The sequence below is a fragment of the Osmerus mordax genome, chromosome 8 (assembly GCF_038355195.1).
Source record: "Osmerus mordax isolate fOsmMor3 chromosome 8, fOsmMor3.pri, whole genome shotgun sequence".
NCBI lineage: Eukaryota > Metazoa > Chordata > Actinopteri > Osmeriformes > Osmeridae > Osmerus > Osmerus mordax.
This window is the reverse complement of record NC_090057.1, coordinates 15,801,266-15,945,444: the sequence shown is the minus strand read 5'-3', so window position 1 is coordinate 15,945,444 and position 144,179 is coordinate 15,801,266. Positions and strand designations below refer to the sequence as shown.

At 41.1% G+C, this 144,179-nt stretch overlaps 2 protein-coding genes and 1 long non-coding RNA gene across 3 annotated transcripts; 1 reads left to right on the top strand and 2 right to left on the bottom strand.

The window, feature by feature from the left end:
- Positions 1–55,676: 55,676 nt before the first annotated feature.
- On the bottom strand, positions 55,677–56,579 carry LOC136947165 (uncharacterized). The gene is made up of 3 exons (XR_010877000.1): positions 56,441–56,579; positions 56,254–56,331; positions 55,677–55,786 (listed from the first exon to the last, which is right to left on the bottom strand). It is a non-coding gene; the product is annotated as an uncharacterized lncRNA (long non-coding RNA).
- Positions 56,580–60,477: 3,898 nt separating this feature from the next.
- pdia6 (protein disulfide isomerase family A, member 6) lies at positions 60,478–64,841 on the top strand. Its single transcript, XM_067241401.1, has 13 exons — positions 60,478–60,579; positions 61,047–61,188; positions 61,372–61,429; positions 61,564–61,690; positions 61,865–61,971; positions 62,242–62,381; positions 62,668–62,782; positions 63,052–63,192; positions 63,305–63,389; positions 63,494–63,566; positions 63,704–63,862; positions 63,958–64,054; positions 64,304–64,841. The coding sequence occupies exons 1-13, from the start codon at positions 60,561–60,563 to the stop codon at positions 64,373–64,375; spliced, it is 1,335 nt and encodes a 444-aa protein (XP_067097502.1). The 5' UTR covers positions 60,478–60,560; the 3' UTR covers positions 64,376–64,841.
- An 8-nt stretch (positions 64,842–64,849) lies between these two features.
- hpcal1 (hippocalcin-like 1) lies at positions 64,850–114,558 on the bottom strand. The gene is made up of 4 exons (XM_067241402.1): positions 114,405–114,558; positions 109,755–110,227; positions 66,214–66,319; positions 64,850–66,095 (listed from the first exon to the last, which is right to left on the bottom strand). The coding sequence occupies exons 2-4, from the start codon at positions 110,130–110,132 to the stop codon at positions 65,998–66,000; spliced, it is 582 nt and encodes a 193-aa protein (XP_067097503.1). The 5' UTR covers positions 110,133–110,227; positions 114,405–114,558; the 3' UTR covers positions 64,850–65,997.
- Positions 114,559–144,179: the final 29,621 nt, after the last annotated feature.

Below are 144,179 nucleotides of genomic sequence, written 5' to 3'. Positions count from 1 at the left end.
CTCCCTTCACTCCTTGGCTTGACATAAAAGCCCTTGTGGATCTTGATGGTATTGCATTTCAGATTTGGTATCCCATTGGTAAGTCTACAGCATGGATTTTTCTATACAGTGACAATTTGTGAAGAATATATATTTTTCAATGGTTCGCAATCTTAGGAGGAATCCGCCATTGCTGCTTGCAGCTATATTTAGGATTCCTCCGTAAGGAGGAAACCTATTGTTATTGTTAGTTTTATTATTATTATTATTATTATTCTAGTTCCATGGGAGTCAATGGCAGCCCCTAGAACCCTTGGATAACTTTTTGTTAAATTTGGCACACTCATTAAGGACAGTTCCTTCTATACCTACACCAAGTTTCATGTATCCCATCAGACCACTCTAGCGCCACCAATGGGTCAAAGTTGGACTTGTGTTTACACACGCAACTTTTGAACCGTATGACTGATTTTCAAAAATGAGGTACCATTGGATTCCCTGGATCAAGACGAGTTCAACGCACCCTATGACGTCAATTTCCGGTTATATAGATTTTCCGCTATTTCCGGTTGTATCAAAAACCTTTGAAAGCCTACTCCTCCTACAATTTTTGTCATATCTTCTTCAAAATGACCAGAGATGATCTTCAGACCAAGCCTCACAAAAGTTATCCCATGGCGTTTTGATTTTATAAACCGTTTGTCCGGCACAGCCAATCAAAATCAGCAAAAAAGTAACCAAACAGGAACTTGGGTCAAATCTCAGCAAATCTTTGAGATATCAACACTAAACTTGGTATATCGGTGGACGACACTACAACATGATACCATGTGCAAAGGCAACTTCATATCTCAAAAAATGATTGATATAAAGCAAATCGAATTTATCGCTAACGCTAAAATAATGCTTTACACATCCGCCGGTCAAAAACTGATACTTTGATTCAATCACAAGTTCATATGAAGACTCTTGAGAATGTTTAGTACACAAATCTGAGGAAGAGTTGACTGTAACATGAAAAGTCGATTTTATGTGAATATTTGAAACATGCATGCTTGGCTAATTGCTAACGAAATTTTCAATGAAATGTCTCCCCTGCTCTTCAGCGCGCGCGTGCTCCACATTCTCACACACTCAGCCTTTCCCTTGACACACGCGCGGGCTTGGCGAGACGCATACACAACATTTCAGGCAATTGTGGGCTGACCAAGCCCCCACTCATTCCTTGGCTTGAAGTGAAGGCCCTTGTGGATCTTGATGGTAATGCATTTTAGAAAATGTTCTCAAAATCCTGAAACATTGATAGTAAGTAAGTAAGTAAGTAAGACTTTATTTATATAGCACATTTCATACAAGAATTGTAGCTCAAGGTGCTTTACATAAAATCAATAAAAACAATAATACAAGTGATAAATAATTCAAACAATAATAAAAATCCCAATAAGATCTCTGTTCAAGAGAGAAAACAACTTTAAAAAGTAGGAAAACCCTTTTGAGATAAAATTACTTAAATGCTTCGGTAAAAAGGTAGGTTTTAAGCTGTCTTTTAAAAATGTCTAGAGTGTTAGCTTCCCTAATATTTATGGGTAATTTGTTCCATAGTTTTGGGGCGTAATTGACAAAGGCCGAATCACCAATCTTCTTATGACTGCTTCTGGTGACCTCTAATAGGCCTGCATTTGATGATCGCAGTGTTCTAGCTGGTGTGTAGTTTATAAAGGAGTTAGCAATGTAGCTAGGTCCTTGTCCGTGTAGAGCTTTGTATGTGAGAAAAAGGACCTTAAAGTCAATTCTGAAGGTAACAGGGAGCCAGTGTAAAGTAGCTAGGACAGGACTAATGTGTTTTCTCCTTTTAGTTTTGGTTAATAATCTAGCTGCAGAATTTTGAATGAGCTGTAGTCTTTCAGTGGTTTTCTTGGGAAGACCAGTGAAAAGTGCGTTACAGTAGTCCAGCCGGCTGGATATAAAAGCATGAATTAACTTCTCTGCATCATTTTGGTTTATGAATGGTCGTACCTTTGCTATATTCCTCAGGTGAAAGAAAGCTGTTTTGGTCACTTTATTAATGTGAGAGTTGAATATCAAATCTGAGTCCAGGATTACGCAGAGACTCGTCACCTCTGGTTTAAGACAGGGGGTTAAGCCTCCAAGATTCTTAATAAGCATCTCTCTTTTGGATTTGGGGCCACATAGTAGGACTTCGGTTTTGTCTTCATTTAATTTAAGAAAGTTATCATTCATCCATTTGTTTATTGCCAACAGGCAGTTTGTAATGGAATTGATGGCCGTTGCATCGTTGGGTTCAGTGGATATATATAGTTGTGTGTCATCCGCATAGCTATGGAAATCTATGTTATGTTTTCTGATTATGTCGCCGAGTGGTAACATATAAAGAGAAAAAAGTAATGGACCTAAGCAGCTTCCTTGAGCAACCCCGTAGCAGTTCTGATGTTTCTTGGACCTATGGTCACCTAAACTAACATAAAACTTCCTTCCTGTGATATATGATTTCAGCCAGTTCAATACACTATCCGTGAACCCAATAAGCTTTTCCAGTCTATTGATTAGGATGTCGTGATCAATTGTATCAAATGCTGCACTGAGATCTAACAGGATAAGGATAGAGACTTTATTTGCATCAGAGTTTAGTCTGAGGTCGCTAATTATTTTGGTGAGAGCAGTTTCAGTACTGTGATATTTCCTGAAACCTGACTGCGAGACTTCCAGGATGTTATTTTCTTCAAGAAAATAATTTAATTGGACTAAAACTATCTTTTCCAGTACTTTACTAATAAATGGGAGGTTTGATATTGGTCTGTAATTTGCAAGTAGACTGTTATCCAATTTGGGTTTCTTTAATAGGGGCTTTACAACAGCTGTTTTGAAGGCATCTGGGAAGACGCCAGTTCTAAGGGATGTGTTTATAATCTCTAGCACCGGACCTGAGACACTATCAAACACTCGCTTAAAGAATGTTGTGGGTATAGGATCAATATCTGAGGTTGTGGAGTTAGATTCGCTGACAATTTTGGAAAGTTCACTAAGTGTGATACAGGTAAATGTGCTCATGGTTATGTTGCAGAATCTACTGATGTCAGTTTCGACCCCACTATTAATAATACTCGCTCTAATCAAAGTTATTTTGTTCTTGAAGAACAAAGCAAGCTCTTCACATTTAACTGCTGAGGATGGAGGTGGGGCAGGGACAGTGTTTAGCAGCTGGTCAATGGTGGAGAAAAGAACTCTGGAATTTCTGGCATTTTCTGTAATAATGTTGGAGAAATATTCTCTCCTTGCTAGACGGATGGTTTTGTTAAAGGTGGTTAGTGTATCTTTGTAGATATTGTAGTGGATAGTGATCTTTGTTTTCCTCCATTTTCTCTCTGCTGCACGGCATTTTCTTTTCGTTTCACAAAATTTTTTATTTCTCAGCCATGGGGAGGTTCTGCTTGTGCACTTCTTTTTGGTTTTCAGTGGTGCAACAGAGTCTAACACAGATAATAGTGCATAATTGAGGTTCTCTACCATTTCATTCAGAGAGCAATCATGGTAAGTCGGCTCATGTAGAGCAAATTGTTCAGAAAATGTCATCATAGCTGTATCGTCTAAATATCTTCTATGGACTAAGAATTCTTTTTTGGTTTTTGTTAGGATAATTTCCACATTAAAAAGTATATAATGATGGTCTGAGAGGGGTAGATCAGTTATTGAAATATTATTGATATTTAGTCCAGTTGTTATCACTAGATCTAGTGTGTTTCCGATAGTATAGGCCAGGAGTAACTACCACACCACAAATGACGCACCATTATCCATAGGTGGCGCTACGGCCAAGCCCCAATTTTCCATTTACAAAGTGATGCCATTCGCATCCCATTTGTCCCAAAATTCTGAAATTCATTATATATGCCTTATTTCTCATGAGGAACAAAAAAGCCTCAATAACCTATAACGGCCGCCATATTGGATTTTCTTGTACAATAAAGATTTCTCCGTAAGGAGGAAACCTATTGTTATTGTTAGTTTTATTATTATTATTATTCTAGTTCCATGGGAGTCAATGGCAGCCCCTAGAACCCTTGCATAACTTTTTGTTAAATTTGGCATCAAAATCAGCAAAAAAGTAACCAAACAGGAACTTGGGTCAAATCTCAGCAAATCTTTGAGATATCAACACTAAACTTGGTATATCGGTGGACGACACTACAACATGTTACCATGTGCAAAGGCAACTTCATATCTCAAAAAATTATTGATATAAAGCAAATCGAATTTATCGCTAACGCTAAAATAATCCCTTTACACATCCGCCGGTCAAAAACTGATACTTTGATTCAATCACAAGTTCATATGAAGACTCTTGAGAATGTTTAGTACACAAATCTGAGGAAAAGTTGACTGTAACATGAAAAGTCGATTTTATGTGAATATTTGAAACATGCATGCTTGGCTAATTGCTAACGAAATTTTCAATGAAATGTCTCCCCTGCTCTTCAGCGCGCGCGTGCTCCACATTCTCACACACTCAGCCTTTCCCTTGACACACGCGCGGGCTTGGCGAGACGCATACACAACATTTCAGGCAATTGTGGGCTGACCAAGCCCCCACTCATTCCTTGGCTTGAAGTGAAGGCCCTTGTGGATCTTGATGGTAATGCATTTTAGAAAAAGTTCTCAAAATCCTGAAACATTGATAGTATAGGCCAGGAGTAACTACCACACCACAAATGACGCACCATTATCCATAGGTGGCGCTACGGCCAAGCCCCAATTTTCCATTTACAAAGTGATGCCATTCGCATCCCATTTGTCCCAAAATTCTGAAATTCATTAGATATACCTTATTTCTCATGAGGAACAAAAAAGCCTCAATAACCTATAACGGACGCCATATTGGATTTTTTTGTACAATAAAGATTTAGGAAACACGTTTTTTTGCTACTTCTCCTACAATTTTTGTCCAATCTTCCCCAGAATTGGCAGGTATCATCGTCAGAGCAACCCTCACTGAATTCTTCAACAGATTTTTGAATTTCAAAACCGTTTGTCCGGTACAGCCAATCAAAATCGTCAACAAAGCAACCAAACAGGAAGTTGGATCAAATCTCAGCAAATCTTTGAAATATCACCACCAAACTTGGTGTGTCACGTGAAAGACACTACATCATGTGAGAAGGCAAATTAATATCTTCAAAAATGATTGAAATAAAGGAAATCTAATTTATTTCTAACGCTAAAATAATGCTTTACACATTCGCCGGTGCAAAAATGATACTCTGATACAATCACAAGTTCATGAAGACTCTTGAGAATGTTTAGTACACAAATCTCAGAAAAAGTTGACTGTAAGGTGAAAAGTTGAATTTTGGTGAATATTTGAAAAATGCATGCTTGGCTAATTGCTAATGAAATTTCCAATGTAATGTCTCCCTCTGCTCCTCAGCGCGCGCGCTCCACATTCTCACACACTCAGCCTTTCCCTTGACACACTCGCAAGCTTGACGAGACGCATACACAACATTTCAGGCAATTGTGGGCTGACCAAGCCCCCACTCATTGCTTGGTCTTTAGCAAAGGCCCATGTGGATCTTGATGGTATTGCATTTCCGATTTTGTATACAATGGTAAAAAGTTCTCAAAATCCTGAAACATTGATAGTATAGGCCAAGAGTAACTACCACACCACAAATGGCCCAATATCACCCATAAGTGACGCTACAGGCCACGCCCTGATACACAAAGATACAAGGCTTTCTGGAATGGGTAGGCTCACCAAGCCCTCTCCCTTCACTCCTTGGCTTGAAATAAAAGCCCTTGTGGATCTTGATGGTATTGCATTTCAGATTTGGTATCCCATTGGTAAGTCTGCAGCATGGAATTTTACAGTGACAATTTGTAAAGAATATACATTTTTCAGTGGTTTGCAATGTTTGGAGGAATCCGCCATTGCTGCTTGCAGTTATATTTATTATTATTATTCTAGTTCCATGGGAGTCAATGGCAGCCCCTAGAACCCTTGGATAACTTTTTGTTAAATTTGGCACACTCATTAAGGACAGTTCCTTCTATACCTACACCAAGTTTCATGTATCCCATCAGACCACTCTAGCGCCACCAATGGGTCAAAGTTGGACTTGTGTTTACACACGCAACTTTTGAACCGTATGACTGATTTTCAAAAATGAGGTACCATTGGATTCCCTGGATCAAAACGAGTTCAACGCACCCTATGACGTCAATTTCCGGTTATATACATTTTCCGCTATTTCCGGTTGTATCAAAAACCTTTGAAAGCCTACTCCTCCTACAATTTTTGTCATATCTTCTTCAAAATGACCAGAGATGATCTTCAGACCAAGCCTCACAAAAGTTATCCCATGGCGTTTTGATTTTCTAAACCGTTTGTCCGGCACAGCCAATCAAAATCAGCAAAAAAGTAACCAAACAGGAACTTGGGTCAAATCTCAGCAAATCTTTGAGATATCAACACTAAACTTGGTATATCGGTGGACGACACTACAACATGTTACCATGTGCAAAGGCAACTTCATATCTCAAAAAATTATTGATATAAAGCAAATCGAATTTATCGCTAACGCTAAAATAATGCTTTACACATCCGCCGGTCAAAAACTGATACTTTGATTCAATCACAAGTTCATATGAAGACTCTTGAGAATGTTTAGTACACAAATCTGAGGAAAAGTTGACTGTAACATGAAAAGTCGATTTTATGTGAATATTTGAAACATGCATGCTTGGCTAATTGCTAACGAAATTTTAAATGAAATGTGTCCCCTGCTCTTCAGCGCGCGCGTGCTCCACATTCTCACACACTCAGCCTTTCCCTTGACACACGCGCGGGCTTGGCGAGACGCATACACAACATTTCAGGCAATTGTGGGCTGACCAAGCCCCCACTCATTCCTTGGCTTGAAGTGAAGGCCCTTGTGGATCTTGATGGTAATGCATTTTAGAAAAAGTTCAAAAAATCCTGAAACATTGATAGTATAGGCCAGGAGTAACTACCACACCACAAATGACGCACCATTATCCATAGGTGGCGCTACGGCCAAGCCCCAATTTTCCATTTACAAAGTGATGCCATTCGCATCCCATTTGTCCCAAAATTCTGAAATTCATTAGATATACCTTATGTCTCATGAGGAACAAAAAAGCCTCAATAACCTATAACGGCCGCCATATTGGATTTTCTTGTACAATAAAGATTTAGGAAACACGTTTTTTTGCTACTTCTCCTACAATTTTTGTCCAATCTTCCCCAGAATTGGCAGGTATCATCGTCAGAGCAACCCTCACTGAATTCTTCAACAGATTTTTGAATTTCAAAACCGTTTGTCCGGTACAGCCAATCAAAATCGTCAACAAAGCAACCAAACAGGAAGTTGGATCAAATCTCAGCAAATCTTTGAAATATCACCACCAAACTTGGTGTGTCACGTGAAAGACACTACATCATGTTCCCATGTGAGAAGGCAAATTAATATCTTCAAAAATGATTGAAATAAAGGAAATCTAAATTATTTCTAACGCTAAAATAATGCTTTACACATTCGCCGGTGCAAAACTGATACTCTGATACAATCACAAGTTCATGAAGACTCTTGAGAATGTTTAGTACACAAATCTCAGAAAAAGTTGACTGTAAGGTGAAAAGTTGAATTTTGGTGAATATTTGAAAAATGCATGCTTGGCTAATTGCTAATGAAATTTCCAATGTAATGTCTCCCTCTGCTCCTCAGCGCGCGCGCTCCACATTCTCACACACTCAGCCTTTCCCTTGACACACGCGCAAGCTTGACGAGACGCATACACAACATTTCAGGCAATTGTGGGCTGACCAAGCCCCCACTCATTGCTTGGTCTTTAGCAAAGGCCCATGTGGATCTTGATGGTATTGCATTTCCGATTTTGTATACAATGGTAAAAAGTTCTCAAAATCCTGAAACATTGATAGTATAGGCCAAGAGTAACTACCACACCACAAATGGCCCAATATCACCCATAAGTGACGCTACAGGCCACGCCCTGATACACAAAGATACAAGGCTTTCTGGAATGGGTAGGCTCACCAAGCCCTCTCCCTTCACTCCTTGGCTTGAAATAAAAGCCCTTGTGGATCTTGATGGTATTGCATTTCAGATTTGGTATCCCATTGGTAAGTCTGCAGCATGGAATTTTACAGTGACAATTTGTAAAGAATATACATTTTTCAGTGGTTTGCAATGTTTGGAGGAATCCGCCATTGCTGCTTGCAGTTATATTTAGGATTCCTCCGTAAGGAGGAAACCTATTGTTATTGTTAGTTTTATTAGGATTCCTCCGTAAGGAGGAAACCTATTGTTATTGTTAGTTTTATTATTATTATTATTATTCTAGTTCCATGGGAGTCAATGGCAGCCCCTAGAACCCTTGGATAACTTTTTGTTAAATTTGGCACACTCATTAAGGACAGTTCTTTCTATACCTACACCAAGTTTCATGTATCCCATCAGACCACTCTAGCGCCACCAATGGGTCAAAGTTGGACTTGTGTTTACACATGCAACTTTTGAACCGTATAACTGATTTTCAAAAATGAGGTACCATTGGATTCCCTGGATCAAGACGAGTTCAACGCACCCTATGACGTCAATTTCCGGTTATATAGAATTTCTGCTATTTCTGGTTGTATCAAAAACCTTTGAAAGCCTACTCCTCCTACAATTTTTGTCATATCTTCTTCAAAATGACCAGAGATGAGCTTCAGACCAAGCCTCACAAAAGTTATCCCATGGCGTTTTGATTTTATAAACTGTTTGTCCGGCACAGCCAATCAAAATCAGCAATAAAAGAAACCAAACAGGAACTTGGGTCAAATCTCAGCAAATCTTTGAGATATCAACACTAAACTTGGTATATCGGTGGCGGACACTACAACATGTTACCATATGCAAAGGCTATTTCATATATCCAAAAATGGTTGATATAAAGCATATCAAATTTATCGCTAACGCTAAAATAATGATTTACACATCCGCCAGTAAAAAACTGATACTCTGATTCAATCACAAGTTCATATGAAGACTCTTGAGAATGTTTAGTACACAAATCTGAGGAAAAGTTGACTGTAACATGAAAAGTCGATTTTTGGTGAATATTTGAAACATGCATGCTTGGCTAATTGCTAACAAAATTTTCAATGTAATGTCTCCCTCTGCTCCTCAGCGCGCGCGCTCCACATTCTCACACACTCAGCCTTTCCCTTGACACACGCGCGGGCTTGGCGAGACGCATACACAACATTTCAGGCAATTGTGGGCTGACCAAGCCCCCACTCATTCCTTGGCTTGAAGTGAAGGCCCTTGTGGATCTTGATGGTAATGCATTTTAGAAAAAGTTCTCAAAATCCTGAAACATTGATAGTATAGGCCAGGAGTAACTACCACACCACAAATGACGCACCATTATCCATAGGTGGCGCTACGGCCAAGCCCCAATTGTTCATTTACAAAGTGATGCCATTCGCATCCCATTTGTCCCAAAATTCTGAAATTCATTAGATATGCCTTATTTCTCATGAGGAACAAAAAAGCCTCAATAACCTATAACGGCCGCCATATTGGATTTTTTTGGACAATAAAGATTTAGGAAACACGTTTTTTCGCTACTTCTCCGACAATTTTTGTCCATTCTTCCCCAGAATTGGCAGGTATCATCGTCAGAGCAACCCTCACTGAATTCTTCAACAGATTTTTGAATTTCGAAACCGTTTGTCTGGTACAGCCAATCAAAATCGTCAACAAAGCAACCAAACAGGAAGTTGGATCAAATCTCAGCAAATCTTTGAAATATCAACACCAAACTTGGTGTGTCACGTGAAAGACACTACATCATGTTCGCATGTGAGAAGGCAAATTAATATCTTAAAAAATGATTGAAATAAAGGAAATCTAATTTATTTCTATCTAACGCTAAAATAATGCTTTACACATCCGCCAGTCAAAAAACTCTGATTCAATCACATGTTCATAAAGACTCTTGAGAATGTTTAGTACACAAATCTGAGAAAAAGTTGACTGTAACATTAAAAGTAGAAATTTGGTGAATATTTGAAAAATGCATGGAAAGGAAATTTCCAATGAAATGTCTCCCCTGCTCCTCAGCGCGCGCGCGCTCCACATTCTCACACACTCAGCCTTTCCCTTGACACACGCGCAAGCTTGACGAGACGCATACACAACATTTCAGGCAATTGTGGGCTGACAAAGCCCCCACTCATTGCTTGGTCTTTAGCAAAGGCCCATGTGGATCTTGATGGTATTGCATTTCCGATTTTGTATGCAATGGTAAAAAGTTCTCAAAATCCTGAAACATTGAGAGTATAGGCCAGGAGTAACTACCACACCACAAATGACGCACCATTATCCATAGGTGGCGCTACGGCCAAGCCCCAATTGTTCATTTACAAAGTGATGCCATTCGCATCCCATTTGTCCCAAAATTCTGAAATTCATTAGATATGCCTTATTTCTCATGAAGAACAAAAAAGCCTCAATAACCTATAACGGCCGCCATATTGGATTTTTTTGTACAATAAAGATTTAGGAAACACGTTTTTTCGCTACTTCTCCGACAATTTTTGTCCATTCTTCCCCAGAATTGGCAGGTATCATCGTCAGAGCAACCCTCACTGAATTCTTCAACAGATTTTTGAATTTCGAAACCGTTTGTCTGGTACAGCCAATCAAAATCGTCAACAAAGCAACCAAACAGGAAGTTGGATCAAATCTCAGCAAATCTTTGAAATATCAACACCAAACTTGGTAGGATGACTCGGAACCCTCTTCTGAGGATGTCCAATCAATTTGGTGTCATGTGATCGGCGTGGCCGCAGGAACCAAAAATGTGTTTTGGCCAATAACTGTTGATTTGTTTGCCTTTAGTTCATGAAAACTCTTGAGAATGTTTAGTACACAAATCTCAGAAAAAGTTGACTGTAAGATGAAAAGTTGAATTTTGGTGAATATTTGAAAAATGCATGCTTGGCTAATTGTTAAGGAAATTTCCAATGAAATGTCTCCCCTGCTCCTCAGCGCCCACGCTCCACATTCTCACACACTCAGCCTTTCCCTTGACACACGCGCAAGCTTGGCGAGACGCATACACAACATTTCAGGCAATTGTGGGCTGACCAAGCCCCCACTCATTGCTTGGTCTTTAGCAAAGGCCCATGTGGATCTTGATGGTATTGCATTTCCGATTTTGTATGCAATGGTAAAAAGTTCTCAAAATCCTGAAACATTGATAGTATAGGCCAAGAGTAACTACCACACCACAAATGGCCCAATATCACCCATAAGTGACGCTACAGGCCACACCCTGATACACAAAGATACAAGGCTTTCTGGAATGGGTAGGCTCACCAAGCCCCCTCCCTTCACTCCTTGGCTTGAAATAAAAGCCCTTGTGGATCTTGATGGTATTGCATTTCAGATTTGGTATCCCATTGGTAAGTCTGCAGCATGGAATTTTACAGTGACAATTTGTAAAGAATATACATTTTTCAGTGGTTTGCAATGTTTGGAGGAATCCGCCATTGCTGCTTGCAGTTATATTTATTATTATTATTATTCTAGTTCCATGGGAGTCAATGGCAGCCCCTAGAACCCTTGGATAACTTTTTGTTAAATTTGGCACACTCATTAAGGACAGTTCCTTCTATACCTACACCAAGTTTCATGTATCCCATCAGACCACTCTAGCGCCACCAATGGGTCAAAGTTGGACTTGTGTTTACACACGCAACTTTTGAACCGTATGACCGATTTTCAAAAATGAGGTACCATTGGATTCCCTGGATCAAGACGAGTTCAACGCACCCTTTGACGTCAATTTCCGGTTATATAGATTTTCCGCTATTTCCGGTTGTATCAAAAACCTTTGAAAGCCTACTCCTCCTACAATTTTTGTCATATCTTCTTCAAAATGACCAGAGATGATCTTCAGACCAAGCCTCACAAAAGTTATCCCATGGCGTTTTGATTTTCTAAACCGTTTGTCCTGCACAGCCAATCAAAATCAGCAAAAAAGTAACCAAACAGGAACTTGGGTCAAATCTCAGCAAATCTTTGAGATATCAACACTACACTTGGTATATCGGTGGACGACACTACAACATGTTACCATGTGCAAAGGCAACTTCATATCTCAAAAAATGATTGATATAAAGCAAATCGAATTTATCGCTAACGCTAAAATAATGCTTTACACATCCGCCGGTCAAAAACTGATACTTTGATTCAATCACAAGTTCATATGAAGACTCTTGAGAATGTTTAGTACACAAATCTGAGGAAAAGTTGGCTGTAACATGAAAAGTCGATTTTATGTGAATATTTGAAACATGCATGCTTGGCTAATTGCTAACGAAATTTCAATGAAATGTCTCCCCTGCTCTTCAGCGCGCGCGTGCTCCACATTCTCACACACTCAGCCTTTCCCTTGACACACGCGCGGGCTTGGCGAGACGCATACACAACATTTCAGGCAATTGTGGGCTGACCAAGCCCCCACTCATTCCTTGGCTTGAAGTGAAGGTCCTTGTGGATCTTGATGGTAATGCATTTTAGAAAAAGTTCTCAAAATCCTGAAACATTGATAGTATAGGCCAGGAGTAACTACCACACCACAAATGACGCACCATTATCCATAGGTGGCGCTACGGCCAAGCCCCAATTTTCCATTTACAAAGTGATGCCATTCGCATCCCATTTGTCCCAAAATTCTGAAATTCATTAGATATGCCTTATTTCTCATGAGGAACAAAAAAGCCTCAATAACCTATAACGGCCGCCATATTGGATTGTTTTGTACAATAAAGATTTAGGAAACACGTTTTGTTGCTACTTCTCCTACAATTTTTGTCCAATCTTCCCCAGAATTGGCAGGTATCATCGTCAGAGCAACCCTCACTGAATTCTTCAACAGATTTTTGAATTTCAAAACCGTTTGTCCGGTACAGCCAATCAAAATCGTCAACAAAGCAACCAAACAGGAAGTTGGATCAAATCTCAGCAAATCTTTGAAATATCACCACCAAACTTGGTGTGTCACGTGAAAGACACTACATCATGTTCCCATGTGAGAAGGCAAATTAATATCTTAAAAAATGATTGAAATAAAGTAAATCTAATTTATTTCTAACGCTAAAATAATGCTTTACACAAAGTTGACTGTAAGATGAAAAGTTGAATTTTGTTGAATATTTGAAAAATGCATGCTTGGCTAATTGTTAAGGAAATTTCCAATGAAACGTCTCCCATGCTCCTCAGCGCGCGCGCTACACATTCTCACACACTCAGCCTTTCCCTTGACACACGCGTGGGCTTGGCGAGACGCATACACAACATTTCAGGCAATTGTTGGCTGACCAAGCCCCCACTCATTCCTTGGCTTGAAGTGAAGGCCCTTGTGGATCTTGATGGTAATGCATTTTAGAAAAGGTTCTCAAAATCCTGAAACATTGATAGTATAGGCCAGGAGTAACTACCACACCACAAATGACGCACCATTATCCATAGTTGGCGCTACGGCCAAGCCCCAATTGTCCATTTACAAAGTGATGCCATTCGCATCCCATTTGTCCCAAAATTCTGAAATTCATTAGATATTCTCTTCTCCTGTCTGGCCCCCCAGTGGTGGAATCAACTCCCCACCTCCATCAGAGATACTGACTGTCTCTCCACCTTCAAGAAAAGGCTCAAGACGCACTTGTTCCGGGAGTACAACGGTACTTAGGAATTGTTCGCTTGACCCGATGTTAGGTTCCTCAAGGATCACAATGACTCTTGCTTAGAGACTTGTTGCTCTTGTGGTTAGTGGTAACTGTTTTAAATTTTTGTTCTCGCTGTGATATATTGTTTTTATTACTGTTGCTTGCTTTTTTCCACAGGTACACTTGCACTTATAGCGGTTCATGTTGTTTAATTGTAACTTGTTTAACTACATGCTCTTATGGTTCTTCCCTTTGGCACTTACTTTGGTTGTTCACAATGTGTGCTTCATGGTTTGGCTACTCGCGATGTTTTTTGGCTATCTTGTTGTTATGATCAGTGACCTATGCACTTTGTAAAGCTCTCTCTTGGAAGTCGCTTTGGATAAAAGCGTCTGCTAAATGAATAAATGTTAATGTAATGTCTCCCCTGCTCCTCAGCGCGCGCGCTCCACATTCTCACACACTCAGCCTTTCCCTTGACACACGCGCAAGCTTAGCGAGACGCAAACACAACATTTCAGGCAATTGTGGGCTGACCAAGCCCCCACTCATTCCTTGGCTTGAAGTGAAGGCCCTTGTGGATCTTGATGGTAATGCATTTTAGAAAAGGTTCTCAAAATCCTGAAACATTGATAGTATAGGCCAGGAGTAACTACCACACCACAAATGACGCACCATTATCCATAGTTGGCGCTACGGCCAAGCCCCAATTGTCCATTTACAAAGTGATGCCATTCGCATCCCATTTGTCCCAAAATTCTGAAATTCATTAGATATTCTCTTCTCCTGTCTGGCCCCCCAGTGGTGGAATCAACTCCCCACCTCCATCAGAGATACTGACTGTCTCTCCACCTTCAAGAAAAGGCTCAAGACGCACTTGTTCCGGGAGTACAACGGTACTTAGGAATTGTTCGCTTGACCCGATGTTAGGTTCCTCAAGGATCACAATGACTCTTGCTTAGAGACTTGTTGCTCTTGTGGTTAGTGGTAACTGTTTTAAATTTTTGTTCTCGCTGTGATATATTGTTTTTATTACTGTTGCTTGCTTTTTTCCACAGGTACACTTGCACTTATAGCGGTTCATGTTGTTTAATTGTAACTTGTTTAACTACATGCTCTTATGGTTCTTCCCTTTGGCACTTACTTTGGTTGTTCACAATGTGTGCTTCATGGTTTGGCTACTCGCGATGTTTTTTGGCTATCTTGTTGTTATGATCAGTGACCTATGCACTTTGTAAAGCTCTCTCTTGGAAGTCGCTTTGGATAAAAGCGTCTGCTAAATGAATAAATGTTAATGTAATGTCTCCCCTGCTCCTCAGCGCGCGCGCTCCACATTCTCACACACTCAGCCTTTCCCTTGACACACGCGCAAGCTTAGCGAGACGCAAACACAACATTTCAGGCAATTGTGGGCTGACCAAGCCCCCACTCATTCCTTGGCTTGAAGTGAAGGCCCTTGTGGATCTTGATGGTAATGCATTTTAGAAAATGTTCTCAAAATCCTGAAACATTGATAGTAAGTAAGTAAGTAAGACTTTATTTATATAGCACATTTCATACAAGAATTGTAGCTCAAGGTGCTTTACATAAAATCAATAAAAACAATAATACAAGTGATAAATGATTCAGACAATAATAAAAATCCCAATAAGATCTCTGTTCAAGAGAGAAAACAACTTTAAAAAGTAGGAAAACCCTTTTGAGATAAAATTACTTAAATGCTTCGGTAAAAAGGTAGGTTTTAAGCTGTCTTTTAAAAATGTCTAGAGTGTTAGCTTCCCTAATATTTATGGGTAATTTGTTCCATAGTTTTGGGGCGTAATTGACAAAGGCCGAATCACCAATCTTCTTATGACTGCTTCTGGTGACCTCTAATAGGCCTGCATTTGATGATCGCAGTGTTCTAGCTGGTGTGTAGTTTATAAAGGAGTTAGCAATGTAGCTAGGTCCTTGTCCGTGTAGAGCTTTGTATGTGAGAAAAAGGACCTTAAAGTCAATTCTGAAGGTAACAGGGAGCCAGTGTAAAGTAGCTAGGACAGGACTAATGTGTTTTCTCCTTTTAGTTTTGGTTAATAATCTAGCTGCAGAATTTTGAATGAGCTGTAGTCTTTCAGTGGTTTTCTTGGGAAGACCAGTGAAAAGTGCGTTACAGTAGTCCAGCCGGCTGGATATAAAAGCATGAATTAACTTCTCTGCATCATTTTGGTTTATGAATGGTCGTACCTTTGCTATATTCCTCAGGTGAAAGAAAGCTGTTTTGGTCACTTTATTAATGTGAGAGTTGAAATTCAAATCTGAGTCCAGGATTACGCAGAGACTCGTCACCTCTGGTTTAAGACAGGGGGTTAAGCCTCCAAGATTCTTAATAAGCATCTCTCTTTTGGATTTGGGGCCACATAGTAGGACTTCGGTTTTGTCTTCATTTAATTTAAGAAAGTTATCATTCATCCATTTGTTTATTGCCAACAGGCAGTTTGTAATGGAATTGATGGCCGTTGCATCGTTGGGTTCAGTGGATATATATAGTTGTGTGTCATCCGCATAGCTATGGAAATCTATGTTATGTTCTCTGATTATGTCGCCGAGTGGTAACATATAAAGAGAAAAAAGTAATGGACCTAAGCAGCTTCCTTGAGCAACCCCGTAGCAGTTCTGATGTTTCTTGGACCTATGGTCACCTAAACTAACATAAAACTTCCTTCCTGTGATATATGATTTCAGCCAGTTCAATACACTATCCGTGAACCCAATAAGCTTTTCCAGTCTATTGATTAGGATGTCGTGATCAATTGTATCAAATGCTGCACTGAGATCTAACAGGATAAGGATAGAGACTTTATTTGCATCAGAGTTTAGTCTGAGGTCGCTAATTATTTTGGTGAGAGCAGTTTCAGTACTGTGATATTTCCTGAAACCTGACTGCGAGACTTCCAGGATGTTATTTTCTTCAAGAAAATAATTTAATTGGACTAAAACTATCTTTTCCAGTACTTTACTAATAAATGGGAGGTTTGATATTGGTCTGTAATTTGCAAGTAGACTGTTATCCAATTTGGGTTTCTTTAATAGGGGCTTTACAACAGCTGTTTTGAAGGCATCTGGGAAGACGCCAGTTCTAAGGGATGTGTTTATAATCTCTAGCACCGGACCTGAGACACTATCAAACACTCGCTTAAAGAATGTTGTGGGTATAGGATCAATATCTGAGGTTGTGGAGTTAGATTCGCTGACAATTTTGGAAAGTTCACTAAGTGTGATACAGGTAAATGTGCTCATGGTTATGTTGCAGAATCTACTGATGTCAGTTTCGACCCCACTATTAATAATACTCGCTCTAATCAAAGTTATTTTGTTCTTGAAGAACAAAGCAAGCTCTTCACATTTAACTGCTGAGGATGGAGGTGGGGCAGGGACAGTGTTTAGCAGCTGGTCAATGGTGGAGAAAAGAACTCTGGAATTTCTGGCATTTTCTGTAATAATGTTGGAGAAATATTCTCTCCTTGCTAGACGGATGGTTTTGTTAAAGGTGGTTAGTGTATCTTTGTAGATATTGTAGTGGATAGTGATCTTTGTTTTCCTCCATTTTCTCTCTGCTGCACGGCATTTTCTTTTCGTTTCACTAACATTTTTATTTCTCAGCCATGGGGAGGTTCTGCTTGTGCACTTCTTTTTGGTTTTCAGTGGTGCAACAGAGTCTAACACAGATAATAGTGCATAATTGAGGTTCTCTACCATTTCATTCAGAGAGCAATCATGGTAAGTCGGCTCATGTAGAGCAAATTGTTCAGAAAATGTCATCATAGCTGTATCGTCTAAATATCTTCTATGGACTAAGAATTCTTTTTTGGTTTTTGTTAGGATAATTTCCACATTAAAAAGTATATAATGATGGTCTGAGAGGGGTAGATCAGTTATTGAAATATTATTGATATTTAGTCCAGTTGTTATCACTAGATCTAGTGTGTTTCCGATAGTATAGGCCAGGAGTAACTACCACACCACAAATGACGCACCATTATCCATAGGTGGCGCTACGGCCAAGCCCCAATTTTCCATTTACAAAGTGATGCCATTCGCATCCCATTTGTCCCAAAATTCTGAAATTCATTAGATATGCCTTATTTCTCATGAGGAACAAAAAAGCCTCAATAACCTATAACGGCCGCCATATTGGATTTTTTTGTACAATAAAGATTTAGGAAACACGTTTTTTTGCTACTTCTCCTACAATTTTTGTCCAATCTTCCCCAGAATTGGCAGGTATCATCGTCAGAGCAACCTTCACTGAAATCTTCAACAGATTTTTGAATTTCATAACCGTTTGTCCGGTACAGCCAATCAAAATCGTCAACAAAGCAACCAAACAGGCAGTTGGATCAAATCTCAGCAAATCTTTGAAATATCACCACCAAACTTGGTGTGTCACGTGAAAGACACTACATCATGTTCCCATGTGAGAAGGCAAATTAATATCTTAAAAAATGATTGAAATAAAGGAAATCTAATTTATTTCTATCTAACGCTAAAATAATGCTTTACACTTCCGCCAGTCAAAAAACTCTAATTCAATCACAAGTTCATGAAGACTCTTGCGAATGTTTAGTACACAAATCTCAGAAAAAGTTGACTCTAAGATGAAAAGCTGATTTTTGGTGAATATTTGAAAAATGCATGCTTGGCTAATTATTAAGGAAATTTCCAACTAAATGTCTCCCCTGACCCTCAGCGCGCGCGCTCCACATTCTCACACACTCAGCCTTTCCCTTGACACACGCGCAAGCTTGGCGAGACGCATACACAACATTTCAGGCAATTGTGGGCTGACCAAGCCCCCACTCATTGCTTGGTCTTTAGCAAAGGCCCATGTGGATCTTGGTGGTATTGCATTTCCGATTTTGTATGCAATGGTAAAAAGTTCTCAAAATCCTGAAACATTGATAGTATAGGCCAAGAGTAACTACCACACCACAAATGGCCCAATATCAGCCATAAGTGACGCTACAGGCCACGCCCTGATACACAAAGATACAAGGCTTTCTGGAATGGGTAGGCTCACCAAGCCCCCTCCCTTCACTCCTTGGCTTGAAATAAAAGCCCTTGTGGATCTTGATGGTATTGCATTTCAGATTTGGTATCCCATTGGTAAGTCTGCAGCATGGAATTTTACAGTGACAATTTGTAAAGAATATACATTTTTCAGTGGTTTGCAATGTTTGGAGGAATCCGCCATTGCTGCTTGCAGTTATATTTAGGATTCCTCCGTAAGGAGGAAACCTATTGTTATTGTTAGTTTTATTATTATTATTATTATTATTATTATTATTATTCTAGTTCCATGGGAGTCAATGGCAGCCCCTAGAACCCTTGGATAACTTTTTGTTAAATTTGGCACACTCATTAAGGACAGTTCCTTCTATACCTACACCAAGTTTCATGTATCCCATCAGACCACTCTAGCGCCACCAATGGGTCAAAGTTGGACTTGTGTTTACACACGCAACTTTTGAACCGTATGACTGATTTACAAAAATGAGGTACCATTGGATTCCCTGGATGAAGACGAGTTCAACGCACCCTATGACGTCAATTTCCGGTTGTATAGATTTTCCGCTATTTCCGGTTGTATCAAAAACCTTTGAAAGCCTACTCCTCCTACAATTATTGTCATATCTTCTTCAAAATGACCATAGATGATCTTCAGACCAAGCCTCACAAAAGTTATCCCATGGCGTTTTGATTTTCTAAACCGTTTGTCCGGCACAACCAATCAAAATCAGCAAAAAAGTAACCAAACAGGAACTTGGGTCAAATCTCAGCAAATCTTTGAGATATCAACACTAAACTTGGTATATCGGTGGACGACACTACAACATGTTACCATGTGCAAAGGCAACTTCATATCTCAAAAGATGATTGATATAAAGCAAATCGAATTTATCGCTAACGCTAAAATAATGCTTTACACATCCGCCGGTAAAAAACTGATACTTTGATTCAATCACAAGTTCATATGAAGACTCTTGAGAATGTTTAGTACACAAATCTGAGGAAAAGTTGACTGTAACATGAAAAGTCGATTTTATGTGAATATTTGAAACATGCATGCTTGGCTAATTGCTAACGAAATTTTCAATGAAATGTCTCCCCTGCTCTTCAGCGCGCGCGTGCTCCACATTCTCACACACTCAGCCTTTCCCTTGACACACGCGCGGGCTTGGCGAGACGCATACACAACATTTCAGGCAATTGTGGGCTGACCAAGCCCCCACTCATTCCTTGGCTTGAAGTGAAGGCCCTTGTGGATCTTGATGGTAATGCATTTTAGAAAAAGTTCTCAAAATCCTGAAACATTGATAGTATAGGCCAGGAGTAACTACCACACCACAAATGACGCACCATTATCCATAGGTGGCGCTACGGCCAAGCCCCAATTTTCCATTTACAAAGTGATGCCATTCGCATCCCATTTGTCCCAAAATTCTGAAATTCATTAGATATGCCTTATTTCTCATGAGGAACAAAAAAGCCTCAATAACCTATAACGGCCGCCATATTGGATGTTTTTGTACAATAAAGATTTAGGAAACACGTTTTTTTGCTACTTCTCCTACAATTCTTGTCCAATCTTCCCCAGAATTGGCAGGTATCATCGTCAGAGCAACCCTCACTGAATTCTTTAACAGATTTTTGAATTTCAAAACCGTTTGTCCGGTACAGCCAATCAAAATCGTCAACAAAGCAACCAAACAGGAAGTTGGATCAAATCTCAGCAAATCTTTGAAATATCAACACCAAACTTGGTAAGATGACTCGGAACCGTCTTCTGAGGATGTCCAATCAATTTGGTGTCATGTGATCGTGTCATGTGATCGGCGTGGCCGCAGGAACCAAAAATGTTTTTTGGCCAATAACTGTTGATTTGTTTGCCTTTAGTTCATGAAAACTCTTGAGAATGTTTAGTACACAAATCTCAGAAAAAGTTGACTGTAAGATGAAAAGTTGAATTTTGGTGAATATTTGAAAAATGCATGCTTGGCTAATTGTTAAGGAAATTTCCAATGAAACGTCTCCCTCTGCTCCTCAGCGCGCGCGCTACACATTCTCACACACTCAGCCTTTCCCTTGACACACGCGCAAGCTTGACGAGACGCATACACAACATTTCAGGCAATTGTGGGCTGACCAAGCCCCCACTCATTGCTTGGTCTTTAGCAAAGGCCCATGTGGATCTTGATGGTATTGCATTTCCGATTTTGTATGCAATGGTAAAAGTTCTCAAAATCCTGAAACATTTATAGTATAGGCCAAGAGTAACTACCACACCACAAATGGCCCAATATCACCCATAAGTGACGCTACAGGCCACGCCCTGATACACAAAGATACAAGGCTTTCTGGAATGGGTAGGCTCAACCAAGCCCCCTCCCTTCACTCCTTGGCTTTAAATAAAAGCCCTTGTGGATCTTGATGGTATTGCATTTCATATTTGGTATCCCATTGGTAAGTCTGCGGCATGGAATTTTACAGTGACTATTTGTAAAGAATATACATTTTTCAGTGGTTTGCAATGTTTGGAGGAATCCGCCATTGCTGCTTGCAGTTATATTTATTAGGATTCCTCCGTAAGGAGGAAACCTATTGTTATTGTTAGTTTTATTATTATTATTATTATTATTATTATTATTATTCTAGTTCCATGGGAGTCAATGGCAGCCCCTAGACCCCTTGGATAACTTTTTGTTAAATTTGGCACACTCATTAAGGACAGTTCCTTCTATACCTACACCAAGTTTCATGTATCCCATCAGACCACTCTAGCGCCACCAATGGGTCAAAGTTGGACTTGTGTTTACACACGCAACTTTTGAACCGTATGACTGATTCTCAAAAATGAGGTACCATTGGATTCCCTGGATCAAGCCGAGTTCAACGCACCCTATGACGTCAATTTCCGGTTATATGGATTTTCCGCTATTTCCGGTTGTATCAAAAACCTTTGAAAGCCTACTCCTCCTACAATTTTTGTCATATCTTCTTCAAAATGACCAGAGATGATCTTCAGACCAAGCCTCACAAAAGTTATCCCATGGCGTTTTGATTTTCTAAACCGTTTGTCCTGCACAGCCAATCAAAATCAGCAAAAAAGTAACCAAACAGGAACTTGGGTCAAATCTCTGCAGATCTTTGAGATATCAACACTAAACTTGGTATATCGGTAGACGACACTACAACATGTTACCATGTGCAAAGGCAACTTCATATCTCAAAAAATGATTGATATAAAGCAAATCGAATTTATTGCTCACGCTAAAATAATGCTTTACACATCCGCCGGTCAAAAACTGATACTTTGATTCAATCACAAGTTCATATGAAGACTCTTGAGAATGTTTAGTACACAAATCTGAGGAAAAGTTGACTGTAACATGAAAAGTCGATTTTATGTGAATATTTGAAACATGCATGCTTGGCTAATTGCTAACGAAATTTTCAATGAAATGTCTCCCCTGCTCTTCAGCGCGCGCGTGCTCCACATTCTCACACACTCAGCCTTTCCCTTGACACACGCGCGGGCTTGGCGAGACGCATACACAACATTTCAGGCAATTGTGGGCTGACCAAGCCGCCACTCATTCCTTAGCTTGAAGTGAAGGCCCTTGTGGATCTTGATGGTAATGCATTTTAGAAAAAGTTCTCAAAATCCTGAAACATTGATAGTATAGGCCAGGAGTAACTACCACACCACAAATGACGCACCATTATCCATAGGTGGCGCTACGGCCAAGCCCCAATTTTCCATTTACAAAGTGATGCCATTCGCATCCCATTTGTCCCAAAATTCTGAAATTCATTAGATATGCCTTATTTCTCATGAGGAACAAAAAAGCCTCAATAACCTATAACGGCCGCCATATTGGATTTTTTTGTACAATAAAGATTTAGGAAACACGTTTTTTTGCTACTTCTCCTACAATTTTTGTCCAATCTTCCCCAGAATTGGCAGGTATCATCGTCAGAGCAACCCTCACTGAATTCTTCAACAGATTTTTGAATTTCAAAACCGTTTGTCCGGTACAGCCAATCAAAATCGTCAACAAAGCAACCAAACAGGAAGTTGTATCAAATCTCAGCAAATCTTTGAAATATCACCACCAAACTTGGTGTGTCACGTGAAAGACACTACATCATGTTCCCATGTGAGAAGGCAAATTAATATCTTAAAAAATGATTGAAATAAAGGAAATCTAATTTATTTCTATCTAACGCTAAAATAATGCTTTACACATCCGCCAGTCAAAAAACTCTGATTAAATCACATGTTCATAAAGACTCTTGAGAATGTTTAGTACACAAATCTCAGAAAAAGTTGACTGTAACATGAAAAGTTGAAATTTGGTGAATATTTGAAAAATGCATGCTTGGCTAATTGTTAAGGAAATTTCCAATGAAATGTCTCCCCTGCTCCTCAGCGCGCGCGCGCTCCACATTCTCACACACTCAGCCTTTCCCTTGACACACGCGCAAGCTTGACGAGACGCATACACAACATTTCAGGCAATTGTGGGCTGACCAAGCCCCCACTCATTCCTTGGCTTGAAGTGAAGGCCCTTGTGGATCTTGATGGTAATGCATTTTAGAAAAAGTTCTCAAAATCCTGAAACATTGATAGTATAGGCCAGGAGTAACTACCACACCACAAATGACGCACCATTATCCATAGGTGGCGCTATGGCCAAGCCCCAATTTTCCATTTACAAAGTGATGCCATTCGCATCCCATTTGTCCCAAAATTCTGAAATTCATTAGATATGCCTTATTTCTCATGAGGAACAAAAAAGCCTCAATAACCTATAACGGCCGCCATATTGGATTTTTTTGTACAATAAAGATTTAGGAAACACGTTTTTTTGCTACTTCTCCTACAATTCTTGTCCAATCTTCCCCAGAATTGGCAGGTATCATCGTCAGAGCAACCCTCACTGAATTCTTTAACAGATTTTTGAATTTCAAAACCGTTTGTCCGGTACAGCCAATCAAAATCGTCAACAAAGCAACCAAACAGGAAGTTGGATCAAATCTCAGCAAATCTTTGAAATATCAACACCAAACTTGGTAAGATGACTCGGAACCGTCTTCTGAGGATGTCCAATCAATTTGGTGTCATGTGATCGTGTCATGTGATCGGCGTGGCCGCAGGAACCAAAAATGTTTTTTGGCCAATAACTGTTGATTTGTTTGCCTTTAGTTCATGAAAACTCTTGAGAATGTTTAGTACACAAATCTCAGAAAAAGTTGACTGTAAGATGAAAAGTTGAATTTTGGTGAATATTTGAAAAATGCATGCTTGGCTAATTGTTAAGGAAATTTCCAATGAAACGTCTCCCTCTGCTCCTCAGCGCGCGCGCTACACATTCTCACACACTCAGCCTTTCCCTTGACACACGCGCAAGCTTGACGAGACGCATACACAACATTTCAGGCAATTGTGGGCTGACCAAGCCCCCACTCATTGCTTGGTCTTTAGCAAAGGCCCATGTGGATCTTGATGGTATTGCATTTCCGATTTTGTATGCAATGGTAAAAGTTCTCAAAATCCTGAAACATTTATAGTATAGGCCAAGAGTAACTACCACACCACAAATGGCCCAATATCACCCATAAGTGACGCTACAGGCCACGCCCTGATACACAAAGATACAAGGCTTTCTGGAATGGGTAGGCTCAACCAAGCCCCCTCCCTTCACTCCTTGGCTTTAAATAAAAGCCCTTGTGGATCTTGATGGTATTGCATTTCATATTTGGTATCCCATTGGTAAGTCTGCGGCATGGAATTTTACAGTGACTATTTGTAAAGAATATACATTTTTCAGTGGTTTGCAATGTTTGGAGGAATCCGCCATTGCTGCTTGCAGTTATATTTATTAGGATTCCTCCGTAAGGAGGAAACCTATTGTTATTGTTAGTTTTATTATTATTATTATTATTATTATTATTATTATTCTAGTTCCATGGGAGTCAATGGCAGCCCCTAGACCCCTTGGATAACTTTTTGTTAAATTTGGCACACTCATTAAGGACAGTTCCTTCTATACCTACACCAAGTTTCATGTATCCCATCAGACCACTCTAGCGCCACCAATGGGTCAAAGTTGGACTTGTGTTTACACACGCAACTTTTGAACCGTATGACTGATTCTCAAAAATGAGGTACCATTGGATTCCCTGGATCAAGCCGAGTTCAACGCACCCTATGACGTCAATTTCCGGTTATATGGATTTTCCGCTATTTCCGGTTGTATCAAAAACCTTTGAAAGCCTACTCCTCCTACAATTTTTGTCATATCTTCTTCAAAATGACCAGAGATGATCTTCAGACCAAGCCTCACAAAAGTTATCCCATGGCGTTTTGATTTTCTAAACCGTTTGTCCGGCACAACCAATCAAAATCAGCAAAAAAGTAACCAAACAGGAACTTGGGTCAAATCTCAGCAAATCTTTGAGATATCAACACTAAACTTGGTATATCGGTGGACGACACTACAACATGTTACCATGTGCAAAGGCAACTTCATATCTCAAAAGATGATTGATATAAAGCAAATCGAATTTATCGCTAACGCTAAAATAATGCTTTACACATCCGCCGGTCAAAAACTGATACTTTGATTCAATCACAAGTTCATATGAAGACTCTTGAGAATGTTTAGTACACAAATCTGAGGAAAAGTTGACTGTAACATGAAAAGTCGATTTTATGTGAATATTTGAAACATGCATGCTTGGCTAATTGCTAACGAAATTTTCAATGAAATGTCTCCCCTGCTCTTCAGCGCGCGCGTGCTCCACATTCTCACACACTCAGCCTTTCCCTTGACACACACGCGGGCTTGGCGAGACGCATACACAACATTTCAGGCAATTGTGGGCTGACCAAGCCCCCACTCATTCCTTGGCTTGAAGTGAAGGCCCTTGTGGATCTTGATGGTAATGCATTTTAGAAAAAGTTCTCAAAATCCTGAAACATTGATAGTATAGGCCAGGAGTAACTACCACACCACAAATGACGCACCATTATCCATAGGTGGCGCTACGGCCAAGCCCCAATTTTCCATTTACAAAGTGATGCCATTCGCATCCCATTTGTCCCAAAATTCTGAAATTCATTAGATATGCCTTATTTCTCATGAGGAACAAAAAAGCCTCAATAACCTATAACGGCCGCCATATTGGATGTTTTTGTACAATAAAGATTTAGGAAACACGTTTTTTTGCTACTTCTCCTACAATTCTTGTCCAATCTTCCCCAGAATTGGCAGGTATCATCGTCAGAGCAACCCTCACTGAATTCTTTAACAGATTTTTGAATTTCAAAACCGTTTGTCCGGTACAGCCAATCAAAATCGTCAACAAAGCAACCAAACAGGAAGTTGGATCAAATCTCAGCAAATCTTTGAAATATCAACACCAAACTTGGTAAGATGACTCGGAACCGTCTTCTGAGGATGTCCAATCAATTTGGTGTCATGTGATCGTGTCATGTGATCGGCGTGGCCGCAGGAACCAAAAATGTTTTTTGGCCAATAACTGTTGATTTGTTTGCCTTTAGTTCATGAAAACTCTTGAGAATGTTTAGTACACAAATCTCAGAAAAAGTTGACTGTAAGATGAAAAGTTGAATTTTGGTGAATATTTGAAAAATGCATGCTTGGCTAATTGTTAAGGAAATTTCCAATGAAACGTCTCCCTCTGCTCCTCAGCGCGCGCGCTACACATTCTCACACACTCAGCCTTTCCCTTGACACACGCGCAAGCTTGACGAGACGCATACACAACATTTCAGGCAATTGTGGGCTGACCAAGCCCCCACTCATTGCTTGGTCTTTAGCAAAGGCCCATGTGGATCTTGATGGTATTGCATTTCCGATTTTGTATGCAATGGTAAAAGTTCTCAAAATCCTGAAACATTTATAGTATAGGCCAAGAGTAACTACCACACCACAAATGGCCCAATATCACCCATAAGTGACGCTACAGGCCACGCCCTGATACACAAAGATACAAGGCTTTCTGGAATGGGTAGGCTCAACCAAGCCCCCTCCCTTCACTCCTTGGCTTTAAATAAAAGCCCTTGTGGATCTTGATGGTATTGCATTTCATATTTGGTATCCCATTGGTAAGTCTGCGGCATGGAATTTTACAGTGACTATTTGTAAAGAATATACATTTTTCAGTGGTTTGCAATGTTTGGAGGAATCCGCCATTGCTGCTTGCAGTTATATTTATTATTATTCTAGTTCCATGGGAGTCAATGGCAGCCCCTAGAACCCTAGGATAACTTTTTGTTAAATTTGGCACACTCATTAAGGACAGTTCCTTCTATACCTACACCAAGTTTCATGTATCCCATCAGACCACTCTAGCGCCACCAATGGGTCAAAGTTGGACTTGTGTTTACACACGCAACTTTTGAACCGTATGACTGATTTTCAAAAATGAGGTATCATTGGATTCCCTGGATCAAGACGAGTTCAACGCACCCTATGACGTCAATTTCCGGTTATATAGATTTTCCGCTATTTCCGGTTGTATCAAAAACCTTTGAAAGCCTACTCCTCCTACAATTTTTGTCATATCTTCTTCAAAATGACCAGAGATGATCTTCAGACCAAGCATCACAAAAGTTATCCCATGGCGTTTTGATTTTCTAAACCGTTTGTCCGGCACAGCCAATCAAAATCAGCAAAAAAGTAACCAAACAGGAACTTGGGTCAAATCTCAGCAAATCTTTGAGATATCAACACTAAACTTGGTATATCGGTGGACGACACTACAACATGTTACCATGTGCAAAGGCAACTTCATATCTCAAAAAATTATTGATATAAAGCAAATCGAATTTATCGCTAACGCTAAAATAATGCTTTACACATCCGCCGGTCAAAAACTGATACTTTGATTCAATCACAAGTTCATATGAAGACTCTTGAGAATGTTTAGTACACAAATCTGAGGAAAAGTTGACTGTAACATGAAAAGTCGATTTTATGTGAATATTTGAAACATGCATGCTTGGCTAATTGCTAACGAAATTTTAAATGAAATGTGTCCCCTGCTCTTCAGCGCGCGCGTGCTCCACATTCTCACACACTCAGCCTTTCCCTTGACACACGCGCGGGCTTGGCGAGACGCATACACAACATTTCAGGCAATTGTGGGCTGACCAAGCCCCCACTCATTCCTTGGCTTGAAGTGAAGGCCCTTGTGGATCTTGATGGTAATGCATTTTAGAAAAAGTTCAAAAAATCCTGAAACATTGATAGTATAGGCCAGGAGTAACTACCACACCACAAATGACGCACCATTATCCATAGGTGGCGCTACGGCCAAGCCCCAATTTTCCATTTACAAAGTGATGCCATTCGCATCCCATTTGTCCCAAAATTCTGAAATTCATTAGATATACCTTATGTCTCATGAGGAACAAAAAAGCCTCAATAACCTATAACGGCCGCCATATTGGATTTTCTTGTACAATAAAGATTTAGGAAACACGTTTTTTTGCTACTTCTCCTACAATTTTTGTCCAATCTTCCCCAGAATTGGCAGGTATCATCGTCAGAGCAACCCTCACTGAATTCTTCAACAGATTTTTGAATTTCAAAACCGTTTGTCCGGTACAGCCAATCAAAATCGTCAACAAAGCAACCAAACAGGAAGTTGGATCAAATCTCAGCAAATCTTTGAAATATCACCACCAAACTTGGTGTGTCACGTGAAAGACACTACATCATGTTCCCATGTGAGAAGGCAAATTAATATCTTCAAAAATGATTGAAATAAAGGAAATCTAAATTATTTCTAACGCTAAAATAATGCTTTACACATTCGCCGGTGCAAAACTGATACTCTGATACAATCACAAGTTCATGAAGACTCTTGAGAATGTTTAGTACACAAATCTCAGAAAAAGTTGACTGTAAGGTGAAAAGTTGAATTTTGGTGAATATTTGAAAAATGCATGCTTGGCTAATTGCTAATGAAATTTCCAATGTAATGTCTCCCTCTGCTCCTCAGCGCGCGCGCTCCACATTCTCACACACTCAGCCTTTCCCTTGACACACGCGCAAGCTTGACGAGACGCATACACAACATTTCAGGCAATTGTGGGCTGACCAAGCCCCCACTCATAGCTTGGTCTTTAGCAAAGGCCCATGTGGATCTTGATGGTATTGCATTTCCGATTTTGTATACAATGGTAAAAAGTTCTCAAAATCCTGAAACATTGATAGTATAGGCCAAGAGTAACTACCACACCACAAATGGCCCAATATCACCCATAAGTGACGCTACAGGCCACGCCCTGATACACAAAGATACAAGGCTTTCTGGAATGGGTAGGCTCACCAAGCCCTCTCCCTTCACTCCTTGGCTTGAAATAAAAGCCCTTGTGGATCTTGATGGTATTGCATTTCAGATTTGGTATCCCATTGGTAAGTCTGCAGCATGGAATTTTACAGTGACAATTTGTAAAGAATATACATTTTTCAGTGGTTTGCAATGTTTGGAGGAATCCGCCATTGCTGCTTGCAGTTATATTTATTATTAGGATTCCTCCGTAAGGAGGAAACCTATTGTTATTGTTAGTTTTATTATTATTATTAGGATTCCTCCGTAAGGAGGAAACCTATTGTTATTGTTAGTTTTATTATTATTATTATTATTATTAGGATTCCTCCGTAAGGAGGAAACCTATTGTTATTGTTAGTTTTATTATTATTATTATTATTATTATTATTCTAGTTCCATGGGAGTCAATGGCAGCCCCTAGAACCCTTGGATAACTTTTTGTTAAATTTGGCACACTCATTAAGGACAGTTCCTTCTATACCTACACCAAGTTTCATGTATCCCATCAGACCACTCTAGCGCCACCAATGGGTCAAAGTTGGACTTGTGTTTACACACGCAACTTTTGAACCGTGTGACTGATTTTCAAAAATGAGGTACCATTGGATTCCCTGGATCAAGACGAGTTCAACGCACCCTATGACGTCAATTTCCGGTTGTATAGATTTTCCGCTATTTCCGGTTGTATCAAAAACCTTTGAAAGCCTACTCCTCCTACAATTTTTGTCATATCTTCTTCAAAATGACCAGAGATGATTTTCAGACCAAGCCTCACAAAAGTTATCCCATGGCGTTTTGATTTTCTAAACCGTTTGTCCGGCACAGCCAATCAAAATCAGCAAAAAAGTAACCAAACAGGAACTTGGGTCAAATCTCAGCAAATCTTTGAGATATCAACACTAAACTTGGTATATCGGTGGACGACACTACAACATGTTACCATGTGCAAAGGCAACTTCATATCTCAAAAAATGATTGATATAAAGCAAATCGAATTTATCGCTAACGCTAAAATAATGCTTTACACATCCGCCGGTCAAAAACTGATACTTTGATTCAATCACAAGTTCATATGAAGATTCTTGAGAATGTTTAGTACACAAATCTGAGGAAAAGTTGACTGTAACATGAAAAGTCGATTTGTGGTGAATATTTGAAACATGCATGCTTGGCTAATTGATGACGAAATTTTCAATGCAATGTCTCCCCTGCTCTTCAGCGCGCGCGTGCTCCACATTCTCACACACTCAGCCTTTCCCTTGACACACACGCGGGCTTGGCGAGACGCATACACAACATTTCAGGCAATTGTGGGCTGACCAAGCCCCCACTCATTCCTTGGCTTGAAGTGAAGGCCCTTGTGGATCTTGATGGTAATGCATTTTAGAAAAAGTTCTCAAAATCCTGAAACATTGATAGTATAGGCCAGGAGTAACTACCACACCACAAATGATGCACCATTATCCATAGGTGGCGCTACGGCCAAGCCCCAATTTTCCACTTACAAAGTGATGCCATTCGCATCCCATTTGTCCCAAAATTCTGAAATGCCTTATTTCTCATGAGGAACAAAAAAGCCTCAATAACCTATAACGGCCGCCATATTGGATTTTTTTGGACAATAAAGATTTAGGAAACACGTTTTTTTTGCTACTTCTCCTACAATTTTTGTCCAATCTTCCCCAGAATTGGCAGGTATCATCGTCAGAGCAACCCTCACTGAATTCTTCAACAGATTTTTGAATTTCAAAACCGTTTGTCCGGTACAGCCAATCAAAATCGTCAACAAAGCAACCAAACAGGAAGTTTGATCAAATCTCAGCAAATCTTTGAAATATCACCACCAAACTTGGTGTGTCACGTGAAAGACACTACATCATGTGCCCATGTGAGAAGGCAAATTAATATATTAAAAAATGATTGAAATAAAGGAAATCTAATTTATTTCTATCTAACGCTAAAATAATGCTTTACACATCCGCCAGTCAAAAAACTCTGATTAAATCACATGTTCATAAAGACTCTTGAGAATGTTTAGTACACAAATCTCAGAAAAAGTTGACTGTAACATGAAAAGTAGAAATTTGGCGAATATTTGAAAAATGCATGCTTGGCTAATTGTTAAGGAAATTTCCAATGAAATGTCTCCCCTGCTCCTCAGCGCGCGCGCTCCACATTCTCACACACTCAGCCTTTCCCTTGACACACGCGCAAGCTTGACGAGACGCATACACAACATTTCAGGCAATTGTGGGCTGACCAAGCCCCCACTCATTGCTTGGTCTTTAGCAAAGGCCCATGTGGATCTTGATGGTATTGCATTTCCGATTTTGTATGCAATGGTAAAAAGTTCTCAAAATCCTGAAACATTGATAGTATAGGCCAGGAGTAACTACCACACCACAAATGACGCATCATTATCCATAGGTGGCGCTACGGCCAAGCCCCAATTTTCCATTTACAAAGTGATGCCATTCGCATCCCATTTGTCCCAAAATTCTGAAATTCATTAGATATGACTTATTTCTCATGAGGAACAAAAAAGCCTCAATAACCTATAACGGCCGTCATATTTGATTTTTTTGTACGATAAAGATTTAGGAAACACGTATTTTTTCTACTTCTCCTAAAATTTTTGTCCAATCTTCCCCAGAATTGGCAGGTATCATCGTCAGAGCAACCCTCACTGAATTCTTCAACAGATTTTTGATTTTCAAAACCGTTTGTCCGGTACAGCCAATCAAAATCGTCAACAAAGCAACCAAACAGGAAGTTGGATCAAATCTCAGCAAATCTTTGAAATGTCAACACCAAACTTGGTAAGATGACTCGGAACCCTCTTCTGAAGATGTCCAATCAATTTGGTGTCATGTGATCGTGTCATGTGATCGGCGTGGCCGCAGGAACCAAAAATGTGTTTTGGCCAATAACTGTTGATTTGTTTGCCTTTAGTTCATGAAAACTCTTGAGAATGTTTAGTACACAAATCTCAGAAAAAGTTGACTGTAAGATGAAAAGTTGAATTTTGGCGAATATTTGAAAAATGAATGCTTGGCTAATTGTTAAGGACATTTCCAATGAAATGTCTCCCCTGACTCTCAGCGCGCGCGCTCCACATTCTCACACACTCAGCCTTTCCCTTGACACACGCGCAAGCTTAGCGATTTTGTATGCAATGGTAAAAAGTTCTCAAAATCCTGAAACATTGATAGTATAGGCCATGAGAAACTACCACACCACAAATGACCCACCATTACCCATAGGTGGCGCTACGGCCACGCCCCAATTGTCCATTTTCAAAGTGATGGCATTTCCACACCATCAGTCTAAAACGTCGGAAACTATACATGCCTTATTTATAATGGGAAACTATACAGTGGTGACCCATACAGTCCACCATGTACGGTGAACATTTTGAAAACGTACAAATATCTTCTTATGAACCATGACTCCAATTGACTAGAAATTTTGTTTGATGTGTAGGCCACACGTAGTTATGCTTGTTTGCTACCACAATAGCTATGGGAATAAGAGTGAATGCAATGAGGAGGTTATTGAAACGCAATACTCTGAGTTGGTGCATGTCAGTTTAGGCAGAGTTAGCTTTTTAAACCTCTACAGCCATGCCCCAATTTGCCTATATTCAAAGTGATGCCATTTGCATCCCATTTGTCCCAAAATTCTGAAATTCATTAGATATGCCTTATTTCTCATGAGGAACAAAAAAGCCTCAAGAACCTATTACGGCCGCCATATTGGATTTTTTTGTACAATAAAGATTTAGGAAACACGTTTTTTCGCTACTTCTCCTACAATTTTTGTCCAATCTTCCCCAGAATTTGCAGGTATCATCGTCAGAGCAACCCTCACTGAACTCTTCAACAGATTTTTGAATTTCAAAACCGTTTGTCCGGTACAGCCAATCAAAATCGTCAACAAAGCAACCAAACAGGAAGTTGGATCAAATCTCAGCAAATCTTTGAAATATCACCACCAAACTTGGTGTGTCACGTGAAAGACACTACATCATGTTCCCATGTGAGAAGGCAAATTAATATCTTAAAAAATTATTGAAATAAAGGAAATATTTTTTATTTCTAACGCTAAAATAATGCTTTACACATCCGCCAGTCAAAAACTGATACTCTGATTCAATCACAAGTTCATGAAGACTCTTGAGAATGTTTAGTACACAAATCTCAGAAAAAGTTGACTGTAAAATGAAAAGTTGATTTTTGGTGAATATTAAAAAAATGCATGCTTGGCTAATTGTTAAGGAAATTTCCAATGAAATGTCTCCCCTGCACCTCAGCGCGCGCGCTCCACATTCTCACACACTCAGCCTTTCCCTTGACACACGCGCAAGCTTGACGAGACGCATACACAACATTTCAGGCAATTGTGGGCTGACCAAGCCCCCACTCATAGCTTGGTCTTTAGCAAAGGCCCATGTGGATCTTGATGGTATTGCATTTCCGATTTTGTATGCAATGGTAAAAAGTTCTCAAAATCCTGAAACATTGATAGTATAGGCCATGAGAAACTACCACACCACAAATGACCCACCATTACCCATAGGTGGCGCTACGGCCACGCCCCAATTGTCCATTTTCAAAGTGATGGCATTTCCACACCATCATTCTAAAACGTCGGAAACTATACATGACTTATTTATAATGGGAAACTATACAGTGGTGACCCATACAGTCCACCATGTACGGTGAACATTTTGAAAACGTACAAATATCTTCTTATGAACCATGACTCCAATTGACTAGAAATTTTGTTTGATGTGTAGGCCACACGTAGTTATGCTTGTTTGCTACCACAATAGCTATGGGAATAAGAGTGAATGCAATGAGGAGGTTATTGAAACGCAATACTCTGAGTTGGTGCATGTCAGTTTAGGCAGAGGTAGCTTTTTAAACCTCTACAGCCATGCCCCAATTTGCCTATATTCAAAGTGATGCCATTTGCATCCCATTTGTCCCAAAATTCTGAAATTCATTAGATATGCCTTATTTCTCATGAGGAACAAAAAAGCCTCAAGAACCTATAACGGGCGCCATATTGGATTTTTCTGTACAATAAAGATTAAGGAAACACGTTTTTTCGCTACTCCTCCTTCAATTCTGGTGCAATCTTCCCCAGAATTGGCACACATCATCGTCAGAGCAACCCTCACTCATGTATTGAACAGATTTTTTATTTTCACAACCGTTTGTCTGGTACAGCTCCTCAGCGCGCGCGTGCTCCACATTCTCACACACTCAGCCTTTCCCTTGACACACGCGCAAGCTTGGCGAGACGCATACACAACATTTCAGGCAATTGTGGGCTGACCAAGCCCCCACTCATTGCTTGGTCTTTAGCAAAGGCCCATGTGGATCTTGATGGTATTGCATTTCCGATTTTGTATACAATGGTAAAAAGTTCTCAAAATCCTGAAACATTGATAGTATAGGCCAAGAGTAACTACCACACCACAAATGGCCCAATATCACCCATAAGTGACGCTACAGGCCACGCCCTGATACACAAAGATACAAGGCTTTCTGGAATGGGTAGGCTCACCAAGCCCTCTCCCTTCACTCCTTGGCTTGAAATAAAAGCCCTTGTGGATCTTGATGGTATTGCATTTCAGATTTGGTATCCCATTGGTAAGTCTGCAGCATGGAATTTTACAGTGACAATTTGTAAAGAATATACATTTTTCAGTGGTTTGCAATGTTTGGAGGAATCCGCCATTGCTGCTTGCAGTTATATTTATTATTATTATTCTAGTTCCATGGGAGTCAATGGCAGCCCCTAGACCCCTTGGATAACTTTTTGACAAATTTGGCACACTCATTAAGGACAGTTCCTTCTATACCTACACCAAGTTTCATGTATCCCATCAGACCACTCTAGCGCCACCAATGGGTCAAAGTTGGACTTGTGTTTACACACGCAACTTTTGAACCGTATGACTGATTTTCAAAAATGAGGTACCATTGGATTCCCTGGATCAAGACGAGTTCAACGCACCATATGACGTCAATTTCCGGTTATATAGATTTTCCGCTATTTCCGGTTGTATCAAAAACCTTTGAAAGCCTACTCCTCCTACAATTTTTGTCATATCTTCTTCAAAATGACCAGAGATGATCTTCAGACCAAGCCTCACAAAAGTTATCCCATGGCGTTTTGATTTTCTAAACCGTTTGTCCGGCACAGCCAATCAAAATCAGCAAAAAAGTAACCAAACAGGAACTTGGGTCAAATCTCAGCAAATCTTTGAGATATCAACACGTAACTTGGTATGTCACAAGGAAGACACTACAACATGTTACCATGTGCAAAGGCTATTTCATATCTCCAGAAATGGTTGATTTAAAGCAAATTGAATTTATCGCTAACGCAAAAATAATGCTTTACACATCCGCCGGTCAAAAACTGATACTTTGATTCAATCACAAGTTCATATGAAGACTCTTGAGAATGTTTAGTACACAAATCTGAGGAAAAGTTGACTGTAACATGAAAAGTCGATTTGTGGTGAATATTTGAAAAATGCATGCTTGGCTAATTGCTAACGAAATTTTCAATGAAATGTCTCCCCTGCTCTTCAGCGCGCGCGTGCTCCACATTCTCACACACTCAGCCTTTCCCTTGACACACACGCGGGCTTGGCGAGACGCATACACAACATTTCAGGCAATTGTGGGCTGACAAAGCCCCCACTCATTCCTTGGCTTGAAGTGAAGGCCCTTGTGGATCTTGATGGTAATGCATTTTAGAAAAAGTTCTCAAAATCCTGAAACATTGATAGTATTGGCCAGGAGTAACTACCACACCACAAATGACGCACCATTATCCATAGGTGGCGCTACGGCCAAGCCCCAATTGTCTATTTACAAAGTGATGCCATTCTCATCCCATTTGTCCCAAAATTCTGAAATTCAATTAGATATGCCTTATTTCTCACGAGGAACAAAAAAGCCTCAATAACCTATAACGGCCGCCATATTGGATTTTTTTGTACAATAAAGATTTAGGAAACACGTTTTTTCGCTACTTCTATTACAATTTTTGTCCAATCTTCCCCAGAATTGCCAGGTATCATCGTCAGATTAACCCTCACTGAAATCTTCAACAGATTTTTGAATTTCAAAACCGTTTGTCCGGTACAGCCAATCAAAATCGTCAACAGAGCAACCAAACAGGAAGTTGGATCAAATCTCAGCAAATCTTTGAAATATCAACACCAAACTTGGTGTGTCACGTGAAAGACACTACGTCATGTTCCCATGTGAGAAGGCAAATTAATATCTTAAAAAATGATTGAAATAAAGGAAATCTAATTTATTTCTAACGCTAAAATAATGCTTTACACATACGGCAGTCAAAAAACTCTGATTCAATCACAAGTTCATGAAGACTCTTGAGAATGTTTAGTACACAAATCTCAGAAAAAGTTGACTGTAAGATGAAAAGTTGAATTTAGGTGAATATTTGAAAAATGCTTGCTTGGCTAATTGTTAAGGAAATTTCCAATGAAATGTCTCCCCTGCTCCTCAGCGCGCGCGCTCCACATTCTCACACACTCAGCCTTTCCCTGACACACGCGCAAGCTTGACGAGACGCATACACAACATTTCAGGCAATTGTGGGCTGACCAAGCCCCACTCATTGCTTGGTCTTTAGCAAAGGCCCATGTGGATCTTGATGGTATTGCATTTCCGATTTTGTATGCAATGGTAAAAAGTTCTCAAAATCCTGAAACATTGATAGTATAGGCCAAGAGTAACTACCACACCACAAATGGCCCAATATCACCCATAAGTGACGCTACAGGCCACGACCTGATACACAAAGATACAAGGCTTTCTGGAATGGGTAGGCTCACCAAGCCCCCTCCCTTCACTCCTTGGCTTGAAGTGAAGGCCCTTGTGGATCTTGATGGTAATGCATTTTAGAAAAAGTTCTCAAAATCCTGAAACATTGATAGTATAGGCCAGGAGTAACTACCACACCACAAATGACGCACCATTATCCATAGGTGGCGCTACGGCCAAGCCCCAATTTTCCATTTACAAAGTGATGCCATTCGCATCCCATTTGTCCCAAAATTCTGAAATTCATTAGATATGCCTTATTTCTCATGAGGAACAAAAAAGCCTCAATAACCTATAACGGCCGCCATATTGGATTTTTTTGTACAATAAAGATTTAGGAAACACGTTTTTTCTTTACTTCTCCTACAATTTTTGTCCAATCGTCCCCAGAATTGGCAGGTATCATCGTCAGAGCAACCCTCACTGAATTCTTCAACAGATTTTTGAATTTCAAAGACATTACATCATGTTCCCATGTGAGAAGGCAAATTAATATCTTAAAAAATGATTGAAATAAAGGAAATCTAATTTATTTCTATCTAACGCTAAAATAATGCTTTACACACCCGCCAGTCAAAAACCTCTGATTCAATCACATGTTCATAAAGACTCTTGAGAATGTTTAGTACACAAATCTCAGAAAAAGTTGACTCTAAGATGAAAAGTTGATTTTTGGTGAATATTTGAAAAATGCATGCTCTGCTAATTGTTAAGGAAATTTCCAATGAAATGTCTCCCCTGACCCTCAGCGCGCGCGCTCCACATTCTCACACACTCAGCCTTTCCCTTGACACGCGCAAGCTTGGCGAGACGCATACACAACATTTCAGACAATTGTGGGCTGACCAAGCCCCCACTCATTGCTTGGTCTTTAGCAAAGGCCCATGTGGATCTTGATGGTATTGCATTTCCGATTTTGTATGCAATGGTAAAAAGTTCTAAAAATCCTGAGACATTGATAGTATAGGTTAACAGTAACTACCACACCACAAATGGCCCAACATCACCCATAGGTGACGCTACTGGCCACACCCTGATGCACAAAGATACAAGGCTTTCTGGAATGGGTAGGCTCACCAAGCCCCCTCCCTTCACTCCTTGGCTCGGAATAAAAGCTCTTGTGGATCTTGATGGTATTGCATTTCAGATTTGGTGTCCCATCGGTAAGTCTGCAGCATGGATTTTTACAGTGACAATTTGTAAAGAATATAAATTTTTCAATGGTTTGCAATGTTTGGAGGAATCCGCCATTGCTGCTTGCAGTTATATTTATTAGGATTCCTCCGTAAGGAGGAAACCTATTGTTATTGTTAGTTTTATTATTATTATTATTATTCTAGTTCCATGGGAGTCAATGGCAGCCCCTAGAACCCTTTGATAACTTTTTGTTAAATTTGGCACACTCATTAAGGACAGTTCCTTCTATACCTACACCAAGTTTCATGTATCCCATCAGACCACTCTAGCGCCACCAATGGGTCAAAGTTGGACTTGTGTTTACACACGCAACTTTTGAACCGTATGACTGATTTTCAAAAATGAGGTACCATTGGATTCCCTGGATCAAGACGAGTTCAACGCACCCTATGACGTCAATTTCCGGTTATATAGATTTTCCGCTATTTCCGGTTGTATCAAAAACCTTTGAAAGCCTACTCCTCCTACAATTTTTGTTATATCTTCTTCAAAATGACCAGAGATGATCTTCAGACCAAGCCTCACAAAAGTTATCCCATGGCGTTTTGATTTTCTAAACCGTTTGTCCGGCACAGCCAATCAAAATCAGCAAAAAAGTAACCAAACAGGAACTTGGGTCAAATCTCAGCAAATCTTTGAGATATCAACACTAAACTTGGTATATCGGTGGACGACACTACAACATGATACCATGTGCAAAGGCAACTTCATATCTCAAAAAATGATTGATATAAAGCAAATCGAATTTATCGCTAACGCTAAAATAATGCTTTACACATCCGCCGGTCAAAAACTGATACTTTGATTCAATCACAAGTTCATATGAAGACTCTTGAGAATGTTTAGTACACAAATCTGAGGAAAAGTTGACTGTAACATGAAAAGTCGATTTTATGTGAATATTTGAAACATGCATGCTTGGCTAATTGCTAACGAAATTTTCAATGAAATGTCTCCCCTGCTCTTCAGCGCGCGCGTGCTCCACATTCTCACACACTCAGCCTTTCCCTTTACACACGCGCGGGCTTGGCGAGACGCATACACAACATTTCAGGCAATTGTGGGCTGACCAAGCCCCCACTCATTCCTTGGCTTGAAGTGAAGGCCCTTGTGGATCTTGATGGTAATGCATTTTAGAAAATGTTCTCAAAATCCTGAAACATTGATAGTAAGTAAGTAAGTAAGACTTTATTTATATAGCACATTTCATACAAGAATTGTAGCTCAAGGTGCTTTACATAAAATCAATAAAAACAATAATACAAGTGATAAATAATTCAAACAATAATAAAAATCCCAATAAGATCTCTGTTCAAGAGAGAAAACAACTTTAAAAAGTAGGAAAACCCTTTTGAGATAAAATTACTTAAATGCTTCGGTAAAAAGGTAGGTTTTAAGCTGTCTTTTAAAAATGTCTAGAGTGTTAGCTTCCCTAATATTTATGGGTAATTTGTTCCATAGTTTTGGGGCGTAATTGACAAAGGCCGAATCACCAATCTTCTTATGACTGCTTCTGGTGACCTCTAATAGGCCTGCATTTGATGATCGCAGTGTTCTAGCTGGTGTGTAGTTTATAAAGGAGTTAGCAATGTAGCTAGGTCCTTGTCCGTGTAGAGCTTTGTATGTGAGAAAAAGGACCTTAAAGTCAATTCTGAAGGTAACAGGGAGCCAGTGTAAGTAGCTAGGACAGGACTAATGTGTTTTCTCCTTTTAGTTTTGGTTAATAATCTAGCTGCAGAATTTTGAATGAGCTGTAGTCTTTCAGTGGTTTTCTTGGGAAGACCAGTGAAAAGTGCGTTACAGTAGTCCAGCCGGCTGGATATAAAAGCATGAATTAACTTCTCTGCATCATTTTGGTTTATGAATGGTCGTACCTTTGCTATATTCCTCAGGTGAAAGAAAGCTGTTTTGGTCACTTTATTAATGTGAGAGTTGAAATTCAAATCTGAGTCCAGGATTACGCAGAGACTCGTCACCTCTGGTTTAAGACAGGGGGTTAAGCCTCCAAGATTCTTAATAAGCATCTCTCTTTTGGATTTGGGGCCACATAGTAGGACTTCGGTTTTGTCTTCATTTAATTTAAGAAAGTTATCATTCATCCATTTGTTTATTGCCAACAGGCAGTTTGTAATGGAATTGATGGCCGTTGCATCGTTGGGTTCAGTGGATATATATAGTTGTGTGTCATCCGCATAGCTATGGAAATCTATGTTATGTTCTCTGATTATGTCGCCGAGTGGTAACATATAAAGAGAAAAAAGTAATGGACCTAAGCAGCTTCCTTGAGCAACCCCGTAGCAGTTCTGATGTTTCTTGGACCTATGGTCACCTAAACTAACATAAAACTTCCTTCCTGTGATATATGATTTCAGCCAGTTCAATACACTATCCGTGAACCCAATAAGCTTTTCCAGTCTATTGATTAGGATGTCGTGATCAATTGTATCAAATGCTGCACTGAGATCTAACAGGATAAGGATAGAGACTTTATTTGCATCAGAGTTTAGTCTGAGGTCGCTAATTATTTTGGTGAGAGCAGTTTCAGTACTGTGATATTTCCTGAAACCTGACTGCGAGACTTCCAGGATGTTATTTTCTTCAAGAAAAGAATTTAATTGGACTAAAACTATCTTTTCCAGTACTTTACTAATAAATGGGAGGTTTGATATTGGTCTGTAATTTGCAAGTAGACTGTTATCCAATTTGGGTTTCTTTAATAGGGGCTTTACAACAGCTGTTTTGAAGGCATCTGGGAAGACGCCAGTTCTAAGGGATGTGTTTATAATCTCTAGCACCGGACCTGAGACACTATCAAACACTCGCTTAAAGAATGTTGTGGGTATAGGATCAATATCTGAGGTTGTGGAGTTAGATTCGCTGACAATTTTGGAAAGTTCACTAAGTGTGATACAGGTAAATGTGCTCATGGTTATGTTGCAGAATCTACTGATGTCAGTTTCGACCCCACTATTAATAATACTCGCTCTAATCAAAGTTATTTTGTTCTTGAAGAACAAAGCAAGCTCTTCACATTTAACTGCTGAGGATGGAGGTGGGGCAGGGACAGTGTTTAGCAGCTGGTCAATGGTGGAGAAAAGAACTCTGGAATTTCTGGCATTTTCTGTAATAATGTTGGAGAAATATTCTCTCCTTGCTAGACGGATGGTTTTGTTAAAGGTGGTTAGTGTATCTTTGTAGATATTGTAGTGGATAGTGATCTTTGTTTTCCTCCATTTTCTCTCTGCTGCACGGCATTTTCTTTTCGTTTCACTAACATTTTTATTTCTCAGCCATGGGGAGGTTCTGCTTGTGCACTTCTTTTTGGTTTTCAGTGGTGCAACAGAGTCTAACACAGATAATAGTGCATAATTGAGGTTCTCTACCATTTCATTCAGAGAGCAATCATGGTAAGTCGGCTCATGTAGAGCAAATTGTTCAGAAAATGTCATCATAGCTGTATCGTCTAAATATCTTCTATGGACTAAGAATTCTTTTTTGGTTTTTGTTAGGATAATTTCCACATTAAAAAGTATATAATGATGGTCTGAGAGGGGTAGATCAGTTATTGAAATATTATTGATATTTAGTCCAGTTGTTATCACTAGATCTAGTGTGTTTCCGATAGTATAGGCCAGGAGTAACTACCACACCACAAATGACACACCATTATCCATAGGTGGCGCTACGGCCAAGCCCCAATTGTCCATTTACAAAGTGATGCCATTCGCATCCCTTTTGTCCCAAAATTCTGAAATTCATTAGATATGCCTTATTTCTCATGAGGAACAAAAAAGCCTCAATAACCTATAACGGCCGCCATATTGGATTTTTTTGTACAATAAAGATTTAGGAAACACGTTTTTTCGCTACTTCTCCTACAATTTTTGTCCAATCTTCCCCAGAATTGGCAGGTATCATCGTCAGAGCAACCCTCACTGAACTCTTCAACAGATTTTTGAATTTCAAAACCGTTTGTCTGGTACAGCCAATCAAAATCGTCAACAAAGCAACCAAACAGGAAGTTGGATCAAATCTCAGCAAATCTTTGAAATATCAACACCAAACTTGGTGTGTCACGTGAAAGACACTACATCATGTTCCCATGTGAGAAGGCAAATTAATATCTTAAAAAATGATTGAAATAAAGGAAATCTTTTTTATTTCTAACGCTAAAATAATGCTTTACACATCCGCCAGTCAAAAACTGATACTCTGATTCAATCACAAGTTCATGAAGACTCTTGAGAATGTTTAGTACACAAATCTCAGAAAAAGTTGACTGTAAAATGAAAAGTTGATTTTTGGTGAATATAAAAAAAATGCATGCTTGGCTAATTGTTAAGGAAATTTCCAATGAAATGTCTCCCCTGCTCCTCAGCGCGCGCGCTCCACATTCTCACACACTCAGCCTTTCACTTGACACACGCGCAAGCTTGACGAGACGCATACACAACATTTCAGGCAATTTTGGGCTGACCAAGCCCCCACTCATAGCTTGGTCTTTAGCAAAGGCCCATGTGGATCTTGATGGTATTGCATTTCCGATTTTGTATGCAATGCTAAAAAGTTCTCAAAATCCTGAAACATTGATAGTATAGGCCATGAGAAACTACCACACCACAAATGACCCACCATTACCCATAGGTGGCGCTACGGCCACGCCCCAATTGTCCATTTTCAAAGTGATGGCATTCCCACACCATCAGTCTAAAACGTCGGAAACTATACATGCCTTATTTATAATGGGAAACTATACAGTGGTGACCCATACAGTCCACCATGTACGGTGAACATTTTGAAAACGTACAAATATCTTCTTATGAACCATGACTCCAATTGACTAGAAGTTTTGTTTGATGTGTAGGCCACACGTAGTTATGCTTGTTTGCTACCACAATAGCTATGGGAATAAGAGTGAATGCAATGAAGAGGTTATTGAAACGCAATACTCTGAGTTGGTGCATGTCAGTTTAGGCAGAGGTAGCTTTTTAAACCTCTTCAGCCATGCCCCAATTTGCCTATATTCAAAGTGATGCCATTTGCATCCCATTTGTCCCAAAATTCTGAAATTCATTAGATATGCCTTATTTCTCATGAGGAACAAAAAAACCTCAAGAACCTATAACGGGCGCCATATTGGATTTTTCTGTACAATAAAGATTAAGGAAACACGTTTTTTCGCTACTCCTCCTTCAATTCTGGTGCAATCTTCCCCAGAATTGGCACACATCATCGTCAGAGCAACCCTCACTCATGTATTCAACAGATTTTTTATTTTCACAACCGTTTGTCTGGTACAGCTCCTCAGCGCGCGCGTGCTCCACATTCTCACACACTCAGCCTTTCCCTTGACACACGCGCAAGCTTGGCGAGACGCATACACAACATTTCAGGCAATTGTGGGCTGACCAAGCCCCCACTCATTGCTTGGTCTTTAGCAAAGGCCCATGTGGATCTTGGTGGTATTGCATTTCCGATTTTGTATGCAATGGTAAAAAGTTCTCAAAATCCTGAAAGATTGATAGTATAGGCCAAGAGTAACTACCACACCACAAATGGCCCAATATCACCCATAAGTGACGCTACAGGCCAAAGATACAAGGCTTTCTGGAATGGGTAGGCTCACCAAGCCCCCACCCTTCACTCCTTGGCTTGAAATAAAAGCCCTTGTGGATCTTGATGGTATTGCATTTCAGATTTGGTATCCCATTGGTAAGTCTACAGCATGGATGTTTGTATACAGTGACAATTTGTGAAGAATATACATTTTTCAATGGTTCGCAATGTTTTGGAGGAATCCGCCATTGCTGCTTGCAGCTATATTTAGGATTCCTCCGTAAGGAGGAAACCTATTGTTATTGTTAGTTTTATTATTATTATTATTATTCTAGTTCCATGGGAGTCAATGGCAGCCCCTAGAACCCTTGGATAACTTTTTGTTAAATTTGGCACACTCATTAAGGACAGTTCCTTCTATACCTACACCAAGTTTCATGTATCCCATCAGACCACTCTAGCGCCACCAATGGGTCAAAGTTGGACTTGTGTTTACACACGCAACTTTTGAACCGTATGACTGATTTACAAAAATGAGGTACCATTGGATTCCCTGGATGAAGACGAGTTCAACGCACCCTATGACGTCAATTTCCGGTTGTATAGATTTTCCGCTATTTCCGGTTGTATCAAAAACCTTTGAAAGCCTACTCCTCCTACAATTATTGTCATATCTTCTTCAAAATGACCATAGATGATCTTCAGACCAAGCCTCACAAAAGTTACCCCATGGCGTTTTGATTTTCTAAACCGTTTGTCCGGCACAACCAATCAAAATCAGCAAAAAAGTAACCAAACAGGAACTTGGGTCAAATCTCAGCAAATCTTTGAGATATCAACACTAAACTTGGTATATCGGTGGACGACACTACAACATGTTACCATGTGCAAAGGCAACTTCATATCTCAAAAGATGATTGATATAAAGCAAATCGAATTTATCGCTAACGCTAAAATAATGCTTTACACATCCGCCGGTCAAAAACTGATACTTTGATTCAATCACAAGTTCATATGAAGACTCTTGAGAATGTTTAGTACACAAATCTGAGGAAAAGTTGACTGTAACATGAAAAGTCGATTTTATGTGAATATTTGAAACATGCATGCTTGGCTAATTGCTAACGAAATTTTCAATGAAATGTCTCCCCTGCTCTTCAGCGCGCGCGTGCTCCACATTCTCACACACTCAGCCTTTCCCTTGACACACGCGCGGGCTTGGCGAGACGCATACACAACATTTCAGGCAATTGTGGGCTGACCAAGCCCCCACTCATTCCTTGGCTTGAAGTGAAGGCCCTTGTGGATCTTGATGGTAATGCATTTTAGAAAAAGTTCTCAAAATCCTGAAACATTGATAGTATAGGCCAGGAGTAACTACCACACCACAAATGACGCACCATTATCCATAGGTGGCGCTACGGCCAAGCCCCAATTTTCCATTTACAAAGTGATGCCATTCGCATCCCATTTGTCCCAAAATTCTGAAATTCATTAGATATGCCTTATTTCTCATGAGGAACAAAAAAGCCTCAATAACCTATAACGGCCGCCATATTGGATGTTTTTGTACAATAAAGATTTAGGAAACACGTTTTTTTGCTACTTCTCCTACAATTCTTGTCCAATCTTCCCCAGAATTGGCAGGTATCATCGTCAGAGCAACCCTCACTGAATTCTTTAACAGATTTTTGAATTTCAAAACCGTTTGTCCGGTACAGCCAATCAAAATCGTCAACAAAGCAACCAAACAGGAAGTTGGATCAAATCTCAGCAAATCTTTGAAATATCAACACCAAACTTGGTGTGTCACGTGAAAGACACTACGTCATGTTCCCATGTAGGAAGGCAAATTAATATCTTCAAAAATGATTGAAATGAAGGAAATCAAATTTATTTCTAACGCTAAAATAATGCTTTACACATCCGCCAGTCAAAAAACTCTGATTCAATCACAAGTTCATGAAGACTTTTGAGAATGTTTAGTACACAAATCTCAGAAAAAGTTGACTGTAAGATGAAAAGTTGAATTTAGGTGAATATTTGAAAAATGCATGCTTGGCTAATTGTTAAGGAAATTTCCAATGAAATGTCTCCCCTGCTCCTCAGCACGCGCGCTCCACATTCTCACACACTCAGCCTTTCCCTTGACACACGCACAAGCTTGGCGAGACGCATACACAACATTTCAGGCAATTGTGGGCTGACCAAGCCCCACTCATTGCTTGGTCTTTAGCAAAGGACCATGTGGATCTTGATGGTATTGCATTTCCGATTTTGTATGCAATGGTAAAAAGTTCTCAAAATCCTGAAACATTGATAGTATAGGCCAAGAGTAACTACCACACCACAAATGGCCCAATATCACCCATAAGTGACGCTACAGGCCACGCCCTGGTACACAAAGATACAAGGCTTTCTGGAATGGGTAGGCTCACCAAGCCCCCTCCCTTCACTCCTTGGCTTGAAATAAAAGCCCTTGTGGATCTTGATGGTATTGCATTTCAGATTTGGTATCCCATTGGTAAGTCTGCAGCATGGATTTTTACAGTGACAATTTGTGAAGAATATAAATTTTTCAGTGGTTTGCAATGTTTGGAGGAATCCGCCATTGCTGCTTGCAGTTATATTTATTATTATTATTCTAGTTCCATGGGAGTCAATGGCAGCCCCTAGAACCCTTGGATAACTTTTTGTGAAATTTGGCACACTCATTAAGGACAGTTCTTTCTATACCTACACCAAGTTTCATGTATCCCATTAGACCACTCTAGCGCCACCAATGGGTCAAAGTTGGACTTGTGTTTAGACACGCAACTTTTGAACCGTACGACTGATTTTCAAAAATGAGGTACCATTGGATTCCCTGGATCAAGACGAGTTCAACGCACCCTATGACGTCAATTTCCGGTTGTATAGATTTTCCGCTATTTCCGGTTGTATCAAAAACCTTTGAAAGCCTACTCCTCCTACAATTTTTGTCATATCTTCTTCAAAATGACCAGAGATGATTTTCAGACCAAGCCTCACAAAAGTTATCCCATGGCGTTTTGATTTTCTAAACCGTTTGTCCGGCACAGCCAATCAAAATCAGCAAAAAAGCAACCAAACAGGAAGTTGGGTCAAATCTCAGCAAATCTTTGAGATATCAACACGTAACTTGGTATGTCAAAAGGAAGACACTACAACATGTTACCATGTGCAAAGGCTATTTCATATTTCCAAAAATGGTTGATATAAAGCAAATCGAATTTATCGCTAATGCTAAAATAATGCTTTACACATCCACCGGTCAAAAACTGATACTTTGATTCAATCACAAGTTCATATGAAGACTCTTGAGAATGTTTAGTACACAAATCTGAGAAAAAGTTGACTGTAAGATGAAAAGTTGAATTTAGGTGAATATTTGAAAAATGCATGCTTGGCTAATTGTTAAGGAAATTTCCAATGAAATGTCTCCCCTGCTCCTCAACGCGCGCGCTCCACATTCTCACACACTCAGCCTTTCCCTTGACACACGCGCAAGCTTGACGAGATGCATACACAACATTTCAGGCAATTGTGGGCTGACCAAGCCCCCACTCATTGCTTGGTCTTTAGCAAAGAACCATGTGGATCTTGATGGTATTGCATTTCCGATTTTGTATGCAATGGTAAAAAGTTCTCAAAATCCTGAAACATTGATAGTATAGGCCAAGAGTAACTACCACACCACAAATGGCCCAATATCACCCATAAGTGACGCTACAGGCCATGCCCTGATACACAAAGATACAAGGCTTTCTGGAATGGGTAGGCTCACCAAGCCCCCTCCCTTCACTCCTTGGCTTGAAATAAAAGCCCTTGTGGATCTTGATGGTATTGCATTTCAGATTTGGTATCCCATTGGTAAGTCTGCAGCATGGAATTTTACAGTGACAATTTGTAAAGAATATACATTTTTCAGTGGTTTGCAATGTTTGGAGGAATCCGCCATTGCTGCTTGAAGTTATATTTATTATTATTTTTCTTAAGACTGGGTGTCTATGGCAGGCCCTAGAAGCGCTTGGTCGAAAGTTGTGAAATTTGGCACACTCATTGGGGACAGTCCCCTGGTCCAATTCACAAAGTTTCATGTCCCATACTTTGGCACTCTACCGCCACCAATGGGTCAAAGTTGGAGTTGTGTTTACACACGCAACTTTTGAACCGTATGACCCATTTTCAAAAATTAGGTACCATTGGATTCCCTGGATCAAGCCGAATTCAATGCACCCCATGGCGTCAATTTCCGGTTTATAGATTTTCCGCTATTTCTGGTTTTATCAAAAACCTTTGAAGGCCTACTCCTCCTAGAAATTTTGTCAAATCTTCTTCAAAATTACCAGATATGATCCTCACACCATGCCTCACAAAATTTATCGAAAATAATTTTGATCATCACAACCGTTTTTCCGGTACAGCCAATCAAATTCTGCTGAAAAGGCGCCAAACAGGAAGTGAAACCATATCTCAGCAGTTCTTTGAGGCAGTGACACCAAAGTTGGTACGCCTACTCGGAACTTTATTCTAAGGATGTCCTCCAAGAATTGTGTCATGTGACTAAAAGGGGGCGTGGCCGGAAGCATAAACGTGTTTTGGCTAATAACTGTTGAAGTTTTTACCTTAATAAAGTAATTTATTTGTCTCTTGATGTCTTGTGAGATATCAAGCCTGACCATTGATAACTTTTCATAATAACCGAATTGACGCGGCCGCCATTTTGGATTTCATGGAAAAGTGTAAAAACCTTTTGCACGCCCCAATTTTTGTCCAATGTTTACCAAATTTGGCAAAGATGATCTTTAGACCCAGTTTCACAAAAGTAATCACATGAATTTTCAATTTTCAAAAACGTTTGTTCGGTAGAGACGATCAAAAGCGGTGGCAAAGCCGCCAAACGAGGCGCAAGAGCATATCTCAGCAACCATTTGCACGATTGTCACCAGACTTGGGTTCCATCGTTCCCATGAGGAGCAGAGGAGGCCTGCAGTGTTATACCAGAAAAATAACTTTGAACTCTCAGTACTCTTGAACGCAAACATATATTTCAACCAAACTTGGTGTGTTGCATGAGTGCAACAGTTTGTTGTGCTTTAATTGTTGCACAAGTGCTATGGAGGCCATGTCCTGCTCTGGACTGCTTGGCCCCTCCATTGCTGCTTGCAGCTATATTTATTATTATTCTAGTTCCATGGGAGTCAATGGCAGCCCCTAGAACCCTTGAATAACATTTTGTGAAATTTGGCACACTCATTAAGGACAGTTCCTTCTATACCTACACCAAGTTTCATGTATCCCATTAGACCACTCTAGCGCCACCAATGGGTCAAAGTTGGACTTGTGTTTACACACGCAACTTTTGAACCGTATGACTGATTTTCAAAAATGAGGTACCATTGGATTCCCTGGATCAAGACGAGTTCAACACACCCTATGACGTCACTTTCTGGTTACATAGATTTTCCGCCATTTCCGGTTTTATCAAAAACCTTTGAAAGCCTACTCCTCCTACAGTTTTTTTCCAATCTTCCCCAGAATTGACACACATCATCGTCAGAGCAACCCTCACACAGGTATTACTTTTCTATTTGATTTTCAAAACCGGCAACAAAGCAACCAAACAGGAATTTGGGTCAGATCTCAGCAAATCTTTGAGATATCAACACCAAACTTGGTATGTCACGTGGAAGACACTACAACATGTCACCATGTGCAAAGGAAACTTCATACCTCCAAAAATGATTGATATAAAGCAAATCGAATATATCCCTAACACTAAAATAATGCTTTACACATCCGCCGGCCAAAAACTGATACTCTGATCCAATCGCAAGTTCATATGAAGACTCTTGAGAATGTTGAGTACACAAATCTGAGAAAAAGTTGACTGTAACATGAAAAGTCGATTTTTTGTGAATATTTGAAACATGCATGCTTGGCTAATTGCTAACGAAATTTCAAATGAAATGTCTCCCCTGCTCTTCAGCGCGCGCGTGCTCCACATTCTTACACACTCAGCCTTTCCCTTGACACACGCGCAAGCTTGGCGAGACGCATACACAACATTTCAGGCAATTGTGGGCTGACCAAGCCCCCACTCATTGCTTGGTCTTTAGCAAAGGCCCATGTGGATCTTGATGGTATTGCATTTCCGATTTTGTATGCAATGGTAAAAAGTTCTCAAAATCCTGAAACATTTATTTTTGCCCCCCTAAGTCTCAGTCAATATTTGGACTACATAGACAACCTAGGTGTCAAAAGTTTCGTATTGGTAGCGATTGAGTTGCTTGTATTTATATTTACCCTCCGTTGCACAGTTTAGGCTCAAGTTAAGTTTTTGCGGCGAAAAGTGAAGCTAACGGTGGCTAATTTGCTAGCCACAGTCACTGACGTTACTAACGTCACTGCGTCACTAACGCGTGACTACCTTTGGCAGAACATTCGTTTCGCATCTGTTAACTTGGGGGATAGCTAGGTTAACTATAGCTTTACTGCAAGGCAGCTGCAGAAACGCCACAAGCAAAGAGGCCAGGGTGATAACTATTTACTAATTTTACTTTGTGATATGACACACAATTGTGATGTGTAATGTACAGTATAAGCTGATATTATTAAGGAAGTACATCTACTTTCGGAAACAGTAGTCTACTATTTCACTGAAGTATTAGCATCATGACATTAGCCTGTGTTGCCCGGGCAACACATACTACAGTGGTCTATGATGTAGCGTTATCTGTTTTCAATCGTTAAAATAAACATTCCTCACATATACATTTTCGTTGTATGATTTATTCTGACATTAGTAAACGATTTGTTGGTGAAATTACCATTACCTGTGGTTTCAAACCAGTGTAGCTCACTGCAACGCTGTAGCCTACCCGAGACACTAGTGTGAGTAGCTAACAAAAACTCCTCAGCTGTTTAAGTCAAACGGCGACAGAACATGTTCGGCACTCCCCTTACTCTAAAGTCTTTCCATAGGGAAACTATCTGACTACTAACCTGAACTTCATTGCCACAGCCTAAACTTTGTCAATCTGTTCATGAAAATAATTAATTTCAGCTTAAACCGTACAACGGAACGTTAAATCCAATTCAACCAACGCAATCGCTACCAAGACGAACACAGCAGTAGTCTAGTACTGTACCGTAGTAGTACAATTTACCGGGGCAGCTTCTCCACACAGGGCTATATCGCATTTTGCGTTGTTACTGACAATGATCGCTACCAGTGAGCTTTTTTAGAATGAGTGATTTTCCACTAAATAAATGTCAAGCTTATTTACGTTTTGGGGGGCATATTTTCAGTTAGCAGATGGTACTGTTTGAATCGCGATTCCATCTTCTATTGCCGGGTAACGTTGTAGAATAATCTTCAAAGGGGGTTCTTTATTAATGAATGAATGAATGCAATGAGTAGGCTACATGCTTGAAAATATCACGAGAAGGGAAAAACTTAAAAGGACGTTTAAGTCATGGAGATTAGGTCAATTTTTACACCGGTCTGCCAAATTTATTCGTTTTGATTCAACGATGAGGATGCCTTTTGCAGGGGAAATGAGAAGACATCTATTTCATTCTACACTTCACTCGTATATTCAGTTGTAAATGAGCAGAAAAAAAGCTTTTAAATCTATGTAATCTTTATAAATAATAAGTATGCATTTTCATGTAAAATATACAGAAATCAGTAAAAATGTCATTCAAAAACGGACCCCTGTGCAACCGACGCAAGCAAGCACCATTTCCGGTTTTATCAAACAGCTTTGAAACCCTACTCCTCCTACAATTTATCTCCAATCTTCCCTAAGATTGGCACACATCATCGTCAGAGCAACCCTCACAGTAGTTATCAAAAGGTTTTTGATTTTCCAAACCGTTTGTCTGGTACAGCCAATCAAAATTGGCAACAAAGCAACCAAACAGGAAGTTTGGTCATATCTCAGCAAATCCTTGAGAAGTCAACACCAAACTTGGTAGGATGACTCGGAACCCCCTTCTGAGGATGTCCAATCAATTTGGTGTCATGTGATCACTGGGCGTGGCCGCAGGAACCAATAACTGTTGATTTGTTTGCCTTTATTAAGTGATTCCTTTGTCTCATGATATCTTGGGACATCCCGTGTGTGACACATTATAATTTGTGATAACAGCCGAATTGATGCGGCCGTCATTTTGAATGACAGAAAAAACACGTTTTCTCCACTCCTCCAACAAATGTTGTCCAATCTTCACCAAATTCGGCAGATATTATCTTCAGACCAAGCCTCACAAAGCCCATTACAAGTTTTTTTGATTGAGCCAATCAAAATGTGCAGTTAAGCCTTCAAACAGGAAGTTGGGTCGTATCTCAGCAAATCTTTGGATTCACACCAAACTTGGTATAGGGACTCGGAACCCTGTTCTAATGATGTGTAAAATGTTTTATGGGTCATATGACTGCTTGTCCACCTCATTGCGGCTTGCAGCTATATTTTCTTTTTAGTTTTTTCAACAATAGGATTGAAATTAAGTAAACATCTTCTGTGTTGATCCTTTGTAATAACTATTCCCAAATATTGAACGTCATTTTTAAGAGGAATACCACAGTAAGACATTTCAGAACAATCTTTGATCGCCATAAGCTCACATTTTGCCAAAGTCAGGTATACACCAGATGCCCTTGAAAATATACTGATCAATTCAGTGGCCACAGAAATGTGGTTTTGGTTCTGAATGAAAAGTGTAGTGTCATCGGCTAATTGGGTTATTTTTATCTCTATCAGCGATAGTAATACATTTTAACAGGCTTTTTCGAGCCATATGAGAAGAAAGAAGCTGACTCACTAATAGAAAGAGGTATGGAGAGACTGGGCACCCCTGTCTAATTCCTCTTGTGATATCAAATCTAGGGGAAGTACCATTCAATAACTTAATAGAACAATTTCCATTTGTATATAGAGTTCGGATTGCTGCAGAAAAAAAACTACCAAAATAAAATTTATTAAGCGTTTCAAATATAAATTGATGCTCTACGGAGTCAAATGCTTTATAGAAATCTAAAAACAATATAAATCCGTTATCACTAATCAGGTCTGAATAATCGAGTCCAAAACTGTTTTTAGTCTTCGAGCCAGTATTAAGGCCATCAATTTATAATCGTTATAAGCAAATAGGGCGTCAATTATCAATATATAGCTTGTCTTTTTTCGGTTTGGGGAGGAGTGTAATTAAACCTTGTGTTAGAGTGGGTGGAAGATATTTTCTCTCTATGCTTTCAGTGAATACCTCTACTAGAAAGGGAGCCAAGTCTTTGGAAAATAATTTATAAAATTCTGATGTCAAACCATCAGTGCCTGGTGATTTTGAGTTCTTCAAATGATTTATTGCATCAGTCAATTCCAAAATTGTAATAGGCTAATTACAAGAATCTTTTTCCTGATTATCAATGGATTTAATCTGCAACCCATTCAAAAAGTTATCAGCTGTTAACTTAGAGTAATTGGAGGTATACAAGTTCTTTTAAAATGTGCTACAATATTGTGAGATTACAACTTGATCATCTGTTACAACCCCATCAATGTTTAACTTACTAATGGCGTTACCAAGAAAATTCTGTCTTTCTAAGTTAAAAAAATAATGTGAGTTTTGTTCACCTTCTTCGAGCCATTTTCTTCTCGAACGAATAAAGGCCCCTTCAGCTTTTTCCTTATAAATATCGTCTAATTTATTCATCAACTCAGCCAATTCTAACTTTTCCTCCTTTCTGAGAGAATCTGGATGTCTGCGTGATAGATCTGATTTTCTTGTTATTATTTTGGTTTCATTGTTTCTTTTACTCTTGGCCGTAAAGGAGCCATATTCTCTCATATATTTACCCAATTCAAACTTCAATAGTTCCCAATTAGTACTAAAGGAATTTTGACTTTGGCTTTAATCCAAAATCTTGAGATCAAATGTCCAACTTTCTGTTGGACCTCCTTATGCAGCAGAAGGGAATTATTAAGCTTCCAATATGAGGAATTCACATTTTGTTTTTTGGGGAACAACTTCACATTTATATAAATGGCTTTGTGATCTGTTAAGGGAGTAGGTAAAATATCCACATCAACCCCATCTTTGTCAAAACTGTCAGAAATTACCCAGTAGTCAATTCTACACAGACTATAACCTGCCTTGTTACTCCATGTAAAGGCTACACTGTTAGGGCATTTAACTCTCCAAATATCTATAAGATTAAATTTAGCCATAAGGTTTTTCAGATTGGTATTTGTTGAGTTTGGCCGACCTGGTTGCCACTTATCTATATCATAGTCCTGAATAATATTAAAATCCCCTCCCATAATTATGTAAGCATTTGGATATTTGCCCAACCTTTCTATATATTTATTTTCTATGACCTCCAGAAGATCACCATTGTCTGACTTCCTATTGTATCCGTAAACATTAGCTGTAATAATAAACGTATCATTACAGTTGAGTAGTAAACAAACAAAGTGCTCGTCTGAATCACAAAATTAATGCACAACTTTGCCATGAAAACTATTTTTCTGTGTCATCACCCCGGCTGAATATTCGGAACCATGTGAAAACCATATTGAAGTCCCCCATTGAGACTTCCAGAATTTGGCATCATCGTCAAGCGAATGAGATTCTTGAATATAACAAAACTCAGCCCTGTATTGTCTAGCGTATAGAAATAGTGCTTTTCTTTTAATCGTATTTCGCATCCCCCTAGCGTTAAAAGATATAAAAGATAAATTCAACAGGTTAACAGAACAAATGGAACAAATGCAAAAGTAGTATTTAGATGAAGATAAGAAATAAGAATCCGAATAGATCAAGATCAGCACCATTTTAGAGCCATTTTCACTAGGATAACCATTAGTTTATCAGTAAAAAAAAAAAAGAAAAAAAAGAAGCTAGGCCTAAGCCTGTTCAACAACGCATGAGTAAGCCATTTTTCAAAAAACAACTACCCAGCTAACACAGTTACGTTACCCTTACGTTGCCGCAACGTCATTCGATGACCAAACATATGTTGCTGCAACGTCTTTGGCGACGTTGTGGCAACGTGGGAAGTGAAAGACGCCATGAGGTAACGGCAACGTCACAAAATCACGTTGCCAGTCCGTAACAGTGACATTGTGGAAACGTTATTTTCCAACGTTGTCAGTCTGTAACTGCGACCTCCTAGCAACGTCATTTTCCGACGTTGCCATTCCGTAACCGCGACCTCCTAGCAACGTAATTTTGTGACGTTGCCAGTCCGTAACTGCAACGTTAACTAAGTAACCTATATTTCTCAATTCTACTGCAAATATTGGGGCGGTTCATATGCAGACCTCATTTGCCCAAAATGCTAGTTGTTCTTGTATAATAGGCTACATGGTAGCCAACTTTAGGAGGACTATGTTTGTGTGATGTGTAGCCTAACTCCAGCTAATCATAAACAAGGCAGCATTTCCATGTAACATTGTCATTTTATTTCAAACAAAGTGCCAAACATTGAATTAAAATCTTCTGCCAGTCCCCGCTACAGGTTCTGTCTGTTGGCCCTGACAATGAAGCACAAAATAAGTTAGTGTTCTATCAACATAATTGCACGTGTAAAAAGGGGCTATACAAGTCATTAAAAAATCACATCTAAAATAATATACATCATCAAAAAAATATGTGATTCTAGATTTTTGTCACATAGCCATGTGAAAGGTTGGATATGGAAGCTGCAATCATGATTCATTCACCTGGCTTGTTTTGAATGGGCTGCCGGGGTGTGTTTGAGTGTCTCCTCTATGAGGAGCTCCACAGCTTTCTCTCCGAGTCCCGTCTTCCACTTCATCACAGCGTCTGGAATTAGAACCTGTACCACCTGTAGGTCCATCACTGGCACCTCTTCAGTGTCTGCCCTGTAGTCGCCTGAATAGGAGAGCCTCTCGCTGGTTCTCCTCCAATGTCTCCATCTTCCGGAGCATAACCTGTAATGTGTCTGTCATTAAAGACAAGTAAAACAAGTTTACAAGAGTTAGCATGATTGACATACACTGTGGTTCTTCTAGATTAGCTGTAACATTGATGTAAATAACAAATGTTACCTTGAATGGTTGTATACAAAGCATTAGTATGACAACATTTGTTGTTTTGACAAATATGTATCCCCCCCACCACGATCAGAACAACTTATGTATGCCTTACAATGAGTTGGCAATGCTATTGAGAAGCTTTGAGTATTTTTTTGATCAGAATCAGAATTCGGTTTATTTGCCATGTATGTTATACAAACACAGAATTTACTGTGGCAGGGAGGTGCAAAACACTAAACAGATCTTAAATTAAGTAAAAGTACAAAAGTTTAACTATTTCTAAGAACTAAACAATCTAAAAATACAACAATTTAAACATAAAATAAAATATATATGAAAATAAGAATGTTGAGTGTCTTATATTTGCACTTGCCTGGCTGCCAGCTGTTTTCCTGGGCCCCCAATGGGTTCACCTCCACCAGACCAGAGTTGAGATCTAGGGGTATGGCATCTGGTGATGCAAAAGTTAAGTCATGCTTTTGCTTCAAAACATAGCCTTTAGGGTTACCATGGCTCATACAATTATTGTCACTGTTATAAACGGTCATTCATTACTTTACCATCATTTCCCAGGGACACAGTGCTAGGCCGTGTGACGGTGGTAGGATAATCTGTACAGAAATGAAAGTGTAATGTAGTTTATGTACATAGTTTTAGCATATTGATATTAAAGGAGTAGCATTGCACATATGCGATCGTTCGAAAGCAGGACCCCACAGCGTAGAGTCGCACATGTGTGACGCTACGCTGAACATTCCAACCGACTATTTTCCGATAGACAAAAACTATATGACAAACGCTATAGTATGGCTTCAAAATGTACAATTAGTAGGCTAACAAGTAACACTAGCAGGTAGTAGCATTGCTACGAGTATTATGCTAGGTTGCTAGCTGCCGTTTTGGAAAAATAACTGGTGGAAGCGTCGGACATATTTAGAACTCACGCGTTAAAAGGTTAAAAAGAAACTTAGTTAGTTACTTTACAGATTACTTGATTTTAAAAGTAACTAAGTTAGATTACAAGTTACTTTATTAGTTACATTCAGCAGCTGCCGACAACACCCCCGCCACCTCAACATAAAAATGACAACCGATTTTGCCAACACTCACTTTATTTGAAGTGCATTTTTAACTGTAATGTACACAAAAACAATGTACATTTACATTTATGCATTTAGCAGACGCTTTTATCCAAAGCGACTTTCAAGAGAGAGCTTTACAAAAGAGCATAGGTCACTGATCATAACAACGAGATAGCCCCAAAGATTGCGAGCAGCCAAAAGATGAAGCATACATTGTGAAAAAAACAAATAAGTGCCAAAGAGCATGCAGTTAAACAAGTTACAGTTAAACAACATGAAACTCAAAAAGGGCAAGAGTGTACCTGTAAGAAAAACAAACAACAGTAAAATATTTCACAGCGAGTAGAAGCATTTAAAACCGTTACAACTAACCAACAAGAGCAACAAGTCTCTCAATAAGAGTCATTGTGATCCTGGAGGAAACTGACATCAGGTCCAAGCATTCCTAAGTGCCGTTGTACTCCCGGAACAAGTGCGTCTTGAGCCTTTTCTTGAAGGTGGGGAGACAGTCAGTGTCCCTGATGGAGGTGGGGAGTTGATTCCACCATTGGGGGGCCAGACAGGAGAAGAGCTTGTGTTGGGACCGGGCACTCTTGAGCGGTGGGACCACCAGACGGTTGTCAGAAGAAGACCGTAGGTGGTCCCACCTCCCCAATGGCACCCCCCGCCCCCCCCCCTGGAAGGTCAAGTCATTTAAGGTTTACCTTATAAAACAGGTCTATAGCTTACTCTTTTATTAAACAAACTAAATGGCCTTATGTTATTTATTTTATTTACACGATGGCAAGTCATTTCTGTCTCATGGTCGTCGTCGTCCCCCCCCCCCCCCCCCCCACCGCCCTGCCCCCCCTCCCAAAGCTGTAAACTTAGGGGAAACACTGTGATTGTGATGTAGTCTGGTCTTATTTGTCACATATAATCAAAACGAGATGGCACCGGAGCAAAGGCGCTTGAGGAAAGTGGCGTCTCAGAGTCACTGGGAGGGAGTGGTAGGTCTATGTATATACACATGACGTGACCCTCATGCTGAAAACGTGACTTAATTGTCGCATAGGCTACATGACTTCACTCCCAGAGACGCAAGAAGAAATCAAATATATATTTTACAATTAATGACAAAATAGTGTGTTACTAAGTAACGCGTTACCGGCATCACTGCTCCTGACGGAGGAATCCTAATTAAGGCTACATAATCATTTGCATGAATGTAGGCTACCACAGCATTGGCAATTTGACTAGAATAGATGTGGTGATTACAGGGCTCTCAAGTTTTGAAGACAGGCAAGAGTGACATTCTCCCCCCCCCCCCCCCCCCACGCCCCGTCGTCGTCGTCGTCAGGGGGTCAAAATAAATGTATTAATTAATTGCTTTTTACCTGACATCTTTGAAAGGCAGCAATGATTAATGCATCCATGGCCAAGATATAATTATAAAATATGACATTATTTTAAAAGTGACCTATAACATCGACTATTCAGAATCAGAATCAGAAAGGGATTTATTCGCCATGAAAGTTTGCACAGACAAGGAATTTGCTTTGGCAGGAAGGTGCATACAATAAACATATACCTAAAATTTAAATATGTGGACTAACTATACTAAGGGTACATAAACTAGCAGTACTAAGTGGGATTAGAATATAATTAAATATACAATAAAATATAAGTTGCCGTAAATTACAATATAAAAATACAAAAATACAAATATTACAAAAAATACAAATGTACAAGATACCATGTTGTAATGCAGTGCAAAAAGCAGAGTGTTTTAAGCAAGAAGTCATTTGAGTCAGTGTGGTCCCTTGGCCTTGTTGAAGAGGCCAACAGCGGAAGGGAAGAAACTGTTTTTGTGGCGTGAGGTATTGGTCCTGATAGACCGCAGCCTTCTGCCGGAGGGGAGTGACTGAAACAGGGAGTGTCCAGGGTGGGAGGAGTCGGCCACAATCTTCCTCGCTCGCCTCAGGGTCCTCGAGGTGTGCAGGTCCTCGAGGGTAGGCAGATTGCAGCCAATCACCTTCTCAGCAGTACGGATGATACGCTGCAGTCTGCTCTTGTCCTTGGCAGTGGCAGCAGCGTACCAGAAACACTATTCAAAACACTTAAATGTATTTAGTGCTAATAAAATTATTACGCCTATTTGGAAAGAGATGTTTATAATGTGACAATATGTCAGTCATCGTGTGATAACGAAAATAAGACTTGGCCAATTATATATAACAGACGAAGTATTGCAAGCTCCGTCAGATGTATCGGGCCCATGTTTGTCCCGCACTGGGTTCGAACCTGTCACCTCTGACATCCTTAGCGCCATCACTACCAACTACGCCAACGAAAAGCTGGCAATCTGTTGATGCGGGTGGCCTTTTACATACCTGAGGAGTGAGTTTCACCGATACATACTGGCTACATCTATGAACTACTTGTTCTGAGCAGGTGTCAGTGAACAGGCTGTAAAACTGTTGGTTAAGACACTCATGAAAAACTGATGCTAATTATCTGGTAAACATTTTCTAACAGCAGTCAAGTTGTCATTGTTTGTGTCAAACAAGTTGTGAATATGTTGTAACAGTAAAACAGGAGATCATGACTGTGCTCAAAGTGATGCTCGAGCTCCAGTGGTTTGCTTTGTAGGTGAACAAAACTTTCAGAAGACGTTGTAGCAGAATCAAGATTTATTACAGGATATGCTTTTTTTCCATTGGTTGTTGCATTAAATCTTACCCAGATACAATGGTGCTATTTTCCGATTGGCTATTGTACAGACCCTTTCTTTTTTTTGATTGGCTGATAAGTGGCAGGCTCGACTAAGAACTTCAGGGGAGACGCGCTTGATTCTGCCGGTTCCATAGTGAGAGCGGCGCGGCCAGAGGAATTTTGGTTGGGTGCTGCGGCATATTAAATAATATAAATATTTTTTTTTCTGCGTGAGAAATACAATGTGTGGCGAGAGGGCGTGACAAAAGACCGAAATGAGTGACTGTCACGCTCAATGCGTGACACTTGAGAGCCCTGGAATAAGTACTTCAGAGATGACAGAGAATATAAATTGTGATATGAGAAATATAGGTACCAAAACCACTGAGAAGAAATGTCATCACATATCTATCTATAAATACAGAAAGCTGTGTGTCACCGAGGGCACTGTGTCCTATCTATAATTCCAGGAATCTGTGTGTTTGCCACCAATTATATCACGGGCATACACTGTCTGTAGTTCAAGGAATCTGTATTTCTGTGTTTCACTGCTTAATCCCAGTCTGCATCACGGGGCACTGTGCACTAGTTATTATACATTTTACATAAAGTAGTGCCATATTGTAAAATTCTTTTTCAAAATGAAAAATATTGGGTTTAGACGCCGTACTGTACTCCCATTGCCTATTACATCCTACATCTTTTACACGACATCCTCTACCGGCTCGAAAACTACACGGCGTGCTCTCATTGGACGTGGACCAGCACAGCCGTCAAGCGACCAATCAATGTGGGCCACGGTAAGATTTTGTTGTGCACTTTTTAGGTAGCGTTGTACTGTGTGCAGGTGTTGCTAACTGACTTTTGAAGTAGTTGAAGAGGTGAACGGAGAACATTTTAAGCAATGAGACCGTTTTTACTCGGTAAGAAATGTGTCTTTAAAAAAACGCAGATGCGTTGTGTGTGTGTGTGCAAGTAGCTAAATGCCTGCTAGCTATCAATTTAGTGCAGCTAGTTACTATATTATGTATAGTATAGCTAAAGCTAGCTAACTACAATGGTCTTGTCTAGCTTCAAATATCTCGCAAACACTAGCTAGCTATGTAGCTATATCATCAAGCAAAATGCATTGTTGATTTGCTTGTTATCTTAATTAGAAGTGCAACTGAGATGATCTTATAGCTAGTATCTAAACACTTCTTGTCTTATGTTGGCTTGCTAGCTAGCCAATTGAACGATAGCAAACTTGAATTGTGGCTACTGTATCAAGCTCTAATGTTGATGTGACTTAAGTCACACAGATAATGTCTGATTGCTCTAACAAAGCAATGAACTCACGAACAGCAATGGACTCACAAACATCAACAGCACAGTGCTTACCTCATGCCAGGTGTGTTGGGGTGTTCCCTGGTGTTGATGGTCCAGGGCTTCTACTCCGCCAGTGACGATGTGGTTGAACTCAACCCCTCCAACTTTAACCGCGAGGTCCTTCAGAGTGACAGTCTGTGGCTAATCGAGTTCTATGCTCCTTGGTGAGTAGGTGCTTAAGCAACTTTTCTGAGGAGCCCATGTTTTGGAGTCTGAACCCTCTCTAGGTTCTAACTTTTGAATTGAACCAGTACTGTCAAATTGATTCATACGAGACATACAGTACCAGTCAAAGTTTGTGTCCAAACTCTCTCCTGTTGCCTGAACTGAGCCGTATGCCTTAACAGGTGTGGCCACTGTCAGAGCCTGACTCCTGAGTGGAAGAAAACTGCTTCTGCCCTGAAGGTTAACAGTTTTGTCAAGACTGCTCATTTCTGTCTTACTATACTGTAATACAATGGATACTACTTTATTAGATTGCTGCCAACTGTGCATATGTCACATTATTCATTAAAAGTAACCTGTACTGTCATTATCAGGGTATTGTCAAGATGGGAGCTGTTGACGCAGACCAACACAAGTCCTTGGGCGGCCAGTACGGTGTCAGAGGCTTCCCCACGATCAAAATCTTTGGAGCCAATAAGAACAAGCCAGATGATTATCAAGGTATCTCAAACCTTTAACCTTTTTTCCTGCTTAATTTGAAGACAGACTTGGTGACTCAGTGGTAAATGCTGGACTGATCATGTATTAAAATGATTGTTGCCCTCGTTGGAACAGGTTTGCCCTGAACTTCTGCTTTTGTCTTGCCATTTTTCTCCCGTGTCTTGTCTTCCTCAGGTGGGCGCAGCAGCCAGAACATTGTGGATGGGGCCCTGACGGCTCTTCGGTCTCTGGTGAAGGACAGGCTGAGTGGCAGGTCTGGAGGCTCAGACTACAGCAGAGGGGTACAGTATAACACTCAAGACTTGAGCAACCACTCCCAAATAATGGGAGTTTTGGGTAATCCCAAAATATTATGGGAGATTGTTAACTGTTAAGTGTCCCATTTCCCTTGCTATATTCAACTAGGTCTAACAGGAAAACTAGATTTACTGGCCACTAGGTTTAATAAAAAAAGTGGCCCCAAAACAGGATCCATAAATCTGCTTTCTTTAATTCTCTAAAGGCAAATTCTCATGCCTACTGAAACTTCATGTGTCTCTTTCATCTTCCAGAGCGGTGGCGGCAACAGTGGTGGAGGCAGTAAGAAGGATGTATTGGAGCTAACAGATGATAACTTTGAAAAGCTTGTGCTGGACAGTGGGGATGTGTGGCTGGTGGAGTTCTTTGCACCCTGGTGTGGACACTGCAAGAAGTGAGTTTTTCCCCACATAATGACTTATACTTTCCTACTGCACAACTAGCCATGAATTTCACACACACTAAGCTTGTCTGTTATTTACTATCATAATTGGATGTAAATGCAACAAATTTGGTCAAAATACAAGAGAAATGTTTGAGGATGTTACTCAAGGACATCACCAGGAGGCAGTGCTGTAGTTATACAAAACCAATGACAGACTCGCTCTTGTGTGGGTTGTCTGTGATTTTAAACAATCATTATTGCGCTCTAACCTCCAGTCACTTGTGTGTGTCAACAGCCTGGAGCCTGAGTGGGCGGCCGCCGCCTCTGCCGTCAAGGAGCAGACTAACGGCAAGATTCACCTGGGAGCTGTGGATGCCACTGTGCACCAGGGCCTGGCCAGTCGCTATGGGGTGAGCAGGAACATCTCAAACAACCATGACCCCTAACAAAAATATTATTTAATAAATAATAATAATAAAAAAATAATAATATATATATATATATATATAATTTCTGTCTTTCATTATTGCAGTGATTTTGTTTTTACCTGCTTCTTCTTTTAAGTATAGCACTTTTCCATGAGTGCATCTGTTATCGCTAGATCATGATCAACTATGGTCACCATAGGGTAGCAGTGTGAGAGCAGGACTGATGTTGAAACAACGTTCTGTGTTTGCAGATCCGCGGGTTCCCCACAATTAAGATCTTCCGTAAGGGGGAGGAGCCTGAAGACTACCAGGGTGGGCGGACACGATCTGATATCATCGCCAGAGCTATGGAATTGTTCTCTGACAATGCCCCTCCTCCTGAGTTGCTGGAGGTGAGTGGACAACAGAAGACATCTGTGCATGCATCAACCATGACTCGACTCAAAACAATGATACTTTATACATACAGTGTCTGACTGACACAAGGGTTTGTGTGTGTATCAGATACTTGACGGGGACATCCTGAAGAAGGCCTGTGATGACTACCAGCTCTGTGTTATTGCCGTGCTGCCACACATCCTGGACACAGGTGAGATGTCCCTATAGTACTGCCGGTTAGATATGTGTTAAATATACTGGCATCAGTCCTTGGTAGATGCTCGAGACTTTTATATTGTTTTTGCCTTCAAACAGGCGCAGCCGGCAGGAATGGATATTTGGAGGTGATGATGAAGATGGCTGAGAAGTACAAGAAGAAGATGTGGGGGTATTGATTGTCACAGGGATCTCTGTTGATCTCATTGTGCATCATAAGGATGCACAATGCTTATTATAGACTGGTAGTTAGACTCTTGTTTGAGCACGATTGTAATCTTCATGCTTCTCTTTCTCTCTCATCCATAGCTGGCTGTGGACAGAGGCCGGTGCCCAAATGGACCTGGAGTCAGTACTGGGCATTGGAGGGTTCGGGTACCCCGCCATGGCAGCCATCAACGCCCGCAAGATGAAGTTTGCATTGCTGAAGGGCTCGTTTAGTGAAACAGGCATTCACGAGTTCCTCAGGTAGGGACTGCTGTTCACTCAGTTAAAAAGGACAAATCAGTTGTAAGTCCTTGGTTTGTTTCTTTTAATTTTCTATTTTCTTCTCCGCTGGTCAGGGATCTCTCTGTTGGACGTGGCTCCACTGCTACAGTGGGAGGCGGGGCGTTGCCAAAGATTCACGCTGTTAAACCATGGGACGGTAAAGACGGAGAGGTGAGTGCAGAACGTTTTAAGACTAGGGATGGGTGCTGATTTTATAGCTCTCTCTTTTGTTTTACAAATCTATATTAAAATTTGCCTTTCCAATAATCTTTTTTGTTCATTATTGGTCACCTATAATCCCATGTAGATTTTATTAACAAAGTTTCTGAATATAAATTGTGACAAGGACCTTTCTCTTTATTGATATTCTGGTAACATGCCTTTTCTCATTAGTCTCATCCTCTCTTCTGTCATCCACAGCTTCCTGTGGAGGACGACTATGACCTCAGCGACGTGGATCTAGATGAGGATTTTGGGAAGGACGAGTTGTGAGCCCATCATTAAAAAAAATTATCCAGTTTGATCTAGTATTGTCTAGCTCAGCGTTACCCATCTTCTTCCTCTCCTGTGGACGAAGCGGAGGCTGGGTCGCTCTGTTACTGAAATGCTCCAGAAGAGACACAGTCACCTGCAGCTTCTCCCGTCATCCTGTCTGTCAGAGGGTGGGGGGAGCATGGCATACCCTAACCAATTTATTAAACATGGCTATTCAGTGGAACTGTCTTCTCTTTAATTTAATCACACACATAATCTTAGATCGGGATCTAATCCAATTTCACTCTCATTTCACGCCCGGCCTGATATTACTTAAAAACATTTTTCTTGATGGTGATAATGTTGGTGAATTGAAATTGTCTGTGCAGGACAGGGGATGCTGTCGGACTCCTTGTGTAGATTTTTATTACACAACTTTATTTCAATTGTGTTAAAGCAAAATGACATTTTTGTTACAAAAATAAAGAGAATAAAAACATCTGCACTTCATTATTTATGTAAACTGCTACATGGTGGGAGAAGCTATGAGCTCATGCAAGACCTAAACACAGCTTTCCTTACCAAGAACTTGGTACACCCTCCTGATAGTTGATGGAACCAAGTTGATGGAACCTATTTAACTTGTAAAGCCTTGACAAATAAATCTATGCAAAAGTGGGGGTTCATGTATGGCGCGCCATCATGAATATTAATGCAAATTCCCCACCTACATATTTTCACTAGAAATCCTTTTTTGAAAATATGAAGGGGTGGGCTAAAGCTGAAATTAAGTTACTTTTAACCATACTGTAGTTGTTTCTCAAGACAATTGTAAGTGATGTTTTTAGTTTGTTATCACTGAAACCGAGGTTAACCTTTTTTGGTAAACATGTCAACATTACTCCTTGCATTCCATAAGTGATAGTGTTATTTTCCGGTCGTCCACACCAGTAAGGTTTGGATGTATGGATCTAAATAATTGGAAAAACAAGCTTGTTCTTTTCTACATAATCCTTATGAATCCAAACCCAGAAATATGGCACAAACTCTCTGGGAGAGACAACTTCAGTAAGGTAAGAGGTGAGTAGTGTTTCTTTGAGTGACATATGAAAGTAAAATCAAGTTTAGATTATATTTTGTCTGGGAAATCTGATGAAAAAACAGATATGAATATGACTTTGTGGATGTATTACATACTATATGAGAGCACAGTATTCCAGTGGTGCCCATTATACAGATTTAGATGCTTTTCCTCTTTCCGGTAATACTTGGTAGTGTAATACATACAGGTATTAGATATGGCACTTCACTTTGACTAAATTAATCCAAGTTAAGAAAGAGGCCTCAGAATAGAACATTATCAAGGATATTAGTTGTAGAAGCGCACTTGCAGCAGTGCAGTTATATGAACAAAGAACACTAGTTGATGTAGAGTGAATTGTGAACCAGGGCACTGGCAGATATGAGGACCTTAATAATGTATACATTTGAAGCGACATTGAATGTGCACATAAAATGGCTACCAGGGAGGGGGTGTTATGATGATGAATGGTAAATAAAACACCAAGTCTGATTACTACAACTGTATATGTGTGTGTTGGTGAGGGGGTTAGTCAGTCCATCTGTTCCGAAGCATTCCTTCAGAACTGACGAGAGGTTCCCTGATCAGACTGCAGCAGCCGAACAATAGAGGGGTCACTCTTGGCTCCTTTGATGAACTCCTCCAGAGACAGACGTCCTGGAGAACAAGATTGTCACATTGTAGATGCCCCTTCCATGTGATAAACTTGTCATTCCAGGATTATACAAACTATAAAGGGGTGACAGATTGGAAAGGCTCAAAAAATTCAACTCACCATCATTGTCTATGTCCATCTGTCTGAAGATCTTATCTGTTCGTTTCTCTGGTGTTGATTCATCCTCAGGCATCTTCATCACTGACGACACCATCTTGTAGATTGCCTATGGTGGTAAAATTGGCTATCCTTATAATTTGTGAATGAGTCACATAGACAGATCACATAATAGATCCTTCTTGCCATCGCAGTCAGAAACATCACATGGGCTTGAGTAAAATAAAGTATTTTGAGCCAACTGCTATTACAGCAGCCATATGCTTCAGGGACACTATTAAAAAGGCATGTTTATTTAGGTTGCCTGTATCACCTACCACAATGGTCTGGGCTAATACTGATATGGAACCGGCTGCCAAATTTGGTCACATTGGTGGTAGAGTAAATAAAGTCACAGTGATAAAGAGCCCATAAAAATAGACAGTTTAACCGTTTTATGGTTACGAACACCCGTGTGGAAAACAGGAATAACATAACTCTTTTGCTTTCCTTTCTTCATTGCTATATAATTACAACTGCACTATTCCGAGAATCGTGAAAATGACCCTACGGCATTCAAAAAAAAAAAGGCAGTATGAGATGTGGGTAAAGGGTCAGGATACAGGTTAGGGTATGTTTTAACCGTGTTTTTTTTTCAGTACAATTGTCACAGGCAGAACCCAGAAACAAGTTTGTTTTTGGGGGGGGCAAAAACCACAAAACATATGTTTCCCACAGATTAGAAAGCAAAAAGCTAAAATGTCCCTGCACTGTAAAATTTTACCAGGATTTAACAATATTTAACTGCAATATTTCACAATAAATCATCGTATTATAACTTTGCAGGCTTTAACTGCAATAATCCCAATATCATGTTATAATGCAGAATTTACTGTGAAATCAATGTAGACACAGTAAGTTACTGTGAAAGAAACGATACCGGGATTTCACAGCATTTTGTTGGGTTATTTCACAGTAAAATACTCTTTTCAATTCATCCTTTGAGATAACCCAGTACATTACTGTAAAACTTGAATTGCACTTGAACTGCGCTGCATTGTGGGATCAAGAAGAGACAGGTGGATACAGCACACGATAGAAGAGCTCGAAGGTACACTCAGAAATGGCATAGTTTATTACATCTATTTGATTTTATTTAAAGTCATTTTCTCAAAATGTATTCATAAAAATTCCTTAGAATGAGCATAAGTCTGTTAATTCTTAAATATATTCAACATAATCAATTAAAATATACTATAATGTTTTAAATATGGCTAGCTGTGTAATAAGCAACATTCAAAACTTGTATGAGATTGGTTTACATGCAATTTTCAGGAAGTGAAATAGTTTTGAGGTGGAAATGACGTCAGTTTTCGCGCTTTCCCAACCGTTTCTCTTTTCCACCATTTCACCTCGGTGCTGCCTGCCAGGATCGTGACTTTTGCTCTGTAACGGTAAACTATCTGCAGTCATCCAATTTAGCTGCTAGTAATCTCTGTGCGTACTTACTTGTGCAGTTAATACCGTACTTCACTGATTTGAATAATCAAATCCAGTAAACCCGTCATGATTGCAAACATTTTCGTGTAGTTTGATGGCTAGCTTAGTCTCACATGGTCGATGCTTCAGCTAGGGTGGCTAATTTGCAGCTGGCGTCAGTGAAATAGGAACATTGAGTATGTTGCCTCAGCTAAAGATTCGTAGCAAGTACTGTTCAAATTACAGTTAGGTCCATAAGTATTTGGACATTGACACAATTTTCATCATTATGGCTCTGTATACCACCACAATGGATTTGAAATGAAACAATCAAGATGTGCTTTAAGTGCAGACTTTCAGCTTTAATTTCAGGGTATTTACATCCAAATCAGGTGAACGGTGTAGGAATTACAATACATTTTATATGTGGCCCCCCCCTTTTTAAGGGACCAAAAGTAATTGGACAATTGGCTGCTCAGCTGTTCCATGGCCAGGTGTATGTTATTCCCTCATAAAGGGAGTTTGTTATTTCATTGACAAAGAGCAGATAAAAGGTCTAGAGTTCATTTCAAGTATGGTATTTGTGTTTGGAATCTGTTGCTGTCAACTCTCAATATGAAGTCCAAAGAGCTGTCACCATCAGTGAAGCAAGCCATCGTGAGGCTGAAAAATCAAAACAAACCTATCAGAGAGATAGCAAAAACATTAGGTGTGGCCAAATCAACTGTTTGGTACATTCTTAAAAAGAAAGAACGCACTGGTGAGCTCAGCAACACCAAAAGACCCGGAAGACCACGGAAAACAACTGTGGTGGATGACAGAAGAATTCTTTCCCTGGTGAAGAAAAACCCCTTCACAACAGTTGGCCAGATCAAGAACACTCTCCAGGAGGTAGGCGTATCTGTGTCAAAGTCAACAATTAAGAGAAGACTTCACCAGAGTAAATACAGAGGGTTCACCACAAGATGTAAACCATTGGTGAGTCTCAAAAACAGGAAGACCAGATTAGAGTTTGCCAAAAAAACATCTAAAAGAGCCTGTACAGTTCTGGAACAACATCCTATGGACAGATGAGACCAAGATCAACTTGTACCAGAATGATGGGAAGAGAAGAGTATGGAGAAGGGAAGGAACTGCTCATGATCCAAAGCATACCACCTCATCAGTGAAGCATGGTGGAGGTAGTGTTATGGCGTGGGCATGTATGGCTGCCAATGGAACTGGTTCCCTTGTATTTATTGATGATGTGACTGCTGACAAAAGCAGTAGGATGAATTCTGAAGTGTTTCGGGCAATATTATCTGCTCAGATTCAGCCAAATGCTTCAGAAGCAGATGGACAATGACCCGAAGCATACTGCGAAAGCAACCAAAGAGTTTTTTAAGGCAAATAAGTGGAATGTTCTGCAATGGCCAAGTCAATCACCTGACCTAAATCCAATTGAGCATGCATTTCACTTGCTAAAGACAAAACTGAAGGGAAAATGCCCCAAGAACAAGCAGGAACTGAAGACAGTTGCAGTAGAGGCCTGGCAGAGCATCACCAGGGACGAAACCTAGCGTCTGGTGATGTCTATGGGTTCCAGACTTCAGGCTGTCATTGACTGCAAAGGATTTGCAACCAAGTATTAAAAGTGACAATTAGATTTATGATTATGTTAGTTTGTCCAATTATTTTTGGTCCCTTAAAAAGAGGGGGGGCACATATAAAATGTGTTGTAATTCCTACACCATTCACCTGATTTGGATGTAAATACCCTGAAATTAAAGCTGAAAGTCTGCACTTAAAGCACATCTTGATTGTTTCATTTCAAATCCATTGTGGTGGTATACAGAGCCAAAATGATGAAAATTGTGTCAATGTCCAAATACTTATGGACGTAACTGTATACATACAACTTTGTAGGTTTTTGCCAGCTCCAAATTTAGGATGAACTATTAGCTAACTCTGCTGTGGGTCAGCGTATTTTTATAGCTAAGTATTAACATTGGAGTGAACTAGTGTTGCACAGTAAACCTGTACTAAAAAGAGACACTCGCTACATAGTTTCAGTGTCCCTGTGCATACATAGGAGACCATCACTGCAAAAGAGCTGCAATTCCGGTGCAGACAGGAGAACCTAGCAGAACGCCATCTCTGTAGCACTCCATCCAGTCCAGAACCCGGGGTCCTGAAGTCTCGACTCTTACGATACTCAAACGATGCGATGTTAATATACCTCTCTGATCTAACGAGTCTGGCTAACTGTCGTGACCTCTCAGGTGGGCTATGGCTGCGATGGAGAGCTGGAGAGATGGTTGTTCTGTTAGGTTCTCCTGTCTCTGCACAGGAACTGCAGATCTTTTGCAGTGATCGTTAATGAGCCTAATGACGAATCATGGTCAGAATTATGATGGCCCATGCTACACCCCCTACAATGGAAGCCAATTCCAGGTTGATGGTAAACAATATAAAACAGTACATGGGAAGTCCAAAAGTTAAATTGTTGGATTTAATAGTGAATTTAATACTTATTAAGTTATCATTATTAAAAAGTTAAAATGAGTTTTGTCTTTGTTGTCTTTGTTCTTACTTTGACTTTTAATTTAGCAAATCCAAAGCACGTTTGTGTGGTAAAATCACAGTTAACAAGTCAAATTTGCAGTATTTTGCTGTGTTATTTAAATTGTAAATGTACAGTAAATTACTGGCTACTAGTTGCATTACTTTTACAGTAAAAAACATAGAAATACAGACAATCATTGTAATTTATATACAGCAAGACGATGTAATTCCACAGCAACATACTGCTATATCACAGTAATCCAATGGCATGACAACTGTGAAGTTACAATATACCGCTGTAGTTGCATTGCATTTTACTGTGAAATGTTTACAGTTCATTATTGTGAAACGTGCAATACATTACTGTGAAATATTTATATCAAATTACTGTAAAATTACTGTGAAAGTAATGCAACTAGTAGCCAGTAATTTACTGTAAAGTTACAGTGAAATATTTTACAGTGTGTACTTACTGTAAGTCGCTCTGGATAAGAGCGTCTGCTAAATGACTAAATGTAAATTTGTGGTGGTGGTGGGGTTGCCCCGTATCTGACCGGGGGGGATTCAAAATAATTCCTTTGTTAATCATTCGTTACACAGAATGTTATTATATGAAATATTAATCAAAAATCATTCACACCTTCACAAAATCCCCACGCCCAACCCAAAATCCCCACATTTAACACCCCTTTCAAAATTCACACCCCATTCAAGTCCTATCTGCCAGAAACCGAAGAATAGAAATGAGTTCCCTTGTCCTGAGACCTGCTTTCTTACCTGCCTGTTTCTACATCTGTTTGTCCACCTCACCTGTTGCTTCAGCTGGCTTTCTCACAGCAGCATGTTTAGGGTGACCAGACGTCCTCTTTAACCCGGACCTGTCCTCTTTTCGAGACTTAAAAAATGCGTTCAGCAGGGATTCCAAAATTGTCCTGGATTTTGCCTCCTCGGATATTTGTGTCCTTATAAGTTTTGGAAAGGGTATCTCCCTTACGTCCCACCTTCTTGCGCGAGCTCTGACTGAAGAGAGAACTGTCATTTTGATCAGATAATGCGGCTGCAATACACGACCAGCACCAAAAAGTACAAATGTGTATCGATATCCTTCTCAATTACACTAAATTGTTAGTTTACTTGCTGTGCCAACTAGCACTAAATCCCATTTTTGTATGTCACTTTGTATAAAAGCATCTGCTAATCTCAATGAATACAATGTCTAAGAGTCTTATGACTCATGAATTTTCCATTAGAATATGACAATTCTATCAATGTACATCTATACATCCTGGGGACACAGACCAAATCAAGACCCATCTAACACGGCACATAATACCCAAACCCAAATATTCTAATTCATGTAATTCTTCAATGTATTGAATCAAACCACTATAACCACTCCTGACTTGTTTCAGTTTTTTTTATTCAAATAATGATGCCTACACTTTTAAGTAATTGTAGGCCGATACATGCTATTATTGTATGTTCTAAAAGTAGCAACAAATAACAATTGTTAATAACAATAATAGTCTGATTTTAACCTTTTTATATTTAGCTGAGACATCTTTAACCTCTCCCTCAGCCTGTCTGTACTCCCCACCTGCTTCAAGAGGACCACCATCGTCACTGTGCCCAATAACACCAAGGTCACCTGCATGAACGACTATTGCCCGATAGCACTGACTTCTGTCATCATTAAATGCTTTGAGCAGCTAGTCAAAACATTCATTTGCTTCTCGCTGCTTCCCACCCTGGACCCTATGCAGTTGCATACTGGTAAACAGGTCTACAGACGATGCCATCACCCTGACTATGCACACCGCTCTCTCCCGCCTGGACAAAGGAATACGTATGTGAGGATGATGTTCATTGACTACAGCTCAGCATTTAATACCATCATCCCCTCCAGACTCGTCTCCAAGCTTGTGGACCTGGGACTAAGCACCTCCCTATGCAAGTGGATCTTCAACCTCCTGATTGGGAGACCACAGGTGGCGAGAGAAGGTGAGCGCACCTCACCGCATGCTTCTTCAAGTCAGCTGCAAGCATGTCAGCTACTTCAGGTTCCTCAGGGTGAACATCAGCAATGATCTCACGGACACTGTGGTTAATGATGCCCGGAAACGCCTCTTCTTCCTGAGGAGACTGAAGAAGTTTAGCATGGACTCAGTCATCCTCACTAACTAAATGCACAATAGAGAGCATACTGACTGGTTGCATTACAGTGTGGTATGGGAGCTGCACAGACAGGGACCGCAAGGCCCTACGTAGTGTGGTCAGGTAGGCTGAGTTCATCATCGGCAGGAAGCTCCCAGCTCTACAGGACAACTACCGCACACGATGCCTCAGGAAAGCTGGCAGGATTCTAAGAGACTGTTACCACCCATCCTTCAGTCTTTTTACCCCGTTGCGTTATGGCGGGCAATACCGAAGCATTCGGTCTCACACATGTAGACTGGAAAATACTTTCTTTCCAAGGGCCATCAGGCTTCTAAATGGACATTGATATGGACACTGATACACTTCTCACTAGTCACTTTAGTAGTCACTTTACACTCTTGATAGAGTGACTTATGAGTTCAGCAAATTATATTGTCCAACAATTGAAAGCAGGCACAAGGACAAGTAACTTTAAATGCAAAAACATTTTTTTTATCGAAATAGTATCATCTCAATAGTCCTACATAATGACAATGTAACAAAATCAATACAGAAACAAACGCTACATTCAGAGCAACCAATAACAAAGGTATTTTATATGCAAATAAACCTAGCGCACCTAACGCACTTGAGCAATTAGGCCAATCAAACTCAGTGATCGGTTTAGCTTCTCCTTTTGTAAACCCATCCTGCATACTAAAATAGCGACGCCGGCTGTATGAAAGAACAATTGCCTGACACATACAAATTCAAATGGACCCTCACCGGTACTTGGTGGCTGCAGCCCAGCTAACACAGTTACGTTGCTGCAACGTCACTCGATGACCAAACATACGTTGCCGCAACGTCTTTGGCGACGTTGCGGGACCGTGCAACTGTGGGACCTCAGAACGCAACCGCAACGTAATCTTCTGACGTTGCCAGTCCGTAACCGCGACCTCCTAGCAACGTAAATTGTGACGTTGCCAGTCCGTAACCGCGACCTCCTAGCAACGTAAATTGTGACGTTGCCAGTCTGTAACCGCGACCGCCTAGCAACGTAAATTGTGACGTTGCCATTCCGTAACCTCGACCTCCTAGCAACGTAATTTGGTGACGTTGCCGGTCCGTAACTGCGACGTTAATTAAGTCTATTAAACTAATTTCATATGCAGACCTCATTTGACCAAAATGCTACTTGTTCTTGTATAATAGGCTACATGGTAGCCAACTTTAGGAGGAGTATGTTTGTGTGATGTGTAGCCTAACTCAAGCTATTCATAAACGAGGCAGCATTTCCATGTAACATTCAGTCATTTTATTTCAAACAAAGTGCCAAACAGTGAATTAAAATCTTCTGCCGGTCCCCACTACAGGTCCTGTCTGTTGGCCCTGACAATGAAGCACAAAATAAGTTAGTGTCCTATCAACATAATTGCACATGTGAAAGGGGCTATCCAAGTCATAAAAATCACATCTAAAATAATATACATCATCAAAAAAAATATTATGTGATTCTAGTTTTTTGTCACATAGCCATGTGGAAGGTTGGATATGGAAGCTGCAATCATGATTCATTCACCTGGCTTGATTTGAATGGGCTGCCAGGGCGTGTTTGAGTGTCTAGGGAGTCAGATGGCTGAGCGGTTAGGGAGTCGGGTTATTAATCAGAAGGTTGTTGATTAAATTCCCGGCCGTGCCAAATGACGTTGTATGCTTGGGAAAGGCACTTCACCCTACTATGTCCCTGTACTTACTGTAAGTCGCTCTGGATAAGAGCGTCTGCTAAATGATTAAATGTAAAATTTAAATGTCTCTGCTATGAGGAGCTCCACAGCCTTCTCTCCCAGTCCCGTCTTCCACTTCATCACAGCGTCTGCAATTAGAAGTCATGAACAATCACCGCCGCTACGCCAAGCGTCTGCAATCTCTGCCGCCGCTACGCCAAGCGTCTGCAATCACGGCCGCCGCTACGCCAAGCGTCTGCAATCACTGCCGCCGCTACGCCAAGCGTCTGCAATGTCTGCCGCCGCTACGCCAAGTGTCTGCCATTATGTGGTAAGTTAGCTATAACCGGTCTTAAGTTGGCAACTGTAGGCTAAGTGGCTGGCTAGCTATCAATGGGGAACATAATGAAAGTACATCTTCAGTGTGGCTGTTTCAGCTAGCTAGTGTTGAGCTGTATTGGCAGACCTGAATTAAGGCCGCAATATGCTTCTGCGTCTCCGTTTACGGATGGGCGGGCACACGGATACGCACGGACAGACGGACGGATAGACTGCGTTTATGGTTCTCCGTAGGCTGTGGGTACTGAAAACAATTCACCGCCAGAAGAGTAGGTGGCGCAGCGGTTTTTTGTAAATCGTCGTGGAGTGTTTATTTACCTAGGTTATCGAGAAGTCGGAGCAAATTTACAAATTAGCCGTTTCATCAATAAAATACGCACATTTTCAGCAACTACACTGCCCATTTCTCGTCACATTTTAATTCAGATGCTGATTTACATGTACTGTTTAGCTGAAATATGAATTGTGAAAACTTACAGCAATGGCGGTCAAAGGATTCTGTTCGTCCTGTTTATCCCGCCGCCCCCGCCCCCGACGCAAGCGATTCTTAATACTGACTAATCACAGCCAAGGGGGTCTCCGTAGCTCTCCATCGCTCACGACGGATAGTTCAGGAGGTGCACGTCGAGCTCTCCGGGGCTCTCCGAGGGCTGACGTAGAGCTCGTAGAGGGCGTTCCACGGAGAAGAGGGCGTTCCCATGTGTCCGTTTTTAGAAAAACGCAGAAGCATATAAGCCTTTAGACAAAAAAATTACCATAGAAAATTGTGTTGTGTGTAAATATAGTTTTAAGCAAGTTTTCATGTCATGTTTGATATGTATTAATTTTGTATTGTATGCATCACATTCTAGTAATGTTTTCAGTGTTGTAAACTGTAGCTATATTTGCTGGTTTTATGGCCTAGAATTTGGTCGTGCCGAGGCCCAAAATGTGTTTACATATTCTCTTGTCTTGCAAAGGCTTAAGGCCGATTTATACTTCGCAGTTTTTACGGAGACGGACACAGGGAACGCCCTCTCCGACGAGGAGTTCCCTCTCCGTGCCCTCTCCGAGCCCCTCGGAGAGCTCTACATGCACCTCCTGATTTTCCTGACTATCCGTCTGTCCGTCCGTCATTTTACGGATACCCCTTGGCTGTGATAGGTCCGTATTAAGAACCGCTTGCGTCAGGGGCGGGGTTTCTGTGATAAACAGGACGAACAGAATCCTTTGACCGCCATTGCTGTAAGTTTTTACAATTCATATTTCAGCTAAACAGTACATGTAAATCAGAATCTGAATTAAAATGTGACGAGAAATGGGCAGTGTCGTTGCTGAAAATGTGCGTATTTTATTGATGAAACGGCTAATTTGTACATTTGCTCCGACTTCTCGATAACCTAGGTAAATAAACACTCGACGACGACTTACAAAAAACCGTTGCGCCACCTACTCTTCTGGCGGTGAATTGTTTTCAGCACCCACAGCCTTCGGAGTACTATAAATTCAACCAATCCGTCCGACTCTGTCCGTCTGTCCGTAACGGAGTCGGAGAAGTATAATTCGGCCTTTATTTGGCCTACTGCAGCCTCCAAGTACTGGTGATGGCCCATTTGAATTTGTATGTGTCAGGCAGGTTCTTTCATATAGCCGGCATCGCTATTTTAGTATGCAGGATGGGTTAACAAAAGGAGAAGCTAAACCGATCACTGAGTTTGATTAGCCTCCTATACTTGCTCAGGTTAGGTGCGCTAGGTTTATAAAATACCTTTGTTATTGTTTGCTCTGAAGGTAGCATTTGTTTCTGTATTGATTTTGTTACATTGTCATAATGTATTGATTATCTTACTATTTTGAGAATAAACAATGTTTTAGCATTTAAAGTTACTTGTCTTTGTGCCTGATTTCAATATTTGGACAATAGAATTTGCTGGAGTCCTAAGTCACTATCAAGAGAGAGTTTTTTTTATGTGTCCCTGACAAACAAAAGGTGAATATGAGTTGTATGTGCTGGTTTTAAATGTAATACCATTTCATGTATTTTAAGTTGTTTTGTGTCCACAGGAGGATTGGTTTTCACCATTGTTCTACCATTTAGTCTGATTGTTAGCTGAGTTCCAGTTCAAGTCTTTTATTGTTAGATGCACAGAACAACACAAGGTCAGACTGGGCGCTGAAATTCTTATGACACGGCAACGCAAAGCAACCTGGCATAACATAACATATAAGTACTATGAATATAAATTACATCTATGATAAGAAAATAAAATAACAACTCCTAAATATACAAAATAATATACAATACAGTATACTGTAATAATACACATATTAACTTATACTAACCGTATAAACCTATACTAACCTAAAAACAAGTGGGGTAACAATTAGTGCAATATTGCTGATGTAATGCAACCAGTAGCTTAAAGTGGCTAGTGAGAAAGTGGTGAGAGTGTCCATTCAGAAGCTTGATGGCCCTTGGAAAGAAAGTATTCTCCAGTCTACGTGTGTGAGACCGAATGCTTCGGTATTGCCAGCCAGAAGGCAACGGGGTAAAAAGACTGAAGGATGGGTGGTGGTAACAGTCTCATAGAATCCTGCAAGCTTTCCTGAGGCATCATTTGTGGTAGGTGTTCTGTAGCCATCGGCTGGGAGCTTCCTGCCGATGATTAACTCAGCAGACCTGACCACACTATGTAGGGCCCTGCGGTCCCTGTCTGTGCAGCTCTCATACCACACTGTAATGCAACCAGTCAGTATGCTTTCTATTGTGCATCTGTAAAAGTTAGTGAGGATGACTGAGTCCATGCCAAACTTCTTCAGTCTCCTCAGGAAGAACAGTCGTTTCCGGGCAGCTTTAACTACCGTGTGAGCAGACCAGGTGAGATCATTGCTGATGTTCACCCCGAGGAACCTGACGCAGCTGACCTGCTTGCAGCTGACCTGAAGCAGCATGCTCCTCCTCCTGCCGCCTCCTATAGTCCACAATAATCTCCGTAGTCTTGCTGACATTGAGAGGTTATTGTCCTGGCACCATGATGTCAGGGTATCAACCTCCCACTGTCAGAGATGAGGCCCACAACTGTGGAACTGTGCGTTGCAAGGAGAGCAGGAGAGGGCTGAGCACACAGCCCTGGGGGGTGCCTGTGTTGGTGATCAGTGTGGATGAGGTGCGGTCACCGATTCTCACCACCTGTGGCCTCCCCGTCAGGAAGTTGAAGATACACTTGCATAGGGAGGTGCTTAGTCTCAGGTCCACAAACTTGGAGACGAGTCTGGAGGGGATGATGGTATTGAATGCTGAGCTGTAGTCAATGAACAGCATCCTCACATACGTATTCCTTTGTCCAGGTGGGAGAGAGCGGTGTGCATAGTCAGGGTGATGGCATCGTCTATAGACCTGTTGGACCGGTATGCAAACTGCATAGGGTCCAGGGTGGGAAGTAGCGAGGAGCAAATGAATGTTTTGACTAGCTGCTCGAAGCACTTCATGATGACAGAGGTCAGTGCTATCGGGCAATAGTCCATATAAGTTATGAACAGAATCGGTGACAAAGGGCAGCCCTGGCGGAGTCCAACCCTCACCGGGAACAAGTTCGACTTACTACCGGCAATGCGGACCATACTCTGGCACCAGTCGTACAGGGACCGAACAGCCCCGATCAGGGAGTCCGGTACCCCGTACTCCCGGAGCACCCCCCACATGAGTCCCGAGGGACACGGTCGAACGCCTTTTCCAAATCCACAAAACATGTGTAGACTGGTTGGGCGAACTCCCATGCACCCTCCAGAACCCTGAAATCAGACTATTATTGTTATAACAATTGTTATTGTTGATTTATTTGTTGTTACTTTTAGAACATACCGTAATAGCATGTATAGGCTTACAAATACTTAAATGTGTAGGCATCATTATTTGAATAAAAAAAACTTAAACAAGTCAGGAGTGGTTACAGTGGTTTGAATCAATATCGAAGAATTACATGAATTAGAATATTTGTGTTTGGGTATTGTGTGCCGTGTTAGATGGGTCTTGATCTGGTCTGGGTTCCCAGGGGGTATAGATGTACATTCATAGAATTGTCATATTTTAACGGAAAATTCATGAGTCATAAAACATTACATTAAGTCATTTAGCAGATCCTCTTATCCAGAGCGACTGGATAAGACGCTTAGACATTGTATTCATTGAGATTAGCATACGCTTTTATATAAAGTGACATACAAATATGTGATTTAGTGCTAGTTGGCACAGCAAATAAACTAACAATTTAATGTAATTAAGAAGGATATCGATATAAATGTGTACTTTTTTCTCTCCAAACTATCATATTCCTACTCAACGTAACGATAACATAGGCAATCTGACAACTTTGATTGGGGACTGGGCTGTGAGGAAAGGCAAAAACCAATGACAGCTAGCCTGCCGAGCCAGCCAGTTGCACAGTTTACTGAAGGCTTTTAAAACTATAGTTACATTTACATTACATTTACATTTAGTCATTTAGCAGACGCTCTTATCCAGAGCGACTTACAGTAAGTACAGGGACATTCTCCCCGAGGCATGTAGGGTGAAGTGCCTTGCCCAAGGACACAACGTCAGTTGGCATGACCGGGAAGCGAACTGGCAACCTTCGGATTACTAGCCCGATTCCCTCACCGCTCAGCCACCTGACTCCCTACGTTACAAAGTAAAACCTAATAGGTGAAACTTCTTGGTTAGTTACAACTTTGAATTGACAAAATTGACAACAGATGTTAAGAAACTTGACTTTAATCAAAGGATCGCTTCACTTTTCAATTTGAAGCAGTAAATCCAACACTATGGGTAATCTTTTGAATGGTCACTTCCGGTTCACTTCAGGTCTCACTAGATGATAATACATTTAGATTTATGCATTTAGCAGACACTTTTATCCAAAGCGACTTCCAAGAGAGAGCTTTACAAAAGTGCATAGGTAACTGATCATAACAACGAGATAGATCCAAACATTGTGGGTAGCCAAAACATGAAGCATACATTGTGAAAACCAAATGAGTCCCAAAGGGAAGAACCATAAGAGCATGTAGTTAAACAAGTTACAATTAAACAACATGAACCTCAAAAGTGCAAGGGTGTACATGTGGAAAAAAAGCAAGCAACAAAAATATATTTCACAGCGAGTACAATAGTTTTAAGTCAGTTACAACTAACCAACAAGAACAACAAGTCTCTCAATAAGAGTCATTGTGATCCTGGAGGAAACATCAGGTCCAGCCAATCATTCCTAAGTAGCGTTGTACTCCTGGAACAAGTGCGTCTTGAGCCTTTTCTTGAAGGTGGGGAGACAGTCAGTGTCTGTGATGGAGGTGGGGAGTTGATTCCACCATTGGGGGGCCAGACAGGAGAAGAGATTGTGCTGGGACTGGGCGCTCTTAAGCGGTGGGACCACCAGACGGTTGTCAGAAGAAGACCGTAAGTGGCAGGTGGGGGTGTAAGGCTGGAGCATAGACTTGATGTAGTCGGGTGCAGTCCCGTTCACCGCTCGGAAGGTCAGTACCAGGGTCTTGAATCTGATACGGGCCATGATGGGAAGCCAGTGGAGGGAGATGAGGAGCGGGGTAACATGGGAGCGTCTGGGTAGATTGAAGACCAGACGGGCTACCGCGTTCTGAATCCTCTGGAGAGGGCGGGTTGCGTATGCTGGGAGACCGGCGAGCAGCAAGTTGCAGTAGTCCAACTTTGAGAGGACAAACGCTTGGACTAGCAGCTGGGTGGAATGCTCAGACAGGTATCTCCTGATCTTCTGGATGTTGTAGAGGGTGAATCTACATGACCAGGAGACTGCAGCAATGTGGGCTGTGAGGGAGAGCTTGTCATCCATGGTCACCCCGAGGTTCCTGGCAGAGGATGAAGGGGTCACCGTCAAAGATCCCAGGGTGATTGAGAGATCGTGGGAGATGGAGGGTTTGGCCGGGATGATGAGGAGTTATGTTTTGGCGAGGTTCAGCTGGAGGTGGTGCTTGGTCATCCAGGCGGATATGTCTGTGAGGCAGGCCTCGATCCTAGCTGAGATCCCCGGATCAATTGGGGGGAACGACAGGTACAGCTGTGTGTAGTCAGCGTAGCAGTGGTAGGAGGTGATGATTGGTCCAAGCGAGGTGGTGTACAGGGAGAAGAGGAGGGGTGCAAGGACGGAGCCCTGTGGGACACCAGTGGAGAGTTGGCGGGGGCCTGACACTTTGCCTCCCCAGAACTCCTGGTAGGATCTTCCCGACAGGTAAGATGAGATCCACTGAACAAAAGTCTTCATATGAACTTGTGATTGAATCAGAGTATCACTTTTTGACCGGCGAATGTGTAAAGCATTATTTTAGTGTTAGCGATAAATTCGATTTGCTTTATCCCTATCTAGCCGGCCCATTCAAATATGGGTCGAAAAAGACCCATAAGACCCGCCTTAATATCTTTGCCGTCCAATCACCGATTTTATTTCTGAAAACTGCCAGATACTCATGACAAGTTAAGCTCAAAGTACATATCATTGGTTAAGGGGTTACTGGGAGGGGGAAATAAATGTATCGTCTGCAACGGCAGCCATTGTTTTTCGAGGCGGAGCCAGAGCGGAGACCATGGGAGATTGCCTACAGTGTTAGATTTACAGCTTCGAATTGAAATCTGAGACGATATTCTGAGTAAAGACAAGTTTATTAATATGTGTTGTCAATATTGTCAATTAAAAGTCTAAACTTTTTACATACGAAGAATTTGTTTGTGGGAGTGATGCGAGTTTTTTCCAGAAAAAAACTCGCGTTCTGCCGTGTCCGGCAGGACAGGCAGTAATGACGTTAGTAGCACTGTTTAGCCTCGATTTGAGCAGATTTCTAAAAAACTTAGAAAAACAACATTAACTAGCTAGATTATATACACTGTAAGCTAAATGTACATGCCTTGTTTGGCCAATTCGGTCGATTGTGGAAGAAACTCCAACGTTTTTTAGTTATCGAGAGGAGTATCCAGCCATAGCGCTAGCTACTTTTGGGGCAGAGAAATGTAGGTTTCCCCCATGTTTCCACGTGTTTCCATGTAGTCACTAGAATGGTCATAACTTTTAATCAAAATATGATATTTCTAATCTGTCTTCTGTTCCACATTGCCCACAGATGTGTGGATATTCCACCTGCTCAAAGTTTTCCTCCATCTTGTAATTAAAGTGGTTAAAAATGAAGTTGTCTGATGAGGTATGGTGGATGGAGAAGTTTTTGTAAAAAATGGCTGCCTGAAATCACCTTGATAAAATATGATTTGCCTTAAGTAATCATATATTTATTCACATCATAAAAATCCCCTAGTTCTGTTCTTCAATATGGTGTCAACAGTTAAGGTGTATGATTTAATATGAAAATTCATAAAATTTGCATATTAATATGAATATCATATTTCAACAGCATATGGAATGTTTGGAATGTTGGCTTAGGCAGTAAAAGGTTATAACAATCATTGGAGATATGAAGTTGCCTTTGCACACGGTAACATGTTGTAGTGTCTTCCATCTTTGAGAAATCAACACCAGAGTTGGTATGTCACGACTTTGTGTTGATTTCTCAAAGATTTCCTGAGATATGACTTCACTTCCTGTTTGGTGGCTTTTCTGCTGAATTTGATTGGCTGTACCGAACAAACGGTTGTGAGGATCAAAATTATTTTCGATAACTTTTGTGAGGCTTGGTCTGAAGATCATCTTTGGTAATTTTAAAGAAGATTTGACAAAAATTGTAGGAGGAGTAGGCTTTCAAAGGTTTTTGATAAAACCGGAAATGGCGGAAAATCTATATAACCGGAAATTGACGCCATAGGGTGTGTTGAACTCGTCTTGATCCAGGGAATCCAATGGTACCTCATTTTGGAAAATCGGCCATACGGTTTGACCCGTTGGTGGCGCTAGAGTGGTCTAATGGGAGACATGAAACTTGGTGTGAATAAAGAAGGGACTGTCCTTAATGAGTGTGCCAAATTTCACAAAAAGTTACCATATGGTTCTAGGGGCTGCCATTGACTCAAATGGTACAATAATTAAAACTATAGAGGGTACAATTTCTGGGGAAATTGTAGGGTGTGCTTGCTTGCGTCGGTTGCACAGGGGGGTCGGTTTTTTAATGAAATGTTTACAACTGATATTTCTGTATATTTTATATAAAAATGCATACTTATTATTTATAAAGATTACATAGATTTAAAAGCATTTTTTTTTGCTGCTCATTTACAACTCAAAATACGAGTGAAGTGTAGAATGAAATAGATGTCTTCTCATTTCCCCTGCAAGAGGCAGCCTCATAGCTGAATCAAAACGAACTAGAGAGGGTACAATTTCTGGGGAAATTGTAGGGTGTGCTTGATTGCGTCGGTTGCACAGGGGGGGTCCGTTTTTTAATGAAATGTTTACAACTGATATTTCTGTATATTTTATATAAAAATGCATACTTATTATTTATAAAGATTACATAGATTTAAAAGCATTTTTTTTTTGCTGCTCATTTACAACTCAAAATACGAGTGAAGTGTAGAATGAAATAGATGTCTTCTCATTTCCCCTGCAAGAGGCAGCCTCATAGCTGAATCAAAACGAATAAATTTGGCAGACCGGTGTAAAAATTGACCTAATCTCTATGACTTAAACGTCCTTTTAAGTTTTCCCTTCTCGTGATATTTTCAGGCATTTAGCCTACTCATATTGCATTCATTCATTAATAAAGAACCCCTTTGAAGATTATTCTACGACGTTACCGGCAGTAGAAGATGGAATCGCGATTCAAACAGTACCATCTGCTAACTGAAAATATGCCCCCAAAAACGTAAATAAGCTTGACATTTATTTAGTGGAAAATCGCTCATTCATAAAAAGCTCACTGGTAGCGATCATTGTCAGTAACAACGCAAAATGCGATATAGCCTGTGTGGAGAAGCTGCCCCGGTAAATTGTACTACTACAGTACAGTAGACTACTGCTGTGTTCGTCTTGGTAGCGATTGCGTTGGTTGAATTGGATTTAACGTTCCTTTATATGGTTTAGGCTGAAATTATTTTCATGAACAGATTGACAAAGTTTAGGCTATGGCAATGAAGTTAAGGTTAGTAGTTAGATAGACTTTTGATTTAAGTAAGGGGAGAGCCAAACATATTCTGTCGCCGTTTGACTTCCTAAACAGCTGTGTAGATTTTTTTGTAGGGTCTTGCGTAGGCTACAGCGTTGCAGTGAGCAACACTGGTTTGAAACCACAGGTAATGATAATTTCACCCACAAATCGTTTACTTGTAATGTAACGTCATAATAAATCCTACAACGAAAATGTATTTGTGAGGAATGTTAATTTTAACGATTGAAAACAGATGCATCATAGACCACTGTAGTATGTGTTGCCCGAACAACAGAGGCTAATGTCATGATGCTAATGCTTCAGTGAAATAGTAGACTACCGTTGTGATGTGGGCCTACTTCCTTAATAATATCAGCTAATATTGTACATTACATTTCACAATTGTGTTTCACATTACAAAGTAAAATGAGTAAATAGTTATCACCCTGGCCTCTTTGCTTGTGGCGTTTCTGCAGCTGCCTTGCAGTAAAGCTATAGTTAGCCTAGCTATCCCCCAAGTTAGCAGATGCGAAACGAATGTTCTGCTACAGGTAGTCACGCGTGTTTTTGTGACGTTAGTAACGTCAGTGACTGTGGCTAGCAAATTAGCCACCGTTAGCTTCACTTTTCCATCCAACGGAACGTCAATAAAAATACAACCAACGCAATCGCTACCAAGACGAACCTTTTGACACCGCCGTTGTGTATGTAGTCCAAATATTGACTGATCCTTAGGGGGGCGAAAATAAACAATAATAAAGAAATAAATAAATATATATGTGAGAGAACAAAGGTTGTGCCCTTGCCGAAGGCAAAGCACACCCAACTAACAATAGGTTCCCTCCTTACGGAGGACTCCTAAATATAGCTGCAAGCAGCGATGCGGGTTCCTCCGCAAAATGGCAAAATATTATAAACATACACTGTAGAAGATCGAGAGTTGGACAACAAGGGAGCAAAACTACTTCATGTTTGGCTAACAACAGGCTGAATGGGGATTTGAACTCATGAGCATAAGGTTACAAGTCAGTCTCTATCCTCTCTGCTACACACCAACTGTTGAGATTGTATGAATAGAAAGGGCAGAGTATTAGCTTTGGTCAGCTTTGGGACAAAGGTTAAGAAATGGTTGACATTTCAAGGTGAAATTGCATGAAAATATGCATGGTATTTCAGAATGATGTCATCCTGTTTAACTAAACAGATAATCAAAATTATGACAGGCCAAAATATAATGGCTGGATTCCAACCAACTACCTTATACTTTACAGGTCACCATGCCAGCCCATTGAGCTATTATCAGTGTTGAATATTGTCATGTTCAGTTACTGTATAAAAAAGTAAGGTGTTTCTCCTTTGGTAAGTGTTGTTAGATTCAGAAAACGTTGAAACAGCTTTAATTCAATCATATGTTGACATACCAAGGTGAAATTGTTTGTGGTACTTCAGAAAGATGTCATCCTGTTGAACTAAACAGATAATCAAAATTATGACATGCCAAAAGACTATTGCTGGATTCCAACCTACAACCTGATACTTTACAGGTCACCATCCCAGCCCATTGAGCTATTCTCAGTGTCGAATATTGTCATGTTCAGTTACTGTGTAAAAAAGTAAGCTGTTTCTCCTGTGGTAAGCGTTGTTAGATTCAGCCTAAGTTGAAACTGCTTGTACATTTCCTATAAAAACGGGACAACGGGATGACTGGGTTGCTGCTGTAAAGAATAACTTTCTCATCATTTTTTTAAACAGGTTGTTTGGAGTGCCATAACTTGTCATGGAAGGGAATTTTAAATCATGCCTAGCATCAGTGGGAATGTGTCCTGGCTTAGGTTACTGAAATGAATTTGTGCAACAGGCAAGGGATCCACCTGAACAATCAGGTTACTTCATTAGAGTTATCTCTACCATGCGTAGACTACAAGTAGCTAGCTACTGTGGTGAACCTGGCTTGTTTTGCAGTGGTTTACACAGTCTCGCTAAACAGATGATCAGAGTGTTGTGATGGGCTCAAATAAACACGCATTGCTATATTTTAAAACCGGAGGATTGATCGGAAGACTAGAAACCGTTTTGTCAGAATAAAAAATTAAAAACTATGCCTCTGACTGGTTTTGAACCTACAACCCTTTGCTTATCAGCACAACATCTCAGCCAATTGAGCCATTTCCAGACATAGATTACACAAAACTGGATAATAAAAAAAGCTGTTTCTCCTGTGGTAAGCGTTGTTAGATTCAGCCAAGGTTGAAACAGCTCTAATTCAATCATATTTTGACATACCGAGGTGAAATTGTTTATGGTACTTCAGAGTGACGTCATCTTGAACCCTGTTCAAGATGAACAGGGTTCAAAAAACCATCGGTTTGAAAAACCATCATTCAAAATTACATTTGATTTAGTGACACAAACGTATTGAGGCAATGTGGACATTTACATAAGTACACCCCTTTCAGCCATTTTGTATTTGATTCAACTGTCTTAAGTAAAGTTTTTAGATCCATGATACATATCTGTTCAAAATCTCAAGTCAATTAGAGCTTTGGTTCAAGAGAAAAGGAATTTTGAAGGTTTTCCCAAATTATCACTGTACAGGAAAATCCATCATGGCCGACCTTATGGGTCCTTGAGGCTTTTTTGTTCCTCATGAAAAATGAGCCATGCGCACCAAGTTTCAGAATAATTGGAGCAATGGGGTGGAAATGCCATCACTTTGAAAATCGGACTTTAGGGCGTGGCCTGTGGCGCCCCCTACAGTCGAAGGTGTCCCATATTTGGTGTAGGGGTACCCACTTGGATGTAGTATCAATGTGCCAAATTAGAAAATGTGTTACCAATAACATGTTGAGTTATTGTGGCGCAAGGAGAAGAAGATTAATAATAATAATAATAAAACTAACGAATACAATAGGTTTCCTCCTTATGGAGGAATCCTAACTACAAAAGGCTGTTCCTGCGAAACCGGAGGGGGAATGCTGAAAACCTGAATGGGGATAGCTGACCATGCTAAAAAAGCTGAAAAGTGACAATTTAGTATGTCAATATCGCCAATAAAAAATAAATACTCTTCAGTTACAAAGCATTTGTTTGTAGCTAGGTAACGAATATTATGTCTGGAAAAACGTAGCTAGCTATGTGACCTGGTTTCGCCGTATGATGACAGTCGTAGCGTCACTAGAGTGGCCATAACTTTAAAACAAAAGATCATATTTCAAATCTGTCTGCTGTTCTACATTGCCCACACAATTAAATATATATATATATATATATATATACTCTAACATGGCCTGTATCTTGTATTGAAAGTGCTCGAAAATTAGCTTGTCTAATGTATGGTGGACTGAGAAAACATTTGTTAGTCATAGCGGAGCGAGCGGATGTCGTGGGAGAATTCCTACTGTGTTAGATTTACTGCTTCAAATTGAAAACGGAGAAGATATTTAGAGTAAAGACAAGTTACTTAACATCTGTGTTCAATATTGTCAATTAAAAGTAAAAACACTTACGCGACCCCGGTTTGGCTGTTCGTGACGGTCAGCTATGACAGTCTTGAGCCTCGATTTTTGCAGATTTCTGTGAAACTTGCTAAAATAAAAACGATCCAACTAGATTATGTACACTTTAAGATCAATGTACATAACTTGTTTGGCCAATTTGGTCGATTGTGAAAAAAAGTTGAACCATTTTTAGTTATGGAGAGCCATCGTGCTCGATTATAAGAGAGAATAAACAGAAATGTAGCTAGAATACACACCTCAAACAAGTTAACCTAGACGCAAAACTGTACGTCCAATCCAAAAAATATGGATATTTTCCGAGACTCTGCCGAAACCAGAGATATCCTTTATATGTCTGTGCAGTCAGAAATATATGGATATATAATATGTGCCGGGACATTTATTGAATTGCCGGGTCTTTAGAGGACGCATCACAGATCATGGCACTCCCTTAAATTGTGCAAACACTGTTAGAATTAGCTGAGCAGGTAGAATCTAATAATATATCTGAGGCTGATGCCCGTGATCGAGTAGAACAAGTCATAGAGAACTTATTGGCTGCATACTCTGCCGTCACAGATTTACACATTAATGAGGTTGCCATAGTAAACCTCTGTTCAGTCCTGGAACGGCTGGATAGTGTGGAGCCTCAAATGGGACGAGGAAGACCAACCATCAACATCCCGTTTTTTTCAATTTAAGGGAGCACCATGATCTGTGATGCGTCCTCTAAAGACCCGGCAATTCTTTAAATGTCCCGGCACATTTGCAATGTAATGCAATACAGATGTGCACACCGCCCCCTACCGAACAAGATGGGTAGCTCGGTCAGCAGGGAGCTGAAGAAGAGCGGACACTGATTTTTCGTTTTCGAATTCTGGGCAGTACTTTGCGGGCAGACCACGAAAACGAAAAAGCAATGTCCGCTCTGTTTTATTTTTTATTATGGCATAAAATGTGCAGTTTTGAATAAGAAAATGCAAATACAATGATTGATTACTAATTGTATTTATGAGTCCAATATTGCAGCCACATTGTTAAAATGAAAAAGCATTTCTGCAAATGCATTTTAATTTTCACATTTTACATTTCAAATTTTGGTATCTATTTGCTGGGGCATATTTTGAAAATTAAATCTCAAATGACTAGAAGAAAATGCAAATGCAAATAGGATGATTGATTACTAATTTCATTTATGAGTCAAATAATGCTAGCCTGGCTCTGCCCTCCTACGTACTTCCACTCAATTTTATTTTTGCTTCTGTACATAGGTCTGGCCATGAGGTACGTAAGTCAGATTTTTCAGGTTGATTTCCAACCGGCGAATCAGCGAACAGAGGGAGTGGCTGAGAATGATGACGTTGATGTTGTGCGCTAGTTTGTGTTGTAGTTCCGTAATGGCAGCGGAGAAAGATGCGAGCAAAGCCATTCGGTCCGTTGTGGCAACGCTGCCGAATATCCAACAGCTAAAGCCGGAGCAAGAACAAGTTTTGCTGAGTTTTGTTGGTGGCCATGATGTTGTGGCCCTCCTCCCCACAGGGTTCGGGAACAGTTTGATTTTCCAGCTACGGCAGCTAGCTCTGTTACAGTAGTGGTGAAGGAATTGGCTAAGGCGAACGCTAGCGATTGATTATGGCAGATCAGAGTGGCTCTGGGCAGATCCAATAGGTTTAAACTTCAACAGAGTACCCGCCTACAAGGAAGTCAACGCTTGTCAATGGAGCGAGGCCAGACTCTCTGTACAAATGCAATGTACGAGAGTCTGGTTAAGACCAGGCTAAAATAATGCAGCCACATTCTTAAAATGAAAAAGCATTTCTGCAAATGCATTTTAATTTTGGTCACGATTTGCTTCCATAGAAATACGACTCTACCGGCAGTTTCAAAAACGTGTTCCTTCTGCTTTCCTGGTGCGTGTCTGTTTGGTTGCCACGGTGATGGCGCAGCTGTGATCGCTAACAAGCTGGGCAGAGATAATAACAGAAATTTACCTAGCATCCACACCTCAAACAAGTTAACCTAGACGCAAAACTATACGTCCAATCAAAAAAATAAGGATATTTTCCGAGACTGCCGAAACCAGAGATGTCCTTTATATGTCTGTGCGGTCAGAAATACAACTCTACCGGCTGTTTCAAAATCTTCTTCCTTCTGCTTTCTCTGACGAATTTTACCCACCTCTTCATTGAAGTTAGTGAGAGAATTTGAAAGGCTGCTCTTGCTTCAAGGCTCATAGCTGAAAATCTGTAAACGTGAGCTCTTTAGTAGTTACATTGGCTGAAATTTACTACATTTTAAGGTATAACTTGTTTCTGTAAGTTAAACTATATGAACATTAGAGGAATTTGTTTGACAATTTAGTTGAATAACAGAAAAAGAGCAGCCACTCTGCTGGCTGCTCGTTCATAAAAATCTAGAAGGAGCAAAAATGTTAGGGTTAGGGTTAGTATTTGAACCTGTCATAATTCAAAATTGGCTGAATATTTGAAAAAGCTGAATCATTTGGGAATAGCTGAATGTCTTGTGAACATTTTAAAGTTTGAATGGTGTCTTGAGCTGAAAGTATGCTGAAGTAGTTAAGTTTGAAAGAGGAGGAAGCTTTTTTAACCCTTGTGTTATCTTCGGGTCATTCTGACCCATCATTCATTGTGACCCACCGTCGTATTGCGACAACTTTACCGCATACAAAAACAAAGTGAAGCATTTTCTTTTAACCGTTGGGCTGTCTCAGACCCCCCACATTGCAAAGGTTAAAATAAAATGATTTTTATTTGTTTTTGTATTAGGTAAAATTGGGTAAACACAACGATGGTTCGTTATGAACCTTTGGGTCATGTGACCCGGCCAATCCAAAAAATACGACTACCGGCAGTTCAAAATCTTGTTCTTTTTGCTTTCTCTGACGATTTTGTCACCAGATTTGCATTGGTCTCTATGGGGCGAGAGTTGGACTTTGTCTCACTTTCGCGGGGCTCTGAACAAATGTGTACGTCTGTTGGATTCAACAGACAACTGTCTACGACCAGCACAAAATTAGCTATCTATTGATCCAAAAATGAAGCATGAAGAGCGAAAATTGTGGCAATGCTGGCAAACTAGTAGAACAAAAAAAAGTTCTACTACTAACATACAAATCTCTGCATGGATTGGCACCACTGTACCTCTCCGGTCTCCTTGCACCCTATTGCCCCGCAAGGACACTTAGATCTCAAGATGCCGGCTATCTGGTGGTTCCCAAAGTTAAGAAAAAAACAGCTGGAGGTAGGGCGTTCTCATATAGAGCACCTCTTCTCTGGAACAAATTACCCGTCTCAATTAAGGAGTCTGATACTGTTTCGACATTTAAAATTAGGATAAAAACGTTATTGTTTAGTCAATTCTACGACTGTTAAAGGTAAGTATGTTACTAGTTGGAGGCAATGGGGGACGGGTTGCTTCCATCCTTATTCTATAAGTATAACTTATTTTAGAGTTCTCTTCCCCTGGAACAGATTTCATGTTCCAAATGGGGGGTCTGTTGCTGTCTTGGTGTGTGGGGTTGCATCAAATTCCCCTTTTTTGCTCTGTTAAATTGCTGCACCAGTCCACACTTGACCGGTGGGGATCTCATTCTATTATGACTGTAACTGTTATCTGCTCCTGGCATCCTCTAATCCCTGCTCTCCTCTCTCTGTCCCCCCCCACACACATCCCTTGTGGTGTGGGGGGTTTGAGTTGTCAGCACCTGCCTGGTCGTCGGTCAGCCAACGCTGGACCTGGTCGCGAGTCTCCCGGTCCTGTCCTACATCTATAAAGTTGAACAATGGATTTTGGTGTTTTAAAAACCCACCGACACTGTATGACTATGTTTAGCCTGTGTTCTGCTCCTCTCTCTCACCAACCGTCTCTGGAGGAGGGGATCCCTCTCTGAATTGCTCCTCCCAAGGTTTCTTCCATTTTTCTCCTGTTGAGAGTTTTTTGGGAGTTTTTCCTTGTCTTCCTTGAGGGTTTAGGTTGGTTGAGGGGCAGTTCTATGGGCATATGTGAAGCCCTCTGTGACATGCTTGCGTGTAAAAAGGGCTATACAAATAAATTTGATTTGATTTGATTTGAAACTAGAAATATTTTTTCAACGACATCCGAAGCTCCCCTCCATTCTAAGCGTTTCAGTCTGCACTCTAGGCTTTCACGTACACACCCATGTAAATCTCAGAAACGGCTTGAAAAAGTCATGAAACATAATCAGTGATATTGAAAAAAGTTGAATAGATATCAAAAATCTGAATTTGTAAAAAATAGTTTAGGGTTTTGTCAACATTTAAAATGTTAAATGGTGGATGTAGCTGAAAGATTGAGGAAGAAGAAGGATTTCAAAGTTGAAGAAGTTTAAGATGATTAAGAGGATTTGAAAAGAAAACTCCATTGGAAAACCATGTAAAAAATATTATGAATATTGATTTATATTAATTCAAGCATAAGAGGTACAAAGCTGAAAAGTCAAAGCAGGAATGGCCTGAAACTGCTGAATTTGTTGATAGCTGAACGGTTTTAATAGCTGAAGATTTGAAGGCGCTGAAACGTGCCACGGAAGAAATAGAATAAGTTGAATAAAGATTCAAAGAACAATACTTGGAATGCTGAAGCAGCATTCCAACAATAAAGAGAAACTGGAAAACAATAGTGAGTTGTGAGAATGCTTAACAGCATTCTCACAACTAGAGAGGGTACAATTTCTGGGGAAATTGTAGGGTGTGCTTGCTTGCGTCGGTTGCAGAGGGGTCCGTTTTTTAATGACATTTTACAACTGATATTTCTGTATATTTTATACAAAAATGCATAGCCTAATTATTATTTATAAAGATTACATAGATTAAAAAAGCATAATTTTTTGCTGTTCATTTACAACTCAAAATACTAAGAGTGAAGTGTAGAATGAAATAGTTGTCTTCTCATGTCCCCTGCATTGCATTTTTGCATTTGCATTTAGTCATTTAGCAGACGCTGTTATCCAGAGCGACTTACAGTAAGTACAGGGACATTCCCCTGAGGCAAGTAGGGTGAAGTGCCTTGCCCAAGGACACAACGTCAGTTGGCATGACCTGGAATCGAACTGGCAACCTTCGGATTACTAGCCCGATTCCCTCACCACTCAGCCACCTGACCAGTCCCCCTGCAAGAGGGAATGGTAATCGGCAGCCTCATAGTTCAATCAAAACGAATACATTTGGCAGACCGGTGTAAAAATGGATCTAATGTCTATGACTTAACCCTTGTGCTGCCTTCGGGTCACATGACCCAAAGGTTCATAACGAACCATCGTTGTGTTTACCCAATTTTACCCAATACAAAAACAAATACAAATAATTTTCTTTTAACCTTCGCAATGTGGGGGGTCTGAGACAGCCCAACGGTTAAAAGAAAATGCTTCACTTTGTTTTTGTATGCAGTAAAGTTGTCACAATACGACGGTGGGTCACAATGACTGATGGGTCAGAATGACCCGAAGATAACACAAGGGTTAAACTTCCTTTTATGTTTTTCCCTTCTCGTGATATTTTCAGGCATTTAGCCTACTCATATTGCATTCATTCATTAATAAAGAACCCCCTTCAAAGCTTATTCTAACAACAACATTACTGGCAGTAGCTATCTCAAACAGTACCATCTGCTAACTGAAAATATGCCCCCAAAAACGTAATTAAGCTTGACATTTATTTAGGGGAAAATCGCTCATTCATAAAAAGCTCACCGATCATTGTCAGTAAAGCAAAATGTGATATAGCCCTGTGTGGAGAAGCTGCCCCGGTAAATTGTACTACTAGTAGACTAATAGACTACTAGTACCAGACTACTGTTCAGGTATTTGACTCTATGGGTTAAATCAGAGCAAGAATGGTCAAAGTACGGTTAACCCTTGTGCTGCCTGCGGGTCACATGACCCAAATCGATTCTCTTATCGATGTTCCCCTCTACAGCCATAGGTCTGTGCGTCCTGCACCCCCCCACACACACACTCGTTCGAAACAAATTTCTCAAACTGGCTTTGACTGGCTCTGAAATGAGCTAATACCTACCACCTCTAGGCCTCTTCAGGCCTCTGTTTTCAAAACAAACTCTAGTCAGAGATAGAAACTTTCAGTTTCCTTGTGTTCAAGCTTCTATTACTCAACACCAGTAGGACTTACAGAGGTCCTAACAACAGGGGAAATAACTTCAGTGTCACCTTTCAAAAGAGACCATTTACATGCATGTACTCCAAATGGTTCAACAACAGCTTTCAATGTACTTTGGGTATGTTGTTTAGGTGTTTTCAGTTACATTTAACAGGACTTTTAAAAGGTTAATCAATTAAAATGCTAAGTTTATTAATGGATTAAAAATCGATATGCTCAGTTTAATATTGCGACACGCGAACGTTTGTTGATAACACACGCCGCCCCGATAACGTGAAATGATCAATAAGATCAATACTAATGGGAGACGAATGCAGGAGCTAAAATGTATGCTTCAAACGACGGGACAGAAGATAACTAGATCAACTACACACAATAAAGGCAAATTGCTTCACACAGTAACAAGTGGTTGTGATCACTTTTGAGCAGTTTTGCTCTACCTTAGATAGTTAGAGATGAAGCGCGAACGTTAGCTGCGCTGCTGCATGCATCGAACACATGACGTTCCAGTAGTTCATTCCATTCTCTGTGTTCAAATGCTTCTTCATAATGTAGTATTTCCTCCCTTCGACGAAATATACTTTTTACACGCGTTACAAGTGGCATTGTTGTCATTTTGTCGTGTGAAATACAACCAAACTTTAGAACGCTTCTTCCTAGTTGCCATGTTTGCTGCAGTCTGTCTATGCGCAAACTTTTATAGTTTATTCAGACAGACGTTCGCGTGTCCCATTATTAAACTGAGCGGTAACACTTTATAATAAGTCAACGCTTTTTGGCATTTACAAAGTGTTAACTAATAGTTAGTTAATCCTTTATAAAACATTTTGAAACATTAACAATACATTATTAAATAGTTAATAAGCTTATTATTAAACGCTATGTTGATCATTAATAAACACTGTAAAAAATTATGTATTTTATTCATAATACAATTCATAAGGTGTTTGATAACTGCATTATCATACTTTATAAACAGCTTGTTAATATAGTTGCAAACCAGTAGTTTAAAAGGTGTTAATGGTACATGAGCTGGTATAGAAAGCATTAGCAAATGGTGAACAAACCATTTACATTACCTTTATAAAGCATGAGTAAATAACTAACAACATATTTACTTATGTCTTTAAATTATGTATGCCAAGTCGAATACAGGATGTACACTATGCTTTGCAGATATCTTAACAACTATTTTATAAAGACTTACTAATGATGCAACTTGTGATTAGTAATGCAAGTTATAAAGCATTTACTAACTGTTAGTTAAGGCTGTTGCGTGACCTAATCTAAAGTGTGAACTATTTATGCCTTATTAAGCATTTATAGAAAGACTATAGGCCTATAGATGTTGTGTTTTTTTTTTTTTTTTTGAAGAAATAGCTGTTAATTTATTTACCTGGGTAATAAAATAGTATTTTATTTCCATTAAGAAGCGATACAGTAGAATTGGTATAAAAGTTGGTTACCCAAAGCTGTATTTTATTTTCAAAAAATGGCTGTAATAAACTGCAAATGTTTAGCTACTCCTCGACAGGTCTGCAAACGCCTTTGAAAGCAGAGATTTGTTAAAACGTTTGTTAACCGAGACCATAGGTCGAGGGTTACAAACAAACAAATCGTTTTAACAAATTGAGGCGACAAAGCGTTTGCTGACCTGTCGAAGAGTAAACATTTGGTTTCTTATATACTACAACAATACGTGGGAAGATCCCAAATCAAACACGGCGAATCTAAAGCAGACGCCATCTTGTCAGAGCAATCAGTGGCACGTGTACTGGTGACGTCATTACATCTCCAAGGCAACATATCAACAACTCTTTTGAGAACGTCTTCTGAACCAATAAGAACAGCATATTGGTTCAATTGCGACAACAGTACGAGCGTTCTGATTGGCTAATGGGTAGTCATGCCAGCCGCGTATTACGTCTTTATATTCTATGCGCGTTTTGACCTGCGGTCTGATACGTATTCTTATTGCCCTCCGCTGATGTCATCTTCAAAATGAGCGAGGTCGAGGAGTTTTACTATCCAGATGACAATGAAGACATCAACAGCGACGAGGAAATTATTAACTTTCTAAAAGAGCAGAAAAGTGTGAACACAGAGAGATAAACGACAAGCGCTAGGCAGATTGCTAGGTTTGGTTGCTCAGATTTCAGATTGGTTGTTAGGTACTGTAGGTGCTAACTCCTGAAACACACCGTGTGAAGACTTGAGTAGAGCTGAACAAAACGACATGTTTTAAATGAAAAGAGCTAAAAATGCCATATAATAAACAACTTACTAACCTCGACCGTTCGGTCATGCCGGGAAATATCAAACTGAGGTTATAAGTATCGACCGCTGTCACTCTCGGCTAGTAGAGCTAAGTACTGTAGTTAGTAAGACACATGCCTGTCATTACTTCAATAAAATAGTAATTTTGTGTATCACATTGTGTTGTGTCTGTTTCCTTTTGAGAAACGTATGTTCAGCCTTTGTGAATGTGAGGTTCGAGAATGGACAAGAATACCTTAATAAATAACTTATAAATGTTTAATAAGGAATAGATAGTTCACACTTTAGATTAGGTCACGCAAAAGCCTTAACTAACAGTTAATAAATGCTTTATAACTTGCATTACTAATTACAAGTTGCATCATTAGTAAGTGTTTATAAAATAGTTGTTATGATACCTTTGTGAATGTGAGGTTTGAGAATGGACAAGAACACCTTAATAAATAACACAAAAGCCTTAACTAACAGTTAGTAAATGCTTTATAACTTGCATTACTAATCACAAGTTGCATCATTAGTAAGTGTTTATAAAATAGTTGTTAAGACATCTGATAAGTATTAGTGTACATCATGTATTCGACTTGGCGTACATTAATTAAAGACATAATTAAATATGTTGTTAGTTATTTACTCATGCTTTGTAAAGGTAATGTAAATGGTTTGTTCACCATTTGCTAATGCTTTCTATACCAGCGCATGTACCATTAACAGATTATAAACTACTGGTTTGCAACTATATTAACAAGCTGTCTATAAAGTATGGTAATGCAGTTATCAAACACCTTATGAATTGAATTATGAATCAAATCCATAATGTTTAACAGTGTTTATTAATGATTAACATAGCATTTAATAATAAGCTTATTAACTATTTAATAATGTATTGTTAATGTTTCAAAATGTTTTATAAAGGATTAACTAACTATTAGTTAACACTTTGTAAATGCCAAAAAGCGTTGACTTATTATAAAGTGTTACCAACTGAGCATTTCGATTTTTAATCCATTATTAAACTTAGCATTTTAATTGTTTAACGGCACAGAGAATCGTTAACAGAATCGTTAAGGAATTTTGCTAATGATTCCAAGGAATCGATTCACTGGGAACCGGTTCTAAACAAGAACCGGTTCTCGATACCCATCCCTAACCATGATCATTGTAAATCAGAGAGAAAGAAAGAGGTGAGCAAGGAGTAGGACATTAGGACAAGCCAGAACTGAGGAGAAGGTCTCAGTAGATGAAGAATCCACAGAACAATGCATTACAATTCCCTTTATACACAAGAACAACCAATCAGACCAAATCTTGAATGGGGTGTGAGAGCCATCAAAGTTGAGACCGTCCAGAAACTCCAGACTTTAGCATATGAGAGGTGGAGGCAGGTTTGACACCCAGCCTTACAATCCTCCCTCTTGGACCCAAAACACAGGCAAAAGCTGCAGTGTTCATCGTGTGATAACCTGCACCCATAGGAAAAAGGAACTTGATTTCAGACAGGTCAGCATTGAGATTCTAATGGTCATGGCTGTATGCTCAGAGGATCACTTGGAAGAACCTTTGTATTGGCATGCAGACGTGCCCTTGGTTAGCATATTCCTGCTACTTAAGTTCTTGTCCTGTTACAGCAGAACACAATTGGAGCACAGCACTTGGTTAACAATGAAAATAGTAAAGTTTGGAGTGACGTTTGGAGTGGTCTGGGGTCTGAGAGTCGGATTGAATATACATAGAAATTAGTGAGACAGTGTCCTAAAACTCAAATGGAAAAAATAGGTGAACAGTCCTCCCTTTTGATAGATGAGAGGTACACAAACATATAATCTAGCATAGATGAAAATGGCAATTAAAGCAAAACAGTGTTCTTGGGTCCAAAATAAACAAAACCAATTACACTGCAATAATAAAATAAAATACAAGTTATACCAATCTACATTTACAGGTCAGGAACCATTGTGAGTTTAGCTAAAACCTAGAACATTTACCACCAACTCTATAAAACACACAAAGGTACATACTGATCCACAATACCCAATACTCATCCACACAAACCAACATAGGAACTCATGGATGGACAAACCATATGCACTATGCATATGCAGCTAAAGGAACTGGAGCAGCAACAAATAAACTGTCCCCAACGAATCTTTGAACTACAACAAAGACTAAACACAGGGGTAATACAGTAGGAATGAAGCAATATCACAATTTGGACCTGAATTAAGTACATGTAAAAGACAGTTGGAATTGCATGTAATCACGTTAAAAAGTTTAAGGTTTGTTTGTCTTGATAAAGGCTCAGCTTATGCTGCATGAAAAATGGGGGAGGCCTATCCTTTCCCAGATCCCAACATTTGGACTCAGTGTGACCACTTCTTAGACAAGCACGACAAAATCTAACTTTGTTGTTAACATAAAACAAGTGTGTGGGTGGAATAGGCATATTTCTGCGAAGATCCCAACATCGCATTTCGGTGTGTCCTTGTCTTTTACAGAAGTTACACTGTATATGAGGGGGCTGCTGTGGCTTGGGTTTTACCTCTGTCGCCATTTTTATGGCAGCAATGCGTGGCGGATCAGGAGCACGACGGTCCTTTGTAGAACGCGGTTTGGGAATTTGCGCACCAATTCCACTGTCTGTGTCTGAACACTCATTAGTAGAATGTGAGCCAGCATGGATGGTCTCTTCACTGCTGTTGTTAGCGGTGTGTTGCCGTGTGGCACAAAAAGGGGTCGCTGCTTTGAGGACAGAGTTGAGAAGACATTTGCCAATGAAATGTACAGTAATCTTCAATGTTTGTTTCTTTTCTGCTTTCTTTTTAGGGACTCCTACAGTTCGCCAATGTTCAATTATTTCAGCTAGCGTAAAATCTGTTTTAAGAATGTTCTTGTCTTTCTTGCTCATCTTGGTTCTCTAACAAGAGAAGTGTTCTCTAACAAGAGAAGTACTTCTAAACATCAGGACTACAACTCCTGTGGATTTATTTCCCACTTTTCTGCTTCCAGTGGCAGAATTAGTGGGAATTATAGTCAAAGCCACCCTCGGCTTTGTCCTAGCAGCGAAGCGTCGTAGGAGAGGCAAACGAGCCGGTACTCTGGTGCGACTCTGTCGGCGTGGGGCACGCACAACGTTACCGGGGATATTTCTCACGAACGTGCATTCACTGAGCAACAAACTGGATGAACTTCAGCTACTGGTGGGGAAAAACAGAGACTTTCTTTCATCTTCCGTTTTGTGCTTTACGGAGACATGGCTGAGTGAACTGATCCCAGACTCTGCTCTACAGCTAGCAGGTTTCAAACTGCTGAGAGTGGATCGTGACCCTGTGCTCCCTGGCAAAACGAAAGGCGGTGGTATTTGTTTTTACATTAACAGTGGCTGGTGTGAAGATGTGACAGTGATTCTGCAGCACTGTTCTCCTGATCTGGAATCATTTTTTATTAACTGTAGATCTTTTTACTCGCCACGAGAGTTTGCATCATTCATTCTGTTTGGCGTCTACATGCGTCCGCAGGCTAGCGTCAACGAGGCTCAATGTGTGCTCGCCAGCCAGATACTGAGTGTGGAGCATGAAAATCCGGATTCCTTGGTTATTGTGCTAGGCGACTTTAACAGAGGCAATCTCACTCAAGAACTCCCAAAATATAGACAATTCATCAAATGCCCGACCAGAGAAGGAAACACCTTGGATCACTGCTACTCTACAATCAGCAAAGCATACCATGCGGTCCGCCGACCAGCACTGGGTCACTCTAACCACGCCATGGTCTACCTGATTCTTGCATACAGGCAGAAGCTAAAGCGCTGTAAGCCTGCTGTGAGGACATCAAAACAGTGAACCAGTGAAGCTATGGAGGATCTGCGGGCGTGCTTGGACTGCACATGTTCACGACTGCTACCAATAGTCTAGATGAGCTCACAGAGGCTGTGATATCATACATCAGCTTCTGTGAGGACTGCTGTATACCAACACGCTCCAGGGTGAGCTAAAACAACGACAAACCCTGGTTTACAGCTAAACTCAGAAGGTTGAGGTCAGCGAAAGAGGCCGCATTTAGGAGTGGGGACAAAGACAGTTTCAAGGAATCGAAGAACAGGTTTAGCAAGGCGGTGAGGGAGGCTAAACTCTGCTTCTGTCTGGAGAGGGCTCAGGCAGATTACCAACTACAAGCCCAGAGCCCCCCACTCCACTAACAACTCCCGCCTGGCCAACGAACTGAATGAGTTCTACTGCAGATTTAAAAGACAATTGGACAGTCCTGAACTACCCCTTCCCACCCAGGAGGCCTCCCACCTACCCCCTTCTACAGTGACGACTCTCTCCATTCAGGGTGAAGTTAACAGAATTTTCAAGAGGCAGAATCGCCGCAAAGCAGCTGGGCCGGACTCTGTCTCTCCAGCCACCCTCAAGCACTGCGCTGACCAGCTGTCTTCAGTGTTTACCTACATCTTTAACACCTCCCTTGAGACATGCCATGTGCCAGCCTGTCTCAAGTCCTCCACCATCATCCCTGTGCCCAAAAAGCCTAGGCCAACAGGACATAATGACTACAGACCCGTCGCCCTGACCTCTGTGGTAATGAAGTCTTTCGAGCGCCTGGTGCTGGCACACCTTAAATCCATCACAGACCCTCTACTGGACCCCCTGCAGTTTGCCTACAGAACCAACAGGTCTGTGGACCATGCAGTTAACATGGCCCTCCACTTCACCCTACAGCACCTGGACTCCCCAGCATCATATGCCAGGATCCTGTTTGTGGACTTCAGCTCTGCCTTCAATACCATCATCCCCGCCCTGCTTCAAGACAAGCTCTCCCAGCTGAACGTGCCTGATTATACCTGCAGGTGGATCACAGACTTCCTGTTTGACAGGAAGCAGTGCGTTAAGCTGGGAACACAAGTCTCTGACTCCCGGTCCATCAGCACCGGATCACCTCAGGGCTGCGTCCTTTCTCCTCTGCTCTTCTCCCTGTACACCAACAGCTGCACCTCCAGTCATCCGTCCGTCAAACTCCTGAAGTTTGCGGATGGCACCACCCTTATTGGGCTCATCTCTGGTGGAGACGAATCTGATTATAGGTGGGAAGCGGCCAACCTGGTGACCTGGTGCAGCCAGAACAACTTAGAGCTCAATGCTCTTAAGACAGTGGAGATTGTTGTGGACTTCAGGAAGAACACAGCCCCACTCACCCCCATCACCCTGTGTGACTCCCCAGTCAACACTGTGGAGTCCTTCCGCTTCCTGGGCACTATCCTCTCCCAGGACCTCAAGTGGGAACTGAACATCAGCTCCCTCATCAAGAAAGCACAACAGAGGATGTACTTCCTTTGGCAGCTGAAGAAGTTCAACCTGCCAAAGACAATGATGGTGCACTTCTACTCAGCCATCATTGAGTCCATCCTCACCTCCTCCATCACCGTCTGGTACGCTGCTGCCACTGCCAAGGACAAGAGCAGGCTGCAGCGTATCATCCACAGTGCTGAGAAGGTGATTGGCTGCAATCTGCCTACCCTCGAGGACCTGCACACCTCGAGGACCCTGAGGCGAGCGAGGAAGATTGTGGCCGACTCCTCCCACCCTGGACTGTTTCAGTCACTCCCCTCCAGCAGAAAGCTGCGGTCCATCAGGACCAATACCTCACGCCACAAAAACAGTTTCTTCCCTTCCGCTGTTGGCCTCTTAAACTAGGCCAAGGGACCACACTGATGACCTAATGATCTAATGACTTCCTCCTTAAAACACACTGCTTTTTGCACTGCATTACAAAATTGTATCTTGTACATTTGTATTTTTTGTAGTGGTGGGCCATTATCGGCGTTAACACGCGTTAACGCGCTGCGACTCTTATTGGCAATAAAAAAAATATCACCGTTAATCTATTGTCAAAGTTGGGTTGGGAGCTGGGTCTATGCTACGCAAGCTATGATGACTTTCACCTTGATATTTTAGCGCAGATGTATACCTAGCCAAATTGCACTGTAGGGGGCAAGAACGAGTTTTCGAACCTGTGTGTATGCCTTGTGTATGAAATTATCACATCAAACGTGACGCGCTAACATGGCTGCAGCTATGAAGCCGCCTGGTAAGCTTCAGGGAATTTCTTTTGTATTTTTAAGAAGCTTCCCAATGGAAACCTCGACAAGACTAAGGTTGTTTGCACCTTGTGCTATGCGGAATTAGTTTACTGTAGGAGTTCTTCCAGTCTCAAATACCACCTAAACGCAAAGCATCCCTTAGCTAATGCGGAAGATGCCGGGCCAAGCACTGATGTAGCGCAGGGGAAGAGTCGTCGTCAAACTACGATGTTTGAGTGCAACCGAAGCAAGCCCGTCAGCACAGCTCTATCAGCCAAGCTAACTAATCTAATAAAAAGTGAATAAACACAAGTACATCTTATTGAACATAATTTATTTTCATCACCAATTATCATAGTAGAACAGCTTTCTCAAGCAGTTTGTGATGCATTTTGGAAACAGGAGATGAGCTCCTGGTCTAATGCGCCACCTGGCTTGAGAAACCCGTTCTCAAAGACGGGTTTCTGGCTTGAGAAACCCGTTCTCAAAGTTCTCTTATTTGGGTAGCACACATATTCTGAATGCCTTCGGTGGAATTCAAATGAGCCATTTTAATCTAGATTAATCTAGATTAACGCCAAGATTACAGTGAGATTAATCTAGATTTAAAAAAAGAAATCTATGCCCACCACTAATTTTTTGTAATATTTGTATTTTTATATTGTAAATTACGGCAACTTATATTTTAATTTATTGTATATTTTATTTAATTCTAATTCCACTTAGTACTGCTAGTTTATGTACCCTTAGTATAGATAGTCCACATATTTAAATTTGAGGTCCCTATATGTTTATTGTATGCAGCTTCCTGCCAAAGCAAATGTCTGGCGAAGTAAACTCATGGCGAATAAATCCCATTCTGATTCTGATTCTCAATTCAGACAACGTTCGGTTAACGCTAACTTCTTCCAATAGGTTAAGTAATTTGTTAACTTCAGTTTCCCATTCAATTTTTTGTTCTTTTTATGCAGGAGCTAGTGAGTGAGTTGTCATGGTGATTACAGTTATTACAGCTCCTGATTGGACCTTTGTATTGGACAAGTAAGATAGAAACCACATTTAGTTGGAACAAAAAGATGTGCCGGTTAAAATGGAAACATTCCGTCAAAATGAATTAATTCCATACTAATATATCGGTTATAGGTCCGGGTCCGGATAGGGAACAACCTGGGTCCGGACCCGGACCGCGGTCCGGCAATTAGTGACCCTTGCCCTATGGTTTAAAGGAAGATGGGAAACTGAACAGTGTATTAGCATGAACCAAATAATGCCAATACAAATATAATTCCAGGTATTTGAATAAATCCTACAACGAAAATGTATTTGTGAGGAATTATTTTAACGATTGAAAACACATGCATCATAGAACACTGTAGTATGTGTTGCCGGGGCAACAGAGGCTAATGTCATGCTAATGCTTCAGTGAAATAGTAGACTAACGTTTCCGAAAGTAGATGTGGGCCTACTTCCTTAATAATATCAGCTAATATTGTACATTACATTTCACAATTGTGTTTCACATCACAAAGTAAAATGAGTAAATAGTTATCACCCTGGCCTCTTTGCTTGTGGCGTTTATGCAGCTGCCTTGCAGTAAAGCTATAGTTAGCCTAGCTATCCCCCAAGTTAACAGATGCGAAACGAATGTTCTGCTACAGGTAGTCACGCGTTTTCGTGACGTCAAAACGCGTGACTACCTGTAGCTAGCAAATTACCCCTGTGCGACGGTTGCACAGGGGTCCGTTTTTTAATGACATTTTTACAACAGATATTTCTGTATGTTTTATATCAAAAATGCATACTTATTAGATTTAAAAGCATATTTTTTGAAGTGAAGTGTAGAATGAAATAGATGTCTTCTCATTTCCCCTGCAAGAGGCAGCCTCATAGTTGAATCAAAACTAATAAATTTGGCAGACCGGTGTTAAAATTGACCTAATCTCTATGACTTAAACGTCCTTTTAAGTTTTTCCCTTCTCGTGATATTTTCAGGCATTAAGCCTACTCATATTGCATTCATTCATTAATAAATAACCCCTTCGAAGATTATTCTACGACGTTACCGGCAGTAGAAGATGGAATCGCGATTCAAACAGTACCATCTGCTAACTGAAAATATGCCCTCAAAAACGTAAATAAGCTTGACATTTATTTAGTGGAAAATCGCTCATTCATAAAAAGCTCACTGGTAGCAATCATTGTCAGTAACAACGCAAAATGCGATATAGCCCTGTGTGGAGAAGCTGCCCCGGTAAATTGTACTGCTACAGTACAGTACTAGACTACTGCTGTGTTCGTCTTGGTAGCGATTGCGTTGGTTGAATTGGATTTAACGTTCCGTTGTACGGTTTAGGATGAAATGTATTATTTTCATGAACAGATTGACAAAGTTTAGGCTGTGGCAATGAAGTTCAGGTTAGTAGTCAGATAGACTTTTGATTTAAGAAAGGGGAGTGCCGAACATGTTCTGTCGCCGTTTGACTTCCTAAACAGCTGTGTAGATGTTTTTGTAGTGTCTCGCGTAGGCTACAGCGTTGCAGTGAGCAACACTGGTTTGAAACCACAGGTAATGATAATTTCACCAACAAATCGTTTACTTGTAATGTAATGTCATAATAAATCCTACAATGAAAATGTATTTGTGAGGAATGTTTATTTTAACGATTGAAAACAGATGCATCATAGACCACTGTAGTATGTGTTGACCGCTCAACAGAGGCTAATGTCATGATGCTAATACTTCAGTGAAATAGTACACTACTGTTTCCCGAAAATAGATGTACTTCCTTAATAATATCAGCTTATACTGTACATTACACATCACAATTGTGTGTCATATCACAAAGTAAAATGAGTAAATAGTTATCACCCTGGCCTCTTTGCTTGTGGCGTTTCTGCAGCTGCCTTGCAGTAAAGCAGTTAGCCTAGCTATCTCCCAGAAGTTAACGAGCTGCTAAACTAATGTTCTGCTAGAAGTAGTCACCCGAGTTTTCGTGACGTTAGTGACGTAAGTAGCGTCATTGACTGTGGCTAGCAAGTTAGCCACCGTTAGCTTCAATTTTCGCCACAAAAACGGAATTTCTACTTAAACCGTGCAACGGAACGTAAATAAAAATACAAGCAACTCAATCGCTACCAAGACGAAACTTTTGACATTGACGTTGTCTATGTAGTCCAAATATTGACGAAGGCTTAGGGGTGTGAAAAGAAACTTAATAAATATATATGTGAGAGAACACAAATTGTCACTGTAGAGAAAAATCCATACTGCCGACATTATGGGTTTTTGTGACTTTTTTGTTCCCCATGAGAAATAAGGCCAACGTTCAGACATCTTGGCCTGACAGGGTCAAAATGCCACCCTTTTGAACTTTGAAGCGTGTTCTGTCAGGCCACTTGTGCTCTAATCAGGCCCATCATGCAGACATCCATTCTTTGAAAGCTTTCATTACAACAACTTTATGAAAATGAGGATACACTTTACTAAAGGTTATGTACTACGACTGCTTGCTCTGCCCACACACTTTCCCCATCCATGCTGTTTCCCTCTTTCCCAGCGCAGGTCATGCCAAGGCATAAATGCAACGGCCGGATGAGGATTAGAAGTAGCCCAAAAACACACAGTGACACTGTTTTCAAAATTCCCAGAGACTGGTTAGAAAACCATATAGGAACTCTCCCTGAATTGACCTCTCTCTAGAATCTCAGTCAAAACACAACAGACAAGAGTCATGCGGGCAAATGGACCAAGGTAGAGCTAATGTCCAGCTGCTTGCAAGTGTACCTTGTGATGGTACAGTAGTCTGACAATACTTTAACATAGTCAGACTCTCTGATCCGATTAAACTACACAACATGCACAATCAGGGTGATCTACAGGATTATCTTAACTAACAAACAATAACATTACACACATTTAACTGAACGAACACAACTGAAATCCCTCGCATAGCTGTTGTAACCAAACTATTTTCCACGTTTTTTGGTATGCCGCACTGCATGCTGGGTAACCAAGGGCGCTGACGCTGATGAAGAAAGTGTTTGTCCGTCTCTTCATAAACGGAGTGACTAAGTTCAGTTGAGTTCTGGATTTTAATACGTATTTATCAATCTGCAGATTGGAAGAGAAAACCAGTCTTCTGACCATAAATGACAACACAACACCAAGCTTAGGTCTCAACCAGGTCTCTCTCCGCTCCGAAAGCCGGAGGACCATCTTTTATAGGGCACAAGAATGTAAACATAGATTGTGACAGTCAGGCAGGAATGACGTTACAACAGTCTCAGAGAAAAAGATTCACTGCTCCCAACACATAACAACTCTCACACTAGAGAGTTCATAGTTGGAGCTCTCCTTGTAGTCATGACAAGGACCGTTTAGCCAGTACTTTCTCCTGACCCCGAACATCTATTAACCTGACACATAGACACAATATACTGTTATTAATAGCAAGCTTACATGATAAACGTACTAACTAGTATCCAATGACTAGTTCTATTGATTAGTGATTAATGCAAGCACACAGGAAATCCCAATTTCTTCCACAGTTACAATATTTATCTAGCTGTCTTCCGACTGCGTAATATGACGAGATGCTAGTGATGCGTTAGTGAGTAAAAAAAAGTCTGCACTTATGGGACACACGGACTAAACAAAAGTGCTTTGCAGGTCGGAATTCACTTGACGGAACTGTTTTTTGAGATTCTGTTTCCGCCTGTTTGAAATGATTTGCAATCTTAAATTAGCTCGATTTTAGTCTGACATGGACCAGGCTACTTCAGAGGTATAAGTTTCCTTGGTTACTTAGCTAGAACTAGAATAAGCCACCTTAATGGAACGGAACTCTCACTGAAGTAAGCGAGACTTGTTGAAATAAGTCTGTCTTTTCCTTAATCTACTTTGATGGAACAAAGTTCTGCCTGATTAGCAAGCTATTTCTATTCATGTTTTGTTAGTGATTGAATGATGTATGGAGAACGGAGCAAGGCATGCTGGGAACCAAGAGCGTCTCCACTACAATGTTGTAGTGTTCTTTTAGTGTTGCACATACCAAGTACATATGGTTAAAGGGGCGATTGATTGCAAAACCGATTTTACCTTGTCATAGTTGAAAAATGACAGTTTGGTGTGTAAAATAGACATACAGTGAACGTCAAAGTCGATTGAAACATCTTTCCTATCAAAATTTCACTTCTCACTACTATTTTGAAACTGCAACTTGCAAACGCTAGCTTTTGAAACAGTGCAACTTCGACACCTTTTTAGCTAGCTGTGCACTGCTCTGTACTTCCACAGGAATTACAAATAAGAAAGTTAATAAGGTTTCAAGATATTGAGGCTGTACCGGGAATCTTGACACTTTTCACCATCTTCCCAAAGAACAAGACACTAGACAGGCATGGCTGATGTTTATCTATGGGAATATCCCTATTTATTAACGCTGCTTTGCAAGGAATGCAAGAACAGCTAGTTAGCGAAAACACCTAGACTGTAGACATGTAAACTAGTTTAGCTTGCTAACGCAAGTGCATAGGTAGAATGTGTGATGATTTAGCCTAGTTTATTGGCAATGGGGATAAAGTTATTTCATGTTCCTGTGTTTCAGTCAAATAAATAACCTGTGTTGTCATGTAAATATATAATTCAAGGTGCATGTTTGTTTCAGATCTATTTTTCAGCAAGATAGCTAGAGCTAACTGAAGCTGAGTTGAATCACGATAGTTTGTTTGCTAATCTGTAGTGCTAACGTTACCCACCTAAGGATCCTGTTTGCTTCGACAACAGAAGTGGAAACAACTAACGTAATGATTTCAAATGATATCTAGTCAATTTGTTGAAAACAGTGTTGTGTAGACACAATAGATTTGTTTGTTTTTATTTCAAGTCTCCACCTTCGTTGTTTCAGTGAGTGCTGTTGGCCGTGTTGCGTCTTTGCTCCGCAGCTTCACTTGTTGTAAACCAACCAATCAGCATGCAGCTCATCTATATATTTTCATGAGCATACCTTAAAAGGAGAAAACCTAGCGTTTTTTCCCAGGAAAATTTCACTGGATGTATCGGGGCATAGAACAGCACCCGGGCCATTTTTAGCCCAACCAATGTTACATACCCTATTCGGAGACCTTAAGGAACAGTGTGAAATACCCCCAAAAAACAGTCAATCACCCCTTTGATAGAAGTTTAGTATAGGAACTCAAAATAATACTGAAGTTAGTTAAGTTAAAAGCATTTAGGGCCCTTCCTTACATAATTAGGGATTAGATGGGCTACAGTTACATAAACGCACCTCCAACCTTTCCCCTATTGTGGCGCTAGGATACTGGCATGAAACTTGGTGAGAAGACTCACTGGACTGTCCCCAATCACTGTGCATTCTTAGGTTTGACTTGTTATACTAGTTGGGGAACAATTAGCTTGGGACCCAAGAACGTGCGGTGCCGTGGTTGAAGCTGTTTTGGATGAGGGCTTTGCTATGGCAAAAAAAATATTTGCCGCCATGTTTTGCAATGGATACCTGTCAGCCATGTTGAGCTGGCAAAATAGATATCGCAAGATATAAATATCACAGCGTTGAGCTGAGCTTCACTAAGCACTTGAGCCACTGATTTCACACGACTGTGTGTAAAGCTGAAATGCTGTAGTTGTATTGCTCTGATGAGTGGTTTGTGAAGAATCCTATAAAGTGCAAATATTTTTATTACAAACTCATTAAGGACAAGCGGACTCTTGTCTTTAACTCTCTTCCGACTCTATTCTAAATTTTGGAATGTTAAAATTGTGTAGACTACACAAACAACTCACAGTTTAGCCTATAGATAGACAGGGATTTGATTTTCATTGTTTTGTTATATAAGGCATCATGAAACGAGGACTTATGGGCTTGACAACCTTTAAATTGTCAATTCACGTTTTTGTCGTTTTACAATCACATTTTCGTATCGCTTTTACGATGCCGCTATGGCAAGGTGAGCAGTGCTGACTGCTATCATAACATTAAATTAGCTTTTTTCAAAGGGGTTTCCTTTATTGATGAAATGCTGTCTAACTAACTAACTAACAGAAATAAAAATATTAAGTGGATACTTTATTTCAGTTTAGATCAGTGAATATTGATACATGAATTTATGTGGTTACTGCAAAAACTTTGCCTGCACATTTCAACTATGCACAGCCTCCTCCGATCGGTTTCTTGAGGCATGCATAGATATAGCGAGCTGCAAACGGGCATACAACAGGAACAATGTTCTTCCGAATTAAGCCACCTCGGTCGGTTGCCGGTGTCTTATTTATGTCAGTGCGATACAGAAAATACAAGACTATTTTACAGCACTGCATATAAAGGAAAAAATATAAATGTTAATGTAAACACAGCAAACACCCCTTAGGCACACTGAGAAAAACTGTAATCACCAGCTGCATCACGGGCACTACACTATCAATGTATAATTCCAGAAATGTGTGTGTCGTCGACACACACATTTCTTACTCACAACTGCATTACGGGCGCTGTGCCCTGTCTATAATTCCAAGTGGGTGTCACCTATTTCATCACAAATGTTAAAAATATTCAAAAAAAGATATGGAAAAACTTAAATGACTTATTATTTCATTTTGGTTACTTTGTTCATTAAATGTTCTGTTTCGAGCTGAAAAAGGGAAAACAAACATCCGTTTTAAATTTGTGGTGCATATAGAAAAACTAAAATTGACTTGTTTTTTTGAGTTTCCATTTGACGGGTTGAAGGGAATAATTAAATGATCGGATGATACACGAACCATTTGGGTACAAACCTCTCAGTCACTCCTGGCCATCTGACGAGGTCTGAAGATGCACCTCTTCCCGCTCTAATTAGAATTAACACTTGATCTAAGGGCACTTTACATAGCACTCATTTATAAGTTTCTACTCTTGGTAGTTACTGTCTACTGTTTTGCAATAGGCTACAGACTGAGCCTGCAAATATAGACAATGCTGTATTTCAGATATGTTGTTGTTATTGCACTGTAGTGGGGATATTATTGTTATCTCACTGTGTCTGGTATAATACATGGTTACTTGGCACCTACCTCTGTAATACTGATAAAACTGTGCGCTTGTGGTCCATGATCATCCTCTGCACCAACTACTGTACATCTAAAATCTGTAAGTCACTTTGGATAAAAGTGTCTGCTAAATTACTAAATGTACTGTACCAGTATGATCAATTTCATGTAGATGGATGTAAATAGATGGTTTAGTCTGGAACTGACCTGTACAATTTCTAGCATCTCTGCCCTGCTAATGAATCCGTTGCCGTCCAGGTCATACATACTGAAGGCCCAGCGCAGCTTCTGCTCCAGGCCACCACGTGACGTCACGCTCAAGGCAATGATGAACTCCCGGAAGTCTATGGTGGCATCACTGTTGGTGTCAAACGTCCGGAAGACGTGCTCAGCAAACTTTGATGCGTCTCCATACGGGAAGAAGTTGGCGTAGATCTTCTTGAACTCCTCCACGGTAAGGTGCCCAGTTGGGCAGTCCTTCAGGAACCCCCGGTACCACTCCTGGAGCTCGTGGTCAGAGAACTCTGTGTTCTCACGCAGGTCATTGAGGACCTCGGGTCGCAGTTTGCTGTTTTGTTTTCCCATGACGCGGTGCTCCGACGACTTTGTCGGAATTTCCTGACTGCACGGAGACCTCCCTCTGCTTTTCTCACAAGTTCTCCTTGGTTTTTCTGCCTCCTCTGGTCATACAGGAGACAAAAAACTCTTATTAGGAACAGAGAGCAGTGAAACATATGAATGATTCATTGGTTTAATAAAACCCCACTGTCTTGATGTTTGGTAATAAACCTTAGAGGTGGGTCTATCTCCCACAGGCACATGGGTGATTTATAGGCCTGTTGAATGGGAATTATGAAATTGGACAGCAGGAGTGTTGAACCAGAACAGAGGGGAAGATAAGATTACAATCGAGGTGTTCTGAGCTCTTAGGAGGGTGAGACCTGGTCTCTGTGGATACCATTTTAATCCTCTCTCCCGGTGATAATTTACTGATTGTTCTCCACGTGATGGACAGAGAGGTATCCTGGGGCATTCTCTGTGTAAATTCACTTCCTCAGGAAAAGGTCATGGCAGCACAAACACTTGTTACCTCATAACCAAGGCAACTGTTAGATAACCTAATCAACTATGGACCATGATAAGTGGGTTACCAGAGTGAGAGGCTGGAAGCTTACAGGGAAAAGTCTCACCATCCGTACTGTACCTGTGTGTGTGTGTGTGTGTGTGTGTGTGTGTGTGTGTGTGTGTGTGTGTGTGTGTGTGTGTGTGTGTGTGTAAATGTGACAGAGAGAGCAGAAAACAGCAAGAACAAAGGTAACAGGGCAGATGACATCATTGCATTTTGATAATACTTTTTCCTTTTATAGCACTGATTCACAAGATGACAAAAATGGAGAAATTAGCGACAAAAGCATCTGTGCTTTGAGAGTGCTGTTGTTGTGCTGTTGTTGAGTGAACTGTGTGTGTACATTTGTGCTAAACAAAGAGTTAAATTGTGCAAGCGAGCATGTGAGAAAGTGAGAACAATGATAAAAAACACATGAGGAAAACATTTAAAGGAAGAGAATAAGAATAATATGAGAAACTAAGATACAATATGTTCACTGACTGAAAACCTTGATGTTAATACAGTGTAGTGGAAGCTGGGGTGACTCCACTTGCACATGTGGCACATGTTCAATGTCATTCGCTAAATTTGAGAAATCTTCTTTGCTCATAACAAAGAAAACAAGGCTGGAAAGTGTTTCCCCTAGGTTTACAGCTTTGGGAGGGGGGCAGGGCGGCGGCGGCGGGCGGACGGACGGACGGACCATGAGACAGAAATGACTTGCCGTCGTGTAAATAAGATAAATAACATAAGGCCATTTAGTTTGTTTAATAAAAGAGCAAGCTATAGACCTGTTTTATAGGAAAGTTAACCTTAAATGACTTATTTTGTGATCTAGAGTTATATAAAAAAATAATAATAATAATAATAATAATTAAGAAAATTAACTTGACCTTCCGGGGGGGGGGGGGGGGGGGGGGGGGCGTTGTGGGGGCGGGGCGCCCCCCTAATATAATGGTAGGGGAAACACTGCTGGAGTTCATCTTTAACAAGTTTGTGTAAATACTTTTATTCAAAATATTATGTAAAATTAGATCCGGAATAAAGAGAGTGGATTGGATTGGTGCCCTTAGTTTAGCTTGGCTGTACATGTCTGGAAATAAGTACATTATTCTCAATCTACACACACAGAAACAGTGGGAATAATGAGTTATTAATTCACAACACTCCTGTATGTATTCATAGGGCCCTATTTTAACGATCTGAAACGCAAGTATCAAAACGCAATTCGCAAGTAACTTTGTGGGCGGGACTCAGGCGCTGTTACTATTATACCGGCGGGATAAATGACTTTGCGCCTGGCGGAAATCTAATAAGTGTTGGTCTGAAGTAGCTACATTACTAATGGGTGTGGTTGGGCGTAACGTGAAATAAACCAATCAGAGCGTCATCTCACATTCCCTTTAAGAGCAGGCGCTTGTTCCATGGCGGATTGCTATTATAACGGCGGATTTGCCATGTGCACGCCAGGAGCGGTTCACAGCCGAAAAGACCGACGTTCTCGTCAGGGCCGTAAAAGATAGGGAAGTGACATTATATGGGAAAGGCAGAGCAGTTTTCTCATTGCACTAAGTTGCCCACTCATGCTGCTCATTCAAATTCTTAGTCTTATTTTTATATATATTTTATTTTTTAAATTGTTATATTTTTTAACTGTTAGTTCTTAGAATTAGTTTAACCATTGTACTTTTTTACTTAATTTAAGACCCGTATATGTTTATTGTTTGCACCTTCCTGCCACAGTAAATTCCGTGTTTGTGTAACATACATGGCGAATAAACCGAATTCTGATTCTGATTCTGATTGGGATAGGAGAAGAAACCCACCCAAATTAGCTTCGGTTAAACAGGCGTGGGAAGAAATTGCCACAACTATTACAAATCAAGTTCACATGCATAGAGATTTCTCATGAAAATCTTTTTAATTATTGACATGAAAAAAATGCAATGTAACGTAGCTTCGCAGGAAGAAGACCCTGGCCTCGCCAGCAGTGCGCACGGGCCAAGCATGCGCCCTTAAAATAGCATCTGAATAACCATTGACTTTAGACTAAGTTTTTCCTGGTCTGTGACGTAATTGTTTTTCTGAAACTGCAAAATAGCACCATGGAACGTTTGCGCCGGAACACGCCTCCTTTTTTCGCTGAACCGCCCCCGGGAGCACAAGGTCATTCCCTAATTTACCGACGTGCATCTGTGGAGGGAAAAGTCCGCTTTGTGTCGAGTGCAAACTAGGAATGATACTTGCGTCGTTGACAAAGTCAATTGCGCTGGGTGCAAGATAGGGCCCATAGTCTGCTTAACATACTCAGATACAGGCCCACTGGGAGGCCTATTTCACCTCTAACCTCACAAAGTTTCAGTAATCGGTTATTCAGACTTTCCTCCTCTCTTCCCACGTGCAGTACAACTAAGAATGGGTAACAAGTATCTACAACATCAGCGTTCATGTTAAAATTGTTTTGTTATGCGATATTTCAATTCAAAAGGTTGTATCAACACACACAGAGACTGATAAATTGGTACAGTTAAAACAAATTGTGTCCAACACAACATGGATTAAACATCAAACCATAACCTCATATTGTCTGCGACACTGGTTGGGCTCACCATGCTACACATCCCTTACAGGGTAGCAGGGTAAGGGTAACCCCCCCCCCCCACACACACACACACACACACACACATCTTTCTCCATCTCCAGTGAACCAAATGATCACAGTAAAAACAAACAGCAGACCCGTTAACCATTTAGAGAATTCCCAATATTCTCCCAGAATAGCACAGCAGCTATATTTAATGATGTCAAAAGAGTCTCCGAAAATATTTCCTATCGCTTATTATACAGATGAATTTGACTGAGAAATATCATCCATGTCCGTGTACTTAAGGTGACTTGCATTGCAAATGTAATTTATTGTGCTGTTGTAAATTATCATATTAATCAACTATCAATGGAAATATGTTCATATTTCACCACCATGCTTATCATCTAGACTCACATGTTTTTTTCTTAGTTTAAAACTGCTAGAAATTTTGTGGCACATAAAGCCTATAAAGAAATGTAAAAGGAATATTAACTAATTCTCACATTGGGTCATGTTTTGTCGGAAAGTGTCAGAAAGCCATGAGCCATGAAGGCAAAAGTTTTCCTTCGACACACCCGTCTCCACGGCAACAGGAGTATAGTGCTAAGGCTTATGGGAAAATTCACAATACTATAGAAAATTATTGAATATGTACCTCAAGAAACATACCCTTGTGTCATAATTATATGAAAACAAAAAACACGAGAGGGTGTGATATCAACAAACCCTTTGTGCTGCGGACATAGGCACGAGGCTGGTTTATCGCTTAATATTCTTTAAACAACAGTCTAAATATAGCGCGCTTTATAGCGTTCACTATGCTCGTGTGAATACATTTTTACACTCACATATTTTGTGTTTACAAAATTCCGTAGCTTTATTTATGTCTTAATGTCCCCAGTCCAACTTTGAGCCAAACCCCGGTACAATTGAAACATGTATTCCTGTTTTAAATGAGAGCCTATAGCTACAACGGTAGCCTGATGCATTGGCAGGACATCGATTTATTCAGGTTCAACACGACAAAGTTGCCGTTAAAACAGTAGGCTATTCACTCAGCTGAACGTTCAGCAAAAACGAAAGAAAATGACTGATAATTAAATATGAAATAATTAAACTTGTAATATTAAATGATAAAATAGCATAATAATGCAAAACTTACAACTGATTCGATGTTAAGTAGTCTGTCCAGTTCGACTGGATCCAAATTGTTTCTTAATAATTTGACATTTATGGCTCCAAGTTTACGGATTACTATCTTGAGCACAAACGCATAGCACACAATCTTCAGTATAGTTAGAATAAGACTATTATTAACACTGATAAAGGTTAAATTAGTATTTGGTAGACTATGGTCCGAGTTCTGAGAACATAATTCGCAAGGCAGAGCAGTTTCATCATTTTTCTTCGATGTGGCACATTCATAGGATACTCAGTTTCCAACGGACGCGTCCAATCCACATGAGGGGTTTTCCGTTTCCAAATGTTTAAAGAATTTAGCCTACCACACATGTCAACATTATTCACCATCTTAAAGGATTACGTTTTTTTCTCGTTTTTTGTTTTGTACATTACTGTAGGACTATATATAACGTATTCTAGATTGACTCGTTTGTGTAAGTGTCCCTCTTTGATAGAATGACCTATAGCCTACACTTGCACCCAGAATATCTCAAAAGTGTTCTGAACTGAAGGTGATCATTTATACCGTACATACAACAAACTGTTTATTGTCCACTTTACTAACCTACAGTACATTCGTATACAAAATCTACTAATATTGGGTAATTTGTACCAAACAGTTTTTCACTGTTATGTGTTTTGGAGACCATGATATATAAATCTTTTTGTAGACTTATCCTAGCCCATTTTTATAGTGTATCAATCATATTTCAGAGGGCATCTATACATAACCTATAATATAATATATAGGCCTGTATAACATCAACATAATCTATACATATGCATTGTTAGTAGACAGAAATGCATTGCCTTAGCCAAATAATAGCTATTAAGTAAATAAAAAGCTTTTATGAAGTCTTCATAATACTTGCCACTAAGCAAGGCTCATAGACCACTAAGTCATTAGGCTATATTTTAAGTAGAATTAGGTACACTATGTAACCCAGTGGCGGCTCCTGCCAAATGTCTCAGGGTGTGCAATTGTTGCATGATGGATAAGGATAAGGTCATCCGTTCAATGGGTAAATAAATAGCTTGTTAAGGATTTTAAAAGGACTCTAGTATTAATGTAAAATAAACCAACTCACAATCCTCTAATTCATTTGGCACATGCATACAATTAATTTTAATTTCATTGTTTATTTTAAACTCAATAAATCCAGAGTAAAGAGCAGTGGCACCGGGACTGATAATGTGCAATGAATAAAACATATTCTATTACTTATACTATTGGGGAATGCATTCACATGACTCACTAATTAAATTACATTGCTCACTTATATTGACAATTTGACATCTTTTTCAAAGTAGCACAGTGATCGATTCGCCATAAGGATGGTCCACCATGATACAAAGCGTTAGCTACTTTGCAGCCTGCTAGCCACTTTTTCCGCTAATACCAGTTCTGTGAAAATCACCAGTTATATGATGTCCCCAAATGTAAGTGCAAGCCCACCTGAAACCCATACAGGTTGCATTGCAGTGCCTGCAGTAAAAAAGTGCCTCGCCTGCCTGAAAGGGGCAGGCGCGGTACTCCACAGAACACAACTTGACGCTGATTGGACTATGATATATCCAGAGGCAGGACAAACAGTCTAAAACAGTGACATCCAGCATAACACTGTGGTAGAATGTGATCGAAAATGTCCCTCCCTTTCACCCTTTGGTGGAGCGTCGGCCTGAGGGACAAACTGCCCTGTCTACAACCCGTCTGTGTATTGATGATGTAGCCTAAATATTGATGATATCTTCATATAACTCAACATAATATTTTACAGTAAGGCATTAAGAAATCTATTTAAGAATGACAACCCTTTGACAACAAACTGTCTCTTTTAACAAAGTTTTCAGTTGAACCCAAACAGACAAACTGTATGCAAGCACAGGTAGGACATTATTCCCTCATTTATCTGAATACCACAAACAGGATTATTTTGGTCCTTGAGTAAGTTGCTATACTGTAGTAAATAGCCTACATTGCAGATGGTGTGGTATGCATGTCAGCAGTTTGGAGCCCCGATCAATAATTAACTATGTTGTGTGTATCACACTCTGCAGCCTGACACCTGTTTCCAAGCACATGTGGGAATGTTTATTTTTGTCACAGAATGAGTTACAATCAGGATAGTAAAGGTTTTAAACTGATACTTAATATTAAAGTGTGCCTTGTGACTCAGATGACTATTCAGAAGGTTGAGTCTCAGTGTCCCTAGCTCAGTATCCTTTGGAGTCTTAATTGTGAGGTAACTATTAGTGTTCTCAGCAAGGCATACTATTGTTATCTCACATTTATATTATTACAATTTATGGGAAAAGTGTGATTGCGGCTGCCTAAACTGGGAAGTTTGTTTAATTACACACCTATTGTTTTACATTAATATAAAATGTCCAAATATTTGGTGAAACAGACAAGTTTTCATGGGGTGTAAAGTATTTATAGTGGTATTTATATATTTATATTTATTTATAAGACAAGGTGGGGCTGAAACCCTATTGTTTTTGTGCTGATGTATTATTTTTCTGCAGAAATGAAGCTTGTTGATAGCTTAGGTTTCAATATATTGGCCAATGAACTTCCAAAGGGGAATGGTTCAGCAAATAAAATAAAAAAGTCAACAACCATTGGGCCAATCATCACAACACTCACATGATATGTCCACACAAGTACCAGAAGACAGTTTCATTCAAATCAACCATTAGGGGGTGCAAAGAAATGGGCATGGTTTAACACAATTTCAGCCATAAATCAACCATAAATCTGTGACCGTTTGTCCAAACGTCATCAAATTAGTAGATATTTTGAACTAAGTTTGTAAAAATATCTTGGAATTCGCCAAAAGGGGGTGCCACAAATCTATATACATTTTGTGGCTTTTATTTTAGAACTGGGCCTTGTTTTCTGGAGGGGTTTGTTTAGACCAGGGGTCCCCAAAGTACGGCCCGCAGGCCGATTACGGCCCGCCAACGCATTTGGACCGGCCCTCTGAACAAAGCCAGACTTCAAAAAAAAAAATCTGTTTACACTGATTAATATGCATAAGTAAGTAAATGTTCTGATTTCAATAGCAATGAATATGTAAAAAGGTCATTACAATAGTAATAATGCTCTTGAAATAGGCTTTATATCCCTTGATATGTACGGATGTACGGTGCATAACAAAATAATAAAATAATCTAGCATAATCAGTACATTTAAAATCATATTAAAATCCATCCATCATCTGCCGCTTTTCCGGGGGGTTGGGTCGCGGGGGCAGCAACCTAAGCAGGGAGGCCCAGACTTCCCTCTCCCAGCCACTTCCACCAACTCTTCCTGGGGGACCCCGAGGCGTTCCCAGGCCAGCCGAGAGACTTAGTCCCTCCAGCGTGTCCCGGGTTTTCCCCGGGGCCTCTTCCCAGTGGGACGTGCCCAGAACACCTCACCGGGGAGGCGTCCAGGAGGCATCCTTATCAGATGCCCGAGCCACCTCACTGGCCCCTCTCGACGCGGAGGAGCAGCGGTTCTACTCTGAGCTGCTCCCGGATGACCGAGCTTCGCACCCTATCTCTAAGGGAGAGCCCGGACACCCTGCGGAGAAAACTCATTTTTGTATTTGCGATCTCGTTCTTTCGGGCACTACCCATAGTTTGTGACCATAGGTGAGGGTAGGAACGTAGATCGACTGGTAAATAGAGAGCTTCGCCTTTCGACTCAGCTCCTTCTTCACCACGACGGACCGATGCAGAGCCTGCATCACTCGCGATCTCGCGCTCCATCCTTCCCTCACTCGTGAACAAGACCCCGAGATACCTGAACTGCACCCTTTTCCGGTCGATAACCATGGCCTCAGGTTCGCATTTGGTTGCGAACCGCTCCAGTGAGAGCTGAAGGTCACGGCCCGATGAAGCCAACAGGACCACATCATCTGCAAAAAGCAGCGACCCGATCCTGAGGTCACCAAACCGGACCCCCTCAACACCCTCGCTACGCCTAGAAATTCTGTCCATATAAGTTATGAACAGAATTGGTGACAAAGGGCAGCCCTGGCGGAGTCCAACCCTCACCGGGAACACGTTCGACTTACAACATTTAGTCATTAGTTACTTACTACCGGCAATGCGGACCAAACTCTGGCACCGGTCGTACAGGGACCGAACAGCCCCGATCAGGGAATCTGGTACCCTGTAATCCCGGAGCACCCCCCACATGAGCCCCCGAGGGACACGGTCGAACGCCTTTTCCAAATCCACAAAACATGTGTAGACTGGTTGGGCGAACTCCCATGCACCCTCCAGGACCCTGCCGAGGGTGCATTGCTCCTCCTGAATCCGAGGTTCGACAATCCGATGGACCTTCCTCTCCAGGACCCCTGAATAGACTTTCCCAGGGAGGCTGAGGAGGGTGTCCCAGGGAGGGACCGGAGCACACCCTCCGGTCCCCCTTTTTAAGGAGGGGAACCACCATCCCGGTCTGCCAGTCCAGAGGCACTGTCCCCGATGTCAGAATCAGAATGGGATTTATTCGCCATGAAAGTTTGCACAGACAAGGAATTTGCTTTGGCAGGAAGGTGCATACAATAAACATATACCTAAAATTTAAATATGTGGACTAACTATACTAAGGGTACATAAACTAGCAGTACTAAGTGGGATTAGAATATAATTAAATATACAATAAAATAAAATATTAGTTGCCGTAAATTACTATATAAAAATACAAAAATACAAATATTACAAAAAATACAAGATACCATGTTGTAATGCAGTGCAAAAAGCAGTGTGTTTTAAGCAAGTCATTAGAGTCAGTGTGGTCCTTTGGCCTTGTTGAAGAGGCCAACAGCGGAAGGGAAGAAACTGTTTTTGTGGCGTGAGGTATTGGTCCTGATGGACCGCAGCCTTCTGCCGGAGGGGAGTGACTGAAACAGGGAGTGTCCAGGGTAGGAGGAGTCGGCCACAATCTTCCTCGCTCGCCTCAGGGTCCTCGAGGTGTGCAGGTCCTCGAGGGTAGGCAGATTGCAGCCAATCACCTTCTCAGCAGTACGGATGATACGCTGTAGTCTGCTCTTGTCCTTGGCAGTGGCAGCAGCGTACCAGACGGTGATGGAGGAGGTGAGGATGGACTCAATGATGGCTGAGTAGAAGTGCACCATCTTTGTCTTTGGCAGGTTGAACTTCTTCAGCTGCCGAAGGAAGTACATCCTCTGTTGTGCTTTCTTGATGAGGGAGCTGATGTTCAGTTCCCACTTGAGGTCCTGGGAGAGGATAGTGCCCAGGAAGCGGAAGGACTCCACAGTGTTGACTGGCGAGTCACACAGGGTGATGGGGGTGAGTGGGGCTGTGTTCCTCCTGAAGTCCACAACCATCTCCACTGTCTTAAGAGCATTGAGCTCTAAGTTGTTCTGGCTGCACCAGGTCACCAGGTTGGCCGCTTCCCACCTATAATCAGATTCGTCTCCACCAGAGATGAGCCCAATAAGGGTGGTGCCATCCGCAAACTTCAGGAGTTTGACGGACGGATGACTGGAGGTGCAGCTGTTGGTGTACAGGGAGAAGAGCAGAGGAGAAAGGACGCAGCCCTGAGGTGATCCGGTGCTGATGGACCGGGAGTCAGAGACTTGTGTTCCCAGCTTAACGCACTGCTTCCTGTCAAACAGGAAGTCTGTGATCCACCTGCAGGTATAATCAGGCACGTTCAGCTGGGAGAGCTTGTCTTGAAGCAGGGCGGGGATGATGGTATTGAAGGCAGAGCTGAAGTCCACAAACAGGATCCTGGCATATGATGCTGGGGAGTCCAGGTGCTGTAGGGTGAAGTGGAGGGCCATGTTAACTGCATGGTCCACAGACCTGTTGGTTCTGTAGGCAAACTGCAGGGGGTCCAGTAGAGGGTCTGTGATGGATTTAAGGTGTGCCAGCACCAGGCGCTCGAAAGACTTCATTACCACAGAGGTCAGGGCGACGGGTCTGTAGTCATTATGTCCTGTTGGCCTTGGCTTTTTGGGCACAGGGATGATGGTGGAGGACTTGAGACAGGCTTGCACATGGCATGTCTCAAGGGAGGTGTTAAAGATGTAGGTAAACACCGGAGACAGCTGGTCAGCGCAGTGCTTGAGGGTGGCTGGAGAGACAGAGTCCGGCCCAGCTGCTTTGCGGCGATTCTGCCTCTTGAAAAGTCTGTTAACTTCACCCTCCTGAATGGAGAGAGTCGTCACTGTAGAGGGGGGGAGGTGGGAGGCCTCCTGGGTGGGAAGGGGTAGTTCAGGATTGTCCAATTGTCTTTCAAATCTGCAGTAGAACTCATTCAGTTCGTTGGCCAGGCGGGAGTCGTTAGTGGAGTGGGGGGCTCTGGGCTTGTAGTTGGTAATTTGCCTGAGCCCTCTCCAGACAGAAGCAGAGTCGTTTGCAGAGAATTGGTGTTTTAGTCTCTCTGAGTACAGTCGATTAGCCTCCCTCACCGCCTTGCTAAACCTGTTCTTCGACTCCTTGAAACTGTCTTTGTCCCCACTCCTAAACGCGGCCTCTTTCTCTGACCTCAACCTTCTGAGTTTAGCTGTAAACCAGGGTTTGTCGTTGTTGTAGCTTACCCTGGTGCGTGTTGGTATACAGCAGTCCTCACAGAAGCTGATGTATGATGTCACAGCCTCTGTGAGCTCATCCAGACTATTGGTAGCAGTCGTGAACATGTCGCAGTCAGTGCAGTCCAAGCACGCCCGCAGATCCTCCATAGCTTCACTGGTCCACTGTTTTGATGTCCTCACAGCAGGCTTACAGCGCTTTAGCTTCTGCCTGTATGCAGGAATCAGGTGGACCATGGCGTGGTCAGAGTGACCCAGTGCTGCTCGGAGGACCGCATGGTATGCTTTGCTGATTGTAGAGTAGCAGTGATCCAAGGTGTTTCCTTCTCTGGTAGGGCATTTGATGAATTGTCTATATTTTGGGAGTTCTTGAGTGAGATTGCCTTTGTTAAAGTCGCCTAGCACAATAACCAAGGAATCCGGATTTTCATGCTCCACACTCAGTATCTGGCTGGCGAGCACACGTTGAGCCTCGTTGACGCTAGCCTGCGGAGGCATGTCCACGCGATGTTGCAAAGTCGTGTCAACCAAGACAGCCCTACAACATACAGAGCCTTAAGGAACTCCGGGCGCACCTCATCCACCCCAGGGGCCCTGCCACCGCGGAGCTTTTTAACCACCTCGGCAACCTCAGCCCCAGAGATAGAAGGGCCCCCCCGATGTCCCCAGACTCTGCCTCCACGTCGGAAAGCGTGTTGGTGGAATTAAGGAGGTCTTCAAAGTATTCCTTCCACCGATCCAGGACGTCCCCCGTCGAGGTCAGCAGCGCACCATACCCACCATATACAGCGTTGACAGTGCACTGCTTTCCCCTCCTGAGTCGCCGGATGGTGGTCCAGAACCTTTTCGAAGCCATTCGGAAGTCATTCTCCATGGCCTCGCTGAACTCCTCCCACACCCGGGTTTTTGCCTCCGGGACCGCCAAAGCCTCCCTCCGCTTGGCCTGCCGGTACACATCAGCTGCCTCTGGAGTCCTACCAGCCAATAAAGTCCGATATGCCTCCTTCTTCAGCTTGACGGCATCCCTCACCTCCGGCGTCCACCACCGGGTCCGAGGGTTGCCGCCGCAACATGCACCGACCGTCTTGCGGCCGCAGCTCCGGTCAGCCGCCTCAAAAATGGAGGCCCGGAACATGGCCCATTCGGACTCAATGTCCCCGCCACCCCCCCCCCCCCCCCCCCCCCCCCGAGACATGATCGAAGCTCTCCCGGAGGTGGGAGTTGAAGCTCCTACTGACAGGGGATTCTGACAGCCGTTCCCAGCAGATCCTCACATTACGTTTGGGCCTGCCAGGCCTGACCGGCATCTTCCCCCTCCATCGTAGCCAACTCACCACCAGGTGGTGATCAGTTGACAGCTCCGCCCCTCTCCTCACCCGAGTGTCCAAGACATTCGGCCTCAGATTCGACGACACGACTACAAAGTCTATCATCGAACTGAGACCTCGGGTGTCCTGGTGCCAAGTGCACATATGGACACCCTTATGCTTGAACATGGTGTTCGTTATGGACAAGCCTTGTCTAGCACAGAAGTCCAACAACAAAACACCGCTCGGGTTCAGATCGGGGGGGGGGGCGTTCCTCCCAATCACACCCCTCCAGGTCTCACTGTCATTGCCCACATGAGCATTGAAGTCCCCCAGGAGGACGAGGGCATCTCCGGGAGGAGCACCCCCACCAGAGACTCTGCGCTGCCGTTTGGTGCATAAGCACAAACAACAGTGAGGAACATAATAAAATCTCAACAATAATACTGGTAGTCACTCCGGCCCATGTAATTTTCTGTTACAGACCTACCCGGCCCCACATTAAAGAAAGGAAAAATTATCTGGCACTTGCAAAAAAAAGTTTAGGGACCCCTGGTTTAGACTGTTTTCGTGGCCACTGTTCTAGTGGCCTTACTTACTTAAACATAAAGTTACATGTATATATATTTGTTTGTGGAATTTATATTTTTATGTCACTCTGCATGTAGTTTGCAGTACGCCCAAGGCTTTTGAATTTTTTTGAATTTTTAATCTTTTTTTAATCTTTTTATTAGCAAAAAATAGCAGCAATTGCTTACAGATATTTGGCAACAAACATTTGTATTTATTATTATTTCCCCCCCACCCCCCCACTGCCTATGCAAAAAACAATAATACAGAAAAAAAAGTAAATGAGCACACAAAATATAAATATATATTAAAAGAAAGTAACAAATATAATTTAACATAAATTACATATACATATGAAAAAATAAAAATAAATATTTAGAGGTACGAATAGAGGATGTTTGTGGATGCACTAGTATATAGGCTAAATGCCATCAGCTCTTATAATTATACTCCGGTATGCTGAGAGCTCAAACAATGTAGCAGGGTTAGCAATGGAGGATGCAGTTCCTACTCAATTTTCGGGAAGAGTCTTGAGCTTTTCAAAATGAGACACCAAAGCATCCCATCTCTCATGGAATTTGTGGATCGACCCCCTACTGGAATATTTAATATTTTCTAACTGTAGAAATAGCATAAGCTCGTTCATCCAAGCCGAGGCTTTGGGTGGATGTTACGATTTCCACTCTAACAAAATCCTTCTCCGCGCAAGAAGAGTTGCAAAGACAAAGACATCTTTTAGTCTACTTGTCATTTGTACACCTTCCCCTGGAACACCAAAAATAGCTATTTCAGCACTAGGCCGGACGTCTCTGTCAAATGCCTCAGACAAGGTCTGGAATACAGTAGTCCAAAAAGTGTTCAGCTTGTTACAGGACCAAAACATGTGGGACAGGTCTGCCTTTTCTTTGTGACAACGATCACATAAGTCATTTATGTTAGGGTAGATCATGGACAGCCTGGCCTTAGAATAATGTGCACGATGAAGAACCTTAAATTGAAATATAGCTGCAAGCAGCAATGAGGTGGCCAAGCAGTCATATGACGAATATTTTTTTTTAGGGGTTCCGAGTCCCTATACCAAGTTTGGTGTGAATCCATCAAAGATTTGGTGAGATACGACCCAACTTCCTGTTTGAAGGCTTAACTGCACATTTTGATTGACTGTAACGGGCAAACGGTTTCGAAAATCAAAGAAACATGTACTGTGCTTTGTGAGGCTTGGTCTGAAGATAATATCTGCCGAATTTGGTGAAGATTGGACAACATTTGTAGGAGGAGTGGAGAAAACGTGTTTTTTCTGTAATTCAAAATGGCGGCCGCATCAATTCGGCTGTTATCACAAATTATCATGTGTCACACATGGGATGTCCCAAAATATCATGAGACAAAGGAATCACTTAATACAGGCAAACAAATCAACAGTTATTGGCCAAAACACATTTTTGGTTCCTGCGGCCACGCCCAGTGATCACATGACACCAAATTGATTGGACATCCTCAGAAGAGGGTTCCGAGTCATCCTACCAAGTTTGGTGTTGAATTCTCAAGGATTTGCTGAGATATGACCAAACTTCCTGTTTGTATCAAGATCCACAAGGCCTTTGCTAAAGACCAAGGAATGAGTGGGGGCTTGGTCAGCCCACACTCTCCTGAAATTTGTGTATGCGTCTTGCCAAGCCTGCACGTGTGTCAAGGGAAAGGCTGAGTGTGTGAGAATGTGGCGCACGCGCGCGCTGAAGAGCAGATGAGACATTTCATTGGAAATTTCGTTAGCAATTAGCCAAGCATGCATGTTTCAAATATTCACAAAAAATCAACTTTTCATGTTACAGTCAACTTTTTCTCAGACTTGTGTACTCAACATTCTCAAGAGTCTTCATATGAACTTGTGATTTAATCAGAGTGTCAGTTTTAGACCGGCGGATGTGTAAAGCATTATTTTAGCGTTAGAAATCAATTTGATTTGCTTTATATCAATCATTTTTGGAGATATGAAGATACCTTTGCACATGGTAACATGTTGTAGTGTCTTCCACGTGACATACCAAGTTGGGTGTTGATATCTTAAAGATTTGCTGAGATTTGACCCAACTTCCTGTTTGGTTGCTTTGTTGCCAAATAGGTACCAGACAAACGGTTGTGAAAATCAAAAATCTGTTGAAATCATGAGTGAGGGTTGCTCTGATGATGATGTGGGCCACTTCTGGGGAAGTTTGGACCAGAATTGAATGAGGAGTAGCAAAAAAACGTGTTTTCTTAATCTTTAATATACAGAAAAATCCAATATGGCGGCCGTTATAGGGTCTTGAGGCTTTTTTGTTCCTCATGAGAAATAAGGCATATCTAATGAGTCAGATGGCTGAGCGGTTAGGGAATCGGGCTAGTAATCAGAAGGTTGCTGGTTCGATTCCGGCTGTGCAGCCAAATGACGTTGTGTCGTTGGACAAGGCACTTCACCCTACTTGCTTCAGGGGAATGTCCCTGTACTTACTGTACTGTAAGTCGCTCTGGATAAGAGCGTCTGCTAAATGACTAAATGTAAATGTAATGAATTTCAGAATTTTGGGACAAATGGGATGCAACTGGCATCACTTTGAAAATTGGCAAACTGGGGCGTGGCTGTAGAGGTTTAAAAGGCTACCTCTGTCTAAACTGACATGCACCAACTCAGAGCATTGCGTTTCAACATCCTCCTCATTGCATTCACTCTTATTCCTATAGCTATTGTGGTCGCAAACAAGCATAACTACATGTGGCCTTAACATTAAACCACATTTTTAGTCAATTGGAGTCATGGTTCATAAGAAGATATTTGTACATTTTCAAAATGTTCACCGTACATGGTGGACTGTATGGGTCACCACTATATAGTTTCCCATTATAAATAAGGCATGTATAGTTTCCTATGGAAGCAAATCGTTACCAAAATTCAAATGCAAATGCATTTCCAGAAATGCATTAGCATTTTAAGAATGTGGCTGCATTATTTGACTCATAAATGAAATTAGTAATCAATCATCCTATTTGCATTTTAATTTTCTTCTTCAAGAGTGCTCAATCTTTCACTTTATTAAAATGAAAAAGAAATAGACATTTGAGATTTAATTTTCAAAACATGCCCCAGCAAATAGATACCAAAATTCAATTTGAAATGTAAAATGTGCAAATTAAAATTTATTTCCAGAAATGCATTTTCATTTTAAGAACGTGGCTGCAAAATCGTGACCACAATTCAAATTCAAATGCATTTCCAGAAATGCATTTTCATTTTAAGAACGTGGCTGCAAAATCGTGACCACAATTCAAATTCAAATGCATTTCCAGAAATGCATTTTCATTTTAAGAACGTGGCTGTAAAATCGTGACCACAATTCAAATTCAAATGCATTTGCAGAAATGCTAAATGAACGAAAAAGCATTCTGAGCGGCGCAGCAGAGTGACGTCAGTAGCCGCTCTTCTTCAGCTCCCTGCTGACCGAGCTACCCATCTTGTTCAGTAGGGAGCGGTGTGCACATCTGCATTGCATTACATTGCAAATGTGCCGGGAAATTGATTGAATTGCCGGGTCTTTAGAGGACGCATCACAGACTGAGCAACTTGATGTCAAACAATGACTAAAACAGTGGCAGAGCTACTATTAATGTGTAAATCTGTGACGGCAGAGTATGCAGCCAAACTCTCTATGACTTGTTCTACTCTGTAACGGGCATCAGACTCAGATATATTATTAGATTCTACCTGTTCAGCTAATTCTAACAGTGTTTGCACAATTTGAGGGAGCGCCATGGTCTGTGATGCGTCCTCTAAAGCAGCGGTCCACAACCTTTTTTGCGCCACGGACCGCTTTCATGTAAGACATATTTTCACGGACCGGCAGAACAGACTGGGAGGAAAGATAGGCCCTGGACAGCTGCGCTGCTAATGCATGTACATTCTGGGTTTGATGTGATCCTAGTTAGTGACTTCCACACCTAATGCAAGCGCGCGGAGCTCGCGAGAAAAATAGTTTAGCTGATTTTAGCGAAAAATAGTTTTTGGAGTTTTATGTAAAATAAACAGCCGTTTTTTCAATTGACCCATCTTAAAGTTTCTTAGCCTGGTTTTCCATCGTTATATTGTTACTAGCTAGCTTTCGATGTGTCAATCCCACTGTTGTGTGTGACTATAAGCTACGACAGTGACACCCGAAGTGCGTTCCTTATATCCAGTTCAGGCCTATTCCATAATTTTGTTTGATTGCTGTTACGGCCGAAAATCCCGCTTGATGTTGGAAATGGAAGCAGGGCTTTAGTGGCGATCTCAGGATAGCCTTCATCCAAAACACAGATAGAGTTGTTGTCTCAAACAGGCTTCACTGAGTGGTAACTATCACTTGTCATGTGTCAAGAGGAAGAGACACGCATGATACCGTTCAATAAAGCCCACAAACTTGCTAAAAAATGAGTAAACACACGTCTTTGCAGAGCTTTTTTGCTCAGGGGAAAAGGCCCGCGGAGAAGGAGAGAATCAGGTCATTTTTCAGAATAAAACGTCTTTCAGACTCTGATAATCAATTAAAAGGAAATAATGTTATTAATTCTGTTTTGTGCGGCCCGGTACGAAATGACCCACGGACCGGTACCGGTCCGCGGACCGGTGGGCACCGGTTGGGGAACGCTGCTCTAAAGACCCGGCAATTCAATCAATTTCCCGGCACATTTGCAATGTAATGCAATGCAGATGTGCACACCGCCCCCTACCAAACAAGATGGATAGCTCGGTCAGCAGGGAGCTGAAGAAGAGCGGCTACTGACGTCACTCTGCTGCGCCGCTCAGAATGCTTTTTCGTTCATTTTGCATTTCTGCAAATGCATTTGAATTTGAATTGTGGTCACGATTTTGCAGCCACGTTCTTAAAATGAAAATGCATTTCTGGAAATGCATTTTAATTTGCAAATTTTACATTTTAAATTGAATTTTGGTATCTATTTGCTGGGGCATGTTTTGAAAATTAAATCTCAAATGTCTATTTCTTTTTCATTTTAATTAAGTGAAAGATTGAGCACTCTTGAAGAAGAAAATTAAAATGCAAATAGGATGATTGATTACTAATTTCATTTATGAGTCAAATAATGCAGCCACATTCTTAAAATGCAAATGCATTTCTGGAAATGCATTTGCATTTGAATTTTGGTAACAATTTGCTTCCATAGTTTCCAACTGATGGGGTGGAAATGCCATCACTTTGAAATTGGACAATTGGGGCGTGGCCGTAGCGCCTCTTATGGGTAATGGTGGGCCATTTGTGGTGTGGTAGTTACTCATGGCCTATACTATCAATGTTTCAGGATTTTGAGAACTTTTTCTAAACTGCATTACCATCAAGATCCACAAGGGCCTTCACTTCAAGCCAAGGAATGAGTGGGGGCTTGGTCAGCCCACAATTGCCTGCAATGTTGTGTATGCGTCTTGCCAAGCTTGCGCGTGTGTCAAGGGAAAGGCTGAGTGTGTGAGAATGTGGAGCGTGCGCACTGAGGAGCAGGGGAGACATTTCATTGGAAATTTCGTTAGCAATTAGCCAAGCATGCATGTTTCAAATATTCACAAAAAATCGACTTTTCATGTTACAGAGTATCAGTTTTTGGCCGGCGGAAAATCCGAAATCTGGCCGAAATCTATATTTCGAAAAGCTAAATTTCGTTAGCAATTAGCCAAGCATGCATGTTTCAAATATTTACAAAAAATCGACTTTTCATGTTACAGTCAACTTTTTCTCAGATTTGTGTACTCAACATTCTCAAGTCTTCATATGCACTTGTGATTGAATCAGAGTATCAGTTTTTGGCCGGCGGATGTGTAAAGCATTATTTTAGCGTTAGCGATATATTCGATTTGCTTTATATCAATCATTTTTGGAGGTATGAAGTTGCCTTTGCACATGGTAACATGTTGTAGTGCGTTCCACCGATATACCAACTTTGGTGTTGATATCTCAAAGATTTGCTGAGATTTGACCCAAATTCCTGTTTGGTTGCTTTGTTGCCAGTTTAATACCTGAGTGAGGGCTGCTGTGACGATGATGTGTGTCAATTCTGGGGAAGATTGGAAAAAAATTGTAGGAGGAGTAGGCTTTCAAAGGTTTTTGATAAAACCGCAAATGACGGAAAATCTATATAACCGGAAAATTACCCCATAGAACTCGTCTTGGTCCAGGGAATCCAATGGTACCTCATTTTTGAAAATGGGTCATACGGTTCAAAAGTTGCGTGTGTAAACACAAGTCCAACTTTGACCCATTGGTGGCGCTAGAGTGCCCAAGTATGGGACATGAAACTTTGTGAATTGGACCAGGGGACTGTCACTAATGAGTGTGCCACATTTCACAACTTTCGACCAAGCGCTTATAGGGCCTGCCATAGACACCCAGTCCTAAGAATAATAATAATAACTAGAGAGGGTACAATTTCTGGGGAAATTGTAGGGTGTGCTTGCTTGCGTCGGTTGCACAGGGGTCTGTATATTTTATATAAAAATGCATCGGGCCTACTTATTATTTATAAAGATTACATAGATTTAAAAGCATCTTTTTTTTGCTGCTCATTTACAACTCAAAATATGAGTGAAGTGTAGAATGAAATATGATGTCTTCTCATTTCCCCTGCAAGAGGCAGCTGACAGGCTGAATCAAAACGAATACATTTGGCAGACCGGTGTACAAATGGACCTAATCTCTATGACTTAAACGTCCTTTTAAGTTGTCCCTTCTCGTGATATTTTCAGGCATTTAGACTACTCATATTGCATTCATTCATTAATAAAGAACCCCCTTTTAAGATTATTCTACGACTTTACCGGCAGAAGATAGAATCGCGATTCAAACAGTACCAACTGCTAACTGAAAATATGCCCCCAAAAACGTAAATAAGCTTGACATTTATTTAGTGGAAAATAGCTCATTCATAAAAAGCTCACTGGTAGCGATCATTGTCAGTAACAACGCAAAATGCGATATAGCCCTGTGTTGAGAAGCTGCCCCGGTAAATTGTACTACTACGGTACAGTACTAGACTACTGCTGTGTTCGTCTTGGTAGCGATTGCGTTGGTTGAATTGGATTTAACGTTCCGTTGTACGGTTTAGGCTGAAATTAATTATTTTCATGAACAGATTGACAACGTTTAGACTGTGGCAATGAAGTTCAGGTTAGTAGTTAGATAGACTTTTGATTTAAGTAAGGGGAGTGCCGAACATTTTCTGTCTCCGTTTGACTTCCTAAACAGCTGTGTACTGTAGCTAGATGTTTTTGTAGTGTGTCTCGCGTAAGCTACAGCGTTGCAGTGAGCTACACTGGTTTGAAACCACAGGTAATGGTAATTTCACCAACAAATCGTTTTCTAATGTCAGAATAAATCCTACAACGAAAATGTATATGTGAGGAATGTTTATTTTAACGATTGAAAACAGATAACGCTACATCATAGACCACTGTAGTATGTGTTGCCCGGGAAACACAGGCTAATGTCATGATGCTAATACTTCAGTGAAATAGTAGACTATTGTTTCCGAAAGTAGATGTACTTCCTTAATAATATCAGCTTATATTGTACATTACACATCACAATTGTGTGTCATATCACAAAGTAAAATGAGTAAATAGTTATCACCCTGGCCTCTTTTCTTGTGGCGTTTCTGCAGCTGCCTTGAAGTAAAGCTATAGTTAGCCTAGCTATCCCCCAAGTTAACAGATGTGAAATGAATGTTCTGGCAAAGGTAGTCACGCGTGTTTTCGTGACGTTAGTGACGCAGTGACGTTAGTAACGTCAGTGACTGTGGCTAGCAAATTAGCCACCGTTAGCTTCACTTTTCGCCACAAAAACTTAACTTACGCTTAAACCATGCAACGGAACGTAAATTCCAATAGAAGCAACTCAATCGCTACCAAGACGAAACTTTTGACACCTACGTTGTCTATGTAGGCCAAGTATTTACTGAGTTTTAGGGGGGCAAAAAGAAAAAAAAATTATAATAATAATATATATGTGAGAGAACAAAGGTTGTGCTCTCGCCGAAGGCTTGAGCACACCCAATAATACTACCAATTACAATAGGTGCCTCGCAGCTTCGCTGCTTGGCCCCTAATAAAACTAACGATAACAATAGGTTTCCTCCTTACGGAGGAATCCTAATAATAATAATAAAACTAACAATAACAATAGGTTTCCTCCTTCCGGAGGAATCCTAATAATACCACCAATAACAATAGGGTTCTCCTACCGGAGGAACCCTAAATATAGCTGCAGGCAGCAATGGCGGGTTCCTCCTCAACATTGCAACGTTTTTCAGAATTGACAGGATACAGAAGACATTAAGACATTTCAAGACAATTGGAGCAATGGCTGATTTTAAGTAATTTTTTGAAATTTTTCACAAATTGTCACTGTAGAGAAAAATCCATGCTGTTGACATTATGGGTTCTTGAGACTTTTTTGTTCCCCATGAGCAATAAGGCATGCGTACCAACTTTCAGACATGTTGGCCTGACAGGGTCAAAATGCCACCAAGTGTGTTCTGTGCTCTGGTCAGGCACACCATGCAGAGATCCATCCTTTAAAAGCTTTGACTACAACAATAACTTAATGAAAGTGAGGATACACTTTACAAAAACATACCACACGCTACAATACTGTTTTCAAAGTTCCCCGGGACTAGTTTGAAAACCATGGATATTGGAACTCATCCTGAATTGACCTCTCTCTAGGAAAGAGTCATGCGGGCAACTGGACCACCGTAGAGCTAATGTCTATCTATATGTAAAGATAACATCAATTCTGGAGTTGGGGGCTTCTTATCCAACAAATTACACCCCTGAACATATTAATGGCCTACTACAATTGTAAATATCCTTTGGACCTCTTTTGCAATTGGGCCTTGATACAATCTAACGTAAAATCTAATATTTTCTGGCCATTCTGCAGTTTGTGGGGACTTTCCACACCAGCACACTTTTCCCATTTCCTGTATTCTGCATTATTACACTTTTTCTTTGAAACTTTCATGTAGGCCCATACTATAGCAGTTACGGATATACATAGAGGAAACTCAGGAGAGTGAATTTGACATAATGGTAGTGGGAGGATGTTGTACCTTTGTGCTTCTCTTTTTCGCCAGTCCTATGAAACATACTGTGGGCACCACTGCTTTTGCCTGTTAGTGTTTGCAATGCTGGGAAGAAAACTACAGTTTTTATTTGATTATACGTTGCCCTGGAATAAACGCTGCACCAAAAATGAACATTGTGTAATAAATGGCACCCTCGATTAAACGCCTCCCCCCAAAAATCAGAAAACGGTTATTTAATTGGTTTAAATTAAAACACAGTATTTATTACACAAGTAATTCACAAGTGTAGTGTACTATAATTCCCATGAAGCACTGGCAGGCACAAGTGTCTTACTTGCTACAGGTTTGTTTGAAGCTTATTCTCCAAATCCAACGTTAAAACTAAACTCACGCTGTAATGAGAAAATAAAGACCACATTAGCTTAATATGAACATACAATGACATGTGCAGCATGTAAATAACGTTCACCAAAGTAAAATACAGACACAAAACAACGTACTTTGTTTGCTGGATGCTGTAGTGTACACAAGGGAATAGAGGTTTCCTTAGATTGCTAACAACCTCTTTAACAACCTTAAACTTATCACTTAGAGTGAATGTGCATAAAGCTCCAGGACCTGACAACATCCCTGGCTGTGTTCTCAAGGCCTGTGCTCCTGATCTGGCAGGGGTGTTCACTGACATCTTTAACCTCTCCTTGTCGCAGTCTGTCGTCCCCAATTGCTTCAAGGGGGCCACCATCATCCCAGTCCCTAAGAAACCATCAGTGAGCTGTCTCAATGATTACCGTCCTGTTGTACTCACTTCTGTTGTGATGAAATGCTTTGAGAGGTTAGACAAAGACCACATTACATCCTGCCTGTCACCTGCATTAGACCTACTCCAGTTTGCATATAGGCCGAACAGGTCTACAGATGATGCTGTAGCTTTGGCCTTGAACACTGCTCTCTTTCACCTGGATCAGAACAACATATACGTGCGGATGCTCTTCATCGACTTCAGCTCCGCCTTCAACACCATAGTACCATCCAGGCTCATCATGAAACTACAGGACCTGAACATCAGTCCTTCCATGTGCAGCTGGATATTGAACTTCCTGACAGACAGGCCACAGGCAGTACGGCTAGGTAACATCACCTCAACCAGTCTAACACTAGTCTAGCACTGGTGCCCCACAGGGTTGTGTGTTAAGCCCACTGTTGTACTCTCTGTTCACCTATGATTGTGCAGCCACTAACAGCTCCAACACCATCATTAAGTTTGCTGATGACACCACCATTATCGGCTGCATCAAGAATGGTGATGAGTCTGCCTACAGAGCAGAGGTGGCAACAATGACATCCTGGTGTCAGCATAACAGCCTGTTGCTTAATGTAGCAAAAACCAAGGAGTTGATAGTGGACTACAGGCGGCTGCAGGGAGAACATGCACCCATTCACATCGAGGGCACAGCTGTGGAGAGAGTCAAAAGTTTCAGATTTTTTGGTATCAACTTCAGCGAGGATCTGAGCTGGACCACCATATTGGTGTGGTTACAAGGACAGCGAAACAGAGGCTCTTTTTTTCTGCAGTGACAGCGGAAATTTGGCACGGACTGCACTATACTGACCAATTTTTACCGCTGGACCACTGAGAGCATACTGACTGGTGGCATTACAACATGGTTTGGCAACAGCACTGCCCAGGACAGGAAGACACTACAAGAGTGGTCAAATCTGCACAGCGTATTACAAGGACTGCATTACCATACATTCAGGACCTTTACAGCCAGCACTGCAGGCGATAGAAGAGCATAAGGACTTGTACCAGCAGATACAGGGATCGTTTTTACCCACATGCCATCTGGATGCTGAACTGTCCTTGAAATATCTTTTTGCGCTACAATTTTTCTAATTTTCTCTACCCTTTTTCTCCATTCGCCAGTATAGAATTTTTTTTATTCTCTAAGTTGAACGGACATTGAGCACAAAGAATTTCATTACTTATAAATGATGTTTATGAGTATATGATAATAAACTTGAACTTGAAACTTTTATCAGAGCATTAAATTGTCTGTGCTTCGCTTGCTGTTAGGTTGTCGACTCTCTCACTCATGAGCGTCCTAAAAGGCCTTCAAAATAAAGTCACGTAATAATACTGAATACAATTATATAATTCAAAATTAAGACATTACTTGAAAAAATATTATACATTATTGTAATGCAATTGCGACAATTGCATTCAGGCCTATAGATATAGTTAAACATATTGTGTACAATATAGCGAGGTAGCTGACTTAACCATTCCTGAATGTGCATTTCATCAACACCAAGTTTGCGTGCTACAGATCTGTTGCTGGTGGTGAGTGCTTTCTGCACAGCTTTCTGTTTAAAAGCTAAAGTGTAAGAATGTTTCGGCATGCTGCGTCAGATTTGTACACAAAGTAGACACACGCGCGGCATACATTTTACACTGGGCTTTTGTTTGACCTCCTTGTCTATTCTGTGTTTGTCTATGGCCGCACTGCAGCTACAATTCACTGAATCTCTCTTACTAATTAAACGTTGCCCTTGAATAAACGCCACCCTCGGATAAACGCTGCACCACAAATGATCATTGTGTAATAAACGCTGCAGCGTTTAATCAAAGGAACATGGTATATGACAGCAATAATGTTTAATGTAACTGGCCTTTCTAACATTACAAGTGGCCCCAGCATTGCCCCTTATGGTCTAGGTGCATTGCAAATGAAGACAAGAGCCTTTTCATTTGGCCCAGTGGCAGACTGTCTGAGTTTGTCAAATGTCACTATTCATTGAATGCTTCTTGTCCAATAAAAGTAGACCTACTTCATTGGAACTAATTGCTGTGCACACTATTATATTCCAATTATAAACAAACATCAAGAAAAATTGTATATGTACAAAGTTGCTTCCTAATTGCATTCACTCTTATTTTCATAGCTATTGTGGTGTCAAAATAGAATAACTACATATGTGTCTTACATAAACATACGTACTGAATTTTAAATATATTGGAGTCAGTGTAGTTTCATGTGGTAATATGTCCATGTCATTGTTGTGTTGGAAATGTATGTGAATGCTGGGTGGTTGACTATTTGTTATTGTATGATCTGTGTGAGATGTAAGCAAGGTAAATATTCGATGAGGTGCTAAGATAGACAACAGTTTTAGAATGAACAAATACTTTATTAGCAATGAACAAAATATAAGTTAAGACAAATGTAAGTGTAAAATGAACATGAGTTAAATAAGAACGTATGTTTAAAAATAGGTGGTTTTTAACCTTTTGTAATTTTTTACAATAAGCAAAGAATTTACTAGAAATGAACAAAAATACAAGTTAAAGACAAATGTATAAGGAAAATGAAGATAAGTAAAAGAACGTATGTTGAACAATAAGTGTTTTTTCACATTGCAAGTTTTACATTGAAAACACATTTAAAGCGAGAGTAAAATTAATGTGTTTGACAATAGTAAGAAGGCAAAATATTTACATCATGTGATTTACTGTTTAGGGGTTGTGCAATGGAGGGGTGCTGTTAGAAACATCAAGGCAAAATCAAGGCAAAATCAAATAAAAACATTTACAAGTATAACAATTATGAATATTATTAAGATAACAACTGTGAAACAATAGGATTAAGGGTATCTTTATGACAAGTGTTGTATGTGAAGATGTATGTTTTGGTGAGCGTAATGCAATAAGTTGTCAGAACTATGTGGTGTGTTGTGTTGATTTACACGTCACTGGTAGAAGGGGTTTCATCCAAAAAAGTCAAGAGAGTCTCATCAGCGATGTCTGTATCTTCACGAGTTCAGTAATCACACCATAGATTGAATAGATGGCTTTTATTGAAGCAGAGCTGGTAGCAGAGCCAAGCCCGATGGTGGAGGAGGCCGGTAGCAGAGCCGGGCCTGGTGTCCGGGCATGGACTCGGGGGTGTGGCGGAGAGTCCTAATGGGTCACGGCCGAGCAGCAGCTCAAGCAGATCCCCAAAAGGAACAGACTCACCTACGGGCTGCAGCGAGGCTGATGCAAGCCTGACTGTGGTGAAGGTCGGGCAGAAGAGGAAGATCGGAACAGCTGGCCTGTTCTGATTTGCTGCTTTTTAGGGTGAAGATGAATTTGTCTGGGGAATGTAGCGTGATGCCAGAGACGCATGGGTGAGCGTAGGGGTTGAAGGTGGACGTGAACTCAAGCACCTCAGGGAGCCAAAGAAGGCCAGGAGGAGCATGGCCTCTTGGGTGGAATCGGTGGAAGGGGAGGAGTAGCCAGTGCGCGGTGTGTATGCAGGAGGCTAGCAGGTCGGCAGTGAGGGGGAGCCGTGCAGAGGGAGAGCAACTTGCAGAAGAAGTTGATGAAGCCGATGCTGCCAAGGTACAGGATAGTGGAAGTGCGGATGGAGAGGTGTATGTGTGCGTGGAATGAAGCTTGGAGGATGGCCTCTTGGGTGTGGAGTGAAGGTTGTGGAGGGGTGCCATCATGGGAAGATGGTACAGGAAAACGGAGGATCCGGAAATAGGAAGTGGTCCGTCTCTTGTGCCAAGAGGCAATTTCTGGATGGAGAGACGGGAGGGGGAGTTAGTGTAATAGCGAGGAGGGGCTGGTAGAGAACAGAGCCTGATGTGGTTGGTGTAGGCGGTTGGTGGAGGCTGGTAGCAGGCCAAGCCTGATGGTGGAGGAAGCTGGTAGCAGAGCCGAACATGATGCAGTGTGGTAGAGGCTGGTAGCAGAGCCAAGCCTAATGCAGTGTGGAGGCTGGTAGCAGAGCCAAGCCTAATGCAGTGTGGAGGCTGGTAGCAGAGCCAAGCCTGTTGTGGTTCATAAAGGCTGGTAGCAGAGCCAAGCCTGTTGCGGTTCATAAAGGCTGGTAGCAGAGCCAAGCCTGTTGCGGTTCATAAAGGCTGGTAGCAGAACCAAGCCTGATGCGGTGTGGTAGAGGCTGGTAGCAGAGCCAAGCCTGATGCAGTGTAGAGGCTGGTAGCAGAGCCAAGCCTGATGCGGTGTGGTAGAGGCTGGTAGCAGAGCCAAGCCTGTTACGGTTCATAAAGGCTGGTAGGCGAGCCAAGCCTGATGCGGTGTGGTAGAGGCTGGTAGCAGAGCCAAGCCTGATGCAGTGTAGAGGCTGGTAACAGAGCCAAGCCTGATGCGGTGTGAAGGAGGCTGGTAGCGGAACCAAGCCTGTTGTGGTTCGTGGAGGCTGGTAGCAGAGTCAAGCCTGAGGCTGGTAGCAGAGCCAAGCCTGTTGTGGTTCGTGGAGGCTGGTAGCAGAGTCAAGCCTGAGGCTAGTAGCAGAGCCAAGCCTAATTCAGTGTGGAGGCCGGTAGCAGAGCCGAGCCTGATGTGGTTGGTGGAGGCTGGTAGCAGAGCCAAGCCTGATGCAGTGTGGGGGCCCTTGCACCAGTGGAGATGAAGGGGGGCCGATAGTGAGGAAGTCGTCCAGGAGATGGAGGAGGAGGGGACTCATTGAGGAGGATCCAGCGGAGTGCTTCAAGAAACACGAAGATGCACGGCCTGCTTTTGCATCCAATGCCAGGCGGACAGCAAGCAGTTTGAGTCCTGCCAGTGAACCCCAAGAAAACCCAGAAAGGCGGGCGGATGGGAGGGCCTCGAACGCGGTCCCAAGGCCCGCAGGCCAGCTGGGTCGAGGGAGCAGGAGGAGCGAGGGCGGGTCCCACCGCAGAAGAGCATGCACGGAGGCTCCGGCAGGCAGACAAAGAGCATCCATCGAAATCGCGACGGACCACCAGGGTCAGGGCCCGCGGGTCCGGACAGGAGGGGCTGCAGGGAGGGGCAGGGGAAGGAGGGCCGGAGGAGGCGAAAGGGGGCCAGGCAGGAGCCAGGGGCGAGGGCCGGGACCGAACACCCCAGGGCCGGACGGGAGGAGAGCGGGTGAAGGGCAGACAGCGAAACCCGACAACAGAGGAGGACAGGGCCACGGCGCACGGCATTGGTGCGGGGGGCAGCAACCCGGGACAGGAGGAGAAGGACGCCAGGACCACGTAATCACCCTGGGGGATGGCCACCCGGAGGGAGGCAGACACGGGGGGTGGGGGGTGGGGGGTGGGGGGGGAGGAGGCCCGGAGGCAGAGGGGTCCACGGAGCGGGCAGCGCCGCTGGTGGCGCAAGGCAGGGGTGACAGGGTCCCATCAGGAAAGGCAGCAGCCGGGGCGGGCAGGATGGCCGGAGCGGAGCCACCTGCAGGAGGGAAGGCACAGGGCAAGGGCAGAGGGGCGCAGCCCGGAGGAGGCAGGGCCAGTCCAGAGCAAGCAGGGGCTGGGCCAGGCGCAGGGCAGAGGGGCGGTGGGGAGCCCATGGAGGCGACGAACACCGCAAACAGGGCAGGAAGGTCAACGAGGGCAAGAGCCGGACCAGGGAAACAGGGGCCGGGGGTGGGCAATCCGCCAGGCACAGCCCAGAAGCGGGAGAGGCAGGGCGGGAGCAGGAGGCGGGAGCAGGCAGGGAGCCGACGGGAACGGCAGCGGCCGGAGCGGCCGGGTGGCCCGGAGCCACCTGCAGGAAGGAGGCACAGGGCAAGGTTACAGGGGCGCAGCCCTGAGGGGGCAGGGTCAGGCCGGAGCTAGCAGGGGCAGGAACAGGGCCGGGGTCGGAGCGCCCCGGGAGGCGACGAACGCCGCAACGGCAGGAAGGCCGGCAAGGGCAGTAGCCGGGGCAGGAGAACAGGGGGCATGGGCTAGGCAAGAGGCAGGAACCTGCCAGGCGCGGCCCGGCGCCCAGCAGCGGGAGAGGCAGGCCAGGAGCGGGCAGGGCACCGACGGGATGGGCAGCAGCCGGAAGGGGCGGGCGGTCCAGAGCGGAGCCGCCCATGAGGATAGCGGCCCAGAGGGAGGGAGACACAGGGAAAGGCCAGGAGGCAGGAGCGAGTGGGGGGAGGCGCATGGCCAGTGATGGTGATGTGCTGACAGTGATGATGTTGTTATAGTCCTTAACAGTGACAGGTGAGAGGGTGTACTAGCTGTTTATACTGAGGTCCATGTTGTTCCACGTAGTTAGCAGGATACTGGCAGTGCTGTCGGCGACGGAGTAGGTAGACATCTGTATCTCCCGGCATTCGTGTTGAAGCCAACGGGTGGTGTTGTCTCGGATGTCTTGAATTTTGACTTTGATATTAACCTGATGAACAACAAGAGGAGAGCATAATTTTAGAAACTGTGAGAACAGATGTAGGCTATGGTAGATGGTAGGTAACTGCAATATATTATTGTGTGTTGTTTCAAGAGTTAATCAAAGAAATGTAAATGTGTGTGTAGCTGAAATGTGCATTGATTAGATATGTTCACACAGTGGCTATGTGGGGTTGAATTATGAGAATGTGTTGTATAGGACTATACAATTAAAGGTGTGATTTTGTAAAAATAATAATACTGTGTGTAAAATGACCATGTATGAATGTGTAATTTATATAGTTGTGTGGTGTATGAAATTGTATTGGAAAGTTGGAGTAAACATTTACCTGTTGACGATTTCTTGGTTTAGCTAATATTTCAGCTATGGTTATGGTTTTGTTTTCCATTCTGGTGCTTGGTTGTTGGTGAATGAAGTGTAGAGTTGGTATGATGTCCACTGATGTACTGCTTCCAACCAACACAGAGAGCTCTTTGGGGTTGTGCAACGCAGGGCGGAGGGTTGGATTGGTGAGCACAACTGGGCTTCTGAAATAAAAATACAAATTGGATGGATCAGCATTCAGAATATGGTATGGAAATTTGTAGGTAACTACATAGTTAATAATGTATGTCAAAAGCTGGTGCTATGTCTATTAATGGATGGAGAAAGGATTAACATACTTGCTAGTTGCAATATCATTAAAAGCAGTGTGCTGTTGCTTATTGAACACAACGATGTCCCTGTATGTCGTCTCTTCTTGGATCGTTGCCGTGAAGTAAGGTTTTTGCTTCTGGCTCATCTTGATCGGTGAAACATTATGAATGAAGCCTGTGACTTCGGTTTTGGATTTCTTGGTGGGTGTCTGCATCTGAAGTAGACAGGGAAGATAAAAACAGACACAAATATTGGAAAGGTTAGAATCATTTAGGCAACAAGATGACAGCATGCATAACAACACCAATTTGATAAGATTGTGAAGACGATCTGTCGTAGCCTAGGCTAGGGCCATTACAGCAGAAACGTAATTAGCCAGCACAGAATTCTGACGAAGACCCGCGGAATTTAAAATAGAACGCTTTGGTATCAGGCCAATTTTAAATAAACATGTCAACTGATATTACGTGTCTATTCTTGCGAAATATTTAACCTGTAAACAGAGCCCATTGCTACCAGTGTAGGTCTGTGATAGCAATCGAAGGAAGTTTGTCAACCCTGAAACTGATAAGTAACATTCACTTAGCTGTAGGAAATATTAAAACGTTAGCCAAAAATACAGAGATTCAGGCCTGCCTGAAGAATGGACACGGAAACACGTACAACCAAAAATACATCAATAGACAGGGACTTTTTGCTGCTAAATGACTAAATGTTTTAGGCGATCTTTAAGAGGGTGGATCAATACTTTTTTTTAAAGTCTGTCAACATTCAGTCGAACATATTCTGCGTCAAACTGTTGTAAAACATCTGCGGTCATCATAACAACAGAACGGAAGATTTTCAGTCTGAATAACCGCAGAAAATGTGAAAGAATCCGCAGAGATTTAGTTTGGGCTTGGTCATTACCGTGGTATAACACAAAAAGGTTGCCCAAACAAATTGTTATCGTAATTACATTGTGTACGTTCAGCTGAATACAAAACTAGGCTATAACCTCACATAGGCTATAAGAAGTGTTTAAAAGGCTATTAGAAATCATGGATCTGGGTAGGCTACATCCTAAGCAAACATCTACACAAGGCGAGTTAGGAAGGTGACGATATGGAATCTCATGTCGGTCTAAGTTAACTGGCCTTAACATGAAAATTGCAGTTTACCAGTCTCAATTTGAATAATGGTGCGTGTTACGATGAACGTATAGGGTAGGTCCTAAAGACAATTCTAGGCTAAATTATGTGGTGGTCAATGTACGCATTTAGCGGTTAAATGAATTGAATCATAGCTACACGTATGGCTTAGGCCTAAAAAGGTTAGCTTACCCAGTTATAATCAATTCAGTACACTAGTTTGAGTAAAATAGCCTATGTGGTGGCGTGTAGTGCACTCAAGTTTACGTTTCAGTCTTTAAATAGTTCAAATGTTAGCCAAAGATATAGGCTAGTGAATAATTTGGTTCGAACTTACCGAAGTAGATGGACGAGAAGACATTTTCAAAGTTTTGGAAATGTTTGAGTCGTGCAAAAGAAAGTCTAGAGTTTCAAGTGAATGAACAGACAATTAAAGCGATATGAAGGTAACTGTAGTATTATTGGGGTTTTATTCAGCGCCGTGCATCTGTTTCATTGGTCGGCTGGTGCGCCAGGCATGGGCATTTACATGTAAATGTAGAACTTGTGAAATAGGTGTGTCTCTTCGTTGTGGGCAGAAATGTATAAACGTTGCAATTAGGCTACTAGTTTTCTAAAAGTTTAACTAGCCTACTTTAAAACACAAGCACATAGCCTATGTGGTAATTAGGCCCTACTGATTAAAACAATGTTTGTGACAGTTAACAGGAAACTATGCCGTGAACATTAGTTAGCCTAACACCTAACAATTATTTGGCAGTCTATAGCCTACTTTTTACATATCTACATTTTAATATTTCTTATGATTGTCACAATGGCAGAATTGATGCTGTTTACATACGTGTTTGTTGTGTATTTAATATTATTGAGGAAAGATCAATTTTGAATTAAATAAAATAGATTTACCTATTCAGTGTTGTGAGCAAGCGTGAAAAAGTCAAACACACATTGGGGTGGACAGCTGTGGGACTTTCTGTGTTGGCGTAGGCTATACACAATTAATAAGCAAATTTGAATGTTTTATAAACAAGAGTTCGAATGTTTGTAATTGCATCTGATCGTCAAACCAATGTATAATTGCTCTATAATGATTCTAGCATTAGCCTCTACTGCCATATAGCCTAGCCTACAACAGTAACGCAATTCCTGGGATGATGAAGGAAGAAAGAAGAAATGGCAGGACTCTAAAATAATTTGCTAGATAACCCAGTAACGTGGTCCAAAACGGTAGCTGGGTAGCTGGGTTTACGTTTGACAAGCCTGTCTCTGACCGCACCGTTTGCTGTAAAGCCAGGCTATGTTACCCTGTTTAAGCTGTATAATATTGCAATCGAAATGTGCACTAATTCTACAATTTGAAATTCTATTAAAATGCACCTAGGGATCATGTTAGCTGATAAGCTAGGATATTTACCATCGATAAATGTGCCAAATGTCTGTGTGACTTTGCGCTCCTAACTCAGTCATTGACAGTGCACAATAGTACAATTATAGGGAAAACATGACATGGATTTCAGGAGAAATAGGTTTCGGACCGGCCGGGATTTGATATTTTCGGAGCTGCAAGAAGACGGTCAACATTGATATTGCCTGTATAATTATACAGTATGATCAGATATTGAGAGACGTGTCCCATAATCATACAGTAGGCTATGATCAAATATTTTTGACTTGTCCCCCCTGTTCCCCATATAATTATGCCTATATGGTTGTGAGAAATCAGAATAATATTATTATTTGACTTAGCAACAGTTTAATATCCTAAGGTAGGCCTAAGTCTGCAGTTGAATCACTCATTTCAATGTTTTGTACTCATGGTGAATTACCTTATTTGCTTAGTTCACTGAGTATTGAACATAGTAGTGAATAAACCAATGTTCAAATGTGTATGGAAATGTTTGGCCTCAAACATTTTAGGAAAATGAGACAGCCATGCTGTTGATCATGAAGTAAAGGATACTCTTCAGATTTCCAAGGGACAATTCCATTCAGCAAGAATGGATGTGTGTGTGTTTGTGTGGGGGCGACTGAATAGATGGACTGAATCAACATAATCAACTTTTTTCTTGAGAAGGATTACAAATTGTTTTTCAAAGTGAGTGAATGATACTTTTCTTGTTGTTGTAAATTTACTGATAGTGAAATAAAGAACAAAGAGTGTATGGACATTTTGAGGGCATGCTAAAAATATAAAATGAGATTTACACCTAATGTGGTCATTTCAACTTTTGTCTCACCTCCTTCTTTGTTTGAAAGGCAAGGATGGTTCTTCGTCTCGGTCCGTGTACCTTGTGGGTCCGTGTACCTTGTGGCCATTGGTTTTTCTAATTTGCAACCCGTGTTGACAAACGCAAAATAGGGCCGTAATATCGTTTTGTCACTTTAGTAAATCGAAGCACATTTAAGTATAACGGCTTGTTTTTGGTTGTTTCGTTTTTTTGGGAATAATGAAATAACCATATAACACAAATGGTATAACGAGCCATTAATCGTTGTTTTGATTATTCCATATCCTTTATGCTGATATCTGCAAAAGATGAAAAATAGGCTCGTAATATCGATTTGTCCATTTCAGAAGTCAGAACCAGAGGATGGGGAAATGCGTGGTATCCGTTATTTTGTTTTATTTTGGAATAACGGAATAACCATATAACACAAATGGTATTACGAGCCATTTACTCGTTTGTTTGATTATTCCATATCCTTTATGCTGGTATCTGCAAAAAATGAAAAATAGCCTCGTAATATCGTTTTGTCCATTTTGGATTTCAGAACCAGATTATGGGGAAAGGCTTGGTTTCCGTTGTTTTGTTTCATTTTGGAATTACGGAATATCCATAAAACACAAACGGTATAACGAGCCATTTACTCATTTGTTTGATCGGCCGTATTATGCATACTGGCACAAGTGAAAAAGAGAGAGAGGGGGAAAATGTGAAACTTGGGGGTGTTATTACTTGCGAACACCAGAGGGCAGCAACGACTAGCTTTTAAAAAAATGTTCCTGTGATCTGCAGGCCTACAATCTTGACGACATGGCAGCAGGTTCTTTAGTAGAAGACACACGCACCAAACTGAAGGCACATGTTGACCGCGTTTGCTAGTTGCTACTTAGTTAATAAATCTTTGATGAACCCAAGTTTCTTTAATATATATTAAGTTTCTTTAATATATATTAGAAACATTACAAGACGGGGCTCCAGTGTGTGTTCAAACAAGGCCAAAAGTGCCAGACGGTTTCAATCACACACTTGCAAGTAACACTCCACGCCCCAACCCTCCCTCCCCCCACCTAAATGACGCTTTCAGTTC

Excerpts from the sequence above, each read along its gene's own strand:
- pdia6 (XM_067241401.1), top strand. Across the intron at positions 63,863-63,957 it reads GGCATTCACGAGTTCCTCAG|GGATCTCTCTGTTGGACGTG; the intron begins GTAGGGACTGCT and ends TCCGCTGGTCAG. Across the intron at positions 64,055-64,303 it reads GGGACGGTAAAGACGGAGAG|CTTCCTGTGGAGGACGACTA; the intron begins GTGAGTGCAGAA and ends TGTCATCCACAG.
- hpcal1 (XM_067241402.1), bottom strand. The coding sequence starts at position 110,132 with ATGGGAAAACAAAACAGCAAACTGCGACCCGAGGTCCTCAATGACCTG. Across the intron at positions 66,320-109,754 it reads AGATGCTAGAAATTGTACAG|GCAATCTACAAGATGGTGTC; the intron begins GTCAGTTCCAGA and ends TTACCACCATAG. Across the intron at positions 66,096-66,213 it reads GATGGACATAGACAATGATG|GACGTCTGTCTCTGGAGGAG; the intron begins GTGAGTTGAATT and ends CTTGTTCTCCAG.